At 36.6% G+C, this 118,842-nt stretch overlaps 3 protein-coding genes and 2 pseudogenes across 10 annotated transcripts; 2 read left to right on the top strand and 3 right to left on the bottom strand.

Annotated features, from left to right (window-relative positions):
• Window positions 1-11,492: 11,492 nt before the first annotated feature.
• On the bottom strand, window positions 11,493-15,850 carry LOC104596709 (ammonium transporter 3 member 1-like). Its single transcript, XM_010257967.3, has 3 exons — window positions 15,112-15,850; window positions 14,733-15,018; window positions 11,493-12,158 (listed from the first exon to the last, which is right to left on the bottom strand). Exons 1-3 carry the CDS (start codon window positions 15,760-15,762, stop codon window positions 11,638-11,640), a joined length of 1,458 nt encoding a protein of 485 aa, XP_010256269.1. The 5' UTR covers window positions 15,763-15,850; the 3' UTR covers window positions 11,493-11,637.
• Window positions 15,851-31,732: 15,882 nt separating this feature from the next.
• On the bottom strand, window positions 31,733-32,899 carry LOC109114664 (UDP-glycosyltransferase 91A1 pseudogene; annotated as a pseudogene).
• A 5,204-nt stretch (window positions 32,900-38,103) lies between these two features.
• On the top strand, window positions 38,104-44,270 carry LOC104596708 (putative disease resistance protein At1g50180). The gene is made up of 2 exons (XM_010257966.2): window positions 38,104-41,280; window positions 42,735-44,270. The coding sequence occupies exons 1-2, from the start codon at window positions 38,552-38,554 to the stop codon at window positions 43,039-43,041; spliced, it is 3,036 nt and encodes a 1,011-aa protein (XP_010256268.1). The 5' UTR covers window positions 38,104-38,551; the 3' UTR covers window positions 43,042-44,270.
• A 5,740-nt stretch (window positions 44,271-50,010) lies between these two features.
• LOC148791614 (uncharacterized) lies at window positions 50,011-50,585 on the top strand (annotated as a pseudogene).
• Window positions 50,437-102,462, bottom strand: XRCC2 (homolog of X-ray repair cross complementing 2 (XRCC2)). Of its 8 annotated transcripts, XM_010257962.3 has the most exons (12): window positions 102,084-102,456; window positions 101,117-101,264; window positions 96,578-96,741; window positions 77,080-77,150; window positions 70,792-70,854; window positions 66,750-66,887; window positions 54,350-54,452; window positions 53,174-53,210; window positions 52,961-53,061; window positions 52,768-52,851; window positions 51,167-51,630; window positions 50,437-50,573 (listed from the first exon to the last, which is right to left on the bottom strand). In XM_010257962.3, exons 1-10 carry the CDS (start codon window positions 102,258-102,260, stop codon window positions 52,828-52,830), a joined length of 1,026 nt encoding a protein of 341 aa, XP_010256264.1. In that variant the 5' UTR covers window positions 102,261-102,456; the 3' UTR covers window positions 50,437-50,573; window positions 51,167-51,630; window positions 52,768-52,827. The 8 variants fall into 8 exon arrangements, with proteins under 8 accessions (XP_010256264.1, XP_088744244.1, XP_010256262.1 ...); XM_088888118.1 differs by lacking the exon at window positions 50,437-50,573 and having other exon boundaries at window positions 51,065-51,630; window positions 77,080-77,129; window positions 102,084-102,460; XM_010257960.3 differs by lacking the exon at window positions 50,437-50,573 and having other exon boundaries at window positions 51,065-51,630; window positions 102,084-102,451.
• Between the last annotated feature and the right edge of the window lie 16,380 nt (window positions 102,463-118,842).

Genomic DNA, 118,842 nt, shown 5'->3' with positions numbered 1-118,842 from the left:
TCCAGCGTGAGGTTTCTATACCAGGCCTAGACTACTCCTCTGAATGTGGTGGAGAAAGCCACGTACATACAAGTCTCGTCGGCCCCAACGAGATGCATATGGGATTGGAACACGTCTACGTGATCGTTTGGATCAAAGGACTCATCATACTTGTCTAGTGGCGCTGGCTGGTTCAATAGGGGAATGGCTGGTTCAATAGAGTAGGCACCGTTCTTGTGGCCACCGAGCTCACCTTTTCTCTTTCTCGACCTTGATCTGCTAGATGGCTGGGCTTCATGGGCGGACTGTTCCTTGTTGATGAATGGCGAGTCTTGCGACGTCGCCACCGCTGCTTCTTTGGTGGTGCGACATTTGTACTGCCAGCATTTGTGTTGTTGGGTAATTCGATCTTATTCCGAATGGTAGGGCGAGGTGGCTCAGGGGTTCTCCTCACTGCTTCTTCTTCGCCGTGTGTTCAGTGTTGGTTGCCGCGGGGAACCGTGGGGCCACTTCTTGAGCCCGCACCTCGGGCCCCGAACTGACGATCTACATCACCTTGATGTGGAACTTGCTGACTGCGCCTCTCGAGTTGGCTAGGTTCGGGCCTATCCCTCGAGCCCGGTGCTGATTCTAGTTCTAGATTGCCTACTGTACCCTACGGCAGGGTCCATCCTAAGGGAGGAACCGGTACTTGTGAAGTTCTCTCAGCTGGCTGGTTTGGTTGCAGTGGTTGAAACTGGTGCTGATATTGTTGATAGAAGTAGTATTGCTGAAACTGCTGGAACTGATGGATCTACTGCATTTGGATCTGCATTGTTCGGACGCTCTGGACGAGGTCGTTGAACTGGGAGTGCCCGTCCCCAGGTGGGATCACGGAAGGCTCCGAGAATGTGCCACTCACTTGGGGGAGTGGGACACTCACCTGTTGGGTAGTGTGCGGAGACAATCAGGGGAATGGTGATTTGGCCGATAGTCACCAGGGAACCCTGGGGAGTGACTGTTTGCTATTCTTACCCCCGAGTGATGTTCATGTCGCACTTTCTGTTGTGGCTGGATGATGCCATTGAGGTTGAAACTGAGACTGAGACTATAACTAAGATTGGGATGACCTTTCGATCGTTTCCCACAGACGGCGCCAATTGATGATGCGCGATCTAAAAGCTCCTAGCTGGACGGTTGCTTGGGCGTGCTCAAGTGGCGAGCTGAATGAAACTGCAAAACAAAGACCATAGAGACTAGGGTGGATGACCCGGTGGGGTTGCTTCGATTTTTAAGTCAGTATTCTTGTTGTGGTTGCGAGCTAAAGTTTGAGTGCTAGAGAGCTTGAATGTAAGTAATCGCGTGTACCTGGGCCCTGGAGGGGTTGATGCCCTTATATAGCTGAGTTGCCATGGGTCTTACGAAACGGTTCCAGGATCTTCGGCCTGAGTAGATGAAATCTGTTTCCGCTTTAGTTGGGGAGTAACGTATCTGTCAATGAAGTCTATCATTACCACTCGATCCGGGCGGGGAGAGGATAAGGCTTGCCGTTACGCGGCGTGATCCTGTGAGGTTTGGAGTTCGTTGGGAAACTTTTGGAGTTGATTACGTGTCACTTTGGTTCTTGGGCCCTGAACTGGCTTAGGTGTCGAGGTGCCTTTATGCCGAGGTGACTCTATTCCAAGGTGACTTTCTTCTAGGTGCCGAGGTGACTCTATTCCAAGGTGACTTTCTTCTAGGTGCCGAGGTGCCCTGAACTGGCTTAGGTGTAGAGTTGTCATCCTACGGGGAGACCGTGTCTACGTGACCTTTATTTACTAGATCGTGCCAAATTACCCCTCATCAATACCATTCAATCCCAACCCCTTTTCACTCAACATAAATCATCTAGCATTGATTTTTAAAGAAATTCTCTAATCAATTAATGAATAAGTAATTTTTGTTATGTCTTGTATTTTACATTGGTAGAAAGTCATACTTAGTTGAATGCCTAGTCATCTTCTATTGTCCTTACTTCTTTATTTTGCTAATTATTAGATTGCAACTTCATTATTTTGGCTTAGTGTGGATAGCGTAGAAGTTATTAAATATTTTTTGGAATATTGATGTAGTAGAGTCCAGTTTAATTGGGCGTGTGTATGGGGTGCCTGACACCTTTCCATACCATACCTTGGTCCCCGAACTCTAAAAATCTCATTCCTAAATTACGAGTCACTAAGAAACAATTATTTTTCTTAAAAACCTGGATTTTTCTAAATTTCCAATTCTAAAAAATTTAGATGGTAACTCCATTGTTTCCCTCCGGTTTGGATATCCACATGGGGGTTTACTATGTTGCTGGAAACATATCTTCTTTTACAAATTATTTTCTTGTCAAAGAGATGGATACTTGCTCAAATCCAAAACTTTATTTCAGACCCAATTTGGGGCTTATGTTTGATCAATGGCCACCCAATAAAAAACCTTCGAGCAAAATTATGGAATGGACTAAACCTATTAATGGAGGGAAATGACAAATGGTTTCTAATAGGGGACGTAAATGATATTGTTGATGCTTCTAATTATTGGGGTGCTTGCTGGAATGTGAATACACCTTCCAAGCTACTCAAACGATTAATAGCCAAGTATGTACTATTGGAAATCGGTGTGGTGGGGTCCCAATTCACTTGGTTAAATCACAAACAAGGGGTAGATTGGTTAAGAAGAAGCTTGATCGAGACCTCCTTGGTGGCAAGAAACTTTTCGTGAGGCAAAAATCATCTCTTACCCTACAAAATTCCTTGATCACATAGTTGTGCTACTAGACACATTCGACTAAATTATCTGGCCCAAGAGGAGGATTGTAAAAACATAATTGAGGATGTTTGGTTTCGAGGAATTTTCCTTGTGACAATAGCTAAGAACGAGAGAGAAGCCTTATTATATCCCCTCTCTGAGGAATAAATAGAATTTATAGTGAAATCTATGAGACCTCACTTAGCTTCGGGCCCAGATGGTTTCTCCCCATTCTTTTTTACCAAAAATATTGGTCCCTTATCAAATATGATGTCATTCAGTTGGTACAAATTTTCTTCCAAACAGTTGAATTCCCTCTTGAAATGAATTCCATAAATCTTGTCCATATTCCCAAGGTGAAAAATCGAGAGAGTCCAACTCATTTTAGACCTATTAGTGTTTGCAGTTTCATATATAAATTATTTCAAAGTGCTTAGTGATGAAAATACAAAGACTAATAGGAGACCTAATCTCTCCAAACCAATCAACTTTCATCCAAGGAAGACAATGTACTGACAATGTCATAATTGCAAAAGAAATTATTAACAAAACGAAGAAAAGGGGTTGGATGGTTATTTATTAAGATAGATATGCCAAATGCTTATGATAGAATGAGGAGAGATTTCATCCTAAAGGTACTAGAAGGAATGGGTTTTCTAGAAATGTGGTGCAAAATGGTGAATGCCTATATCAACTCGCCAAGATTTGCCATTAAAATAAATGGGACTCATAAAGAATTCTTTAGTCTTAAAAATGGTCTAAGAAAGGTGACCCTTTATCAGCATATTTGTTCACCTTACGAACGCAAGCTCTTTCAAGTTTTATTGAGAAGACAGAGAGGGGGGAAGGTTTAAAACAATTTAAACTATTCAGAAGAGAAACTCATATCACTCATTTTCTATTTGTAGATGACTATCTAATCATGTGCAAGGCAGACCCAACATAAGTAATTAAGGCCAAAGATATTCTCAAAAAGTTTGAAGGTATATCGGGTAAATAGATTAATTACAACAAATCTGGTGTATAGTTCAACAAAGGAATCTACAAAAAGGGAAAATAAATTGTTATTGAGTTTGTTGTGAGTGAAGAGCTTGAGAAATAAAGACAGATACCTTGGTGGAACTATAAATTTTGGTTGGGGAAGAGACACAGAACAAAGATAATTATTTCACAAGATGGAATCCTGGCTCTCCATGCGGAGAGCAAAGCTTCTTTCTCAAGCAGGTAGAACAATGCTGGTAGAGTCTGTGTTATAGGCTTTACCTACCTACACCATGTTTATTCCCTCGAATAAATATAGAGAGAGTTTTGGTGGAGTGGAAACCTAAACAAGAAATCACCCCATACAATAGCATGGGAGAAAATATTTAAATCAAAGAAAGAAGGGGGAGGGGGGTTGGGATTCATAAGATTGAAAGAGTTTAATAGAGCCTTATTTGCTAAACAATTATGAACATGAGTCATCAGGCAAAAATACATGCAGAATAATTCACCTTTTACTCTAAGAAAGAAAACCCTAGACTCAAATTGGTGGAAAAGAATAATGGACATCATGTATCAAATAAAAAATAATTTCATATGGAAAATAAAAGATAGCTACCTGATCAATTCATATTTTCGACCCCTGGATTCCCACTTTCCACAATGGCATACCATAACTCAAAGAAAATGCTCCACACATAGATCCATAAAATGGTGGTAAAGGATTTCATTACTGATCAAAGCAACTAGGAGATATAAAAACTAGAAGAATTGTTTACTGAATGATGATCACATTACCCAGATTCAATATTCCTCTCACCTCCCACATGCTATGATGCTATGGAAGAAATAAATAAAAAAGGCAAACTATGACATCATATTAGGATACAATGTATTCTTGGAAAATTCCCCCTCAATCTCAGGCCTTTCAGTAAACTGAAGGATAATATAGAAAGCATAAACTCCCCTGAGATTTCAAGTCTTGATGTGAAAGGTCGGGTGGAATGATGCACAAGGGATAAATTAACCATGGTTTTCAAAACCGGATCGAATGGACGGTCGGACCGAAAAAACCGGGAACCAAACAAGTGATCGGTTCCGTTTTCCTAAAATTGGATTTTTGTCAAAAAAGTTGATTTGATCAGCAAACCGCTGACTTGGGTGGTTTAACCATTCAACGGTTTTGATCGCTTTTTTAATTTTTTTTTGTCAAAACAATTTGACCATTTGACTCGGGAACTAGATCCTTGACTGATTCATTGTCTGGGTCAATTTTAAAAACCTTGAAATTAACCTTCCTCCCGGGTTTAGAAAGAAAATGTGGGGTGTGCATGCAACTCAGCATTAGAAACATGGAAACATCTATTTTTTACTTGCCACTATGTTACAGTAGTATGGATATTTGCTCAAGTGGGGATAATCCCAGAAACTATGGTACAAGACGAGTTACATGTTTCTATGACCAACTCGGTTGACCATGTGTTGGCTCAACTACCAAAAGAAGAAAAACAAATTTATATTGCCAAGTTAATTTCTAATTCTATTTTGACTCATTGGGGACATGAGAAATGCCATGGTTCATGGCTTACAAGTTCTACATCCAATCCTTCTGCTTAAACAGGCTCATCAGTATATGTTAATTACCTCCGACCATAGGGGGAGTATAATACCCCCCCAACACTTAGTTCGACCTCAAAATTCCCCAGCAGAGGTTCAACTGTTCATTGATGGATCTTTCATGCTAGAGACAAGTGTGGTGGCAACTGGTTTGGTTTTCCTCTCTGATAATAATGACTTTCTCTATGTTGCTAGTAGAAGAGTTCGAGCTTTTGGAAGTTTACAAGTTGAATGTTGGGCTGTCCTTGATGAATTACAAAAACAAAGGAGCTGAAGATATCTTCTTTAACTGTTTTTTAGATGCCAAGAAGATAGTAGATAGCCTATTAGTAGGGATGGAAGTAGAATGGTCAGTAAAACCATTGAAAGAAGCTATACAAGAGCTGTTGGTAACTTTTGAATCTGTTACTTTCAACTATAGTTGTAGTGACTAAAATACTGCTGCTTATAAATTAGCCTTTGAAACCTATAAATATAATATAGTTGTAAGACCTTCGAAAGTTAATACTAATATCATATTTTTTAGGAAAAAAAGGGTTAAACATTCCATTATTGAAGAGGGACTCAAGTATCAAGATTTGCTTAGGCTTGGGAGTCCTCTTTGACCTCACAGGCTTGGTTTTCTCCAAACCATGGCTTGGACTATTTGTGTCTTGGACCTGATCTTCCATTTGTGACTATTGAGAGAGTGAGACTTGTTTTGTTTATCCCAAATACAGATTAAGCAGGAGAATTTCATTGTACTTGTTGGACAACAAATCTAGGAACTACAACATTCTTTACAAGCCCTTGAGGAATACTTTTAGTAAAATTGCTTCCCCAAAGCTAGGGCTGCAAGTTGGGTGGGCCCAATCCAAGCCCAAATTGATCAAGCCTGCAATTTTACATAGGTTGGGTTTAAATTTTTGGTCCTTGGTTTGGGCTGGGACTAAAATTTTGGGCTTTTTAATTTTGTATGTATAACGCATATATGCATAATGATTTTAAATAAACCATACATATATATATATATATATATATATATACATGTATATAAATTTTTAGTTTAAGTTGATTGACCAATCTGAGCCTGACCAAGCCTGAGTCCAACTTGAATGCATCAAGTTTTAATATGGGCTTTGGCCTTCGACTTAGGCTAAGCTTGAGCCTTGGGCCAAATTCTTAGGATTGAGCTTGAGTTCAGCTAAAACTTGGCTCCCTACCCAAAGTTGCAAAGCCTATATAGTTATGGCAAACCATTGATGAATTTAGGAAGGACGGCATATAACTTTTTATTGAGCTCTTAAAATGCTGTTGAAATCTCGCTAGAAAGCACATTATTCAAGCATCCATTGATTTTGAAGCTCTTAATCTGGTCCAAAGTTTGGGAGGGTTTTCACGTAGTGGCTTATGGCGTTACATGAGCTGAGAAATCCAAAATGCCAAGAAGTAGTTGTTTGGTAAGACTCTGGAGAGTTGATCAACTTTATCTTTGGTAGTCACACTCGCACAATTCAATCGACGCACTACGAAATTCTAACATTGTGCCAGTGTTTTCAAATTGACTTTATGGTGAAGGTATCTTTGGTTAACCAATGCGGACAAAGTTATGTCAACATTTATTTTTTAGAAAAAGCTAATACATGGAATTCTCAAAATTATGAAAGGTTAAAAACATGAGGGTTTATATGATTGTGAGAAAACATAGGAGAGGATTTTTATATTTTACCCTCATAAAAAAATGGGGGATGTGCCTTATCCATTACCCTTTATTAGTTTTTTATTATTAGGCTTAATAAAGAAGGATAGTGTGTAAAGGGGTAATGCGTAATGGGATGTGCCTAATCCATTACCCTTTTTCAGTGTTTTATTGTTAAGGTGTTAGAAAGATGGGAAAAGAAAGAAAAAAAGGGAAAAAGAGGAAAAGGTGTCAACGGGTAATGAAATGTGACCTATTCATTACCCTTATAAGTTATTTATGTAAGAAGGAAAGGATGTTTTGCATCAAAGAAGAGAAAAAAAGATGTCAACGGGTAATGGGATGCGCCTACTCCATTATCCTTTATTAATCTTTTATTATTAAGAGGATAGGGTGTGTAATGTGTTGCAGAAGAAAAAAGTTTATCTGATTTTGTTAAGGGCACGTTTGGTAAGCTTTTTTGGAAATATTTTTTAGTAATTTTGACAATAAAATGATATATTGATTTTTTGTATTAAGATTTAAGCAGCTTGAAACCCGTTTGGTTAATATGTATTTTTTCGTATGAAGACAAATAGAAAAAAAAAGAAAAACACAAAAGTTTCATTTGAAATTTCCTAAAACGAGTGTATTTTAGACTTCTTACATCTTTTCGACGAATATCTTTTGGTGGTTAGATCTACTGCAAACCAAATAAAAAAAAGACTTAATCATTAGGTATCATGGTCTCTCAGGCTCGTAAATAATCGATATACCGTACGAAAAGAATGCCCGGAGCCTAAATTAAATAGAAATGTTGAACCCGATTTGGGGAGCCACAACTGATTTTGATCCAATCCACGAACAAAACCCATGTCTTGGTGAAATAGATGGGTTATGATATTTGAGGCATGTTTTAAAACGGTCGTTGACTTGAGTGGTCAAACCGTTCCACTTAAAAACTGACTACAATTCTAGTTCTGTTTATCACTGACCCATTATTATGAAAATAAAAAAAATATAAAAAACATATTGATTTGATGAACAAACTCTTGACCTGATTTAACTGTCGAATTTTTTGACCTGAAAAATGGTTCACAGGTTAAACATAAAATGATTTTTTTTTGAGAAATTAACAAAATACGATCTCTGAGTCTGAGCTCTCTTAGATAGTTGAGATAGAGCGAAGAGAGAGAGAGAGGAAAAGGGTGGAGAATTTTGAATCACAAAAGGTGAGGAAAAACTACTAACATTTGAGAGAAAAAAGAGAAAAAATGAACAGATGATAGACCTGGCAATTGGGTTGGGTGGGTCGGGTTCGGGTTGGGTCAAGGTACTTTGAGTTGATTTTGGGTTGGATTGAATTTTAGGTTGGATTGTCAAATGTTAGACCCTATCCCTAATTTTATGTTTGGTTTGAGGTGAAGAGTAGGGAAAGGTAGAGAAACCTATACATGTTTTGTTAAGATTTTCCTACCTTTCCCTTCCTTTCCCTACTTTTTCCTTCAAACCAAACACTGTCTAAATGTTCGGGTTAGAGTTTGACCCATGGGTCAATTTGGATCATCCCAAAAAATAATTGAAATTAAAAAAAATAAAGAATAATTACATGAAAAATATCAAAATTAAAAGAATTAACATTAAACTTTCAAGTATAAAATAAAAAACTTGAACATTTAACAATTTAAAGAGCAAATAATAAATAGTAAAGATTAAAGAGAAAAAAAATTAAAGAGTAGAAACTTCTAACAATGCATAAATAGTCCCAATTAGACTTGACAATTGGGTCAGCGGGTTGACCCATTGCCGAACCCAACCCAGTCCGATTTTTTTTGAATTGGGTCAAATCGGGTCATTTTCACATTCGGGTAACTAAATATGAGACCCTAACCCTGTTTTTTCGGGTTGGATTGAGCTGGTTCGGGAGTTGAGTCAACTTTTTGCCAGGTCTAGATGAGAAGCTAGATAGAAGGAGAGAGCAAGAGAGAATCAGAGAGGAATATAGTACAAGTGGTGACCGGTGAACTGCTGCAACAATGTGACCGATGAACTTCTTTTTCTTCTTCTTCTTCTTGGTTTCCCTGCCACCGTTCTATAATTATCTCAAAATTACATGTCCTCCACCCCCACCCCAATGGGTTTGGTGCCGGATCGTCTCAACTTGAATCCTATTTGAACCTCAACTCTACCAAGATTAGAGCTGCAAATGGTATCCTTTTATTTGATTTCGAACTTGATCCTGTTAAGGATGATAAAATATTCAATGAATTTATGTTTGGATTGAGTATGAATCTATTCCTATACAATCCTATATTATCCCATTCAATTTGATTTTAGTATATATGCTTATATACTTAGAATTTGTATTAATATACGTAGTACTAAAGTTGTTTTGGATGTTATATATTAGGTTTAGGTTCCAAACAAGTTGATTTTCAATTCATTTTGTTCATTAAATACAATATTAAATTTATCTCTAATTTATTATATTAATAAGACAATATTTTGAGCATTTTCACTTTAATTTATTAATGCTAATCAATATCCGATTGCCTTTTGCGAAAAAGAAAAGAAAAAAAAAGAAAAGAAAATATCCGATTGCAATCCAACTTCAATTAATTGAATCTGATATGAATCCGAATAAAATTGAATTAAATTTGAATCAACCTATCTGATTTTATTTAATCTGTTTAGGGATCAATCAACATCTCCCGAGAAGAGTCTTTTCATAGAGGGATACAAAGAAGACATTTGAAGGATTCTGTTTGGTATGTTTTTTTGAGAAGATCTTCTGATAGCTCTGACAATCAAAAGATGCATTGAGCTTTTGCATGAAGATCTAAATAGTTCAAAGCACGTTTGGTAGATGCATGCCTTTTTGTGTCTTTGCGCACGAAAATAAAACGCAAAAAACACGAAAAGCTTCACTTGGAGTTACCCGAAATCAGCCCAAAATAGGCTTTTCATGTCTTTTTGGTGTTCTGGCTTTTGGCAGCTAGATCTTCCATATGCCAAACAGAAATAGATCGAAAATCGATCTACCTAGCTTATAAACAACCAAAAGGCCGCATAGAAAAATATGCCAAATGGACCCTTAGAATTTGAAAACTTGATGTCGATCTTGAAATTACTCTACATTTAATAAGGGTAAAAGACTTAAAAGATACCCTGAGTTTTTCAAAAAAACATCTTAAGGATACCTTATAACTTTTTTTATCCTTTAAGCTCAGTTTAAAAGGAATACAAATAGAGAGCAAAACCTTATATTTTATATTATTTTGTATGTATTTATATTATATATATATATATGCATTTGTACTCTTTCCAAGCTGACCATTAATTATTTTTGGAAATTTTGGACCAGTTATCTTCTATTTATCCCAACTGACTGAATTAAATATTGAACGTGGTGTAATTAGACATCTTTTTCTGACTTATATACAAAGTTTTCACACTGGAATCTCGTTTGAGGCAACTAGAACAGGTCTACTTCAGTACATCACTGCATCTATGGCAAAGGACAATGCGGCAGGGATACTTGTGTCAATAAAAGTACCCCCATGGTTTTGTCCTTTTCTTTGAGTGGTGTGGAGCCACTAGATTAATTTCCATGGTTGTTCACTTGGACAAAACTGGTCTGCTCCAAAATGTGATTGAAGTTTCAAGAGAATCCAAGTTACAAGAAAGAGAATGAGTTATCTGAAATTGTCCTTCAAGAAAAAAAAAAGAGTTGTCTAAAATTCTCTATCTTAATTATAGAAAGATCAAAACCATCATAAGGGGTCTTACAGAAGTGATCACACACATACAGAAGATCAGAAAACTGACTTCATTTTTTTTTTTTTGTTTTGTTTTAGAGTTCTCCACCCACAATTGAGGTCATTCCAAAGAAAAAAAAATCCAGATGAATTTTTGGGTCTATTCCATTTATAACATGTGATTAGGCCTCTGTACATGGAGACAATGCAGCTCAAGAGGGTACCTAACCACATCCTTAATAGAGCTGCAAATGGTTTTCCTTTGTCCAAAGTTCGAATTCAAATTCGATCCAGTTAAGGGTGATCCTAATTCGACCCCTTCGTAATTTGATTGAATATGATCCCTATCTGATCCAATTTGATTTTATTTAAATATTTATGTTTATATACTCAAAATTTATATTGTATTTATTATTAAAATTGATTTAAATATTATGCTTTTACAATGATCAGTAGGTTCAAGTTATAAACAATTTATGTTCTATTCGTTTTGTTCATGATATACAATATATATCAAAGTTATTATTTTCAGCTTATTCTATTAATAATATATGTTTTTTCTTTTTATCATTTTGAGTTTAACTTAATAATGCTATTCAAGATCCAATCTGAATTCCTTTGGAATCCCTTTGCAGCTCTTAGCCCTTTGAATCTTAGCTCGAGAACTTTATCATGGATTCCAAATTGATTGTCCTCATAAAACAAATCTGAAACCAACAACACTATGAAACCCTCAAAGCATCATTCTATCAACTCAAAAATTCAGTGCAACTTATAAACATATGAACAAGAATTAATTTACCCCTACAAATCATCACCGACCTTATGAACATGAATTTGACTATATATCTCCTATTATAATTCACAAGAAGCACCCACTTCTCTTTAAACCTAGACCATCTGAGTAACACCACTGGCCACTTTATTGTGTGTAGTGTCATCAGAATACCAGCCATGCTTGGTGGAGTCATACTTCTCTCCATCGCCCCACAGCGCGTAGGCTTCTTCGCCGTGGACTGCATCATCTCCGATCAACAGTTGCTCCTCCGACATTCTCAGAGGCATCACCAACTTTATTGCCAAGCATATAATTGTAGTAATCACAACATTCCAGCCAGTGATGAAACCAGCCCCAACAATCTGTTTGAGGACTTGAACCCCACCAGAACCCCCATAGACTCCACCCCTAGAGTTGGTCACTGCCAAGAAGAGTGCACACAGCTCTGGCTCAGCAAAGATTCCGGTGGTGAGACCTCCTAGGAAGCCTGCGACGGCATGTGTGTGGAACACTGCGAGGGTGTCATCGACCTTTTGAAGCAACTTCGACCTCTTGTGGACGACCATCATTGTGAACCAAGGAATGCTGCCTGATAATATTCCCATGATAATTGCAGCCCATCCCTGAACAAGGCCTACACAAGAAAGAATGAAAACATATCTCAATGTTTGTAATCTGGCTTTGCTTATACGGAATCATGCTTTTGAGTTTTGACCTTTATGATGATCCAAATTCCCATGGTGACATCAAATTAGGTAGTACCCACTATCAAAGGCCTACACAGTTTTGACCTTTTGAGCTTTTTCCGGTCTGATTGTCCAATCTAGTCCAATTTTGAAAACCATGTGTTAAATGATCCACTGTATAAGATTTAATAAAAGGGTAGAATTGGTAGCAAAAAATGGTAGAATTATTATTATTAATATTTTTAATATTATTATATTGCTAGACAAACTAGGTAGTACCCACTACCCAGGGGGAGAGAGAGAAGGTGGGATTAATTGGATCCCATCTCAGTGGGAACTAGAATTACTAACTTCACCGGTTAGAACCTTACTAAGGAGAATCAATAAATATACTACTAAATTGAATGAAACAAAGTATTCCCTGAGAAATCAGGATGGAACTAATTGACTATTGTTGCTTTTCCTAAAAGATAATTAGATATTATCTAAAAGAGAAAAATTCTAAGCTGACCAAAAGCAGATAATGGCTATGGTCGTTAACCATACATCACATCTCCACCTAAAAATAAAATAAAGAACATCACATTGGTCCAACCACAGGCATTCCCTAATTCAAAATTGAAAAAAAGAAAAAAATGGAGCGAGTCATTAATTGCATGGGAGGAACTAGCTCATTTTTCAAGCCCAGGCAGTGTTTTTGAACTACCTTTGACTTAGATGGTCGGATCTTTCGGCCTGATAATCATTCAGGCAATCGGTTCTATTTTACTCTAAATCAGGTTTTTGGTAAAAAATTGTTGAATTGATTAATAATTCATTGATCCAGGCAGTTAAACTGTCAACCCGTTAACCTATACAATGGTTTTTGACTGTTTTTTAATTTTAATTACTTTTTTTTTAATTCTTTTAAATTTTTTATTAGAATGTACTATCCATTCAAATCAGATGATCAAATCGTTGACCCAAAAAACGGTGGCCAAAACGGTTCTGATTCTGAGTTTATTTTTAAAACATCGGGTCCCACTTACCCCATGCAAGTCAGTATTTTTGAAGGAAAATTACTGGAAGGAGGTTGGTTCATTATGGGGCCCTTGACACAACTCTGAGCTCAACTTACCAAGAATTTCTTGAGCAGAAAACGAGATAGAACAAGGACAGAAGCTGATACGTTCAAAACTTTCTTCACATAATACACAAAGAATGAGAAAATTTGCTTCTAGGGAAATGACCTATGAGTCTTATGAGCAAATCAGCCAAGTAATTGACACTAAAACCTGATTTACGTGCACTGTTGTTTTGGTGGTCGCCGCACCTCGCCAGTATTGGCCGGAGATCTCCACTTCAGCCCATGGGATTGGTTGATTTGTTTTTTTTTTTTTGATAGATCATATGGGATGGGTACAACTGGGCTGTAATTAGAGGCTCTCTACGGGTGCATCCCCCTTGAGGGTTGTTGGCCTCTTGGGGTTCAAATAAACTAATGGAATCCCTAATTTCACTTCCCAAGATTGAAAACATTGGTTCATTTTGACTAATTAAATCAGAAGAACAAGAAAGGTACAAATGGACACCTCACATTTATTAATCAAACTTACCAAGTCAAATTTAAAATCAGCTAACACACTTATTTCTAGATCTCTTAATTAGATAATATTACAAGATATTGTTTATGAATATGTATAAATATAATAATCACAGAGGAAGCTTGCTTGTGTGAGCTATTTAAAACTTAAAAGTTAGTTTGATTGTGATTGGAGGCCCAAACTGTAACACATCAGCTCCAAAGGAAAAGTTCTTCCTCTTCATTGCTTCAGTCTAAGTAGAAAAGCAATACTCAAAGGGATGGTTGTGCCATGTGTAAAAACCTAATTACTGCTCAGTGCTCACACAAGAAAATGGTTAATCCATTCGGTTCAACCGGACCCCTAGCCCCCAGAAACCCAAAAACAATGTACAAATTTTGTGATGTTGTCAAAAACTCTTGAGAAGTGCTTGATGTGAATACATGAAGGAAACGATTTGGGTTTTCAAAATCTCACATACAAGTACTTTTAGATTTACATAAAAGTACTTCTTTCTACTCTTTGATTGAATAAAATGAAATCGTTTTCGAATAGAAAGGCACAAGAGCAGAATAGAATGCTATCTGCTTTTGAGCTTTCACAATGTTCGAACCCAGCATGACCCGATTGAACCGGCCCAAGCAGGCCCCGATTGACGATTGTACTCTATACCCAACATTTGATAACTGAAATTTAGACTCGGGTTGGTTTGGATAAACTCTGAATAAATGCTGGCTTGCCTCGGGCTCTGGGTTGTCACTTTGTCCTCAACCCGATCCAACGGCAACTCGTCGAGCTGCATTCTTTAAAAGTCCCACAATTTACGGAAATCACATCTTTTCCATTTCCCTGGGAAATGGGAACGGATTTCCCGAGAAACGCCTTCCAATGGGAAACAGATCTCCCGGGTCACTATCCTAGGTAGTAAAAAAACAAAAGAAAAAGAAACAACAGCATTACCTGCACCGGGCGTGATACAGACAAGCCCTGTGATCATTCCCTGGACGGCTCCGATCACCGAAGGTTTGTTAAAGAAGATGACATCGAGGCAAGTCCACACCAGCAAACTCGTCGCTGCACAGATGTTTGTGTTCAGTACGGCCATGGACGAGTCAATATTCGCCGTGTAAGGATCTCCACCGTTGAATCCAGCCCAACCCATCCACAGCAACCCTGCACCGGCCAACATCAGTAAAACGTTGTTCGGTGGGAACCTCTCCCTGTCCTTTGTCGATCTCGGTCCCACCTGTAAACAGACTCAAGTCATCAAGTCCAGACGACCAATTCCATCCCCACAATTTAATTAATGATTCGATGAGATTCAGCAATTAATACTAACCCAATAAGCTGCCGTGAAGCCGGCGATGCCGGAGGAGAGGTGGATGACGTAGCCGCCGGAGTAGTCCATGACGCCCCAGTGGAACAAGAATCCACCGCCCCAGAGACTGAAAGCACCGACTGTGTAAGAAAAGGTGAGCCAGAGCGGGACGAAAAGCATCCAAGCCTTGATGTTCATTCTACCCAGGAGCGACCCAGCTAGCAAAATCACTGTAATCGCAGCAAACACGAACTGAAAGTAAACCATGGACGCCATAGGATAAAACGGTGCAATCGTAGCCGTCTCCTCGGTTCCATTATGGTATAACTGCGTCGTCTCCGGCAACCTCGCTTGTCTGATCAGAAACTTCTGGCCTAAAGCAGGACCGGCCTTGCCCCAGAATGGGAGGAGACGATCACCAAAAGACATCTTGTAAGCCCAGGTGACCCAGCAGATTAAGACGGCAGCGAAGGCGTAGAGCGCCATGAAAGCTGAATTGACTGCCCATTTCTTCTTCACTATGCTTCCATAGAGGATGACAAGACCCGGCACGCTCTGCATCCCGACCAGCGTCGCCGATATCAACTGCCATGCGTTGTCTCCTTTGTTTAGCCAGTCCGGCACTGACGATGTGTTGTTTTGGTAGGCTATCGGCACTACACTGGCCGCCATTTCTGAAACAGAAACAGAACCTCCCTGCCTCGAAATCTCGAATACACATACACAGTGAGTACTCAGCTCGACATTTGTAGAGATTTATTTTGGTGATTCGATGGATAAAAGGGTATTTATTAGATGGTAGGACATTTATCAAAAGCCGTTGATTGTGGGATCCACGGTAAAAATAAAGATTGTTCAGATTCTAAAGACGGCTTGTGGTATTAAAGAGAAGACAACTGGAATCGAGGGATCTTGGAGGATCTTTTCAGACGAAGAATCTTTACGAATTTTAGATTCTAAAACCGTGAGCACGTATTCTGTTTGTAGCTAAATAGTTTGACGCAAATACCCTTATAAAATTATATAATACCAGAACAACAGGTTGATTCTTTATTGGAGGTTCAGGGTAATATCGTCATTCCATGAAATTCCAGAGATATTCTTTTCTCCAGCTGGAAACTAGCTGGTGAGGTAATTACTTCTACAGCTGTGTAAAAATGATAGGTTTCGGGTTTTCTAAATTTATAGAAACCGAACACGTGGAGAACACGAGTGAGATTTAAAATCTTCCAAGGAGACTTGAAGCTAGCCGAATTAGTCAATGGTTCCACATGTCCTTAATCGGTCAACATAAGAACGGTGGTGATTACATTGGAAATTCATTAAAAAAATATCGTCTCATATGAATCTGAATTATCTATTTATTAAAGTAAACCTTAGATTCCGTTTGCCAAGTCTTTTTTTGAATGATATTTCAAATTTCCAATATATCTAACAGCCAAAAGACTAAGTTTTTGTAGTAAGATTTTAGTTTTTTGAAGATCATTTGGTTGTACAAAGATACGATGAAAAAAGTCGAAAAGTTCTATTTGGAGTTTTTTGAAAATACTTTAAAATGGATATTGCACATATTTTCCAAACATCATCTTTTGGTAATTATATTTTTTTCCAACCAAATAGAAAAAGACCAAAAAATAAATTGTCAAGCTACGTATGGAAAGACATGCCAAATGAAGCCTTAGTAGGTATTTGGCATGGGTGATGGGCATGTAAAGTTGTAAGCACTATTTTCTGAAAAAAACAACAGTGGTTTTGTTTGGTACCAATACCGGCAGCAACATTTTCAACATTGATCTTGTTATCTAATGTCAAAGATGATGCCATGTCATTGTGTCATTGTATTGTTGGCAGCAATACATCATTTTCCCAAAAAACGATGTTGCTTCAGACTATACTTTCTCAATTTCCAAGATGTGATCTAGAGCAACGTTTTTCTGAAAAAGCGGTACTAAGTAAGGTGTTGCTTCCAGCACCGTTTTCTTTAACATAACACCTACATGGGACCATTTTCTCAAAAAACGGCACTGATTTCAAACACCACCTTAATTATCTGCATTTAAAAGTTAGATTTTGTTCTCGTGTTGGGAGTATTGATTATTGAATCCGCTCTCTTTTATAACACTACCCCACGTTGTAAGTAGAGGTGCAAATTATCCGAGTTAACAGTTTATACTATTTTGGGTTCTGGCTTTGAATTGGGATATTGAAAATTTGACAAAATCTCAACCCTAACCCGAAAAAATTGTAACAGTATCAATTACCCACAAAACTCTCCCAAAGCACGGGCATTCAGTGTACATTTAGAACATGTCATAAATTCTCACCTGTGGATGCGGGATGCTGTGGCCTGTATGGATTGAGCTTTTATGAGCAGGAGCACGGGGCTCCCCCACGTTACCTAAGCACAGTAAGCGAGTGATTGAAGTGGTTGTGGGTGATAAACTGATATGCACTCTATGGGTATGCGGGTTGTTGTTATTGGTTAAAAAACTTCAGGTCGGAATTGGTGCAAATACAAGTGTGCCAACTTCATTATATGACCAATCACAAGCCAACACATAAATGTTTTTGTATACATGGTTTCATAACTAAACTTATGGTTGATGGCATAAGTTAAATTTGCACGCTTATTTTTACAAACACAAACATATTAAATTAAATATTAATTTTAAGCTGTTAAAAATTTAAGTCTCAATTTGAAAAGACTATAAATACAAATATATAGAATACAAAATCGGGCTCTCTCAACCCTTATCATGGTTCATGCTGGGAATCGGACAACCCTATCTGAACTGATTAATGGCTTGGTTGGTAGGATTTTTGGCTCTTAGTTAGGATCAAATTCTACTACCACTAGGAATGCAAGTCGGATAGGTTGGGTTAGGTTTATGGTCAATTTAGGCCTAGCCCAAATATTTGGGTTTGAGGCTTAAGCTTGGACTGAGTCTGAGGCCAAACCTGATCTTCCTATACTGTAATTTGATGCACTTAAGTAGGGCTAGGGTTTGGACCGGGCTCAAGTTGATTAATAAATCCACTCTAAAATAATATATATATATATGCAAAATTTACATATATATACATATGTATATATGAATGTGTATAATTGAATCGAGCTCGGGCTAGATATGAACTACCTAAGGACTAGCCCTAAGCCTGACTCAAAAAATAAAAAAACCCAATTTCTTAGACCTGATCCCAGCCCAAACCCAACCCGTAGCCTATGCAAAATTTTGGGCTGGGCCAGTTTAGGCTCCGGCTAGGCCTGCCCAAATTGCACCCCCTAAGTACCACTAGGGTTGAGGGGTTAAGGAGATGGAACTACCCCTGTTTTGTGGCCCATAAAGCAAAACATAGGAAAAAAAGGATACAGAGTCTCATAAACTTGAATCACATAGGCTGTGTTTGATTTAACAGAAAATAAGAGAAAAAAGCCAAGGGAAAGTTATTAATCTTATGCCTATATTTAGTACTTCGATTCTCTTCCTTTCTCTACATTTTCTTTCAAACAAACACAGCTTAAAGAATTGAGGCATATTGGAATTTTTGGAGTTAATAGCATATTAAAAACAGATTAGAATCCAAAATTGTTTCCTTGGGGGAGTCATGTCCGGAGATCTTTATCTAGGTGACACCAGCCCCATTTATTTAATTATTGGTTGTTTTAGGAACCTAGAAATTAGGGGATACCTTTCACTATTAAGCAATCTAGTTTTTTTTTTTCTTTTTTTTTATATCCTTTTCTTAATTGATAGATAACTTATTGGAGAATAAAATATATTTTTTTTTTTATAAACTGTGTTTTTTATTTACACTATTTGGACATTCAACGTGAACGCCATATATTGTTATAAAAGCATACATTACATTACTGTTTGACAAATATAACCAACATTTAGTAGAGAAATTTAGATTTCAGTTCAACTCAGCAACTTTTATTAATTTTTGGATTTTATTTACCAATACTTCCATAGCCCCTTGAATTTTGATTCATTTTCCACCCTGTTTCTATTCCAACTGTACAAATTGCATTAAAGTTTATGAGATGGACTTAACAATAAAAACCTAAATAGATATACATTAATTTTGTATAGATAAAAATTAGTCAGGATCCATATGATGCATGGGCTTTGTTAAGCAAAATTGAAGGAGAATGATACAAATGAATCATTAAATATACTCTATTTATAAATGGATTATATAAAATTTGGATTATTTAATAATTGAATTTAATTGGATTTGTACTCACATTTAGACAAACAAATACCATTTGTTACAATGTTTTCAAACTGCCATTGACTCGGACAGTTGGACTGTTTGGCCTGGGAATCATTTAGGCAACTGGTTCTGTTTTATCCCAAACCTGATCCCTAACAAAAAACTATTGAATTGGTCAATGACATGCTGACCATGGTGGTCAAACTTTTGATCCGTTCGACCTATTCAATGGTTTTTGACCTTTCTTTACTTTATTTATTTTTTAATTTTTTTCATTGAAACGAGCCATCCATTTCCAGGTCGGTTCTTAAAACCTTAGACATAAATATCACTTGGGCTGTCAATGGACACAAAGAAAATCTGATTCCAACATCTGGATTGTTTTGGATTTAGATGATCCATTTGTATATTTGTATCACATTTGGATTTTTGAATATGGATTCTTACTATTAACCAGATGCAGATGTTGAAATTATTCCCCTTCCCCCAGCTCCATACTATATACGAACTTATTGACTCTTACTTGATCGGAGGAAATGTGTCCGACCAAATACATTTTTAGTTAAAATTTAAGATTTTAAGACTAGGGTTTAGAGTTAGAATTTAAAAGTTTTTTTCGTTTTTTTTGGTAAAAAGAATTTACAAATTTAAGGTTTACGATTTAAAATTTAGGATTTTTATATAAGAATCAAGAAATGATCAGACAAAAGCATGGGACTATGATAGGAACGAATATGTGCTCATACCATATGAGAGCGGTTGAGGTCTGTTAAGCTCTGAAGATCAAAGTCTTAAGTTGGTTATTCTCTTGTGTGTGTGTGTGTTTGGTGCTTTTTTATTGTTCCTGAGAAAAAGACAAGATTCCCCTTCTATAGCCAATATTTCCTGATTCAGTTTTATTAATATCCTTCCATTTAATTCTCCTCTGATACTCTAAATCCCCAGTTTCAGGTAAATTGTCTTTAGTTCAGTTTGAAAAGAATAGAAATACAAAATACAAATATAAATATATAAATACATATAAATTACAAGATTTTGCTATATATTTACATTTATATTCCTTCCAAACTGAGCTTCAATTATGCTAAAGGTTGTTTGGCTGTTAGGCCTGAGCTTCAATTATGCTAAAGGTTGTTTGGCTGTTAGGCTTGATAGTGATAATTTGTTATTTATTTATTCCAGTTATTACATTAATCCCTTTTTGTATGCTTATACTGTGCACACATGATTTTACAACCCTTGTAGGTGAGGGTAATTACACCCTATATTCCTCTTCATCCAATGTGTTATTTCCTTACCCTCTTATCATGGTTTTCAAAACCGGATCAGACTGGATGGTCAGACCAGAAAAATTGGGAATAAGTTAGGTGATCAGTTTCGTTTTTCTTCAAAATTAGATTATTTGTCAAAACGGGCCAATCATTAGGTTCAAACAGTCAGACTATTCGACCTGAGAACCAGACCTCTGACTGATTCATTGTCCGGGTCGATTTTAAAAAACTTGCCTCTTAAAACAACTTCTATTGGACCTTTTCCAAGTTGAATATCACATGTACCACCCCATTTAGACATAAATGATGACCAGGCATTGCGAAACTCTCTACCCACACTCTATCCACCTTGAATTGCATCTACATCGCCATCTTATGTTGTGAGACATGCAGCATTGCAATGTACTAGAACGTGGGTAGAGAAAATGAGTAAAAAATCTGGATAACCCGTGCCACTGTATCCTATGTGGCATGTGTCTACCCTCTTATAAGTCTATTGAACTTGAACCCTTTTTCAGGGGATATTACATGTATCACCCAATTTAGACATCATCAATGATGAGGCATTCTAAAACATTTCATACACCACAAAGAGCACAAAGTGAAGATTAAAAATAAATGAACATTAGGGAGTATTTAGTAGTGCCATTTCTACAAATGTGGTGCATTTGAATCTATTGGGCCCACTGTAGTGTGGTTGAAAATCACAAGTCTGGATCTCTTGCCCACAAGAATCTTGCCCATATTTATTGCAGCCACATATGGAGAATATCTCATTTTCTATATAATATTATGTAGGAGGAGATATTCCCAATTCACGGAAGGTGGTGTATTGTGGATAAGCGTGAACAGAAGATCCGAGTCCAAAACCACATGTTTTGCCCTATGATGTGGACTGTTAGTACAATTTCAAATAAAATATTTCAATCATTTATTATAGGAGTTCCACTATAATTTCGAAAATGCTTAAATACAATCAACTGCTATTGTACAAAAAGGTGACCAATCACGTGTGGTTTTCATTAAAATTCACGAGACGCTTTGATTGGTTAAAAATCTTCTGATATAGTATCATAGATTTTTACCTTATTATATAATTTAAATCGATCCACAAATTATCTCGGAGAATGTAAGAGAAAAATAACCATTCAGCCTGTAATTGAAGTGAGGTGGGGATAGCCTGCAAGAAAGATGTCAATTGTCAACTAGCTCGGTTGCTGCCGGCCAGCTGGGGACATCAAATGAGAGAAGCTCGCCGGCAACGTTAAAGCAATCGGATTGGAGTGGTACAATTTAGGTGGACAAAATTATTCTCTTTTAAAGTCTTCTTTAGCAGAATGTGACTTCATGTGACTCACATGAATGCTATGGGCAGTTCTTTACTCTCCCTCACAAGCTTATCCCTCCATTCTCCAACTCTGGTTTAATATTGTCTTAATTCAATGAGAATTAAACACATGTCATCTAATGGCTGGATTGATGGCGACAAAAGGCTAGGTTATACCCAATTCCCACCGGCTAGGACTCTGTGTCTTTGCTTATTGAAACCATTATTAGACTATGAGATAATTAAATTAAGGGGTTTTGATCCATGGACCCATGAGATCACTCTCATGTGAGGCAAGGGAATTAATTTCTTTTAATACAAGGTTGGTAAGGTAATCAAGCTGATTTTTAATACAATGGTTTCAACTACTGTGAAGTGTGAGCAAAGGACGTCCCCCAATTGAATATTTTTGTTAATTTTATCAATGTTTCTTATTATATTTGATATTATCTTTTTATATATGAAAAGTCAATATGGGGCTTTGTTCTTCCAATTGCAAAACTTGCTGCTTTACATGGTTGGCGTCTTTTACATGGAATCTGAAGTAAGCTATAAACATTTTATTGGAAGGATCCTAGTGTTTCCCGGAGGGAGAGATGGTTCTTTGTTTGTTCCCGAGAAAACAAAATTGGTTCATTACAATGTTGCCAAATGTGCCATCATGGTGTAACCTAGGTGGTCAGTTAGCATCTCTCCTTTTCTAGGTGGAGAAAATTTTGGCTGTCCAAGTTTGACATGACAGCCAGGTAAGAATTTTGGCTGTTGGGCCTGAATGTTTTAGGTTAATATAGAGACAAAGCCCGATCCGAAATTGGCCCAGCCCGGCCCTTGAAGAGAATTGCCCTCTATTCTCTTTTGACCAAAATGACAAAATAGGTGACGAATGGGTAACATGTCACTCCCTAGAACATTTTCAATGGCCTAATGTTACGGGGGTAGTTCTACAGTGAAAGAAACCCGTGCGACGTCCAGGCCATCGATTGTCCCCGTGACACTAACCTGTTTCCCCCAATGGTCAAAGTTTTTCCCACTGGCTGCGGTCAGGTAGGATGTATTTGATTGTGATGCATATAAATTTGTACTGATGCAACGTAATGATAGTGCAAATGATTTGGGGGTAAATTTTTATTTATTTTTGCTTTAAATTTTATCTTATATTTTTTGATAGCAGTACAATAAGATAAAATAAGATCTGAAGCAGAAAAATGTAAAACCCAAAACAAAATTAAACTAAAATTTACATTATTTTCATTTGCACTTCTATGCATTTATACTAGTGCAAATAAAATTATAATGCAATCAAATACAACCTTAGCTTCTCTCCATTTAAGTAGAGAAAATTTTGGTTGTCTAAATTTGACAGCCTGGGCTGACATTAGAATTTTTCTTGCACTGCAGCGAGAGCCCTAGCTAGTCCTGTTGACAGCCCAAGTTGTTCTGGGTCAAGTATGCTAGAAACTTGTAGTTTTGTCAAATGTAGGGTAGAGAATACTTTATGAAAAGAAATGCAAGGTATGGTATGGAAGAGTTCGACTTGAGTATTTTATGTCACCACCGTTGAGATGTAGTTTAGTAGTTGTTTTCATATAAACATTGGGCACATGCTGATGCCTTTTATGCAAGCATGCTTGTCATAAAAGTGACTGTTGTCATAAAATATATTTCTTATATTTTTAGTGATTTAAATGAAAGTGACTGTCCACAGCTGGAGAGAAGCTAAGGCTGGACAGTAACTTTCATTTATACTAGTGTCATAAAAGTGACTCTTGTCATAAAATATATTTCTGTCCACAATTTTTCTTTTTTTTTTTCCTGTTTGTTTGGTAAAGATGAATTCCTATGCATAATTTATATCTAGCAAGAATTCATGGTATCTTGATCATAATTTGTGGAATTCTGTGAGGATAGATTTTAAAATCTAATTTTCCGATGCCCAAACAGCTCCAAAAAGTAAGTAAACGGGTGTTATCTTGCTTGGCATTCATAACTGGGGGTGAGAATGAGTCGGTTTAGATCGTTTCCATGGTAAAACCTGGAATGAGAACCTACCCTGTGAAGGTTGGTTCTGACCTTGGCGGTTCTAGGGTCGGTTCCAAGGTCTACCTATGGAATATGTTCTTTTTTACTCTCTCCCTTCAAGAAAAAAAAATGAAACATATCCTTCAAAATTTTGATTTTCAATAATGATATATAAATCGGTAATATATATAGTTTAAAACTTATATTATCTTTGTTGATTAAATTGAGTAATTTAATATGAAGATTATCATAATATATTAATATATGGCTGAGAATTTGTCACTATAATTTAAATTTTGTAAAATTTACCTTTTACATTATTTATTATACACATGCAAATATTAAAATGAAAATAAATGATCAAATCACTTAAAGTAACTTAATTGTCAAGTGAGATCATGGCTTTTATAACTATGAGTGCTTGGGCTCAAATCTTCATATCCTTAAAAATATTATGGGGTTTATTTCTAAGCAAGTTCGGTTTTAAGGCCAATCCAGTTCATTGGATTAGTTCGGATAAGGTAAACCTCTAAACCCTAGAACCGACCTGAATGGTGGTTGGTTCCAAGAATTTGGAAGTAGACCCTATCTTATAACAGATCGAATAGGGCGGTTCAAGGCTGATTTGAAGTCGATTCCATTCAATTCTGGAAAAAACCTACTGCTCACCACTATTCATAACTCCTAGGATTTGGTCTGAACTTTTGGGCCTATGGGCCAGGTCTAGGCTTAAAATCAAGGTCCGTTATCTAAACGGGCTGGGTGTGGGCTTTAGCGCAGTCTGGCCCAATGCTAGTCCTATACTTATAGTATGCTTCCTCCACACCCCGAATAAATCAATGGGTCTTCCGGCGTTTGGGATTTCGTGGACACAGATGGAATAATTTGAAGAAAGGTTATACAACGTGGAAATGCTTGTGATGGATGTCTTCTTCATCTGCCACGTGTTTATAAATGAATGAATTGGACCTAGTACAAATTGGGTCCCATCTTAGAGCAATTGCCCACAAAATTAGCATGATGATCACATCTATGCATTATTATGTTTTTGTGGTTAAATTTAAAAAAAAATTAGGATAAAAGAAAAATGTCTTAAATCATGTAATTAAAAAATCACATATGGATTCCTTTTGTGCCATCCGATTGGCATTTTCACTTGACACCACAATAACTTATCTTGTACGGCGTAGGTTTCATATGATAAATTCGAATTGGAATTCGATCCTAGTCACAGCCACATCCTACCGTATATTGAAAAATAATAATTTATAAATATGGGAGATGTTCCCGATCTACAGCTGTCCATGTAAGGAGCGGTCTGTGAGGAGAAGATCCGGACCGGATATTGTCACTTCAATAGGTGCTCCATTGAAGTCCTTTATTGAATTTCCACCCATAAGTAATGGATATTGTCACTTTTTGGACCAGTAAACCCTGGGAAGGAGCCATTCAATGCATGGTTTTGGAAATGTCATTGACCCAAATTGTTGGACCATTTGGCCCGAGAACTATCTAGGCAGTTGGTTTTATTTTACCCAAAACCTAGGGGTGGCTACGAATTGAGCTCTTCACAAGTTATTCAAGCTCGGCTTACCTTGGTTTCAACGAAGCTTCGAGCCAAGTTCAAGCCCAATTTACAGGCTCGTTTATTAATCGATCCAAGCTTGAGCCTAATAAAGCTTGGCTCATGAGGCTTGTGAGCCAACTCGAATAGCTAAATACATAATAATAATAATAATAATAATAATAATAATAGAAAATAATATATATAATAAAAATATTGTATATAATATTTTTATTTTTATATATAACAATAACTAATTATTATAATTCTTAATTTTTTAGATATCAAATAAAAATATTTTTATATATAATTTTTTTATTTTTGTAAAACATTTTTCTCAAGTCAAGCTTGAAAGCTCGAGCTTACGAGCTTTTGATTCAAGCCGAGCTCGAGCTCGAGCCTCATACTACCTTGGCGAGCTGAGCTCGAATAGCTAGCTATTCGGCTCGATTTGACTCAACTCGGCTCGATTCCACCCCTACCCAAACCTAGTCTTTGGCAAAAAATCGTTGAATCGGTCAATGATCCGTTGACCTGATTGGTCAAATCATTGATCCGTTCAACCCATTCAACAATTTTGGCCGTTTTTTTGCTTTTTAAAATTTTTGTTGTTAGAATGGGCCATCTGTTTAAACCAGACAGTTGAACTGTCGACCCGAAAACTGGTGGCCACAATGGTTCCAATTCCGGGTTGTTTTTTAAAACATTGATTCAATGAATAAACCAAATGAGTTGGGATCTGCTCACATAAAAACTTTTCTAGCACACTTTCAACATGATCTGTACCATATATCTCACCATGAGACTGGGACCCATCATAACATTGAGACTACATGTGTGCAATGTATGGATAGGGATCATGTTGGAATCTGTTGGAACTTTGTTGTAACTAGTGTTTTCAATTTGCCATTGATTGGGTTGGTTGAATCGTTCGAATTGTCACCCAGGTTATTTTTTATTTGGTTTTGTTGAAATCCATTGTTTGGTCAAAAGCTATCCAACCTAGGTGGTTCAACCATTGACCCTTTCGACTTTGTCAACAGGTTGTGGGTTGCACTCAATGTATGTGCAAACTTCTGGAGGGCATTACCTTGCATTCTAATGTTTGATTGGAGTGATCTTTCTTTACTTTGGGTAACTTTTCGATATCTATGTGTCCCAAGGTGCCAAACCCCACTATTTTTGCTAAACAATCTTTCTTTGGGCCTCAAATTTCAATTTCTAACATTTTTTTACAAACAAAAAAAACTGAATTAAAATATATAAATTGAACATAAAGTGATATTTATATATACATATATTAAATCCTAAAAATAATTATACATTTTTTAATGATAAAATACACGTGGCATGGCACGGTCTTACTTGTTCAACCTAGATGGTCTAACTAGTGACCCGCAACTTGGAGGGAATAGTGGGTTAGCCTCCGGGTTGATTTTTTAAGCGTTGGCTGTAAGAAAATCCGGGTCCAAACCAGATATTCTATGCATTTTCTGATATCCAGTACATATGAGGGTAATGAACTTTGGATTTGAGTTATATCAAGCTTACAAAAATCTATTAAATAACAATCTCAACACCTTACTTCTTTATCATCTCTCCACCACTTCAAATATAATTAAACACATCTCATGCAATAGTGACACTTCAAGGCCACGCTGGACCTGATCTTTTAGTTTGATTCAATGAGATTACATGCCCGTTTTTGTTCAAATTGTAGTACCTTTTTCTAGTAAATTAAGCAAGATTTATGTGTAGATTTTTGTTAGAATTAGCTCTCCATGTGCTCCAATAAAGAAACTTATATTTATATCTATATTATATATAAAAGTGTGAAACTCTTTTTGGAATAAAATTATCCTCTATTTCTTTGTTTGAGAAAGGGTATAAAAGTCATTTTATTGTAGTTTTAGTGTCAGCTTTAATGGCTACTATAATTGTTATATTTGTGTATTTAATCCCTCTCATTAAGTCTTATATTTAAGGTATTAAATCCCATTTTCTCTTCTTAAATCTTATATTGTTAAGTTATGGGAAATTGTCTAAAACTCACCATGAGCTTCCAACATTTCTTTTAAACCCACCACAACTTTTCAAAACATCTAAAACTCACAATGTTAGTAAGTTTTTATTTTCCAAAACTTGCCATCCATTAGTGCATCATTAATGCTTCTTAGCAGAGGTGCCCGTGTTAGCATAAATAACAACTTTTATGACCAAATCACCCATGAATGGTGAGTTAGAGGAAAAGGGTCTTTTTCATTTTTCAATTTTCTTTTTTTTACATTTTAGTATTTTGTTATAATTTCTAATATTTTTTATAATTTATGTTTTTTCTATTTTCTATTTTCTACAACCTCTAAAATTTCCTATATTATTTGTTATTTATTTGCAATTTCTGTGTTTTTCTATAATTTTTGGTGTTTTTATACAATTTTGTTTTTCAATTTCTATAGTTTCTATAATTTGAAAATATTTTTTATTTTGTGTGCAATTTCTATAATTTTTTATATTTTTGCAATTTAAGTGTTTTTATGTATTTTATATTTGAAAATATTATTTGGACTTTTCTTTTTTTCATATCTAAATGTTCAAATATATGTATATATTTTATATTTTTCTATGAAGGTTAAAATGGTAATATATTAATAGTTGTTAGTCTCTTTAACGTCAAGTTAGTGACATGGTGAGTTTTAGACATTTTGAAAAGTTTTGGTGAGTTTAAGAAAAATGCTGAAAACTCATGGTGAGTTTTTGAAAATTTCCCTTACGTTATTTTTCACTAATAAATGCTACTAATTAGATCTATGTCTATATTTTAAACAATATAAATCCATATATTTTAAAACTAACTCAAAAAACAAAACATTCTTTATCCAATTGGTGGCTAAACAATTCAACCATCCAAATCAATTTGATCAACCTATAAAGTCATAGTTAGGTAATAAAATTTTTAAAATAAAAATAAATATAGAAATTTACAAAAAATGAAAACATTAGACACATTTATGATATTTTTATTAATCAAATTAAAAAAAAATAAGTGTAATAAACAAGAATTTTTTTTATCGATAATGAAAATAAAATACATAACTTAGAATTGATAAAAAAGGAAATATAAAAATTAATAATAAATAGTTCAATTTATGGGTTAAATGTGTTAACCTTTAATATCATAAATAAAAAATAAAAATTAATAAACTATAAAAATACAAAAAATGAAACGAGAACATAATTTTTGAAAAAAAACATTCAAGCATATGTATAATATCATGTACTATCATATTAAACAAAAAGTAAGTATTACATATCAGAATTAGTTTTACACATAAAAATACAAAATAAAAATATAGAAAAAATTGAAGACATCTATAATTTTATATTTATACTACTATTAAAAGTATGAATAGGATTGTGGAACTTTGTTTTAACTAAAATCAAGGTTTTAAAAACTGACACAGAACCAAAATCGCTTGGGCTTTTGATTTTCGAGTCAGCGGGTCAAACTGATAATGTAACATTTATTTTGACCATTAGATTAGGATTGAGTTAAAGTCCACTGCATATATACATTATTATTAGAGGAGAGCGTGAGACTTTGAGAATGAGGCGGTTGGTTAAAGCTGAGAAGTGAGAAAAAAGAAAGAGAAGAAAAAAAAGAAAAGCAACTCAAGAACCGTTAACCGTGTCAAACATTTTAATGGTTAAACCATCCAAGTCAACGGTTCTCTGGCCATTTCAACGTTTTTTTTTTTTTTTTTTTTTTTATAAAATAGTAATTCTGGGCAAAAATGGAACTAGTGAACTAATCGGTTCCCGGGCCAAATGGTTCGACTGTCCGGTCTGCTCTAGTTTTTAAAACCTTGACTAAAATATTCAATTCTCTCTATTTAAATCTTACATTTTTTTTTGATAAATGAACAAAAAAAAGATATACCAAAAAGATAAAACACTAAAAAAAAGAAGAGTCTAGCTAAGCAAAATGGCCTATCAATGATACTTGAAACTTCACAATTCAATATGATTATCACATATTTTAATGAGGTGTTTATGTAATGAGATTTGGATTTTGTAATATGCATTTGGCTAATAATAAAAAACAAAAATTAAAAAATAAATAAAGTTTATAGAAAACTTTAGATATATTATTACTATAATTATCATTGTCTAGAATTGCCATGTGTAAAGCACATGGTCACTTACTAGTTACTATTAAAAGTATATATGAATGAGAGTGTGGAACTTTTGTTTGACTAAAATGCTTTAATTTTTTGGTTTATCCCCTCTCTAATTGTCTCCTCATTTGAATCTATCTCATTAAGTCTTATATTTTACAGTATTAACCCTATTAAAATTCATTGAATCACATTATTGACTAGAATACCCCTATTTTTGAGTTTGGTCACACAAAATGTAATTTGAATTAGTACATTTCCCCTCATTTAGTTCCTCTCATTAAGTCTTATATTTAGGGTATTAACTCCTATTCTTTCATTGAATCATATGTTAATTAAATATATTAAAGAAAAATAAGTGTAACAAAGAATAATTGCTTTTATTGATGATATAATTAAATAAAATACAAATTTAAAACTAACAAAAAAATGGAGTTGTTTTCCTATTTGGTGGCGATTCAACAATTCAACCTTTTGAGTCAAAATGTGTCAAACGTTGATGTCATTAAATAATAATAATAATAATAATAATAATAATAATAATAATAATAATAATAATAATAATAATAATAATAGTAATAATGATGATGATGATAATCTAAAAAGATGAAAACACAAAATATAAAAAATACAAAAAAATAGTAGAAAAATTTGAGCATATATCTAATCTCATAAATTCATCATATTAAACAAGAATAAGTGTGACAGAAATATAAAAACATTGTAGAAAGTTTTGGAAACATATTATTCATTATGATTGACATCTTCATAAAAAACTTTCATGTTCAAAGCATGACTAGTGTACATAATAATTAAGGTAAAAGGCTTAAAATAAATACCTAGACCTCCCCTCTAATTTCTAACCTAAACCTTCGCCTTTTAGAATAGGGAAATTTAGAATAAGATGGTATTATATTTGATAGAATTGATGATAATAAAACTATTTTTTACCTTCATTATTCTTTAAATTAAAAAAAAAAAAAAACTACAGAAGTTGTAGTCATAGAGAAGTGCAATGGATGCCAACTTGTTGTCCCATTGAATGGAAATGCACGAATATTGTAGGGGCCACTAGAACATGAAGAGTCATCCAAGTGACAAGCTAGTAGAATAGTAGTAAATGGCTTCTAAATTTTGTTCACTCTTGTCTAAGGGCCACATAAGAATGGCAATTTTCCTTGTCCCAGTTGGGTATCTAGTTTTTTCAACCCCATCGGGTTGGGGATAGGGATTGATAGTGGTACCTAATTGGAACAAGGGATGCGAGTAAATTCCCTTCTCCACCCCAACCTTGATTATATATATTAAATTTATATTATATATTAACATATACATATATAATATTATTTATATTATATATCAAAATATATTTAAAATATTTTTATATTTAGAAAAATTCCTTTTTTAAGTAAATATATTTTCTAAGAAACCTTTATTTTAAAAAAATTGGGGATTTAGGTCCCTGTAAGAAACCCGTCTCCACAGGAATAAGGGATGGAGGGTCATTTTTATCCTTAGTGGTGATTGAAGTTGGAGAGGAGGATTTGTTTAAAAGTCATGGTCAAAGATGGGGGAGTATAGTCATAACCATGAACCTACCCGTCGCCATTCCTAAGGCCACACTTTCCCAATCCCATCTTCCACTTTGCTTGTACTTTGCGAAATTCTCTTTTCAAGTTTTTCATCCATCAATTTAATCCCTTCTCAAGTGTCAATGTTGACAACAATGCAACGCAGAATGTTCGTTCATTCATCATAGTTCTCAATTTGTTCTCAAACTCCCATCCGAAGTTAAATGCACAAATCCAAAGCCAGTTTTTGTGTCCAAAGTTCAATATGTATGCCTAAATACTTATTAGGAAAAGTTACATGGCGGTATACTATACTTAATATTTCTTTTGATTTCAAGATTCCTAGTAAGTACGAGATAAGGGCAACTTTTTGCCCTGAAATATCAATAAAAGATAATATTTTTATAAAATAACAAAAATAAGATAACTTTCTATCCATGAAAAATATCAAAAAGGGCAATGATTATTCATCGTCTTCCTCTTCCTCTTCCTCTGCCTCAGTATTCATCCGAATACACTTGATTGAGACAAAGCGAGTCGTGCCGGACTCTGCACTCGCTACCAAACGCCACAAACACGACCGCTCTGGTTTCTCCCTATCAAGCCACTTTAATATCTTGCCCCAATCTCCTTCCCTTTCCTTTGCTTCTGTGCTGCTCGGCGTCGGTGGAAGCAAACCCACTGGAATCACCGGTCTCTGCCATATTTTTTCGACCAGGTTCAGATATCTGGTTCGTACTCCGAGCAACTACGGATGGCCATGGCCTGGAAGGCTTCAACAGCTACAACTACTCACTCGTTGTCCATTATACTGAACGCATTTTGCCCAAAGATCCCGGCAAATGCGACATTTTCCTCGTGGCGCCGAAGGCAACCGATGACGAGAACGTGACCCACTCCGGTGAAGGCATCATGCTTTCCAGTGATGTCCAGTATTTCACATGGCCGTCATTGGTAAGGTACTCCAGGGGTCCGTGAAAGCCCAGCGTAGCAGTAGAGTAGACAGAGAAGGTGATTAATGGGACGCCGTATTCTCGTGCGATTTCGGCCACCCAGCAGGGGATGAAATCTTGGATGATCCAATCGGGTGATTCATTAGCAACAAATTGCTTGACCTGATGGCCCAAGATATCGTAGGCCGCCTTGAGGTGCTGGATTTCATCCATGGAGACGTTGACGGTGGCTTCAGCAACTCTAAGGGGTAGGCCCTCGACAGTGGGTAAGCTGAGCTCAACAAAGCTTACAAGAGTAGCTAAATTTGGAGGAACTTTTGGGAGCCTTCCTGGGAGTGGAGATGAAGGAGACACGGATTCCGGCCTTGGCCAGAGCCATGGAAAGTTGGAGGAAAGGGATTAGATGGCCGAAGGGTAGCCATGGAACCATGATGACGCGTAAATTGCTGTTAGCTATGTCCCTCTGCTAATTTTGCTATGGCTGCTTGGACCAATGTATTTGGATGAATACAGAGGGAGGAAGAGGAAGACGATGAGCAATATCATTGCCCTTCCTTAATATTCTTCATAAAAAGTTATTGATATTTAAGGTAAAAAATTGCTCTTATCTACTATAAATCTTATAAAATTTATCCTTATGTAGGACCCATTTGAGAGACGAATAAGTTTTAGAAGAAAGTGGAATTTATTTTACCATGGGCTCGTTAGTAAACACAAAAAGAATATCATAAAGTTGGTTGATGGAAAAAAACATATCCATTTACCAACTTTCACAAGCTTATTTAATATAAACGAACAGGGCCTTAAGGGCCTCAACTTTCACCTACCACCATAAGGTACCTTATAGTTTTAGAAAACAATACTCATGTCCAGCCATTAACATTTCATCAATTATCTAGAACACACAATGCCATGTGCGATTTAAAATATTTAAAAATCTCAAAACTATCCTTTGCATGTTTTATGAAATCATTTTGCCCTCTCCTTAATTGATTCTCTAAAGTCCTAGTTCTTGACCCCCTTTTTTTTCCCATTTTCCTTCTCAAATTTGAACAAACAAGGCATTAAAGTAACATGGCCATATGCATAATAAACCATATCAATTTTTGTCATTTTTCATATTATTCTCTTAGCTACTTATATCACGAATTGGTATTTTAGTTAGGCCTCATTTGACATGTCTTTTCGTGTGAACTGTACCTTGCATTTTTGTCTTTCAATTTGGTTAGAAAAAAATTTAGGCATCAAAAGATGTTAAACTGAAAAGATGCGCAAAACTTGTTTTGGACAATTTTTAGGAAGCTCTAAATGAAACTTTTTAATTTTTTTCAACTCGTTTTTACACAAAAAAACACACTCTAACCAAATGGTATGCAAACTATCAAGATCTTAATGCAAAAAACTCATTACATCTTCTGACTATCAAAGCTTCCAGAAGATCTTTTAAAAATTACTTGAAAAAGGCCCCTAAATTTACCACTCCCCATAATATCAATTAACAACTTTCGACTTCTGTGGATTTTTGAAATTAAAACGTACCTTATCACATGCCAAAACCTTACGTGCCACCACCCCTAAAGTAAAGGGTGTCCGTAATTTTATCTTATTCAATTGGATGAACAAATTAGCCTTCATTCATTGCCATGTCATGGCTTAGGATTACGTTCTCGGAGACGTCCACTAAGGAGCCTGTCATTGCCCTTAGGCCTCACTTGACTCAAGACCACTGAGTACGACTGTCCCTTTAGAGATCTTGAACCTAGATTAATTTTTTTTTTTGTTCAAATTCTGTGCAGAGCAAAACATGGACACCAAACAACCAAGATGTAATGGTCAACAGATAGGTTTTTTTTTTTTTTTTGAATTTCAATTCTATTCTTTTTTTATTGATAAAAATAATTTTGCATTCATTCTAATGTTTGCGCAAAACAAACTATTTGGTTTTATGGCAGGCAAAGGGACGATAAAGAGTAAAATTTGGTTTTAAATAATAAACCTGCACATGAAGTCATATGCAAACGGATCTACACAGTATTTGCAGAAACAGGTTTTTGTTTGGATGGCATCACTCAACAAGATTGGTCCAACCTGTAATTTCACAAGGATAAGCTTGAATTTTTTGTCTTCAGCTTAACCTAGGCATAAAAATTTGGAATTCTTTACTCTTCAAACCGAGTCCTTTAGTAGCCTGAGCCCATTCACACTTTATAATGTATACACGAATGTATTAGCACATATTTGAATGCATATTTATTGAGGATCCATTTATTTTATAGTCAGAATTGAAATAATCTATTTCCATACTCTGTTTGATTCAAACAAGAGAAAGGATGAAAATTAAAATGGAATTCTGATTCCAACCAACTAAACAACCGGAATCAGAATAGTCCGTTCCGATTCCAGAGTCCAAACCCCTATTCCTACGAACCACCGGGGCCTGAATCATGTATTTTTTATTAATAATGTTAGATGAGAATTAAAATATTGGATTATATATTTTCTTTGTCGAAAACATTGAATTACATACTCTTTATAAATAACAATAATTGATTACTATTTGCACCGATTCATTGACAATCACTATTACATGCATGATGATTCTTTGAAATGAATTGAAATGAAACTTAGGGATTAACAAAATCGATTTAAAATATCGATAGGATATGTTACTAAATGAAGCAAACGATTCTCATGAGTTAGAAGCATACCTTGTAAGCTGGCAAATGATAGCTCATCTGTCCGGGTAATGATTGCAGTTAGCTTATCACTAAAAACTTTGAGTTTTTGGAGATAATTAGTCATGGAGAGATCATTTTACTGTATCGCTCCAAGTTCATTCCTAAGACCAACTGCACTAGCTGTTCCTCGAGGAGAGTAAAGATTCTTAAGAGTTACCCAAACTTCTCTACTTGTTTTGCTTCCTACGACTTGTGTCAGTGTTGCTTCTGTCAGAGAGGATAATAGCCAACTGAAGATGTAACGATCCTATTTGACCCATTGTGTTTATGGTTCTGTTATCAAAGTGGAAGATCTCGAAATGGCTGTAGTTGCCATAGAATGAGATGGATAAGGAATTGTCCCATCAACATGGCCGAGGAGCTCATGGCTCAGAAGAGTATTCTCAACCTGAAAACGCCATATGATGTAGTTGAATCCATCCAACCGAACTGAAATCAGTTAGGGAATATGATTTCCCGATGCACCGAAGTTTAATTGGTTTATAGAGTTGGTAGACATAGTGAAAGTCATGATGAAAATCTTGAATTGATTGCTTATGGCTCTGATACTATAATAGAACAAAAGAGAGAGAGAGAGATTTTGAATGATGGTCGAATAAATCTATTCGACTCTTTCTTCTTATATATATTACAAAGATGAGATATATAAGGATAATTCCTAATCCTATTTAGGATAAGACATCTTATTAGGATAAGAGTTATCCTTTACAAAGATAATTAGTACAATATTAGAAGGACTAGGATACAAGGGGAGTTTAGGACTCCTGGATATGTGCATGATCCAGGAGTATCATTATCTTTTACAGTCCCCGTAGGAGCATAAGGCGAAAAGGGCTGTGCTCATCAACTCCTCTAATGAGCATCTGGGAGGGGTCCTTAGGTTGAACGAACTCCTCAAAATACTTTGAGTCTGTAATAGTTCTTGATGTTATGCGAGACTACCTAGTGAAACTCGCAGATTTAGACACTCTACTTCTCCTCCATTGTAGTCGGTCGAGAAACTTGTGGCCATTAAATCTTGCCATTTGTGAGCAACCTCTCCATGATGGCCATCACTTCTTGAATTCTGCAAGTGAATGTGGCCAATTTGACCTTCCTCTTCCTCTCCTTCCTCCGTGGGTTGGGGACCTTCTGCAGGAACGTGCTCCTTCTGAAGCAAATGCTTCCACATACCACAATCCCCAACTACAATCCTCCCTAGGCCTCTCCAATGTCTGGGTCGCCGTTGTCGTGCACTACCATAAGCTAGTGAAGTCCTGCAGGTTCAGGTTTTCCAAATTTTGCCGGTAGTGGGGTGCATGTTTCTGATGCTCACTAGATCAAACTCCCTCACCCCAATCATCACGAAGTTTGTAGGTGGCAGCATGAAACCCCTCCAGATAGGCCAGCAACTCCTCGCTAGCATACTGCTTCACACCCCTGAGATTGGCCCTGGTGAGCCTAGTCTGTACAATGAACCATTTTGACAGAAACTTTTTTGCAACTCCTAGGACTTAGGGTGTCAATGGACCAATTTTAGATTGGACCCCGTTCAGTCCAAAATCAATTTGGATGGATTAAACGAAGCAACAAGACATATTAGATTGGACCAATCCAATCCAAAATATTTATTAGATTAGATTGGACTTGGTCTGTCCATAACAAATTTATATTGGATTAGGTTGGATTAAGCCAATCCATTGATATAACATAAGAATATATGCATTAATAGACCGGGTTTGAGTTGAAACCAATCTAAATCAAAATGAATTTGAATAGATTGGACAGTCCAGACATTGAATTGGACAAATCCAAATTGTTCCATAACATTCATTGGATTGGATTGGACCTAGTCCATTTATATAGACTCACATTGGACTGGTTCGGATTGGACCAAATCCAGTCCAATTGACACCCCTCCCTAGGACTAAATACTCATTGGCATCAAGTTAACAATCCAGGGGCAATCAAGTCAGTGAACGTCTTAGAAACGACTAAATACTCCCTGATCTTGAGGTGCCCATCCATAGACTTGCTGTTAAATTTGAAACACAGACTTACTGTTAAATTTATCTCATCTGTGGACAAGTTGCTGATATACTCACCAAAGCCCTGCCTACACCCAGTTTCTTCCATCTGAGATCCAAGCTTCACGTTCTCTCCAGAACGCTTCACTTGCGGGGGCATATTGGGATTAAGGATAAGTTACCCACGTAACGGGATGATAAGACCAGAACTCCATTCATTATCTGTACTCTGTTCATTATCTGCATATCTATCCCTCTACATGTATTTGTATTTCAGTGAAAGTGTAACTCCTCTTTCGAAGGGTATAAATATAGATGGTTCTGGTGAATCTAAAGAGTATCGAAACCTTTATTCCATTTATATATACACCTTGTCTCTGCATATCCTATCGATTCGAATAAGTAATTATTTGCATTTAGTACTCAGCTTTTTCAAGTGCTTAATTTTATTTCATATTGGGGTTTAGTGGTTTTTTACTCTAATAAGCACTTAAATACATCCTTTTTTTAAATTTTCCAAATACCCAATCTAAAGTGAATGAATAAAAATAAATTGGAAGCAATGTAAATCAAGAATTTGATTCGATTTTGTAGGCGTTTGGAAGGAACTCCATTCCGATAATCAAAATCTAACATACCCAGTGAAAACATGGGTATGTTAGATTTGGGTCATATGCCCTGTTTTGTATCCTTGATGCTCTGTTTCTTGTTTCATTGCAGCTTTTTATATGCAGCCTTGTACCTTTTCTTGGTTAACTGAATGAGAAAACAGCCCTGTTTTGTATCCTTGTACCTTTAGTTTGAGGAACTGCAAAAAACGATGGTACAGTTTTTTTTTTTTTTTTTTTTTTTTTTTTTTTATCAAAACCGATAGTAAGTTGAAATGTTGATTTGGTCAAATTTATCTCAAATCATGTAGAATAGATTTCAAAGATAATCTAAAAACATTCATTATTTTATTATCATTCTTTTTTTGGTTTTGAACGAGAGAAATAGTCGATCTAGATGGACTGTTCACCTATGATCCAATAACAAAACTTATTTATAGAACACTGGCTTAAACCTATTATGTTTCCAATCTATGCTAAAGAGGCTTTGATATAAGCAAGAGTGTCTTATTGGCTAAGAAATCCAATAAAAGAGAAATGGGAAAATCTATGATGCAAAAAAGATATGATATGCTGGAAAGAGTTTTGACCAATCAAAACCCACCCAGGAATTTTGATAAATAACATTTGTGATTTCAGTTTATTGGTCAGTTGTTTTTCCCATATCATAGTCGAACCACCACTGGGTCAAGACACAGGCCGTATAAAACAGAGCAAAAGGAAGGAACACATGTTAACAGTTCTTCACTTTTGAGGGAGAGTATGTTTAAGTCAATTTCTAAAAATTCAAGTCTTTTACCCAAATGTAAATGCTGACCAGCTGTGTGATAATTTCTTTGTTTAAATATGGACCGGCCTCTTGACCTCCAAACTGCATAGATCTGTACAAGGTCGGCAGCTTCTTAATTTGTAATCATAGAACTCCCATCACCAAACTCATCAGTTTTCAGTTCGTTCGTATGGTTTTCCTTCTTTTAGTTTCAAGAGGAGACGAGACAGAAGGAGCGATCGATGGCAGCCTCGGTTGTTTCTGCTGTAACAAAACTTGGTGAACTGCTCATTCAAGAAGCTGTTTTCCTGTCCGATGTGAGAGAACAAGTTGAAGAGCTGCAAAATGAACTTGAGCGGATGCGATGCTTCTTGAAAGATGCAGAGGCGAAGCAATTAAATGATGAAAGGGTCCACAACTGGGTTCGGGAGATCAGAGAGGTTGCTCACGAAACGGAGGATGCCGTTGACACCTACATCTACCAGAAAGCATCAAACAAATTTGGAAGAGAAGGATGGACGGGCGCCCCAAAGAGGTTCTTTTGCATAGTTAGCGATTTGATCGATCTCCACAGATTTGGAAAGAAGTTTGGAAAAATAAAGAATAAGATCACTAGCATATCTGAAAGTCGACCAATTTTCGGCATCCAAAATATCGAAGACAAAAGAGAAGGATCGAGCTCTTCAGCCGAGATGCAGCAGCAACTGAGACGAACCTACTCACATGTTGTGGAAGAGGATGTCACAGGCTTGGAACAAGACACAAAGAAACTGGTGGCCAAGTTGGTCCACGAGGAGGAGGAGGAGGGACGACAGTTCGTGGTCTCTATTGTTGGTATGGGCGGTCTGGGAAAGACTACTTTGGCCAAGCAAATCTATCATCATGATGAAGTAAAGCGCCACTTTGATTGTTATGCTTGGATTTTCATATCCCAGCGACCCAGATTCAGAGATATATTGCTGAAGATTCTGAAAGATGCCATTTATCTAAGCGACAACAAGAAGAAGATGATGGAAACATTAAACGAAGATGAGCTGGTGCGGATGCTTTATAGAATGCTTCAAACAAAATTATATCTAGTGGTTCTCGATGATTTATGGAAAAAGGAGGATTGGGATCGTCTAAGGCCTGCATTTCCAAAAGGGAAGACGGGAAGTAAGATAATGATCACCACTCGGAATAAGGAAGTTGCACTGTCTGCTGATCCATACAGTATTCCCCATGAACCTCGATGCCTAACACCAGAGAAGAGTTGGGAACTGCTTTGCAAGAAAGCATTTCGCACTAGCTTTTGCCCTTTTCCAGATTTGGAGAAGATGGGAAAGGAGATGGTGGCAAATTGTGGTGGCCTACCTCTAGCCATCGTTGTGCTAGGGGGGTTATTAGCCACGAAGAAATCATCCCCAAGTGAGTGGAAGAAGGTACATGACAGTATTGATTCCATCTTCACCAAAGATGAAGAGAAAGGAGTCATGGGCATATTAGCTTTGAGCTACCATGATTTGCCTTATGAACTGAAGCCTTGTTTCTTATACTTTGGAGTTTTGCCTGAAGATTTCCAGATTCGTAGAAGAAAGTTAATCCAGTTGTGGATTGCTGAAGGGTTCATATCAGGGGAAGGAAAAGAAAGAATGGAGGTCGTCGCGAAAAGATATTTAGAGGATCTGGTGGACAGGTGCATGGTTCAAATGGCAAAAGCAGAATCGAAGTGGAGTTGGACGGGTTGGATAACATGTAACGTTCATGATCTGATGCGAGATTTGTGCGTGCAGAAGTCAAGAGAGCAAAATTTCATCGGGGTTTACCCAGAAGACAATTCAAATAAATTGAGGAGACAAGCTATCCATTTTGAGCATGAAAGGTACGTTTCCTCTATGCAACAGCAAGCCCAAACAACTTCACATCTACGATCTCTTCTGTTTTTTGAGAATGCTGTAGCTGATACACAAACAGTAATGACGAAGAAGCAACTCAGTACTATTTGTAGGGGATTCAAATTACTTAGAGTCTTAGACCTTCAGGGATCTAAATGTTTAAAAAGTCTACCTGCAGAAATAGGATCACTAATCCACTTGAGGTACTTGGGGCTAAGTCTTACAGGTATAAAACAGCTCCCATCATCTATTGGCAATTTACTGAGTTTGCAATTTCTATATTTAGACACTGAATGGGATACAATTATACCGAACGTGATATGGAAGATGGAAAATTTAAGACATTTATATGTCAATTCCTGTGGCTACTTGCGGGTGGATACTCTGTCAAACCTGCAAAGCTTAAATTGTATCACGGCGAACAGCTGGGTAAGGCAAGACTTGAGCAAGTTGACTCATCTTCGGAAGCTATGGATCAAGGAGATTTCGACAACCCAAGTTGAAGCAATACTCAAATCTGTCATTCAGTTTTTCTACCTAAGAAATTTGTCATTGTATTTGCAGCGGCAATCAGGAGAAGTAGAAATGTTTCAAAGTCTTTCAGCGCTTTCTTCTTGTCATGATCTTCTTAATCTGACGTTGTCAGGAAAGATAGAGAAGTTACCTGAACCACATGAGTTTCCAGAAAAACTCGGCAAGCTATTTCTGCAACATTCTTTATTAGAAGACCCCTTTTTAGTACTTGGGAAGCTACCAAATTTGAAGATACTTGTATTGTTTAACTCATATGTGGGGAAGCAGATGGTTTGGTTGGGAAATGAATTTCCACTACTTGAGTTTCTACATATTAGTTTCCATATGGAAGTTGAGGAATGGAGAGTAGAGGAAGGAGCAATGCCAAGACTGAGGATTTTGAACATTGGATATTGCAAAAATCTGAGAATGGTTCCAAAAGGATTACAATCCATCACTAGCCTCCAACAATTAAAGTTGTATGGGATGAGAGGATCATTATTCATGGACAAGCTGCAGGGAGAAGATCGTCACAATGTTCAACACATACCCTCTGTTCTCATCAACGAAACTGCTGAGCAGAGGTAACTTCAGATTTACCATACTACACTCGAAGGAAGATTTATCACTATTAACAATCTTGTCCATGCTATTCTCAATACTAGCATCTTCGACGGGCTCAACCCAAGCCCCGACCGATCCAATCCACAATATGGACTGGACTTGGATTTTGGTCCTCCAATTAGGCCTGCACCCAAATGTTTGGGTCTTTGTAGCACAAACCCAATTTGACCTTGTCTCAATCTAACCCAGACTGATTATATACATGTATATATACATATATAGGGGTGTCCATGAAAAACCGAAAAACTCAACCAAACTGAGAAATGTGGTTAATCGAACCGGTCGATTCGGAATTTTTGAAAAACTGAAGGACTGGTTCGGTTTCGATTAACCTATAAAAATACCGACTGGTATATATATTTATATGTATATTTTATATATATTTTTAATATGCGTCACATATTTTCTATGTATTTTATATAAATATATATTCATTATATATAAATATATACTTATATTATATTTATAATGATCTATTTACAAATATATTATATATTTTTAAAATATTTATAATATATTATATATCATTTATTATTTATAATATAATATTATACATATATTTATATAATATATATTATAGATATAAAAAACCAAAAAACCGAAGAACTGAACCGATCAAAAACCGAAACCGACAGACCGATTAGCCGGTGGTACTGGTCAGTTTCGGTTTGGTGAAATGAAAAAACCAGTACCACCGGTTCGGTTTACAAAAAGGGGCGTGGACACCCCTATATATATATATGCATAAATTTTTAAAATATATTATACATATATGCATACATGTATACAAATACACATACGTGTATATCAATTTTTAGTGAGATGATTGACCAATTTGAGCCCAACTCAAGAACATCAAATTTTAATGCAAGTGAGGATTGGATTGGATAGTTCCATCTTGACCTCAACTTTGGACTTTAGGCCAAATTCTTAGGGGGTGTTCTTTTTTTTGGATTTTGAGAGGGGGGAATGATTTACCAGGATATGTGGGTAAATAACTTTATCCACCTCCTAGGTGGGTAAATAACTTTCTCACCTAAGGGGAAAGTTGACAACACTTGAATGGGACAAAAATGCCCATTTTGATAATATATTTTTATGATTAAAATGGCCATTGCCTTATTTACACAAGAAATAAAAAAAAATAGATAAATGTATTTACTTGAATAAGTGTTTCCCGAGAAAAAATTTACTCAAATAATTGCATTTATCTGAATAAATAACTTACCGAAAAAGGAATGAGGCCTTAAGGTTAGGCCTGACTTGCGCTAAAATGCAACCAGCTCACTTGACTTGTACCCATAATACTATTGTATATATATAGGAGAAGATCCATACTTGTAAATACCTATTCGCTTTCAAACTAGGCATTAATGAATAAGCCACAACTTATGCTCAGTGTTTCGTGAATCAGGTTCTTGGAACGCGGTCAACAAGCTCCGACACTAGGGTTCTTCCAACCTACGCGAGTCTTGGAAGGTATGAACAATCCGGAACAACTCATTCTCAATGAACCACGACTCGGGTTATTCGATCGAGGTATGCAAGCTCCAAAACTCGGGTTCTTCCAACGTGCTACGCGGGACTTGGAAGGCATGATCAATCCGGAGCAACTCTTGCTCAATGCTCCGCGACTCGGGCTCTTCCAAGGTGCTACGCGGGACTTGGAAGGTATGAGAAATCCGGGACTCCGGAGCAGTTCATGTTCAAATGTGAACTAAATTTAAATTTAGGATATTATACACCTGAAACTCACCATGATTTTCAGTATTTATTGTTCAAAATCCACCAAAAATTGTAAACATAAACATTTAAATAATTTATATGACCAAATTACCCTGATTGTGTCCAATACCTACATTATCGTCAACACTATCCTTCACATTAATACCTTCTATTCTTTGAGTTCATCTTCTTGTTGCTCTTCTGTGGGTATAGGTTGCCAAGAGAAAGCAGAAGAAGCAACATAAGTACCCAAAAACAACCCAAGCCTCCTCTTCAATCTCTAATGGTCAAGCTTTTCCTTTTTAATCTTCCTTCTTTTCTCCTTCATAAAATCTAAGAAATGAAATGTATTTATCAAAAACAGAGTATTGTTCATTGATCTACTACGAGCATTTGATAAGAGTGTTCACGGTCCAATTTGGTGCAGTTTGGAGAAAATCTCAGATCAAATCGGTAAATTACGGTTTAAGAAATTTTCAAATCGAATCAAACTGTTTTGGTATAAAAATCAAACCAGACAAAACCGTTTTTATTACAGTTTGGGTGGTTTCTAATACGGTTTGGAGACTTGGACCATTCTATGATTCTATTGGGTTTAATCCAATTACAAAGCCTAAATAACTTCCCTAAAAATTAAAATTTAAAACTTTTATTTTATTATTTTATTATAAAATAAAGAGTTTATCATACATTTATAATTTTATGCATTCAATTTAGATATATTATATTATATATATAATATTTATACATCATATATTCATATTATATTTATACATTTACATTATATATATAATTTCGGTTTATGGTTTGGTTTGATTTATGAAATCCAATAAACCAAACTGAAAATAAACCATATTTTAGAAAACTATTAAATCGAATCAAACTGTTTTTAGATGTAAACCGAACCAAACTGAAAATTTAGTTTAATTCAGTTCGATTTTACGGTTTGAACCATATAATGAACACCCCTAATTTAAATATCGAGTAAAACACCAAATGCTTATTTAAGCAGCTTTGACTATAGATTGAAACCACAAAGTTCTACATCAGTTCAAATAAATGGCTCATTTCTACAATGTAATCATTTGTTCGTATTTTGTTTGGTATCATCTATTTGCACTTCTCCGCTAAATAAATATGATTTCATCTTCTTGTACATCAGGCTGTGTTTTGTTGCAGTGCAATTTTATTTGTACTAGTACAAATGTTTGGGAGTACAAATGAAAATAATGCAAATTTTAATTTGATTTTGTTCTAGGTTTTACTTTATTCTGCTTCAGGTCTTATTTAACTTTATTTGTATTGCAATCAAACAAAATAAAATAAATTTTAAAATAAAAATAAATCATAATTTACACTGAAATCATTTGCATTTCTATGATTTTGAATCAGGGCAAATAAATTTGCATTGCAACCAAACACAGCCTTAGGAAGAAAAAGAAGGCATTTGTAATGCCTGTTGTAGAAAAGCCTAATGCCAATTCTTGGAGTTAACTTTGGCTCTTGGGGGGGGCCTATGCTGTTGAGAGTGTTTTTAGCATCCAGATCTCCTGCCCACAAGAACTTTGCCCATGCACGTTTATTGCAGTCACACATGAAGAACATCTCATCCTCCGCATAGTATTATACAGGGGGAGATATTCCCAATTCACAGGGGGTAGTGTCTTGTGGGTAGGCATGGGCAGAGTTCTCGTGGGTAGGAGATCCAGAGTCGTGCTTCTTTTAGGCTGAACACATTCACCATTCACTTCATGTCTATATTTATGATCAAAAGGAAATAGAAATAATTACTATTTTACCCCACTCTCATGGTAATGTGGCATTCCCATGAATGTTCTCAACCCAACATAGGCATAGACTGGTGGCCTGCAACAGCCAAAGTTTTTTCTCATTTATGTAACCGGAGATAAAATCGCAAAAAAGCTCTGCTTTTGAAGGAAAAACTGTCAGGTTTTCTGAAACTGTTGCAAAATGGACTTGAGAAACCTAACGCTCCCCAACATGAACGTTAATCTTAAGGTAGCTTTTGGCGTTTTTCTCCATATCCCGTTGATAAAAATCATTTTCATACTCTAAAAAAATTTCCTTTATAGGTCCATTTTATTCATCATTTGGATGAGACATTCATTAAATATATTTATTTCAAAGATGAAAACTCTTTAATTTATGGCATTAGCATTTCAGATGTGTGCTTTTTTATGCATGTTACGTTACTATTAATAATTTGTATCACGTAGAGAGAACTGAAGTTAAAACTGAGAGTGGTGAGCCTTCAAAGGAGAACCTTAGGTTTCTCCTGCAGAGATAACAGTCCTAGGAGTAGGAGCTGTTTTACAAAGAGAGTATGTTCATTTAAGATAAAACTTTTGGTCCTTTTAAATTGTATGTACAATTGCTTTTAACAGTGGATGATCTCGTTTTCGTCAAAATTTTTGAATGCTGAATGAGGTGACCTTAAATCCACCCTGAAAAGGTGATTGCACCTACAATTTAATAGGAGCCAGAGTTCTCTGCTCATTTAAGAGCTAAGTGGTGTCTAATACTTTGTTTCAATATCAAGTTCCAATTCTGATTGAAACTGAACCAACTATTTACTGACTCAACTACTCAAGGCTCACACTCTGTTACCCATATCAAGGAAGACTTGTTCCGGTTCAGACCTTGTAGTAGTTCACATATGGTTTGTTTGGTTGCCGAGAAATAGTGGGATGAGATGAGAAAGGAAAATTTTATTTTCTCATTTTTGGTCGCTATATTTGTTTGTTAAGACCCACTATCCTATAAAATCTGCTTCCAGTATTTGGTTGATGAGAGCTGGCAGATCCAAGAGCAGATCTGCAAAAGAAGTTTATGTTGTTAGGACAAATAAATCATGAAAAAATTAAATTCATGTTAGATCTGTAACAAAACACTTTTGGTTTAGTAAATCTATACAATGAACAGAGGTTTATAGCAACAAAAAAAAAAAAAGGTTTTAGATCTGAAAACCCACTAGCAAAGGGTTAGCAAATGGAGAAGATATGGGAAGAATATGAGGATGAGAAGTCCAGTCTCTAGAGACTAACCCGTGCTCCTTGTCGGCTAAGCACCTGAAACACATGAAAGGAAAAATGTTCTTGATAAAAAATGCAAAAAAAAGAAAAATGTAAATGATGTGTGAAGAGAACCTTGTCTACTTTTCTCTTGAGAAGACGAAGACAATATCCTGCCTCCTTGTCCTTTGAGATCTGAGATCATAGTTGATGGAGGGAAAAGAAGGGTATTTTTGGTGGAATAAAACACTAAATAGCGTGAAAGGGGATGTGAGTACTTACCAAAGGCCGTAAACCTCATTGGAGATTGATGAAAGATAAGGTGGTGGGAGTTCAGAGCATTGCAAAAGTAGGCGATGAGAGCAGTCCACTCTCGACAAAATTTTCACACACTCGTCGTGCAACTTTCGTTTCTCACTGGGTCGCACATATTTGGTGAGACCCCGCATCCCTTATTTTGAGAATACTAATCCCATCTCATCGCATCATATCTCTTGAAACAAACATGAGAAAATAAGAATGATAAGCAAATATTCCTATTTTCTCATCCACATCGCGCAAACCAAACAGATGATAAGGAATGATGTTCATTAAAGGGGATTGATGTTCTCATTTCTCATTACCAACCTAAGAATTTACTGGAAATTAAATTTTCTTGATCATTTATGAACATAAATCGTTCCTTTGATTAAGGACTTGGTGGGTATAATTTTAAAAATTAGGAAAATTAGCTCAAAGTATTTACTGCTCTATCTTTAGTTGATATAAGGAGTTAGTATACTTGGGTAATTTTTCCTAAAACTTCTTGGGTAATTTTCAGCTAAAAACAGAACCTTCATTGACCTTTTTTTTGGAAGGATAAAAAAAACTCATTGAGATTATTAAAAAAACCCTTTTCCATTATTCATAGAGCAGAGAGTTTATGCAACCACTCAAAACGTTTTCAATACAGATAGTATGGTGGCGGACTGGTATCCTTGAGAAGACACAAAATCAGACAGAGTTGGATACATCCTTCCATAGGTCCCAGCTTGTCTGTAGGCTTTGGAAAAAAAACCAAAAGTTGAAAAATTGCATTATTTTCTAGAATTCATCGTTTTATATTATTTTGATATATATATATATATATATTGTGGAACATTCTTCTCGTGCATAATCACAAGATATAAGCTTTCTTATCTGAGTCAAGTAAGGAAGAATCCTGTAGCTGCTTGGGGACCGTGGATGGGTCATACCTATGCTATACAAGCCATTACAAAGTTTTATGCTTCGTTTGGATAAACCTCAGGATTTGTGCTTTTAAATCCTCAATTGTGGGGTTTATGTTTTCGGGGTTAAAAGTGTTTTTGACTTTACATTATGTTTTTTGAAGAAGTATTTGGAAGTTCATCCAAACATAACCTTGGTTGATATGAAGAACTCTTGGTTAAGGCTTATTTTCATCAAACTACTTAAGATGGCCTATTGTGTTTCAGCCTAAGTGAAATAAGTGATATCAGCAGAGCTGTCCAAATCAAATACTAGACACCCAATTTCACTTAGTCAAGCAAAATGAATATCATATCACTAATAGCAAAGCGATTCACATTCCCACAGAAAGGGCCAAAGGGAATTTGGGCCAACGATCCAAATGAAGTGTGAACTAAGAAATTGCAGACTGTGTGGAAGTTAAGTACATGGGCGCCGTGAGAGAAAGCGGCTTAAAAGGACAAGTACATGGACTTTGTTGGGCAACCCGAGAGCTGGACAGGGAGGTGAGGAGGTCTATTACCTCGGAACAGTTCAATCTAAAGTAGACAAGGTTGTTCCTTTCTTCCAGCCTTTTTTTCTTCATTCATTACCGAGTGTGACTTCATGTAACTCATTGAGTACTTTGAATGTGACCCTCAACAACTTTCCAAAACCATGAATTCTTTCTTTCACAATCTCATCCCTATAATGTTTTTAGGGAAATTGTCTAAAACTTATCATGACTTTTTAGGAAAATTTATATTTTTATCATATAAACTTATCTCGAGCTGGATGAGATCAGGCAAGTCCGTTGGGCTATCCGGCCCATGAACAAGTCTAATAGCAAGCAAAAGAACACAATTTGGATTTTTAAAAAATTAACCCACACATTTACTTTTTTCTACTTAACACAACACACCAACTTTTCAATATAAGTGGTAATAGCAAGATTCGAATCTGCACCTCTGTTGGGACCACCCAACTAACATGCCAACAGAGCCACCACTCGATTGATAAATAATCCACACATGATGTCATGAGAAAAGGGATCTAAACAGAGTACTAGCAGAAGGGAGGTTATTTCTCTAATGACAACACTCAACAGGGGAGATAGTTCAAGTTGAAAAGAGGGGCTATTTCATCATTTAGAAGAAGACTCAAGGGAGGTTGATCATTGATGTCTTTTATTAATAATTATTGAATCATGTAGTCTTTAAAATAATGAATTATGTAGTCTTTATAAGTAACTAAAATTGATTCGTACTTGTTCTGTTTTCCCTGACTTCTTTGAACTGAGTTCAACGGGACAGTATCTTATATATGCTGCAGTAGACAAATGTGTTCTGGCAAATATCCAACAAGCAGAACTCAAGGCAACGTTTGAGGCCCTAGAAACATATATATATATATAGTTAAGGATATGAAAGATGTGTGTTTTGAGTATGTAAATACGGAGTCGAATATAATTGCCCATAGATTGGCGTGGAGAGCTTGCTAAGTACAAAACAAATAATTTGTACTGATGAAAATATGTTGTACTCAATTTGTTCATGTTTGGAAACGATGCAAATAAGCGTGAATGCAAATATGTAGAGTGCAAAACGGTTCATATAAATTGTAAAATTAGATTAGTTTTGCACTGATAAATTTATCTTCTTACCAAGTAGACTTTTAGCTGTAATGGATGCAAATATGAATTTCAATAAAGCATAGGCTTTTTTTTAATCAAAAGTTCACTTGAATGCAAATTTACTTCTTTTTTATTGATGTACTTTTACATCTTATTATTAATGTAAATATGTATTAGTCTGTCATTTGTCAATGCATAAATGTAATATTGCCAAATACAGGCAAAAGTGAACCAAAGTGCAAATTTACCCAAAACCGGAATTTACACTCCATTTGCATCATTTACAAGTACAGTCTATTCGAAAAGCAGCTTCTTTCTTGCCAAAAAAAAATGGAAGCATTGGCATTCAAAGAAAAAAAAATAGTTTAAAATATCGATATACATGATACATTACATATAGTATCCATTTCCAAGAGACCCAGCATATGGCACGAGTGGAATAGAAGAATCCAGATTTCCTCATAAAGTTGAGTTATCCTCACACCCACCTTGCAACACTTGCAGCTGTGCATGGGAACAGCTGCAAGTATGAGAAATGTTCCTGATGTGCGGCTGCAATGCACTGTGAAGAGGGTGAGAGCAACATTATGTGAGGAGGAAATCTGAACTTGGAATAAAAGAGATTCCATATCTATGGTATTGTATGCTATTTGATTGTTTAAAGGTGGATATGGATTGCTACCGATACTTACGGTGTAATACACGTCTCACAATGGAGGAATGTTTAAACTATGTCATCTGATTATTTTTTACCTTCCAACAATTTTCCTGTGCTGAAATGTGGAGTTTTCATATTGGAAAACAACTCCAAATCTTTCATTAAAAAGTGGATTAATGGAAACCAAAGTGGGTATAGGATGGTACATTTTCTTGTATGTCTTTTTCTCAGCTAATGTTCTACGTGTTTGGGTTCTTGAAATCTATAAATATGTTTCTCTCTTGTTGAATTTATGAGGTTTTTGCTTATATAATTATATCTATTGATTAATTGTTTGGGTAAGGACTTATACCGTGAGTTTTCAGAAATTTACTTAAACATAAACGCATCTTAAGGTTTTAAAATAAGTTTAAATATGCTGAGGGCTGATCCTACTGCACTTGAACATACCCATCCTTGCGTTATTTTGGGTGGTTGTCAAAGCCTATTTAAGGGAATTACAAGTGGATTAGCGTAGAGAAGTTACAGAGTTGTGACCTTCGACATAGAGAAGTTAGAGTTGTTTCTGCCCGCAAATGGATCGCCAAGAATTTGTCCACTGATAGGATTTTGTTGGTCGGTTCTTCTGTAGGTGCAACCATATGTCAAGCTTTGCCACTGATCTGGTAGAACAAGTCGTTGGTTATGCCAGATGGTGATACCCTTCTGATTTCACTGCATCCATCTCTTTAGGCGGCATCATAAAACCATCTTACAGTCCCAAAACCAAAACTATTTGTTATGGGCACCAGGAATGGATTTACAAGCATGAAACAATTAGAGAACAAGCTCAAATATGCAACAGGGCATGTGAAAACTCATCTGAGAGTAAGCCACGTCCAGATGGAGGAGCCTGCTTATGACACTCAAATGGTCGACCTGATTCTGAAATTCATTGGATCGTTGTACTGGCTGCAACAGCCTCGTCATGCTCTAAAGCTGGAAGGATGAAATGAATTACATTACGTTATTAGCCCATTAACAAGAAGTCTAATGACTTGGCCCTCCCTCTTAGACTCGTCACCCTAGTTTGATTGTTTTCCAAAAATAAATAAATAAATAAATAAATAAATAGTTTCTTGGTGACATTTTTGTTATAAGCATCTTCTTTTCACTTTAATTTGCCGACCAGCAGACCTTGGTTAGATTCAGTCTCTTGGGATGTGTCGCTAATTTTTTTGTCTTGCTTTAGATCGGACATATGAACTTCGTCTTTTATTGGATTCTTTTTTGAAAATTTGAATTAAAATAAAGGGTCAAAATGTCAAAAGATATGTTTAAGTCCATTTTAAAATCTCAGGGCATCTTTTAGTCAATTTCTGAAATTCAAGGTTATATTAAGTGGCTTAAGTCTTTTACCCTAATTGTTTTGGTAATTTACAAAATAAAAATAATAAAATACGGATTAATTATTTTATTAATTAGAATCATGAATTTAACATGATTTTATTGAATGGTGGAGATATATTTCAATTAATGTCAGAAAGCACAAGAGGAAAAGAGGAGTCCTAACATAGATAAAACTAGATTACCTTTCAAATTACAAACTGATCATCCCAGTTAACCCAGAGTTGGCACTACAAACCCGAAAGTTCCCTGTACGGACCAGCCCAGTTAAAATGACCCCTTTCGATCTTGCCAATTACAGCTTCAATTGGAACTCTGAAGTGAAGTCATTAAACACCCTCTGATTTCTTTACAACCAAAAAAATGGGGCCCACCATTAACGAGATGTGCAGTGTCAGATATGTTGTTGGTAGGGGTTGGAACGTGTTTAGCAACCATCATGCCGAGATCCATGGGTATAGCCAAAAGCACCCTGAACAGGTGAATAAATCAGCAGATGATTAATACTCTCCCCCTCCTTGCATAGGCTGCACCTGTTAACCAAGACCATTCCCTTCGATCGTGGGTGATCAATTATAAGTATTCTGTCTAGGATAGCAGACCACACGAAGAACAGGGATTTGGACGGGGCCACGACGCTCCAAACGTCCTGAAAATCGCAAAACTGTTTCATAAATTTAGAGAAAGATGAACAAAATAAATTGCGAATCATAAAGATTACTTCTATTCTTTTTATAAATTTGTATAACATTAAAAATAAACTTACTCTATTTTTAATTCATACCTACCATATATATACTTAAAACAATAAAATTTACCATTTGAACGATGGAAGCCTAAGATGATATAATCATGTTTGACTTGTAACTGTAAGTCAAATAATTCATGTGCAATGGCTCTTTAATCTACATATGATGGAAAAATAAACTCAAAATGTCGTATATAACCTGAATAAATCATTTTCTAGCAAGTGATTCAGACAAAACTTAAAATAAACAAAGCAATAACAAAGTAGAGAACCAATTCTTAATTGAATTGATTCAAGCTACATGAATCATATAACTTGTGAGATTCATGAATAAAATCACAGGACAAACAAAAATTGTAAGACTTTTGGGAAAAAAAAAACAATTCAGACATAAGATTCAAATTGAAATCCGGATTTCACGATTAAAGTCAAAAACAATTGTAAGATTTTTTTATTCTTTTTTGCACTCAAAAACTGCCAGAAGTTGATCAAACATATTTGTGATGGCTTTGGAGAACGTAAGCTGGCATTTGCAGTTACATACCAGACATTTTCAATTCTTAATTTCCTTTTATGTGTTTTTGAGTAAAATTCTACCAAACAAATCTTCCTTTCCAGAGAGCAGATAAAAAAAAAAAGCAAAATCCTATCATACACTATAAAATTATCACATTTTTCTAGAAACAATACAATTTTATACCATCTTTTTATTCCTGTAAAATTAAAATGATACAAATACTTGGGAAGATTCCGCATGGAGTTTCCTTAACAAAAAATCTTCAGTTCACAAGGAGCAAGCAGACATTTCTAGAGCAAAACAAGGTCATATCTTATGCTAAAAGGAAAAAGAAGCATAAATCACCATAACAAAAAAAATAAAAAATAAAAAATCACCATACCAACCACCTCCCCCCACCACCAAGAGAGAGAGAAGGAGAGAGAGGGAGAGATCGAGTAAAGTGGGCAAACATGTGAAAGTTAATTGAACCAAAATGAGATAGAATCAAGTTGCAAAACTAAAATAAGAATTCTGTTAACCTGATAGGATCAAAGGGATTAGGCAAGGCAAGACTCGATTCCATGCTAATTCAACTACCTTCATGTAACCATTGAAATACCAGCCTGCACCACACAGATGAGAGAAAAGATAGGAACCAAATTATTGTAGGTGGGAATTTTTAGATCCTGCTTTTTTGTTCTGCTAAAATATTTTAGGGATGCAAGTTCCTACATCTTTCACCATAAATTTATCCACGAAACTTAGTGATGGCAGCAACCATTCAGACACATATATTGGTGTACTTCTACTTTCGGCATTAGCACATTCTTCATCTGCAAAATGAGTAGATATGATAGATTTCTGTAAATTTCGAAGAATATAGCACCACCAAATGCAAGTAATCAACATAAATTTAGCAACAGTATGCTTGAGATAAAAACTCACCTGAAACTCTTAAAAGTATCCTATGTGTAATAAACAACTGCAATCACAATATTGAAAGAGAGGGTAGCTTCAAATTGAAGGAGCTAGGAAGTAACAGTGACAAAAATGATCACATATGAGGTGGCAATCTACTTCAATGTGTTTTTATGCTCAGAAAAATGGGTTTGAAGAAACCAGAATGGCACTCACATTATTATCAACTAGTAGTGTATCACTACAGACTAAGGACATGATTCTATATTTAGCTCACAAGGATTAGAAGATGTCAGATACTTGCATTTCTAACCTGTTGTAGATTGGCAAGTGTTAGGACAACCTACTCAATCAGCATTTACATAGGCTCCAGGTGGTAGATTAGTGCAAAACATTGTTCTAACACCATATCGGGGTAGGAAAATTTATTGAATGCCTTGATTGCCTGTATATTTTTATTTATTACAATAATGTACAATTGTTAAAATACCACTAAACAGACGATAAAGAAAATAACAAATATACATTATTTGCAAGAAAGACCAATGCTACACTATGATTTACGTAAAAAAAAAAAAAAAAGAAAAAAAAAGTATCTAAATATGATAATGCAATTAATCTCCAGCTGTATTTTCATCACAATTAAAAGGCCTACTTTTAGCACCAACAAGAGACCCAAATATAGGCCCAACTTCACAACAAAAGGGGTCAAACAAGAGTAATTGGAGAAGTCTATTCTGGTCTGACATTTCAGAGATCTGCCACCACATTAAATACTCGGAGCTTTCAGAATGCTTCAACCAGAAATTATAAGGTTGGAAAGGTCTTGTACTTTGTAACACAAGCCAATTTCATCTAAGACTATGAAATGCAACACAAGTCATCATAGCTAGATCACAAAAATCCTTTTCTTTTATTTTCTTTTCATTTTTTCATTTTCTTTTTTGATTGGTGATCACAATCTCATTGAACTCAATAGTTTTCAAGGCGTCTAAGCGAGGCTAGGCGACCACAGGGTGCTCAGGCTAATCGAGTTCAATTTGAACTCAATATGCTTTTTTTTCCATGTTTAAGAAATAGCAGACTAGTAACCTTTATAAGTGATCACTCTATAGAATATGATGTCATGAAGATGATAAATAATTCAAGTTATCATACATAAAAAAAAACTTTATAGAACATATTGACAGAAAATTCAAGTACCTGCCAGACTGAAGGCATATACTCACGATGCAAATATTTCTGATCATCTAGTTGTAAAGTTCTTAAATACGAGGTATCTTGTGAATGCCATTTTCTAAAAGTCCTGTTGTAGAGAATTTTTCATTAATTCACAACTTTATATTAGCAGAACAAGTAAATAATTAATAAGGCGAATAACTATAAGGATGGCAAATTTCCCCATCCCCGGAGGGGACCCGACTTCCCCGACACAATGGGGGCGGGGATGGGGACGAACATATATAAAAAATTATTTATAATTTAAATTTTTTATTTATTTGAAGTAAATTTATTTTTCAAAAAATACTGTTATCTAAAAAAAATTTCAGGGATTCGGGTCCCGTGGGAAACCCATCCCCGTCGGGGATTGGTGATGGAGGACAAATTTTATCCCCGGCGGGGATCGGAGATGGGGGACAGGGGTTACTTTTATAATCAGGGTCAGGGACGGGGAATATGATCCCTGCCCCATTGCCATTCCTAAATAACTATACTTCAGCTACTTACGATAAAAGCAAAGGAGAGGATATGTAAGAGTTAGAAAACAAATGAAAGGGACAATCTTGAGTAATGAGTAGTGTCTGTTTGTGAGTGATATAAGGTCTACCAAAGGTATTGTATATCTGTTGGAGCATATATTGAAGCAATAAACAATCCATTGTTGCTAAGCCGGTGCAAAAACTGAATACAAAGCAATGGAATATAGAGTTTCAAAATTACTTTGGCATATAGAGTTTCACCAAATAATAACTTCTAGGCTTTCCATGTGGGACCCACCTTACAAAGCCAGAAGCTACCATGTGAAATGAAAGTCCTCCCAAACTGGTACTAAATTGCAATTCTACTACCCATCATGGGTGTGAAAGTCAGACTGGATTAGGTTGGATTGAGGTTAACTCTAACCCTAATCCAGCTTGGATTCAACCAAGTTTTTGGGTTGGGTTGAGGTTGGCCCGACTTCTCCACTTCCCTTTGCCAAATGTTCTTATTTCCTAGACTCAAGGTTTTCTATTTCCTAAGAGTTCCCTTCAACTTCCAAGTGCTGGAAATTAGATTTCTTTGCAACCTTAAGCCTTTCAACAATGCCAACAGTTCAGCTTTCCATGAACCTCTAACCCCTATGGGTCCCAAAAACAAAGCCACCTTCCTGCCTGAGGAATCTCTAAATGTGTCTCCAATACCTGCCATTGCCAGATTTCCCATGGAGCTCCCATCAAAATTTAGCTTTGTTTTATTCCTTAGCATGGTTTAAAATCTCAATAGCTTTCCATTTCAATGGGTACCAGCACAAAATTATTAGTATTATTTGCACATTGTAGTTTAAATTTAGCTTGATATGCAATGTATTAGTTTCTTAGTTTTGTTTGAACATTTGGAACAAGATCACCATCATCATCTAAGGTTCTTATCACCACTATATGAGGTTGACTACATGAATCCTGTTTCCAAATTCTGTTCGCTTTATCTATGTTTATTTTTATCATTTCCTAAAACTGGCAAACCTTTCCACCACCGGATTCTACAGTGGAAGCCTCAAAGAAACTATGAGAATTGAATTTCAATGCAACGTTCTTCAGAAAAACTGAGCCCTAGGTACACAAGGGAGAGAAATGAAGAGAGGGAGGAGTTGGATGAGGGCTGGGTGCACTATGGCGCAGACAATGAAGTTCTGGATAAGATTTCAGATGGCAGAACTAGCATCGGAAGTGTGGATGACAATGATGGCAGCGATGTGGGTGATATGGGTCTGCTGAACGTTGAAAATCTTTTTCAGGGAGACCTAGAGGAGAAACAGACTTCTACTCCAGACGGCCAGGGAGGTCTGACAGGGAATGGAAGCAGATTTGGGACTCGTGAAGTGAATGGGACTAAAGACAATAACTAGAATAACTCATCTCCAAGACTTCAGATTGTGCAAGGCGAAAAAGAAGGGGTAAACCAAGAGAACCTGTGGCAGAGCAGGGACGTACTAAGGGGTGAACCAAGGGTAGAGAGGAGAGACTGCCATGGTGTCCAAAGGACAGAATTGCTTCCCAACCAACCTAAGGAGACAGTTTTTTACCAATCCTCTGAACATGAAAGGGAGGCTGGGAACAGTGCCATGTGTACCTCTCCCATTTGCCAGTCAAACCCAGGTAACCAAGTGAATTCAGTTTGTGCTACTAATGTCTTCTCTGTGTCCTATGTTCCAGATTCAGGTCCCATTCCAAGTTCAGCAGCCCGTGTATGTGTAGCCAACCAGGATGGTGAGTCAGCTAAAGCTATGGGGAAGGGAGTGAGGGATTGTGGGGAAATGGTGGAAGGCATAGGAATGAGAAAGCATGGGAAATTATTGAAAGAGTCTTCAGTGAAATTGAACAGAATGTGATGTGGAGGAAGGATTTAGAAGAGAAAAGAGGGAAGGGATCAGTTGAGAGGGGAGAAGGAGAGGAGGGAGAAATGAAGGGGAATACCTAGAGAGGAAAGTGGTGGAGGGAGTTAATAGAGAAAACCTGATAGCAGACTTTGTGGGGAAGCTAGGATGTAGACTGGAGGACTTAAATGGTTTGAAAAGTGGACTACAGAAGAAGAAGGAAATAAGAAAAAGGAATGTGGTTTTAGGACCGGAGGGGTTGATTGGGAAATACTGAATTTCATTGAAGTTCAAGCAACAAGAGGATGGTTGTGTGGGTGCTTACAAATGTTTATGGACCAAATGACTATAGAGAGAGAAAGGAATTGTGGGAGGAGCTGGCTGATATCAAAGGGCTATGGGATGGGCCTTGGTGCGTGGGTGGGGACTTTAATGTGATAAGATTCAAGGAGGAAACCAATAATATCAATCAAAGAGTGACTACTAGTATGAGGAAGTTTAACCAGTTTGTGGATGTCTTTGAACTTAAAGAGATTCCCTTAGTCCATAAGACATCCTGGTCAAATCTCCAAGCAAGTCCCATCTACTCCAAGCTGGATAGGTTTCTGTTCTCTTTGGATTGGGAAGAACATTGGGGGAATTTAGACTCTAGGGTTCTTCCTAGATTGACCTCTGACCATTGGCCTATTGTGATATGTAAGGAGTAGAGGAGTGGAGGACCTTCCCCTTTTAGGTTTGAAAATATGTGGTTACTCCATCCGGTGTTCACTAAAAGAGTAAGGGAGTGGTGGAGTGAATGCAACTCAATGGTGGAATGGGAAGGAATGAGATTCCATAAAAAATTACAATTTCTGAAAAACAAAGATCAAGGAATGGAATCAATTGGAGTTTGGAAGGATTGAGGAAAGAAAAAGAACTTTGATGGACCAAATTGAGAGCTTAGATGTGAAGGAAGAGAGAGGAGAGTTTGGAGAGGTAGACAAGGAGCATAGAAGAAGTCTAAGAAGACAGTTAGAGGACTGCCTACATAAGGAGGAAATAAGTTGGAGGCAAAAATCTAGATGTAGATGGCTGCAAGAGGGGGATAGGAATACCAGGTTCTTTCATTCTCTGGCTAATGGAAGGAGGAGGAACTTTATTTCCAAACGAGAAGTGGATGGAGTTGAGTTGACACAACAAGATGAGATTGCAGGGGCCTTTGTAGGACATTTTAAATCTATCTTAAGGAGGCCTGTGTGTAGGGGGTGTGGGTGGAAGGTTTGGATTGGCCAGATGTGGGGGTTGATAATAGGAGAAGATTGAAAAAAAGGTTTAGTTGGAAGAAATTAAGGAGGTTGTTTTCTCTATGGATAGAACAAAAGCTCCAGGTCCAGATGGGTTCACAATGGCTTTTGATCAAGATTGTTGGGATACTTTGAAAGATGATCTGTTGTTGGTGTTTGAGGAATTTCACAAGAGAGGAGTGGTTAACCCAGATGTGAATTCCACCTTTTTAATTGTGGTTCCGAAAAAGAAATATGCATTCCACCCGAAGGACTTTAGTTCAATCAGTTTGGTAAATAGTTTGTATAAGATTCTGGCCAAGGTGTTGTCTCTAAGATTGAAAGAAGTATTGCCAAATATCATTACATCAAATCAAAGAACCTTTGTGAGTGTAAGACAAATTACCGACCAGATCTTAATTGCTAATGAGAGTGTTGAGTTTTTCAAAAAGCATGGGAAGAAGGGAGTGGTATGTAAGTTGGACCTAGAAAAGGCTTATGATCTGGTAGATTGGGACTTCTTGAGGAGAGTTATGACCAAATTTGGATTTGGGGACAGATGGTGCAAATGGATTATGGGGTGTCTTCAGAATTGTCATTATTCTGTACTAGTGAATGGAATAGTGGTTGATTTCTTTCTAGCCACTGGGGGTATAAGACAAGGGGACCCCCTATCTCCCTTCTTGTTCACATTGATTGCTGATGTTTTGGGGAGACTAATCCACAAGGCGGACTCTAGGGGTCTCATTAGAGGATGGAGAGTTGAAAGGGAGGAAACCCCACTCACCCACCTACAGTTTGCAGATGATACGATTATGTTCTGTGAAGGAGGAAACTTGGGGTATATTAGGAACATGAAACTGGTGGTATTACTTTTTGAATGAATGTCAAATTTGAAGGTGAACTTTGAGAAAAAGTTGTGTAGTGGATGCGAACTTGGAAGAGGAAGAAACTAGGGAGAGTGTAGAAGTGCTAGGGTGTGAGGTCTCAGTATGGCCGTTGAACTACTTGGGTTTGCCATTGGGTGACAACCCAAAGAGGGACAGTTTCTAGAATCCGGTGGTGGAAAGGTTTGAGAAGAGACTTGCATCTTGGTAAAAGAACTATCTTTCTCTTGGAGGTAGGATAACACTGATTAAGGCTACTCTAGAAAATTTATCCATCTATTTTCTTTCAATGTTCAAAATTCCAGTAAAGGTTTCTAACAAGCTAGAAAAATGATGAGAAACTTCCTTTGGGAGCCGGGAGAGGAAAAGAGGGACCATAGGATAAGCTGGAAGGTGGTGACCATGAGTAAAAACAATGGTGGTTTAGGGCGTGGGAACATTAGAGAAAGGAATTTGGCACTCCTAGGGAAATGGTTGTGGAGATTCCCACTAGAGAAGGAGAAATTATGGGCCAAAATAGTGGTAAGCATTCATGGGTTGGAGCTAAACAGATGGGATGCTGGAATTCTGGCTAGGACCACAAGCGCCTCGCCTTGGAAAGCCATTCATCACTTATTACCAATTTTCTCCCCTTAAGTACCAGTTTCCTTCCTTGTATGCACTTTCTGATTTTAAAAATGAGCCAGTTTCCTCCTTCTTGACCCCTTCCTCTTTCATTTCAGGGTTTGGTTGGAATTTGGGTATGAGAAGGGCTATGAAAGACACCTAGACAGTATTTCGAGTCTCCTCTTTCTTCTTGATAATGTTTTCTTGGACCCTACTAAGGATGATTCTAGAATCTGGACAACCCCCCACCCCTACTGGTTTTTTCTCCTGTGCCTCTTTCTTTAAAGCGCTATGCCATCCCTCCAATCTTATAGCCCCCCTTCCCTATTAATGAGGTTTGGTGTAGACCAATTCCTCCTAAGGTTGATAGTTTTTGTTGGGAAGCCTTTCTAGAAAGATTCAACACTAATGATCTGCTCTAAAAGAAGAGACCCAATACTTGTTTGTCCCCTATTGGTGTGTTCTTTGTAAAGCTGATGGGGAGACCGGTTTTCATCTTCTGGTGTTTGCCAATTTGCAAAGTCTATTTGGGAGTGGGCTCTATCTCTTTTTTGGTGTACTTGGATTCCTCCGTCAAATTTGCAAGGCTTTTTTGCTCCTTTTTTCAGGTGACATACGAAAAGGGGAAGGACTATGTGGAGAGGACTGACGGCAGCAACAGTATGCTGGTCTTTGTGGGAAGAAAGAAATTCTAGAATCTTCTCTGATGTAGAGAGAGGTGCTAAAGAGTTGAGGGCCCTGATCCACATAAAGGTTATTCAGTGGATGAAGTACCTAGAGCTGTACACAGAATATACAGTAGATGACTTGCTGAGGAAGTGGGCTGAGATTGCTAGCTGTACCCAGATTACAGCAGGGATGAGTATGTCTTGGACTCCCTCACCTATGGGTTTCATGAAACTAAACTTTGATGGAAGTAGCAAAGGGAACCCTGGACAATCAGGGATTGGGGGTGTCTTCAGGGATGAGAATGGGGTTGTTTCTGCCATGTTTTCAGGCCCAATTGGAGTGGGTGACTCTCTCATAGCTGAAATCCACGCAGTTTTGGGAGGTGTCCAGAAATTTAGGGAGATGAAAATCAGAAAACTCATAATTGAAGGGGACTCGGAGGTGGTGGTTGGGTGGCAGAACAAAGAAGATAGCGGTTTATGGAGTTACAGTAATTTGAAGAGAAAATTCAGATGGCTGGTTCGAGAAATGGAAGTTAAAATTAGTTGGGTAAAAAGATCAGCTAATTCTTTTGCTGATGGGCTAGCTAAACAAGGGGTGGACAAGGATGTCATATTCTAGGCAAAGATGTTATTTAACTTTCTTCTTTTTCTGTTCTCTCTTTCTCTCTTGTTTCCTCTCTTGGGGCTCTTGATGTAGCTAGAAGATAAGAAAGTCTGTCTTCCTCTCTGTAATTTATTGTGATAATTAATGTATTGTGTTATTGATAAAAAAAAAAAACATATTTCACAATGTTTACATCATTTATATAATGTTTATAATATTTTTATTAGAAATTTCTGGCATATTTTTTATATTTGGAAGGCTAACAATTTCACCATCACCAACATTTTAAACCTTAAGGTTTGAGATAAGGAAATCTACAATAAAATCATTAAGACCTATTCCCAAGTAAATAATTCAGCCAAAGTCAACCAGTTTAGGCAGGAGGTGTTATGCCAGGGAGAGAAATTGGTGTTTTCATACTTCTTTTCAGTCTGTTCGGAAGAAATTCATTATTTAGAGAAAATAAAATGCATTGCACACAGGATTCTCAGAAACACAAGACACTTGTGGAGAAGAACAGGGTGTTTTAAGTTCTTGCCTTTATGTCCGTTAGAATGCTTAGTTTATTTTTTATGTTTGCATTCTGCTGAGTTAGGGTCTGTTTGGTCTAGTTAAAGTAGTTTTTTATCTTTGTTTATGTACTCTAACTTGAGTAGGGCATAAGGATCTTTTCCCCTTTAATTATGGTCGCCCTATATATAGTAATATAAGCTGGCGCTGCCATCCAGTTTCAGTTGACACCAAAACATTATCTTCTCTTCTCCCTTCTTTCCTTTCTTTCTCTTCTTTTCTTCCCTATTTCTCCTCTATTCTGCTGTTAATATGGTATCAGAGTGGTTCTGTTAGGTCTGAGAGCAGATCGAAAAGGGCTGACCTACCACTGGTACAAACTTGCTTTATCACCTTTTTCTTTTCTCTTGGTTGTGTACCAAGAAAAAACAAATGAATCCAGACTGCTGAATGTCATCAGAGATGTTGTGAGGTTCTAACCTCTTTTTTAATGATCGTGTGATTCCATACCTGAAAATACAAGATTGGTGGAGTGTGACTGTTTTTTAACCCTAGTGGTGTGACCGTACTGTTTTATGACCCTTCCTGGTAGTCGATGTATTTGGATGGTCTGGAAGTTGGTGGAGTGTGACTGTTAGGGCAGTACAGAACTGAGATCAACCTAAAATCTTGCTCTTTTTGGACAATCAAAGCTGGTCTCTATTCAGATTGTGTCCAGATTGCAGTGTGTGCATGTGGGCTCCTTGGTGTGTTTCTAGGACTGTTTTTTTGGTGATAGGAGGGATCATAAGGTGTGTGTAGGATCTGAAAAGTGTTTGAATCATGTCCTCTAAGAATTCTACAACTTCTGGAATTTCAGGTGATCAAAATGGAATGAATGGGGGGGATGGATATGAGTTTCCCCATGGCTGTAATTCCCTTTAATGGACTGAACTATCTTGAATAGTCTAGGGGAATTAAACTTTACATTACTGCTAGAAGAAAAATAGGGTATATTAATGGTAAAGTGAAGGAACTAAAGACTAGTAGTGTTTAACATGACAGATGGGACAAAGAAAATAGTATGGTGATGTCATGGCTCTTAGTTTCCATGCTGCCACAAGTAAGGAAGACTTTTATGTGGGCTGAAACAGCTTGTGAAATATGGGAACAAGCCAAATCTACCTGTTCAGAGCAGAGGCATTATGCAAAAATATATCAATTACAAGCCGAATCCTCCACTTGCAAGTAGGGGGAGAGGAGTCTCTCGACGTACTACTCAGATCTGACATCAATTTGGAAGGAACTGGATCATTATCAAAATGTTAATTGTAAGTGTGATGAAGATGCAAAGGCCTACAAGTCACTTGTTTCCCAACAATGGGTATTTGTTTTTCTTTTGGGGCTAAATCCTACATACGAATCCATGAGGGTACAAATCTTAGGAAGTAAGAACTTACCTTCAGTTCAAGAAGTTTATGCCTTAGTTCAGTCTAAAGAGAGTAGAAGAAGTGTGATGAATTGTACAGAGAGGGAACCAGTTGCACTATCTATCCGAGGGGTACAAGTTTAAATGTCGGAGGTTCTTTAAAAAGGGGTGATTCACAGAAGAAAGTGGATGACAAAGACAAGCTTTGATGCATTCACTATTAGAAATCCAGGCACAATAAAGACACATGTTGGGACCTTCATGGCAAGCCTAAATGGACTTTAGAATTGAGTATGAAATCTGATCCGAGTAAGAAGCCAACCCAGCAAAGTCAGAAGAAATATAACTCAACAAATGTGGCATCTCAAGAGACTAGTCCCATGGTACTCCAGGAGTGACACTCTGGTTTTGACCCCAAGGAAGAGGCATCATCAACTCCTTTCGTGACCACTTGGAAATATATGGTAGGACACCTCGCCAGATGGATTCTGGCCTTAATCTCACCTCCTTTGTATCTACACCAGGTAACACTGCCACTGCTTTCCATGTGTCATCTCATACATCTGATTCCCCTTGGATAATTGACATTGGAGCCTCAAACCACATAACTGGTAAGCCAAATTTATTTCAAGCATATGACCTCCTCTTTAGGAAAGATAAGGTGAGACTAGCTTATGGGTCTTTTTCCACCATAGCCGATCAAGGAACCATCTCCCTTCCTCTTGGTCTCACCCTCTCTAATGTGTTAAATATTCCTAAATTACCTATCAATTTACTTCCCATTAGTAGTATTACTCACTCCTTGAATTGTTCAGTGACCTTTCCTTCTTCATGTGTTTTTCAGGATTTGATCTAGGGTAAGACAATTGGTAGAGGAAGCATGGCGGATGGTCTCTACATGTTAGAGAATAAAGCCAGTTTTGTGGCTACAGAGTCCTAAAGTTCGTCTAGTGAGAGCCATGCCTATTTCTGGCATAATCGTCTTGGTCACCTTTTGTGTGAGTCTTTAAAACTTATGTTTCTTGAGTTATTTAAGTCTTTGTTAGTTAGTGAGTTACAGTGTCAGACATGTCAATTGAGCAAACATTGTAGATTCTTTTCCTTTAAGAAATAAAAGATCTGAATTTCCTTTTGATATTACCTACTTTGATGTTTGGGGCCCTATTACTCTACCTACTGAGACTGAATATAAGTATTTCACTACTTTGATTGATGACTACTCTACACATACTTGGGTTTATCCTATGCGATCTAGAGACTAAGTGCCAAAGATTGTGAAAGACTTTCAACGCATGGTTTTCACTCAATTCCAGACTAAAATTCATATTTTCCAGTCGGACGATGCAAAAGAATACTTCCACAGTGATCTCATAGAGTTCTTTGCTTCATGTGGATCCCTTCATCAAAGCTCTTGTGATAGGACACCCCAACAAAACAATATTTCTAAAAGCAAAAATCGTCATCTTCTCGAAGTAGCTCGTAGTTTATTACTCCATATGAATGTTCCAAAATGCTTTTGGAATGATGTTGTTATGTGTACTGCATGTATCATCAACCGTATGCCATCTCAGTTACTAGAGTATAAGGCCCCACATCAACTTTTGTTTCCTATAGCTCCGTTATCCCCCATTCCAATGCGTGTCTTTGGGTGTTGTCGCTTCATTCATAACGTCCTCTACTTGCGGTAAACTCGACCCTCGTGGCATTCCTTGTGTTTTTCTTGGTTACCCTTTATCTCAAAAGGGTTACTGTAGCTATGACCTTGCTTCATGCAAGTACTATGCCTCCATGGATGTTTCTTTCTTTGAGAGTCAACCTTTTTTCTAGATTTCTCTTCTTCCTAATCCTCCTCCATTTCGTGTCTTTCTTCACCGCCATAAGAGCCAGCTAAGTTCAAGAGCTGTAGAACCTGAAACTATGCAACTAACATCATCGGATTCTCCAAAAGTAGATCCACCTCATCATCCAAGTACACTTATTCCCATTGATATGCTTGAACCTCTTAATATTGATCCCCCTGTTATTAATGATCTTGATGCTCCTATTGCTAAGAGAAAGGGTGTTAGATCTTCTACTATTAATCATCCTATCTCTCACTTTGTATCCTACGATCATATTTCACCTTCATATTGTGCATTCCTTTTCTCTATTGACATTGTCCCTGTTCCTAAGAATGTGATAGAAGCTTTATTCAAACATGAATAGACAGATGCAAAAAGAATAAACTAATGCCTTACACAAAAATGGCACCTGGGAGTTGGTGGATCTTCTTGAAGGGAAGGAACCAATGGGATGCAAGTGGGCATTCACAGTAAAGCATAGGGTTGATGGTTCGGTACAAAGGTACAAAGCTAGATTGTGTAGAGACCTTTGCTCCAATAGCCAAGATGAATTCGATCAGAATCCTCCTTTCACTGGTAGCTAATCTTGACAGGGAACTTTACTAGTTGGATATTAAAAATGCATTCTTGAATAGTGACCTATAGGAGATTTACATGATTCAACCTCTAAGTTTTGTGTCAAAGGTAGTAAGCAGGTGTACAGGTTAAAAAAATCATTATATGAGTTGAAACAATCACCCCTAGCCTGGTTTACTAAGTTTCATTTAACTGTACAACAAATGGGATTCAGACAATGCCAGTCAGGTCATACTCTATTTGTGAAGAAAGGTGAAGGGAAAATTGCAGCTTTAATTGTGTATGTTGATGACATAGTCATAGGAGATTGGAAGACTAAAATACAAAAGTTGAAAAAATTCCTAGCCACTCAATTTGAGGTGAAAGATCTAGGCCCCTTACGTTATTTCCTTAGGATTGAAGTTGCCCGCTTTCAAAAGGGCATATTTATTTCCCAAAGGAAATATGTACTAGATCTATTAAAGGACACAGGCAAGTTAGGAGTGAAACCAAATGATTCAACCATTGAAACCAACCATCAGCTAGGAGACAGTCAGGGGGAGTGTTTGAAAGATGTGAATAAGTTCTAGAGACTTGTAGGGAGACTCTTATATTTGTCTATGACCAAACTTGATATTGCCTATGCAATGGGTGTCCTTAGTCAGTTCATGCATAACCCTAAGACAACTCACTTTGAAGTTGTAGAAAGGATCTTTAGATACCTCAAGAAGTTCCCAGGGAGTTGGTTTGCTATTTCAGAAGCATGGGCATTTGAAGGTGGAGGTGTATACAGATGCTGATTGGACAGGGGCAATCGATGATAGAAAATCTACTAGTGGGTATTGTACCTTTGTGGGGGGAAATTTAGTCACCTAGAGTAAGAAGCAAAATGTAGTGGCTAGATCCAGTGTTGAAGCAGAATATAGAGCGATGTCTCATGGAGTTGCTGAAATCATGTGGATAAAAAACTTGTTAGAAAAGTTGGGTTTTGCAGTTAACAAACCTGTCACTCTACTATGACAACAAAGCTGCTATAAATATTACCGCTAACACAGTCCTCCATGATAGAACAAAACATATTGAAGTGGACAAGCATTTTATAGAAAAAAACTTGTGAGCAAAGTGTGTACTCCATATGTCAGTTCAAAAGAACTTGCAGACATCTTCACAAGTTGGGCATGATTAACATCCATGTCCCAACTTGAGGGGGAGTGTTGAAATGCTTACTTTATTTTCTATGTTTGTATTCTGCTGAGTTAGGGTCTGTTTGGTTTGGTTAAAGTAGTTTTTTATCATTGTTTATGTACTCTAACTTAAGTAGGGGCATAAAGGTCTTTTCCCTTTTAATTATGGTCGCCCTATATATAATAATATAAGTTGGCACCACCAACCAGTTTTTCAGTTGACTCCAAAGCATTCTCTTCTCTTCTCCCTTCTCTCCTCTTCTTCTTCCTTATTTCTCCTCTATTCTGCTGTTAATAATGCCCTTGAGTTTTTATTTCAAGCATAACATAAATTATTGGAGAGAAGGGTTGAATGACCTTTCTTCTTTCACTGTCATTCTCAATCACAACTCGTAACTTAGTAGCAGTGCACCACATTGAAGTACTTGACATTTAAAAGGAGATCAACTAAAATAACCAGATCAAATCATTTCTATTTACATTGCAACATCAAACACTAACCTTTTTGCATTGCTTGTTAAAGACCCATCCCCAAATAGGGTTGCTTTTGTCACCAAAACAAGCATTGGTTGCATCTGTAGAAGCTTCCGGATCTCCTGAACAACAGTTTCTGCTACAGTTTGAAGGGAAAGGCTCTTTCTACAAAAGAAAACAAACATTAAAGAGATAAATAACCAGACTATTTGGATTGACTTATATAGAGTAGTAATTGAAGACCTTGTTCTCCAACTTAGGATTTTTAAAATAAATTTGCAATTAATTGCCTTCTTGTAAACAAATTGCCAGAACAATTTCCTCTTCATTTCAGGTATTTTCCTTGTTGCCTCACTTGATTCAAGCCACACCCAAAAGATGTATTATCTATTTTTCTTTCTAGAGAGAAGAAAAACCTTCATGTTTTGCATTTTCTATTATCAAAAAAAAGATCCTCTAAACAACGAAATTAAGGTCTAGCTTCAATTCATGCAAGGAATTTTTTTTTTTTTTTTGCATAATAGATGGTGATCGTACATAAACTGAAATGTCTTGTGATTTCATTTTTCACCAATCACAATGTAAAATTTCAAAAAGAAAAGAAAATCCACACTGCTTGAGTGCAATCAATAGTTCATTTTATGGAATTTAGACCTATTTGTATTGCCAACATTGAATGCTAGCACTAAATGACAACAAATATCGAAATGCAATAGTTGGCAGAAATGATATTATAAAATCAACCATCAAAGAGAAGGAATATGTGGCCAAACACAAAGATCAACAACTTGCATCGTTGTCTAATCGAAAAACAGCATAGGATAAGCTATCATGACATAACTGCTAAGGTGCTCTATCTGAGAATTAGAGTTGTTTTGTCACACCTAGTGTCACGTAATCAAAGTGCCTTTTGTGATGAATAGACAAATAGTTGATCAAATCCTAATTGCAAATGAGAGTGTGGAGGACTTGGAGAGATGGCAGAAAGGGGTTAGTGTGTAAACTTGATTTTGAGAAGGCATATGATATGGTAGATTGGTCTTTTTTGATATAGGTGATGGAGGCTTTTGGTTTTGGGGAGAGATGGTGTAAATGGATACAAAGGTGTATTTAACTTGCCATTATTCAATTCTTCCGAATGAAACAGTGGTAGACCATTTTCTGGCAGTTAGGGGGATTAGCCAAGGTGACCCCCTTTCCCCATTCTTTTTCACTCTAATTGCTGAAGTGTTGGGCAAGCTAATAGAGGGTGGATTCCATAAATCTGGTGAGGGGTTGGAGCATTGGCAGGGATAGGATACCGGTTACTCACTCATAGCTTGCTAATGATACTATTTTGTTCTATCAAGGGGATGATATTAGGTAGGTCAAGAATCTAAAGTTGGATGAGAGGAAGGTGATAAAGAGGGCTAAGTTCTAGGACATTTGGTTTTTCAATGGCCTTTGAATTATCTAGGAATGCCTTTAGGGGATAATCCAAGAAATAACAGTTTTCGGGCCTGGTGGTGGATAGATTTACTAAGAGATTAGCTTCTTGGTAAAAGAATTGTTTGTCCTTGGGTGGTAGAATCACACTAATAAAATCTACATTGACAAACTTGCTTGTGTATTTTTATCTATCTTTAGGATCCCAAAAAAAGTGAGTAGAATATTGGAAAAATTGATGAGAAATTTCTTATGGGAGCCTAGGGAAGAGAAAAGAGATAATAGAGTCGGTTGGGAGATGGTCACTAAAAGCAGGACTGATGGTAGATTAGGCATTGGAAACATCCAAAAGAGGAATGAAGCAATACTGGGGAAATGGTTGTAAAGGATAGGGACAAGTTGTGGGCTAAGGTAATTTTGAGTATTCATGGGCAAGCAACTAATGGTTGGGATGCGAGAATCTTGGCAAGGGTTACAAAAGCTTTCCCATGGAGATCCATTCATGCCATTCTACCTTCATATCATTTATTAAGTATAACCATTGCTTTGGAATGTGTGTGAAATTTTGGGGACATTTTGGTTGGGGATGTGCCTTTGAAAGAATAATTCCCTTCATTGTATCCCCTCTCATTATTCAAGAAGGAGACTGTTTTTTCTTGGTCCCTTCAAAAGTCAGTGTATGGTTTCAATTGGGACTTGGACCCTAGAAGGGGTCTTAGGGACTCTAAACTAAGAATGTCTTGGCTTTGTTTTAGATATTGGGTGGGGTGGTTTTGGATCCTTCAAAGGAAGATAGTAGAATTTGGACTTGGACTTCTATTCAAAAAATTTGGAGTAAACTAATTCCTCCTCAGATTGGAGCTTTTTGTTGGGAACCTTTTTCGGAAAGGTGCAGTACTTGTCATTTTCTTCAAAGCAAAATACCCATTTGGTGCTTATCCCCTAGTTGGTGTATCCTTTGTAAGGCCAACAGTGAGAGTTGTTACCATCCTGCACCCTTGTTTCTATTATTTCAGATTCTTTGTTTGGTTGTAGATGGACTCCCACGCCAAGTATACAAGGTTTGTTTGCTTCTTCCTTTGTTAGGTGGTCAAAGAAGAGGGGCAGAGCAATATGGAGATGTGTACGGGGCCTACGGGCTGCCATTTGCTGGACAATCTGGGAAGAAAGGAACTCACAGATTTTTACTAAAGAGTAAAGAGGCAATAATTGAAGTTGTAACTATTAGAATTGTGCTGTGGTTAAAATCAGTAGATCTGTTTGAAGACATCTCTACAGTAATGTTGATTAGAAATTGGAAGTGGTTAATTCAGCACCAATCCAAATGAAAACTAGGCTCCCCTTGGCCTACACCAGCTCCTGGATTTATTAAATTGAACTTTGATGGGAATGGGAGCAATGAAAGTAATCCAAGACCTTCAAGTATTGGAAAAACTTTCAGAGATGAGAAAGGTAAAGTTATTGTGCAATATTCCGGACTTGATGGGGTGAGGGATTCTCGTAGAGCTGAGATTATGGCAGTATTGGAAAGGTTAAGGCTAAAGAATAAAAAGTTCTATTATTGATAAAAAGTGTGATCAAGGATGTTATTTTAGATACTATTGGCATATTCTCAATGCAATACCTTTACTCCTACAATGAGAAAGTCTAAGGTCCTAGTAAGTATGGAAATTCTTCAGGAAAAGCATGTTCATTGTTGGTCACCAATATTAGATGATTACCAATGGAAAGTCCCTAGATCTTGAATCAAGCCAGAATTGTATCCCATGTCTTCACCTGGATTAAATGATATGAATCGCTTGAATTTTGTAAGATTTTCCTTCCTCCTTTCATAGACCAGTGCCATATGATGTTTGAGGTGTGAGCTGTGAGGGATTTCCAATCAAAAGCCTTAAAACCATATTTTTCTGTAATCACCTCTCTCTCCACAGTTCATTTTGCTCATACATGCACCTCCATAGCCATTTACCAAGAATGGCTATATCCTTGGTTCTGAGAAGTCCCAAACCACCCTTGTCCTTGTGCAAACAGTCAAACACATACATGACCACTCCACATGGTGGTACTTCTCATCATTGGGATCCCACAAGGCATTTCCAACTTTCTAAGTGTCTGTGCTACTGATGCTAGAATTTGAAAGAGGAATAAATAATATACTAGCAGATTTAAGACTGCTCTTTACACGGAGGTTAACTTCTCTCCTTTAGATTGGTATGACTTTTCCACCCAAATTGCTCCATTAATCGATCCCATATGGCCTTAGGCTTGTAATAAACACCACGAGCAAGGCCTAGAATGGTTGGTAAAGAACCAAATCAGAAATGCAGTATAGAGGCCAAATCTTGCATACTTGGGACCTCTCCTAAAGGAAATATTTCACTCTAGGCTAGATTTTTCTTTAGTCCCAATCTCAAAGCAAACCAGCACATAATAAAAGCAATGCATGTCCTCATGTCTTTCTCTTGTAAAAATCATTGAGAAAAATCAAATATAAATGTTTTATATGATAATTAAGACTACATCCATCATACAGCAAGCAATAATAGAATAGAAAACAATTAGCCTCATCTATGAATAGCAAGGAAGCAGACGATGCAAGAATTGAAGAATATATTCAACTGTAATAATTCAATTGGTTAATTACCTTTTATCAAATCCCAATGGCAATGGCGTTGAAGCTCGATCTATCCAATAAAAAGCACTTATGCTGGGAAAAATAAGAGTTGAATTTAGTTTCTAAAACATAAGTAGATTAATCTTCTTCTGAACAGTCTACTTGAATGTGGTGAAAGATACAACTATTTGTGCAACTGAATCATTCACAAAGAATTACTTAAGCCCCAGATAGTATAACCAGAAGGCCAAAAGGTTATGTATTAAGAAGGAAAAATGTTTACAACTCAAATTTAAATATCTGAAAAATTCATAACTGTTTCGGAGATTTGTTCAACTGTATAGAAAACAATCCAAACAACATTTTTTTTGAGAAAAGGAAAAGTACAAGTACAAAGTCTCATTAATAATAGAAAAAAACCCTGTACAACTGGAGGCTGTACAAGGGGAAGTTACAAAAAACACCTCCCTTATATATCATAGCACCATTGATCCATGAGTGTTTACAAAATGAGTATAATTTATGAAAAAAAGAGCTATAACTATGTCCTTTAAGACACTTGTGAAGCCAACAAGGAATGCATTTTTCCTACTACTTTTTGCACCATTGATTCTGCTGAGCGTTCTGGGAGATCCTTGTGTTTCTTTCTGCCATATAACCCTGAAAACGGCCACAGGGACTATGCTCCATGCCTTACCCCTCTTACTCAAAACTTCCAAGTTCCAACCTCCACCCCTTCATGAAGTCCTTAACAGATGCTGGCCAGACAACCTTCACAAAGTACACAATTTGCATAATCCAGATCCATACCTCTCTTCACCAGATTATCTCTTGTAAGAATTCCACTTTAAGTAGGCACTCCACACAAAAAATGCTACCAAGAGATGCACTTGCCCTAGATACAGTTGCTAGGGGTTTCTTGCTCATTGGATCTAGTCAAATAGTAGCACACAGATCGGACAGAATATTTACCAGTCTTCTCCCAAGCCCATACCCTCCTATCTATTCTGATATAGTCCATCTGAATGCCATATAACAACTGCAGCAGCTCCTCCATGAGTTGTAGCTACCAATCCAGCAATTTGGCAACCAGCAATTAATGGTCAAATGAAAGATAAAGAAATAAAATTTGGTAAAAAGAATAACCCTGCACAATTCCAAACTCTTAATAAGTACTAGAACCAAAATAAAAATGTACAACATACAAAACCAGTGGTCTATTTTGAGACCTACGGGAATTAAAAATAAAAACTTGTTTTTGTGTTATGAAGTTAAGTGATTATTATAAGAGATAAAGAAGAAAAGAAAGGAGACATTTTGGTGACTGCCTAATAGGTTAGTCAACCAGCCTATTCCATTAAATAAAATAAATGGAAAACTAGGGCATCAAACAGATCAAATAGGACCGGATATAGGTAGATTCAAATTTTCTTGGTTTATATTCGAATTCCAATTGGATCTTATCAATTGGACTTATGTCAGATTCAAATAGAATTCGGAAGCAATCGGATGTTCAATAATGAATAGTATAAATAAATTAAACTAAAAATGATCAGAATATTATATAGTATTAATAAAATGAATTAAAAATGATTGCAATATTATATTTTATGAACAAAAGTAATTGAAAATTACTCATATGAAACTTGAACCTATGAAAACTTTAGTAAAAACACAACATTGAAATCAACTTTATTAATAGATACAATATAAATTTGAAGTATATATGAGCATACATATTTAAATCAAATCAAATTGGATTTAAATCGGATCATATAGGGGTGGACTATATTTGATCCAATTATAAATGGATTGAATTTGGATCACCCTTAATGGGAATTGGATTTGAATTCAGACAATGGGATACCTATGGAAAACATATGATTTTGCTCCCACATTCAATTATTAACTCATTTAACATATCCTCCTCAATCTCAATGTAGATGCTAAGCATGCCCAGCTAGCCAAAAACACAATCAATCCTGGATTTCAGAACTCCTTTTGCGAGGATGCTAGCTAATTGATTTTCTAATTGACAAATGATGAAGAAGAATTTGGCCCTCCAATGATAACACGCCACATGGCACTTCCAAGCCACATCGGACGCACCTCAAATACACCTTAGAGGAGACTCTCACACCTCAAACAACATAGAGCTACGTCAGAAATCAAACCCAATGACCTGATCAGGACTGAACTAGGAAACTCGGCATTAAGGGCGACCTGATCACGACTGAGCTTGGGACCTCGGCGTCAAGGGCGACCTCCCCTGAGACCCAACTGACCTGATTGGGACCAATTGCCAACCTTCTTGACGTGGCAATTGGTCTCCTTCATGAGTTATTGTCCCTAACTACTCTGGGATCACGACGCTCAACCATTAGACCCCTCTCTCTGCATCGTCCACTCCGAAGTTGATTTGACGAACATTATTCCCCTATGTGGATCACGTTTTCCAACTAAGAAATCGCCCCCAAATATGGCGGACATGGCTTCCCAGAGATCTTGAACCCATTACACAAAGCTCCTGATTCCTTATGCCTATATAAAGGCATCCCCTCTCTCACAAAATGCACGCACAACTTAACTTTCACAGCTCTCTTGCTTTCTCAATTTCTAGCTCTCTAAAACTCTCTACGCTGACTTAAGCATCAGAGTGCCTACACCAGGAGAGCATCCTGCACACTTTGATCTCTACTCGCCCCACCGACCTACTCGGCTCGCCATCAAAGTTGTCATCTAGCAAGGAGCAACCACTTTAGCTATCATCCAATAGGGAACAACCAGATCGCGCACCATTAATTGGCGTCATCTGTGGGAACTCGCTACAAAATATCAAGTTCTCACCTTTTCACTAAACGAGCAATGGCATCTCTGAGCAATGCCAACACTAACACCAACAACAACCAGGTTGACGGCATTACACTTGGAGGGCAAAACCAATCTGCGTCAAACATGAAGAACCTATCCATCATGATCGAACAGTTCACTATCCCTCTTACTATGCCAGGCATCGCAGCCACCCCAGGACTAAACCTCCCTCTACCCTCATAGACTGCGCCTCTCCCGACAATTGAGCCCTCAGTAGTTCACGTAGGGATTGATGGCCACCGGTTTTATGAGTTGATGCAATACGTCTACGGCATAGATCTGCAGATGCAAATGTTGGAATGGTCTCAATGCCCCACCAGTTTGTGCCCGACATGCAAATGTTGCAGGTACCTCAGCAGCAGCAAAAGTAGTAAGTCACCAGTCAAGCCCCTTTCACGGTGATGAATGCGAACCAGGAGTAGCAACCCAACAAGTTAAACCGGGCTTAGAGCCAAGTGCTAGCTCCTCCCCGCGACTAGAACGACCAGAACCAGGGCCGTGAGTAGGGAGTAAACAACCAAGCCCAGACTTGCATTCTGAAAGCTTGGGATTCCTCATACACCCAGTTCGAAGAAACTAGCCAAGCTAGCTCAATGGCTGACCCCACCAACACTGGTGCAGCAGAGGGGTCCCAAAAGAGATGCCACATACGCTCTCAACAAAACCCAGGGAAGAGGTCATTCGGGTCGCCAATTCGTCTACTTTGCATATCACCTATGTATCACCGCTGGGGGCCAAGATTCTTTTGGCTCCTTGACCCAAGGACTTCAAGGCCCCCAACTGTTAGATAGTGTATGCTCTTAGCTTCAATCAAATTGATGTATATATACATATGTTGTAAATGAATAAACGTACGTTGTTGTTTCATGTTGATGTTGGTATGTTTCCATGAAATTACCCCTTAAACTGGACACTTATGAGACTTGTGTTAATTTAGAATATTCTCAGTTGTTGAATAAACTTTGGGAGTTTATCCTGCCAAGGCTGACACCAGTGTTTTAAAAGGCGTGGGAGGCATATGCCTGGAGGTGCACCTCCAAGAGAGGCGCTCCCAAATGCCCTGAGGCATATGCCAGAGGCGCTGACACCTCTGAGGCGTATGCCTCTTGCACTTTTTTCATGAGGCATGCTAGAGGCGTATGCCTCATGCGCCTCATGCACATCTGATATAAAAAGACAAAAAAAAAAGAAAAAAGAAAAAAAAAAAGAAAGGAAAGGAAAAGAAAGAGAAGAAAAAAAAAGAGAAAAGGAAAGAAAAGGAAAGGGAAGGGAAGGGAAGAAAAGATAAGGGGAAAGAAAGTGGTTAGACCCCTGCCCCTTCGGTTGGGGAACTTCGTGCCCCAGATCCCCCCGCCCCCTTTTCGGTGAGCTCACTTCGCTCACTTGCCTCCGCTTCGACAAGAACCCCCCTTTCAACTAATGTTATGCATCTTTATTCTTCTTAATATAAAAGACTTTTATTAAAAGTAAAGAATAAATGAGATCCCCCATTCCTCTTCATCCTCCTCCTAACCCCCTCCTCTCAAGGAGGCGTTCGGGAGGCTTACGTCTCGTGTTTTGAACTACGCCTGACGCCTCTAGGTAGTGGAATGCCTCATGTCACGCCTCCACATTTTAAAACATTGGCTGACACTGATGTGCTACCAAAGAAGTTGGGGCAGCTTGTCTTAGCTGCTAGGGTTATAGACCCAAAGCACATGAAGTGTGTGTTTGGATGAAACACTGAATTCGGACAATTTTCCAATTATGCCCTGAACCTTGGAGATTGATGGGCAAAAGTAGAAAGTTACACATAACCCCTAGACTTGATTATGGTACTGCATTAGGTATTGGATTGGGCTATTTTTGATATGCCAATCAGTGACATCCATTGAGGGTCAAAACCTGGGTATGTTGGGGCAGTCTGAGAATTCACTTGAGTGGGTGATCATAGTGATAGGATCAACCCCTTTGTTAGACAAAGTGAACGATAGGGCTTACACCCTCCCAAGTGGAAACCTAAACTGCCGACAATGGATTTCAACTACGTTTGGGATTTGGTTTTGCAAAATATATTTATATGAAATATATTAATGTTTTAGAAAAAATGTTCGCAAAAGGTTTTAATTCCTAAGATCCATCCGAGCAGAGACGTGACACTGTACCTTGCAACCAAGGGAGAGGTCCTTTCCCATTGGGCATTGTTGTGATCATTATGGGTGAAGAGGTTAAGTGTAAGAGACTATTAGAGAACATCAACCTATTCAAGGACCTCACCTAATAGCTTAAGCTTTTAGGTTGAATGGTTCTTTAAGATGGTATCAGAGCCACTTTGACCAAGTGGTCTAGTGTCCAATCCTCATTACCCCCATTAATTAAGTTTTAGCACAAGGTATGGGTGGGCTTGTGCTTGTTCACACTTCAAGCTCAATGGGCTTTCGTGTGAGGGGGCATGTTAGAAAATATCAAGCTATTCAAGGACCTCACCTAACAGCTTAAACTTTTAGGTTGAATGATTCTTTGAGAGACCATTACAAGGTTGATTACCTAATGGGCTTTATCTCACTTAAGTCTATTATCCTTGGATCTTCATAAGATAGCTGAATTCAATGATCATTTAAGTGTAAATGTTGGGCCCATATTGAGCCCATAGTGATATGCTTAGGGGTTCATTACATTTAGTAGTGAATTCGGCCAAGCCTTTTCACAGAGGTTGGGCCGAACCCATGTGGACTTATGTGAGGTCATTGTGGGGTCTCACACTATACAAATCAGACCTAAGTTGGCCATGCAACATCTTGGGTCGTGAGCCTTTGAAGGAAATAGGCCTAAGGCCCATAGTTAATAAGATTAAGTAACCTGAAGTTGTCATGTGCTCTAGGTTTGGAAATGGGTATGGAGCACCCATCCTCTTAAGAGGACAAGGCTTATCGCTTAATAGAGTCCAGATCCAAATTAAATTTGGATAATCTCCTAATTTGATTAGGAAAAGTGCTCCATAAGGAGATAAAAGAAGAAGAGGGCGAGCCAGACTAGAACACCACTCTTTCTTGTTCTTTCTTCTTCTCTTTTGTCTTCCAAGAAACCTTATCACGACCTAAGCTTTCAAGGACTGATAGAGATCAGTTTTCTTCTAAATTTTTGCAGGAAAAATTCAGAGGAATTTCAGGCTAACAAGCATAAGAATGGCCACTATATATGCCCAAAAAAAGAAAACAAAAAAAGGCCAAATGTTACCATTTCCAATCTATACCACCCAAGGCTGTAGATAGCCAGGACTACCATTGGGTCATGGCCCTCAATCTGGTAATAGGGTTGACAAAGAAAGAAGTGACAACATGGAAAGAGAACCAGCAAAATGATAACATATAGAATACTTAACAAGAAAAAGGATGCAAATATATTAAAAAATAAATGAAAAGAACATAGTGCCAACTGGAAGTACAAGGAATCAAGACTAAGGCTGACCTGTCAATCATGAGGAAATGAACAGCAACACCATGTGCTTCACTTTCTTTCTGAAGTTGATAATGCAATGTCTATAAGCCCAATGAAAAAGCAAACATAAATATTTCTCTTATCTAGCTATTTTGTCTCACAATACAACAAAATCAAGCAACACACATATAGGAAGAGAGATTAGAGTAAGAATTTTTCTTTGTTAAAGACTATGGAACATATAGAAAGGGTAAATACTGTATGTATAGAGATATTTTAGTAAACACAATTGGTAAAACCTAAAAATATTCTTTATCAATAATCATTACTTTTATAAAATTAACAATTAAAAGAGCATATATATCCACCCAAATACGAGATAGCAGATGATCTCTCCCCTTTACATTTACATTTTTTTACAATTGCACCCAAAATATTTGCTCTCTCCCCACTCCTTTGTTATGGGCCCGGGCGTAGGATCGTGTCACGGGTCGGTCCACGGGGAAAAGCTCCTGTTTTCCCTTGTTCCTCCCCTTCCTAACCGAACCTATCTTGGCGTCCTAGAGGGTGATTTGTCCAAGAGATCACCGAACTCTCCTTTTACTCTCTTTTTTGACTGGAAATTTGATATCTTTATTCAATAATTTCAGCTCCTTAAATAGGAGATTACAAGAGGTAAGAGTCCTTGTAGGAAGACTCCTTGATAACTAAACTGCTTACAGATAAGACTAACTAAACTGCTTACAAATAAGATAGATAAGACTCCCTACTCAAGAAGGATAAAAACTCCCTAAGATAAATCAGACTCTATACTAATCCAGATAAGATAAGAGTAAGAAAGCAAATAAGATAAAGATAAGGTAAGATGAATTGTGGCTAGCTAGATAATCTGATGAGGGTCCCATGTTACTGCTGCTGCCGGCGGCAGTACTTCTTCCCCACGAATGCGTCCATAACATTACTCCCCTCCTGGAGATGTTATGGGCCCGGGCGTAGGATCGCATCACGGGTCGGTCCATGGGGAAAAGCTCCTGTTTTCCCTTGTTCCTCCCCTTCCTAACCGAACCTATCTTGGCGTCCTAGAGGGTGATTTGTCCAAGAGATCACCGAACTCTCCTTTTACTCTCTTTCTTGACTAGAAATTTGATATCTTTATTCAATAATTTCAGCTTCTTAAATAGGAGATTACAAGAGGTAAGAGTCCTCCTTGTAGGAAGACTCCTTGGTAACTAAACTGCTTGCAGATAAGACTCCTAGATAAGACTAACTAAACTGCTTACAGATAAGATAGATAAGACTCCTAGATAAGACTCCCTACTCAAGAAGGATAAAAACTCCCTAAGATAAATCAGACTCTATACTAATCCAGATAAGATAAGAGTAAGAAAGCAGATAAGATAAAGATAAGGTACGATGAACTGTGGCTAGCTAGATAATCTGATGAGGGTCCCACGTTACTGCTGCTGCCGGCGGCGGAACTTCTTCCCCACAAATGCGTCCATAACATCCTTGGTTAGCTAAATTGTCAGCCATACAATTAGCTTCCCTTTGGACCCATTGCATCTTCACTTCCATACCCCTAGTAAGCCACCTAAATTTCTTATTTTCATTTCTGTAGGCCCATGTAACTGCTTCTCTATCTTGTTCAATGATCAACTTATGCACATTCATTTGTCTTGCCCTTTGAACAGCTTCCATGACAGCCATAACCTCAACTCTTAATGAGTCTCCTATACCAACCAGTCCTCCGAACAATGCCATAATATGAGCTTCATCATTTCTGAATACACCTCCCAAACCTGATGGACTGGGGTTACCTCCACCGCTTCCATCAAAATTCAGTTTTGTGAATCCTTCATCAGTGATATCCAACTACCACTCATTTGATTTTTACCTAATGATGAGTCTGCCACTCCTCTCCACTTTCTAATTATGCCATCTGTTGAGAAATGAGAGAGTCTCCATAGATTTCACCCAATCATAGTTTTCAAGGCACCAAGGCAAGGCTAGGCAACTGGGGGGCTCCTTGTTGCCTAGTCGCCTAGGCGATGGATTTTTTATGTTAAAAACATAGATCCTAGGGTAGTTCCCTAGGTACCATAACCATATTTCTTTAATAGTTATTCATGATTTTCATAAGAAAGGTATAAATTTCATATTAAAGTATAGAAAACCAACATATTCATGAGAAGAAAAGGAAGAAAGAAAATAAAATTCAAAAAATATAAGGGCTGAACCCTTATTTTTGTTATAGGAAAAGAAGAAAATAAAATGTATTGGTGGTGGTAGTAGTAGTAGTAGTAGTAGAAGAAGAAAAAGAAGTAGAAGAAGAATATATGGAAGAGGAAAATGTGCTGATTAGATAAAATTTTAAGTTCTTCCCTACTTATTGGTTCAGGTTTTTAAGTCTTTGAGGGTTCAATACAGCATTTAGCAATGTTCAAAAATAATAAAAAGAAATTAGTATATAAACACACAAAATGATTATTTTAGTTTAATAATGTCTATTTTATAATTATAATCTCAAAAAGGAATGAATAAAAAAGTATTTTATAGTAGGAAGTAGAAAACTGCTTGGCGATTAGGCGAGGCAAGCCTCAAAGGGCCAAGGCGACGCCTAGGCGCCCACCTATTTGAAATGATCTCTATCATTGCTTACACCTTTCTTTTTTCATAAATATTCTTGCATTTCTCTTTTCCCAAATTGACTAGATGACAACAGCGCTAGAGCACCACCACCCTCCCCTCTTCTTTGGCCATATGAAAGTCATAAGGTGAAAAGAGGCTGCAACATTAGAAAAGGGAGCCCACCTGCATCAAAATAAAGAGAAAAACCAATCCCCAATGCAAGCAGCAAATAGACAGGAGCTTAGTAAGTGATAGTAGGTCTTGCCATTGGCCTCACACAATACACATCAATTACAGAATAGGCAACCATAGGGTCTCCTTTTTTGGAACATATCACAAGTGTTAAATTTCTCATAAAAGATCTCCCAACTAAAAGCCTACTCTACCCCAAACCTCTTGAATAGGGAAGGGTTGCAGAGGAATAGGGGGCCGAAATAGAACCTTAGAAAAGGAATTACAAAGAAACCAAAAATTCAGGTTCTTGATCTCACAGCATGATGCCAATACCAACATTGCAGAAATGTCTATACCGGATTTCAATAAGAGAATAAGCTAAAAAGGAACTCCGCAATTTCTTTTGTTTCTTTTCTTGGGAATGACACTTTAACATATAAGGAAGAACAAAGAGGAGTCCAGTCCAAAAGAAACCAAAAGCATTGGATACAAAAAGGAAAAAATGAATGAATACTAATAGCGAAATACATAAATCCAAAAAGGCCAAAATTACAAAAAAACAAATCTTAGTAAAGAAATATGACACCAATGTAAAACAGCACTAATGCACTGCAGAATCAATCTATATAAGCCTCCAGATTCATTACAAAGTGCAATGCACAACAGCACTAGTTCCTTGCCAGGGCTCAATCCTTCTTATAAAGTGCATCAATCTACATGAGTCTCCAGATTCATTATAAAGCCAAGCAATAACCAGAGTTAGATCTAATTCTACCAAAATGCTCAAATGACCAAAAGAAAGGGAAAGTTTGGAATCTTGAAGTAGAGATAAGATCAGATAGGATATCAGCTCTCACATAATCACCATTGCCTAGTTCAACCTGAGTAAAACAAGATAACCAGACCACTATGACCCCTGAAAGCAGCAAGTGTCCCTGAAGGCACAAGGTTGCCTATGAACACCCATCAAAATCAAGTTGAATGCAGTTACTAGAAGAAAAATCCAGGATCTAGGTCACACATAATGATGTTGTCTACTCGTAGAACAGACAAATTGGTAGCCAAAACCAGCTGTTGCCTATTTATAAGCTGCCCTAAGGACTCCATTGGGCATCTGTTCTATGATTCAAGTGAACAAAAGGTATTTATTAGTCGAAAACTCAAAATGTCCGTTTCTTAGAAGAGGACTACATTCTAAGCAATCATCATCAAGAAATTGTTCTCAATGAGGAGATCTTAGATGTAGTGGGAGATGTCCCACAAGCTCCAAATGGGTCAAATGGGTCAAATGGGCCTAAGTTTCTTTATTTTCTTTAAGTTATATTATGACTTATGTTAGTAGGTAGTGGGCCTTAGTTATGAACATGTTTTCTCTTTTTTATTATTATCTTTAGTTTTAGCCACCCTACTAAGGGCACTCATGTAATTGTCTTCATTTTTACAACTAGAGAATAAAAGAGATAATTGAGGGATGAAGAGGGATTCGAACTCTCTCTCTTCTTCCTTCCCTTTCTTCCATCTTCTTCCTCCATTACTTTTCTCTCTTCCAACTTCTTCAATCTTCTTCTTCTCTTCTATTTTTCTTTTCTTTATTTCAGATTATTACAGGTGGGATCTACAACTTGGTATTATAGCAGCGGTCCTACCTTCTCTTCTCTTCTTCATAATCCCATACACAGGTCTTATGGAGAATTGATTGGTTAATTGATTAGCAAGTATTCAGTCCAATTAGAAGAGGTTTTTAGACCCAAGGCAGGTTCTTGGAGAGTTTACCAAAAAACCTACCTAAATGGAGAGTCTTTTGATTATGGGGTATAGAGGGAGTCTAGAAGTGGCGCTTGGGAATAGAATAGAAGCATTCTGACTATCTTTGAGATCGATCCAAGTTGATAAGCTTTTGTATTATCAATAACAGAAACTTTTATTAATAAAGGAGAAGGAAGAAGATACAACAGGAGGGGGGGGTAAAAACTTTTACCCCACCCTAAAAGAAAAGCATCATATTACAACACTGCCCAAAAGAAACTAGCTCTTCCCATTCACTAAACAGTATGCAAAAGAATTGGCACTCCTCTTTGACCATTGAAACTGAATTTGCATGTCTTGAGTAAGCTGGTAGATTTTCTTTTTTTCACTCGAGAATTTCCACATACTAACATCTTCCTTGAGTAAATTGATAAGCTTTTGAATCCTAGGATCTAATGAGAACCCTAATTTGACTATTTGAAGAGTAGTTTTGGACATAGGAAAATAAGTCTTGACTAGTAACACCCTATTTTTTTCCATTTGTCTCTGTTTGGCCAATGGAGCGAATTGAAGGTGAGATGAAACTCTCCACTGATTCCGGGTTTGGTCCAAGAGGGTTTGTGGAGACTCTGTTAGGGGCAATAGCTTGGTCTCAGTGTATAAAGATTCATGTATGCAATAGAGGGAAATGGGGGTACATCACTAGGACCAAGTAGAAATCTACAAAGGATGACCTTACCTATGAGAGGTGGATGTAGGAGAACTACACTATAGTAGACTGGTTAGTGAATTCCATGCAACCTCATATCAGTTAGCATTACCTATCGATGAAGACTACTAAAGAGGTGTAGGACAGTGTTATAGAGACCTATTCATAGAAGTTAAATGTTGCTAGGGAATACAAGCTGAAGAATGACGTCAATAATTTAAGACAGAAGGAGAAAGCTTTGGTTGTTTATTTCTCTGTGCTGAAATCTCTTTGGTAGGAGATTGACTTAATGGAGACTATAGGGATGTACTATGTCAAACAGTGTGTGCCCTTAGCTCCAATCAGCATGATGTACATTATGACATCTATTGTAAATGAATAAAGTACATATTTGATTCATGTTATTGTGGTGTGTTTCTGTGTAATACCCTTAAACTAGACACATATGAGACTCGTGTTAATTTAGAACCTTCACAACCATTGGATAGATCTGGGGAGATTTATCCTACCAAGGTTGACATTGATGCACCACCAAGTTGGTTGGGGTGGCTTGTCTCAACTGCCAGGGTGTAAACCGAGGTACATGCAGTGTGGGTTTTTCTTGAAACCCTAAACCAAACCAAATTCTAGTATTGCCCTGGACCTTGAAGACAAATGGGCAAAACTAGAACGTTACACCTAACCCCTAGACTCAATTATGATACTGCACTAGGTGTCGGATTGGGCTGTCTTTGATGTGCCAATCAATGAGATCCTTAGAGGGGGTCAAAACCTAGGTATGTTGGGACAGTCCGAGATTCACCTGAGTGGGTGATCATATGACAAGATCAGCCCCTTTGCCAGACAAAGTGAATGATCAGGGAAATGCACTATCTTTGATGGAAACCTAAACTGCCAGGAGTGGATTTCAAATGTGTTTGAAATTTGGTTTTGTAAAATATATTTATAAAGAGATATACTTATATATTATGGTTTCACAAATTGTTTGCAAAATGTTTTAATTCCCGGGATCCATGTAAGTAGAGAGTGTAGCATTGTACCTTGTAGCCGAAGGAGAGGTCCTCTCTTGTTGGGCAGTGTTTGATCATTAAGGGCTGAGTGGTTAAGTGTAAGACCATTGAGAGCTATACCTGATGGGCTAATCTTGCATCTGCCCACAGTCCTTGGGCCTTCATAAGATGGCTGGACGTAAGGACCATTTAATGTAAATGTTGGACCCATTAAGAGCTCACAGTGATGGATTCAGGAGTTCACTATATTCAGTAGTGAATTCGGTCAGGCCTTATAACAGATGCTAGGCTGAACCCATGTGGATGATGTGTAGATCAATGATAAGGTCCCACACCATACAAAGAGAGCCAAGATAGTCAGCATTAAAAGGAAGTGAGCCTGAAAGCTTAATGGGCCTAAAGCCCATTTCGAACTGGGTTAATTGGATTAATTAAATAGAAGTGAATCAAGGTATGGATCAGCAGATAAGGATAAGAGGTTAACTCTTATCCACTTAAAGAATCCAGATCCAAATAGAGATTGGGATCAAGGAACTCCTAATTTGATTAGGAATAGTTGATCTTTATCTATAGATAAGATGAGGGATTATCCTTATCACTTAAAGAGTCCTGATCCAAATTTTATTTGGATCTGGAGACTCCAAATCAGATTAGGATGTTGTCTCTTTAAGGCTATAAATAGAGAGCAGGGTGGACCTGAAAAAGACACAACACAGAAGACAACTCAGTTTGACTGTTTCTGCCTTCAGTTCTTTTTCTCCCTACTCTTGCTGCCCTACCCTGCTCGATCTCCATTTCTTGGAACTGATCAAGATTAGATCTTGATATTGTTTCTTGATAGAAGAAACAATTCTGAAACTGTGCTCACTACCCTATTCGATTCTTACTGAAGAATCACAAGTTCTTGGTGAAAAACTACATGTTGATCCTGCCTCATCCTAAGCTGTGTCATCTTCAGTGGAGGGAGGATTTTGTACACCTTTTAGGTGTGAACACCTACGTTGGGAAGAGCTTTTTGCGTGGATTCCATATCAGGTATATCCCTCCCTAATCTTGGTTTCAGATTTGGTCCGGTTTGGTTACAAGAACAAACCTTGAAAATGCAGCTTTCTAAACTACGAATAGGATTCCCGGATGGGGTATTTTTTGAAATTTTGCCAACCTTCCTGTAGGGTACGACCATCCATATGATGGATCTCCCATCCCTTCATACTAAAGATGCTGAGACTCATAGGAAGTTCGTGGAGATAACTCAGGTCTTTGAATTTCTCACTAGACTCAATTTCGAGTATGACATTGTTAGAAAAATATTCTAACAAACGATGAAGTGACCTTGTCCCAAGCCTATGCCATGGTTAGTAGTGAGGAAAGTCAAAGACAAGTGCAAGTTACAGAAGTCTCAACAAATCATTTTGCAAATGCCAGGATGAAGCCAAGGGATGGTACTGGAAAAAAAAAAAAAAGATGTAGTATGCGAGTATTGCAAGAAACCTAAGCACACAAAGGATGCTTGTTGGAAACTACATCCAAAGCTTATACCTCCTAGATTCAAGAATAACAATGGTAAGAAGAGTGAGATTGGAAAAGAGAAATGCCAATGTAGCCACCTCTTCTGAGGTTGAAAAGGGTTCTAGTGTGAGAAGTTAGTGGGGGACAGCTTGTAGCTTCCAGAGCAGAGTATGAGAAGTATGAACAACTCATTAGCTACTTAGAGTCTACTACTGTAGCTACTAGCTAGTACATCTTTAGGAAGTGACACCTCATTTGCATATGCCCATTCAGGTATTCATGCTACTACAAATCATGATTTTATCTCAAGTAATCATAGGATCCCTTGGATAATTGATTCTGGTGCCTCTAACCATATGACTAGTGCGTCCCATTTATTTTATACTTAGCAGCTTTTATCCATGTTAATGGCTCCCTTACCCCTATCTCTGGCAAGGGAACATCAGAGCTTCAGATACCCTCACCTTATCCTTAGTTCTTCATGTTCTTAAGAAAAATACTAACTTGCTTTCAGTTAGCAATTTGACAAAATCCTTGAACTAATGTGACCATTTTCCCTTCTTAATGTGTTTTCTAGGACATGAAATCTCATAAGGGGATTGGAAGTGGCCATGAGTCAAATGGGATGTACCTATTGGACATGCCTAGATAGAGTCAAGTATTACCTCCGAGAGCATCTTTGGGTTCAAATGTGTCAAGAGTCGGTCAGTCATATTATGTTATGTCAATATCGTTTGTGCCATATTTCTTTTTCTTTGTTAAGTCTTTTGTTTTTAGCTTTGTTTTTAAGGAAACCAAGGTGTCAAGTTTACATTGTGAGTCAAGCGAGTTGATCTACAGATTCTTTTCATATTGTTCACTCCGATGTGTGGGGCCAATACCATTTGTTGTTAGATTTAGTTTTATTTCTACTGTTAGAGTGCTGTCAGTTTAGGATGTTGTCATCAGGTTCTTTTCTTGTTTAAGTTCTTATTACTAAGGTGTGTCGCTAGGGGCATGTTTGTAATTTTTTTCTTTTATTTTACATCATGTTAATATAAATAAGAAGTTGGGCGCCGCCAGCTCAACTTTTTGACTCTCAAACACTTTTCTTCCTCTCCTCTTCTCTTCTTTTCTCTCCTCTCCCCCCCCCCCCTCTCTGTTCTCTCTTCTAGAAAGAAAACATGGTATCAGAGCATAACTCTGGGCAATAGGAGTCTCTTTTCTCCTCTAAATCACATTTATTCCACCCAGTTTTTCTGATTCTTGGACAGTGAAGGCAAGAAACCCTAATCAGACTGATCAGAACCAGCTGTTGCTGTTTTTTCTGGGTTCTTCCTTGGTCGTAGCACCAAGGTAACCCTAGTAGGAGGGGGCCGATGCTATGAAGACTTGGTCTTGGACCTGCACCTTCATACAGGTGCTGTATAGGGGTTTGTGATCCCCATTTGTCATAGGTCTGTACTGTGATTGGTTGGTGTGTGTTGTGCGTAGACCATTGGTGAATGAAGTCTAATTTTCTGGACTATTCCTGGATGGTTTAATTGCTGCTAGAGGATTTCAGCAGTGTAGTTTGTTATTTCTGGACTGTTTTTTGAACTATTTAGTTGAAGCCTAATTTTCTGGACTGTTCCTGGATGGTTTAATTACTGCAAGAGGATTTCAGCAGTGTGGTTTGTTATTTCTAGACTGTTTAGTTGCTGCCATTAGACTTCAGCAGTGGGTTCTTTATTTCAGAAGCAGATTTCTTGGTGTTTAGTGCCCTAATTGTGACTGTGAGAGGTAGTAGTTGAGTGGCAACTGGTCTTGTGCACCTGTGGTTTGAATTTTGTCTTGTAGTTTTTGTTTCTATCAAGTATCAATGGAAAAGGATGATTCTGCCTCATCTGGGGTTACATCAACCCATAGTACCGCTGGTACGGGAGCTGAAAATATGATATTTCCTATGCCAATTACCCCTTTAAATGGCCAGACCTACCTAGAGTGGGCTAAAGGTGTAAAACTTTACATAATAACAAGGAGAAAAGCTGGGTACATAAATGGAAGAGTGAAAGAACCCAAGGTTTTATTTGCAAGTTGAACATTGAGAAGGGCTACAACTCGATGGATTGGGATTTTCTATTAGAAATGCTAAGAAAATGTGGGTTTGGGGATAGATGGTGCAGGTGGGTGAATGGATGTATAAACTTTTGTCAGTTTTCAATTCTAGTTAATGTAGGGGTGAAGGATTTTTTTCCCAGCATGTAGAGGGCTCAGGCAAGGAGATCCTCTTTTCACCCATCTTGTTCACACTTGTGGTAGATAGATGTGTTTAGTAGAATGATTTCTAAAGCAGAGAGGGAAAGGCTGATAGGTGGTTGGAGGATAGGTAGGAATAATGTCCCGGTGACTTGTCTTCAGTTTGTTGATGATATTATCATTTTTTGTGAAGGGGAAGACTTGGGGAGAGTGAGGAACCTAAAATATCTTATTAAATCCTTTGAGTCTACTTCAAACCTGATAATTAACTTTGACAAAAGTTGTGTGGTTGGAATCAATTTGGAAGTCTGGGAGGTAGGAGCTATAGCAAGTTGTCTAGAGTGTTCCATGTCTGATTGGCCTTTAACCTACTTGGGTCTTCCATTGGGAGCTAACCAAAAGAAAGTCGGTTCTGGTATCCAATTGTGGAAAAATTCAAAAAGGGGTTGGCTTCTTGGAAGAAAAGTTACATTTCATTAGGGGGTAGAGTGACCATGATTAGGGCAACACTTGCTAGTCTTCCAGTTTATTTTCTTTCGGTGTTCAAGATACCCTCAAGAAAAGCTAAGAAGCTAGAAAAGATGGTGAGGGACTTCCTGTGGGAGCCAAGGAAAGAGAAGAAGGATCATCTGATTAGGTGGGAGATAGTCAATAGAAGTAAGGAAGAAAGGGGATTAGGATTAAGTAACCTAGTTCTTAAGAATGAAGCTCTACTAGGGAAGTGGCTTTGCAGATGGCCGTTGGAGAGAGAAAGAGAGAGAGGTTGTGGCACAAGGTGGTGAATAGTATTCATGGTTGTTCGCAGAACGGTTGGGATCTGGAAACAGTGCTCTTTTTTGGGAAGACATTTGGGTAGGCAACCAACCTCTTAAAGACCTTTTTCCTCTCTTCACTCTTTTTCCCTTTATAAGAAAGAGCCGGTTTCCAGTTTTATTTCCTCCCTAACTTCTTTGTGGCCCTAAACTGGGATTTTGGTTTCCGTAGAGGGTTACATGATGATGAAAGTGCTTGTGTTTCAAAACTGTTGTTTTCACTTGAGTCTATTTGTTTAGATCCCCTCAAACCTTACACAAGAATTTGGACCCCTAACCCCAAATGCTTTTTCACTTGCTCCTCTTTCTTCAAGTCCCTTTGCTCCACTTCTACACCCCAAAACTTCCCAGATAAAGAATTCTGGACTAGACCCATTCCCCCAAAGATTACTGTTTTTGGTTGGGAAGTTTATTACAGTAAGATTAATACCTTTGAAAACCTATAAAAGAAGGGACCAAAATGATGCTTATCCCCTAATTGGTGTGTTCTTTGTAAATCATAGAATGAGGACTGTCACCACTTACTGATCTCTTGCTCTTGTGCTACAGCTTTATGGAATTGGAGTTTTATGTTGTTCGAGTGTAGGTGGAACTTGCCATCTGATACTAGCTTGTTGTTTAGTCCGTCTATCTTTGAATAGCACACAAAGAGAGGGAGAATTATGTGGAAGTGCATAAGAGCAGCTTTGTTGTGGATAGTTTGGGAAGAAAGGAACACCAGAATTTTTTGTGAAAATGAAAGGAGCTTTTCAGAAGTTAAAGAATGTATTCTAGCAAGGGCAATTCAGTGGCTGAAAACTCTAAATCTCTTTGATGCATACTCTTTTGATGACCTATAGAGAAGCTAGCTAACAATGGCTAATACTTCTGCCAGGAAGGACAGACATGTGGTTGAATGGATGCCACCAGGGGAGGAGTTTATTAAGCTGAACTTTGACGGAAGTAGCCGAGGTAATCCAGGACCTTCAAGCATAGGAGGAGTGCAAAGAAAATAAAGATACTAGCATTATATCTTTGTACTCAGGTCCAGCAGGTGTGGGGAACTCTTTAAAGGCCGAATTACTTGCTGTTGTACAAGGAATCCAGCTCACAAATCAGCGAGGCATAAAGCATCTGATTATTGAAGGGGGCTACCAGGTGATAGTGGGCTGGTTGAAGGATCCAGACTCTGTGATCTGGGCTTTTAGAGATCTTCTCAAAAAGGTTAAATGGCTAACAAGGAATATGACAATCAGAGTTTAGTGGGTAGGCAAATCAGCAAATTCAATGGCTGATTCACTTGCAAAACAGAGAGGGGGGGGGTTCTTCGGGCTACTTTATTTTGGGCTTCTATGTAATTTCTATAACTAGTCTTAAAGGAAAGGTCACACCCCGTGCCTTTCCATGGGTTGCATGTAACTCTTATTTACTAGTTTAATAAAATCTTACTCATTTATCAAAAAAAAAAAAGAACCCAAGAAAGGGGCAGCTGAACATGATAAGTGGGACCAAAAGAATAGTATGGTGATGTCCTGGCTTCTTGCAGTCATGGAACCTGATGTGAAGAAAAACACTATGTGGGCAGACACTGCTAATGAAACATGAGAACAGGACAAAACCACCTATTCTGAGCAAAAGGCACTATGCCAAGATTTACCAGTTACAAGCTGAATCCTCAACCAGTAAACAAGGGAACCATAGTTTGTCAGCCTTGTTGGATTGAAGTCTTTGTATGTATGAGTATTCGGCTGATAAGAGTTCTTATTAGCCTATACTTAAGTTTAAGTTGTCCTGTATTGGGCCTTTGTTAATGGGCCTAATCCTGTTTAATGTTTTAAGTTGTTAGGCTGTCCCATCACTAATCAGGGGCATTCTAGTAACTTCCTGTATCATTGTACTACACCATAATATAAATAATAGTATTGTCGACTGAGCAGGGCAGTTCGACATTCCAGCATCTCTTCTTCTTCTTCTTCTTCTCTTTTCTGCTACTTCGGCTACAGTAATTTAGCTTTCATGGTATCAAAGCATTAGCTTCTTCCTGGTTTCAGCCAGCACACACTCTCTTATCTTGTTGTCTTTTCATCTTCTCTCTTCCATTTCTGGGTTGCTGTAGTGAAGACCTAGGGGTGTAAGAGAGTAAAGCAAGTTCGAACCTAGGGTTTCTCTTGGTTGTAGGACTCAAGGGAAGTAAGACCCAGAAGTAGATGTCCTACTAGGTTATTTCCAGCAAATAGTAGCTATTTGGCTACTAAGAGAGGTCTGTGTAGGACAGACCTAGTTGAGGACTGATTTCAGCAGTCCTAGCACTAGCCGAAAGGGGCTTAGCTACTTCTACAGTTGCAGCTTCGGTGCTCCAGCAAGACTCGCACAGACTTAGCTTCTTCTACAAAGCCCACTGCTCACTTGCTACTATTGCAGCCTCGAACTGTTCACTCACTACTGTACCCGAACTGTTGCAGTTTTTGGTTCAGCCCAAGTGAAGTCTATCTAGTGTTCTACCAGCACTGTGAACGCTTCTACCATCATAGCAATGTGGCAAACAGCTCCAAGTTCAGGGTGGTTATCAGTCCGAAACCCCTCACCACTGCTGTGAAATTACCTAGGGAGCTGCCAGCTCCAGATTGTTCAGCACTGTGAACCCTAGTTGAGGACTGATATCAGCAATCCTAGTATTGGCCGCAAGGAAGGGCACTCTCTTTACAATTGCAGTACTCAAAGTTCAAGTGGAGTCTACATAGCACAATAATTGAGAACCCTTAGCTTCAGGTCGGTTACCAGCCCAGAACTCCTTGCTTGCTGTTGTAACTGAACTGTTTCAGAACTGTGACAGTCTCGGCAAGTCTGAAACTGTGTCGAGTGTTGTCAGAACCTGCTGTGATCATTTCAGCTAATCAGATCTGCTCCAGAACTGGTTCAGAACCTTCAGAATTGCTTCGGCTAGTCTCAATCAGTGTCACCTACACAGTGGCTGTAGTCAAGATGTCTTCAATACCCAGAGATGTTTCTTCTAGAGATAACAGGCCTGCAGCAAGTGGGAATTTTGTCGCCAGCAACAATGATGACAACTCACAAAATACACCAACAATGTCTTCTTCTCCTATGGGACAGGTTGTTGATTCCTCTGGAACAGGTTGTTGATTCCTCTGGAACAGGTTGTTGATTCCTCTGGAACAGGTTGTTGATTCCTCTGGAACTAGTACATTGGGCTTCACTGCTAGTGAGGTTGAGATCCTTAGTAGGGCATTAGCCCGTCTAAGAAAAAATTCTTTTGCTTCTACATCTCTTGCTAGATCAGGTACAGCCTCTGCCTTCAGTGCCACTTGCTCTATTGACTCTACTTCTTGGGTTATTGATTCCGGTGCTACTGACCATATGACACATATGTCTTCCCTATTCTCTTCATATCATTTGTTGTCTGATCAGGATAAGATGGGAGTTGCTGATGGGTCTTTCTCCACTATCTCTGGAAAGGGAATTGTTGACCTAAGCAAGGACCTCTCTCTTAAATCAGTTTTACATGTTCCCAGTCTTACCTCAAATCTCTTGTCTGTTTCAAAACTTACCAAAAATTTGAACTGTAGTATAACCTTTTTTCCTACTCATTGTGTCTTCCAGGACAGATTGACAAGGAGAACGATTGGGTGTGGTCATGAGTATGGAGGCCTCTACTACCTTGATGCAGACATCGGCTCAACCTTACAAGCATCTGTTGCTAGTAATCCGGAAAGTGTGGAGTCAATAGCTAAGCTGCATCTTTGGCATGCTAGGCTAGGTCATGTGTCTTTCTCCTCATTAGAAATGTTATTTCCCGAATTGTTTAAGGGCATTCCAAGTCAGAGTCTAACCTGTGAAGTATGTCAAATGTCAAAACAATGTAGAACTGTGTATCCAATTTCCAGCAATGAAATTTGTGCTCCTTTTGATTTGGTTCATTCTGATGTCTGGGGCCCTTCACCCATTGTTTCCTTTGATGGCTTCCGGTACTTTATCAATTTTATTGACCACTACTCTCGTTGTACATGGATCTACCTGTTAAAAGGACGGGATGAAGTACCACGGATAACTATGGCATTTTGCAAGATGATTGAAACACAGTTTAATAAGAAGATTAAGCAATTCAGGTCAAACAATGCTGCTGAATACTTTGAAAAATCCTTGAACTTATTCCTAGAAGATGCTGGCATACTACATCAGTCATCCTGTGCTTATACTCCTCAGCAGAATGGGGTTGCTGAGCGCAAGAATAGACATCTATTGGAGACAGCTCGAGCCTTACTATTCCAACACAAAGTCCCCAAGCAATACTGGTCTCAAGCTGTACTTTCTGCATCATATCTGATAAACCGGATGCCATCTAAGGTGTTGGGTATGAAAACCCCTTTCTCTGTTTTGTGCCCCACTCTTCCAGACTTTCCCCTTCCTCCTCGGGTCTTTGGCTGTATATGTTTCATACATGTGAAGGATCCAAAGAAGACTAAGTTGGATCCTAATGCTACAAAGGGAATATTTCTTGGGGTACTCTCCTACACAAAAGGGTTACAAGTGTTATGACCCTGTCTCCAAGAGAAAGTATGTCACCAGAGATGTGGTGTTCTTTGAGTCTCAACCCTATTTTCAGTCTTCTCAGAATCCTCTTCAGGGGGAGACTAGTGGGATGGAAGAGGATTCTCATTCTCCCTCCTTTTTTGTTCCCCTATCTACCTCGGGTCTTCCATCCTCTCCTCCTACTCCTTGTTGTGACATTCCGGGTCAATCCAGTGAGGCTCCCACTGTGCCGGTTACCTCTCCTGATGCTGCAGATGTTCTTGAAGGCTCCAGTAGGCAACAAAAAGAGATACATACAACAGAAGAAAAAGGGGTCCTCAACCTCATGACAGCAACCAGCTAGACTCGGATCAATCTGTCTCTACAATCCAAGGTAATTTCAACTCTCATACTTCTGATTTGGATCTTCCTATTGCTCTCCGTAAGCCTATCCGCTCTTGCACCACCCAGCACCCCATTGCTGATTTTGTTTCTTACTCACATTTATCTCCTACCTATCACTCCTTTGTGTCTGCTCTTTCCTTTGTGCGTGTTCCTTCTAGGTACTCAGAGGCTGTGTCTGATCCAAGGTGGAAAGAAGCTATGAATGAAGAGATGAAAGCCCTAACGAAAGCAAGAACTTGGGAATTAGTGGATCTGCCAGAGGGGAAGACCACTGTTGGGTGCAAGTGGGTGTTTACTGTAAAGCATAGGGAGGACGGGTCCATTGAAAGGTACAAGGCCAGACTTGTGGCAAAGGGGTTTACTCAGAAAGAAGGGATTGATTACAAAGAAACCTTTGCCCCGGTAGCAAAGCTCAACACAATTCGGGTTCTATTGTCACTAGCAGCAAATTTTTCATGGGAACTTCATCAGCTGGATGTGAAGAATGCCTTCTTAAATGGTGACCTTCATGAAGAGGTATTTATGGAACCTCCACCAGGCTATGACTTTAGTAGAAAGGTGTGCAAACTGAGGAAAGCATTATATGGGTTGAAGCAATCTCCCCGTGCATGGTTTGAGAGGCTCTGTGGGGCCATGAAGAAAGTGGGGTACACTCAGAGTGGTGCAGACCATACCTTGTTCATAAGGAGACAAGATAGCAAACTTACTGCACTCATTGTTTATGTGGATGATATGGTAATTATCGGGAATGACTTAGAAGAGATAAAAAGACTGAAGGAGTTTCTAGCTTCTGAATTTGAGATCAAAGACTTGGGTCATTTGAGATATTTTCTTGGGATTGAAGTTGCCAGGTCAAGAGAGGGAATCTACATATGTCAGCGGAAGTATGTTCTTGACCTCCTAGAGGAAACAGGCATGATGGGGTGCAGGCCAGCAGATACTCCAATGGAACAGAACCATGGCCTGCAGGAATCAGTAGGGGAGGACTACTGTGATAAAGAGAGATACCAAAAATTGGTAGGGAAGCTGATATACTTATCCCTCACTCAGCCAGATATTGCTTATGCTGTGCATGTTGTCGGTCAATTTATGCACTCTCCAAAGATTCCTCATATGAAAGCAGTTGAAAGGATTCTCAAGTACTTGAAGACTTGCCCAGGGAAGGGAATTCTCTTCAGGAAAAACAATAGAATTGAAATTGAAGCCTACACTGATGCAGATTGGGCTGGGTCTGTTGGAGACAGGAAGTCAACCTCGGGTTACTGTACATTTGTGGGAGGAAACCTGGTCACATGGCGCAGTAAGAAGCAGAATGTAGTGGCTAGATCAAGTGCAGAAGCAGAGTATCGAGCTATGGCCCACGGGGTTGCTGAACTCTTATGGCTCAAAACTCTTCTTAATGAACTTGGCATTAAGGCTGAAGGTCCTCTCAGGCTGTATTGTGACAATAAAGCTGCCATCAACATTGCCAACAATCCCGTGCAGCATGACAGGACAAAACATATTGAGATTGATCGGCACTTTGTTAGAGAAAGAATTGTCTCGGGTGAACTCTGTGTGCCTTATACTCCATCTGAGATGCAAATTGCGGATGTACTGACTAAAGGGCTGGCAGCAGCAAAGTTTAGGGACATGCTTGGCAAGCTAAACATGATTGATATCCATGCTTAGCTTGAGGGGGAGTGTTGGATTGAAGTCTTTGTATGTACGAGTATTCGGCTGATAAGAGTTCTTATTAGCCTATACTTAAGTTTAAGTTGTCCTGTACTGGGCCTTTGTTAATGGGCCTAATCCTGTTTAATGTTTTAAGTTGTCTGGGTGTCCCATCACTAATCAGGGGCATTCTAGTAACTTCCTGTATCATTGTACTACACCATAATATAAATAATAGTACTGTCGACTGAGCAGGGCAGTTCGACATTCCAGCATCTCTTCTTCTTCTTCTTCTCTTTTCTACTACTTCGGCTACAGTAATTTAGCTTTCAAGCCTATTATTCAGCCCTTACTTCAGTATGGAAGGAGTTGGACCACTATCAAGCTATAGAATAGAAACATGATGATGATGCTAAAGCCTATAAAAGTTGATTTCTCAGCAACGAGTTTTTGCTTTCTTGTTGGGACTAAACCCCATATATGAACCTCTTAAAGTTCAGATTTTAGGGAGTAAAGAGTTGTCTTCAGTTCAAGAGGTGTATGCCCTGGTTCAGTCAGAGGAAAGTAGACGGAGTGTGATGGTTACAACTGAAGGGGAGCAATAGGCAGCATTAGCTGCAATGGCTGGTAACAATATGGAAAAGAAAAATGACTCCAAGAAGGTTGATTATAAGGACAAGTTGTTTTGTACCCACTGTTGGCATTCAAGACATACATGGGACACATGTTGGGAGCTCCATGGGAGGCCAAAGTGGGCTGTAAAGAACCAAGAATAGGATAAGGTGCAGGGTCAGAAGAAGCCTGATACAGCACATAATGTAGCAAATGTGGCAGCCCAAAATACTCAGTTTGCAGGGGTGTTGACTGGTACTGCTTGGGAGTACTTTGCTGGTTCTGACCCCAAGTTGCACCCCTACTCTCATCTAACGAGTTGATCAACTAGCTAATGACTACTCAACACTTCGATAACACTAATGTCCCTATTCCCCAATAGAATACAAAGTATAAATACCTCATTGCCATACAATCTCATACCACTACCACTTAACGCAACACTTCTCATCCCCTTGAATTCTTTCAAAACCATCATCAATCGGTCCAAAATAAACAACCATATATCTTTACATATCTCATAAACAGGTGATATAGAGCCCAAATAGTTCTTTTAAATTCCGTGTAACTTTGCATCTTTAGAGTTTGGACAGTATGGGTATTTTGTCTATTTTCCTTTGCTGCTCCTCCACCCTCAGGTTTGGTTCATTAGGTCATTAGTAACTTATGTTCAAATTTTCCTCAGCAATGGTTAAGTAGTTTAGGAGTTATAAAGTTTTATTTGGACAGAAGTTTATTATTTACAATTCTGAAATTTTGAGTTTCCTTAAGTTGGACTTGGCAGATCCTATATATGTATCTGTGTGTTTTGACTTCTGAGTGCAAAATATGGCTAATGGAATTTGGAGATTATTTTTTAGCTATGTGCAACTTTTGGTGAGTGATTCTAAAACTCCTAGAGTGATTGCAAGAACTCTAGAAATTGTCCCTATTTTTGTCACTGTTGTCCCCTCTCTTGTTCTTTATCACAAGTTTTCTCAGTTCATCCATCAGAAGAACAAAAGCAATTGTTCAGCACTTTAAAGGGACTGAAATCAATGTAAAATGATTTTTCCATTCCAACCTGCAAAAACCTAGTTCTCTTTATCCCATGAACAAAAAGCTTACCAAGAATTGCCCCACCTAATCTTTGGTGCAATTTCTAGCATCCTAAAAACCCCTCTAAAGTGTCAATAAAAATTCCTATTAAATTTTCTTATTTTTATTCTGTAGAAATTTCGGCATTTAGTAGGAATTCAGACATGGAAAGCCCTCCTATTCAAATGACACAACCTTTTTAGCCCTAATAACACTTCATCCATGTTCCTCAAAGTCATGCCACACCTCACAAACCCAAACTCTAAACATAAACCCTCTCGAAAACATGCAATCTTATTCAGTTTTTTCTAATTTAATTCCAGTTCAGCCATGGATCATACCCATCCTGTATCACTGTGTCATATGAATGGAAAACCATGAAAGCAGATGTACTTCGGAAAGAGAATGATATCCTTCAGTACTATTTAACGATAGCCAGATGGACACACTATAAGCATTGAGTTCCTTACCTTAAGAGTAGACAAAAATTCAAAACTATTGTAGCAACAAACATACAAGAACCGTCTCATGCAAGCTAAGAATAGATCCTCATCAAAATCAGCTATTGTTTCCTTCGTTTCCTTATATTTACATAAACCCTCTTCTCTGCTCCAATCAATTTGATCACTTGATCCTGCATGTTTAAACATAAATTCAATGAACTAGATTGTTTGCGTCCATTCAAAAGGTAGGAATATGCAAGTCATATATAGTTAGTTTGCTAAAAAATGTATTGGGATGTATAAGAATTGCATTATGGAGTTTTAAATAATGCACAAAGAACAAAGATGAAAGAACCAAGAAAAACATTTTAAAATATAGATTTGGTATGATATACCATAGAGCAAATATCATAAGAAAAAACATAGGATAAGATCAGCATAATAAGGCAAAAAGAATGAACAAGGAGCAGGAAAGACGCAAGAAAGTGAATTTCTTGTTTCTGATTTGACATAGAAACTATATCCATTATATATACATAATTACATATATGGATAAAAGTGTTTATAAGTTTTTGGATATTTTATCCTTGTAATAACAAAAAGAGGAAAAACTTGAAAAAAAATAACAGTGCTTCACAATCTCACCTCATTGTCTTATAAGATGTATTCACTTCATATCCTCAACCCCTTCAAATGCAGCACTCAAAGTCCATTATATAAGAAGAAATGTTTCAACATATCCTTGGTTTCAATTTCGTCTCCTTCATAACCAATCATTCTATTGCATTCAAACAAAGTTTCAAAAATGAGCAAGCAGGATTATACTATTGGATTTGACCATGACCTTCAAAAGTAATATCCAGCCACACTTGGCTCATTAAAGGTGGTGGTAATACTAGAGGACTATTATTTATTCCAAAGATGAACACAAAGAAGATCTATATGTCCTTAGCCATAAGTGCTCACCATCTTTTATAATTTTGCTTGGTAACTGAAAATTTTTGTCCATAATATGAAGGATCAACATGGTTTGTTACAGCATGGCATATGATATATCTGTTTTAATTATTTGCAAACAAAGAGCAGGCTCATTGTTGCTCACCACTCTGCCTCGAGGATCAGAGAGTGAAATCAAACAAAATTTAGTGTTTAATTTAATGGATACCCTCCTCAAATCAATGTCTGCCTGTTTATCCTCTAGTTAATGAACCTGTAAAGAATTTGCAGATCAGGATATCCAAAACCTCTGGATAGTTGACCAGCTGTCTTGCTTCCCAGATCTGATGTCTCAGTTGCAATTGGTGCCTTCCATTTCCCCTTTCAGCCAGCTAACAATCACCTGTGAATCTCCTAATCAAATTTCGAAGGTTTAAAATCTCTGCCAATTTGAACCCCTTTAGAAAAGCATGCATCTCTGCTCTTATTGTGTTTCACAAGCCTATTGACCATGAAAATGCCAATGAGATGTCCCCCTTGTGGTCACCAAAAGCACCATTAATTGTAACAAGCTAGAGTCAGACTATACATAGTCAAATGGCAAAGATCCACCTATTTTGAGGAGACTGGATACATTTCTTTTTAATGGAGAGTGGGAGGAATTTTTCTCAGACTTGGTTCAGGAAACTCTGACTTCTGCTTTATCAAATCAGAAGTCGATCCTCTTGAGAAAATTTCTCAAACTTGATATGAGCCAAACCTTTTAGATTTGAATATATGTGACTTAAACACCCTCTTTTTTGTGGCCTTTGAGGAAGAGAAATGGAGGAGTTATCACTTTGAAAGAAGGGCACATTTAATTTTGATGAGGAAGCTGATGGCTCTATAAGAGGATTTAAAAGTTTGAAACAGAGAGGTCTTCACGAATATTGCAATCAAAACAGTTGAATTGCTCAGAAAAATGGCAGATTTGGAGATCAGAGGAAAGGGATATCTTATCTAGGGAAGGCAAAAGGGAGGAGAGTGTGAGAGGGGAATTATTGGAGGTGATTCATATGGGAGAAGTCATGTGGAGACAAAAACCTAGAGCACTTTGGCTAAAAGAGGGAGATAAGAAAACTGCCTTCTTTCATCATCAAACAAGAGGTAGAAGGAGAAATTATTTCATCTATAGATTGGAGGAGGAAAATAAAATCATTAATGATCCAAAAGAAGAGACAAAGGAAATTAGAAATTTCTATATCAATTGGTACAAGGCTACCCCAAGTAGAAGGTTTTCTTGGATGATGTAGAACTGGGTAGGATTAGAGAAGGCTTAAGGGACTGATTGGAAAGGAAGTTTGATGAAAGGGAAGTATGGTCAGCAATAAATATTATGAAGAGTGACAAGGTTCCAGGTCCAGATGGCTTCAATATCTCTTTCTACATGAGTTGTTGGCATGTGCTAAAGGAGGATGTATTGAGGATGATGAATGAATTTTGGAAAGAAAAGTTCATTGAGAGGAGTGGAAATGTAACTTTTATATCTCTGATTTCAAATTGAAAGGGGCATCTAGAGTCAAGGACTTTAGACCAATCAGTTTGATCTCAAGTCCCTACAAAGTCATTGCTAAGGTGCTATCTAGAAGATTAAGATCTATCTTACATGATGCTGTGGGTCCAAACCAAATGGCTTTTGTGAAAGGCAGGCAAATTCTTGATGGGGTGATGACTGCAAGTGAATGTGTTAACTCAAAATTGAAAAACAGACAACAAGGTTTAGTTTGCAAGCTCAATATTTATGATCATGTGGAATGGGGATTTCTAGAATATATCTTGGCAAGGATGGGTTTGGGGAAAGGTGGAGAAGTTGGATGCTTACATGCATTTCTTGTCTCTTTTTCAGTTCTTGTCAATGGTATATCCACGCCTTATTTTCAAGCCCAAAGGGGCTTGAGACAAAGTGATCCATTGCCACCTTGGTTGATTGTTTTGGTGGCAGAAGTTCTAAGCCACTTGTTATGTAAAGGAGCAGAAACTAGGATGTTTGAAGGGTTTAAAGCAAGAAGAAATAGAGTTTCCATTACTCACCTTCAGTTTGTGGATGACACATTGATTTTCCTGGATGCATCAATGTGCAAGTGCTGAATTTAAAAGTGATCATCGGATTTTATGAAATATTGGTAGGACAAAAAATCAATTTGAAGAAGAGTGTAATGATTGGAGTGGGTGATATCCTAGATTCTCTTTTGTAGGATTGTGCAACATCTTTGGGCTGTTTCATGGGGGATTTTCCTTTTACTTATTTCAGTCTCCCTATTGGGGTGAAAGCTTCAGTCTCTTCAACTTGGCAACCGGTTCTTGATAGGATAGATCAAAGGCTGGCAGGGTGGAAGGGGAGGTATCTATCTCCTGGTGGAAGGATTACTCCTATAAAGAGTGCTATCCAATCTCCCGGTATATTACCTTTCACATTTAAAGGCACCAGATTCTGTGATAAGTTCAACTGAAAAAATGCAAAAGGAGTTCTTATGGAGAGTTAAAAGGTACTGAGAAGAAATTCCACTTAGTTAAATGGGATAAGGTCTGCAAGGAAAAGAAAGACGGTGAGCTAGGGATTAGAAGGTTGAAGATTTTCAATAAAGCTCTTTCAGGAAAATGGTTGTGAGCTAGCACAGCCCACACACACACACACACACACACACACATATATATATATATATATATGTATGTATGTATATAAATTTTTATTTTCAACTTTATTGTGATTTTTTTCATTCCATTTTATTATTTCATATATAAACAACTGTATACATCAAAGTTCATATGAAATTAAATTTTAAGTTTTTATTGAATTTTTTGATAAATAATTCTTTTATTAGATCAAGAAATAAGCTAATACAAGTATCCCTTGGAGAGGTGTGAGCTGCAACCTTTCCTAACAAAGAACAAAACAAAACCAAACTACAATTGTGCCCAATACAAAAGTTCCCTAGCTACCCCTTGCTTTGCTAGACAATCAGCCAAAGCATTTTTTTATTGAACTTGTTGTCTATCTTGTTAATTAAATTCAATTTTTCTTAAAAAAAAATTGTGCCAGCCTGTAGCCCACTAGGCCAGCATCTTGGGCCATGCTAGGCTTTCCCTCTTGGGGGATTCATGCTAGGCAGGCATGGCTCTCTACAGTGCGGGTGGCCTGCAAAAGTGGGCCATAACCCCACATTGCACCTCTATTTATTATCAACAAAATACTTTTACCATTATGAACCAAAAAAGAAAGGAGAAAAAAATATATGAAATGATGTCATAAAAGCACTGTCTGAATTCCATCCTCAAGTTTCCAAAGAAGCACCAATGCGGCATTCTTGACCCCAATCCCAGTGCCTAAATCCACCATGATAATTGGGAGGGGGCATTCAACATATGATTCAAGTAATTAGGGAACAGAATTGTGACAAAACATAAAACAATAAAGACAATTCTAGATTGACCTCAAATAACATTAACAAGAAGTCAATAGAAAAAAAAAAAGCCCACTAAAAGAAACCAAGTCCAAATAAAATGCAAATTTAAACCTAGAAACCTGACATTAACAAAGAGTTTAAAAACAATAGAAGAAAGTCTAATAACAAGTGGAAAAATGAAACATACTTTTAGTTTCCATTATGCGCAGCTTTAGCGATTGTGAGAGGCGTAGAATGTCAAAGCGACAATCCAAGTCAATGTACATAACTAGACGCTCCAACCCACCATAATGCACACCATTCCACTGTTTGGGAAGGACGCAACTGATTGCAGCCTGCATGTAGCACATTTGTTACATAAAGCATTAGTTTACCAAGTGTATGACTTTAACAATCTAAGCTAAAACTTGAGGGGAAAAAATAACTCTAGAGGACACAGTGACACAGACATCCAATAATTTGAGAAAAGGAGCAACAGGCTTCCTGTTAAGTTTAGCCTGATGACATTGACATCTGGGTCTTTGAAACTAATCCTATCTTATTTCCTCATATCAAAAGGCATTGTCAATGAACGATCCCTGCTTCCCCAATGATTCTTGAAACTAATCCGATCATTGTCAAGGATTGTCGATGATCGATATTTTTGGTAGGAAGCAACTCAAAGGAATGTCAACATTTATATGATTTTACATTGTAGAAGTGATCAATGGTGCCTGTTCTTTCATTCTCTGGACTGTAAACATTAATATTCTAGCTTTCTCTTAAATTCAACTGTAAACACTATGAATTAATCAGAACCTCATTTGACAAGTCATACGAAATACAATCAAGTTATAATGCATGCAACAAATTGTACATGCTTTGCATTCGAATAACCAAATGTGACTTTCCCGCAAAAGATCGTGATCGGATTCGAAGCAAAGTGATAGACAAAGAAAAAGAGAAATTTTAGGGTCCTAAAGGTTAACCGACTTGGTTTGACGTGTTCCAATAGTACCAGGCTTCCACGTCGCTGCCAAAGAAAAAAGTTTACCTGCGAATTGACAAAAGAGCTTGTCATTCCAACAGTCCTAGGGATTTTGTCACATTGGCCAATTATGTATCAACAAATGAGAAGAAAACGATGACAAGATGACTGATGCAGAAGAGGATACCTGAATTAAAATCTCGGTTTTGGCGGAGGGAGAAGGGCCCACGATCTCAACGACGTTACCGACACGTAGGGGAACACGGTGAAGAGGAGGGAGAAGCAAGAAAGGACGTTCTGTTAAAACCCTTTCAAGCATTTCTTTGGCGCTCTCGTTGGTGTTAATCCACTCTTTTATCGACATTGCAGAGTTTGCTAGCACCTCTCTCTCTCTCTCTCGCTCTCTCTGCTCTCGCTCTGATTTTCTGTTCAAACGCCAAATTTGTGTAAAGTGGCGCCGAAATCGGATTCGGTCGTAAACAGACCGTGCTCGCCCAGTCCCTTCCTGTCTTGCATTGAGAATATCTCTATGAAAAAATGCATATAGATACAGATATATTTGCAATACACGGCTGTAAAGGCTTCGATTTGGTATCGTTTATGTTTATTAATAAACGTTTGTACTTTATTTGTCGGTAAAACCGAAAAATGCAATAATTGTAATCGTTTGTGACAATTAGACGCCATTTTAGCGTAATAAATAAAAATTTGATGTTTGTGAAAGCTTCAAAACATAATTTTTATAAATATTTGACATACACATAAACCAAAATTCATTATTTATTTTGGATGTATGCAAAAGAGCAAGAGAGAAAATTTTGAAATGATACCTATGTGGCATCATCAATAAATAACATCACTTTCATTGAAGGAGCCAATTGTTTTTCAATAAAAAGCATGGAATGGGACCCAGCCGGGTTAATTGGAATGGGATTAACAGAATTTTGAGCAAGCACAAGCATACCTAGGCACGACTTGGGCCAGTTAGCCCGAAACAAACTTTTTAAAAATTCGGTTGGATTGAGGGTGGTTGTAGGGTTGAAAAATATGGACCTTATTCAATTATGAGTTATTTGTGGAAAATTACATATATTAATCTTTTTTCTTGGGAAAATCCTAGATTCTCCTTGACTCTCTCTCTTTCCTCCATCCCATTACTCTTAATTTGCCATCTCAGCACCCTCTCCTTTTCTATTGGGTTCTCTCTCTTCTCCTACAATTCATGTTTCTCACTTTTTTCCTTAATTAGTTCAATATATGTTCTATGCTCTCCTTCACTTATATTTCTAATTCTTCTCTATTATTTCCACTTTTATTAAAATTCAAATGAAATAAAATTTCTAATTTATTCTCTATTTTATATTTTGTTAAGTATTTTTTGTTAAATTTTTATTAAATATAATTGGATTTAGGTACTGTGAAATTTGTTATTGGGAGTGGGGACTCACATTAAATGTAATTGGGTTTAGATATTAGGTTTGGAGGTCAAAACCCAACCCTATGGGCTTTTGATAAATTGGTCCTATAAGTTTGGGATGGTCGGGTGTTCGAAAGTTCTTGTGAAATTGCCATCCCTACTTAAAAAGCCCATCTAGATCAATTTGGTGATAACTTTTTAAAAGTCTTTGAAAATCATAAGAAGAAAAATAAGAGGGAGATTTTGAAAAGAAAATTTTTCAAAAACTGAGCTAAATTGGTGAATCCATTTTAGAAAGACTTTGAATCTTTGGTTCTTGTAGAGTTGAGTGGGGTTGAGCTATGTTGAAACATTTAATCGAGAAGGGTTTTATTGTGTTCTTCACTATAGACAATTTGGAACTTTGTTGATTATGAGAGTCGGTGGGGTCTTGCTTAGTGTATAGGCACTATGTCAACCTATAAGGTGAGGTATGACTAAGGCCTTATTTGATTTCGCTTGTAATAAGTATTTTTTATAAGTACTTAATATAAGTGTTGCAACTATATATTAAGTGGAAAATAAGCACTTGTTGGTATTTGGTAAAAAATAAGGAAAAAGTGATTATTTAAAAAAGAAGTGCTTATTAAAAAAACAACTTGAGAGTTTATTTTTTAATACCCAAAGTACCCTTGCATCTTCTCAAGACCCTCATCTTCCTCATTTGAATAGGGTTGAACATCCTAGCGGTGGCACCTGTTCTGGGAGCGACCGATGACCATCGAATAAGCTATAAACTCACCAGCGATTAGGTCAGTTTCACTTTTGGAATGATTTTTTTTCTTGCATATTTTTGGTTTATTTGAGATTTTTAATGCCCGGAACCCTCTTGGCATTGTTCAACCTACAAGGTGAGGTATGACTAAAACTCTAGATAAACCTAGTTGGGGTGACGTGTGACCAGCATTGAAGAAAACTGGTTAGGGAGTAGAGTGACTAACATTGTCAAAATTGGTTATTGCACTCTTTGATCGACTAGTGGATTTGAAATTCTCATCATGAATAAGCGCAACAATATTTTGTATAAGGTGTGGATTCCATGTGGGCTTCATGGGTATGGAATGTTGGTGTATTCACTGGTGATAAGTTGCCTAGACCGCTATGCATGATTTTGTATCCAATCCATCCAGTCCCATAAAGAACCTTATAAACTTTACTAATTGAACAACACCTACATTTTGTGGCTTCTTAGTTATTTCTTAGAAGCATTGGCCAGAAATTGAACAACATTGCAAGAGATTTTTGGTGGAGTTGGAACGATATGACAGAAGACATATATCTCAAGGGGCGGGATCAACTTTTTAGACCTTTGTATGAAGGAGGTCTTGGGTTTGGGACATGTATTTAAAAAACAATCTCCCTTGTCATGAAGCTGGGCTGGAGGTTGGAATGTGAAAGGTATAGATGTTGGGCTCGAATTTTTAGTACATTCGGAGGGGTGACACATTATGGACAGCCCATCAACTTGCTTGCTCATCTTCTACTTGGGCTAGCATTCTAAAGGACTCGATTCATTTTCCCATGAGAACAAGCTTTATCCTTTTCCTTCAAATTGTGATGACTCGAGAGTGGCTTCTCTTATTGATCCCTTAAACAAAGTATTGGATCGTAGTAAAATTTTCAGATCTTTGGTTCCTTCATTGGAGATTGTATTCTCTCTACTCGGCGCAACCAATATGATAGGATGACTTCGAAGATTCTATGGTTTGGACCTAGACAAAGTTGGGTAACTTCTCATCCTGATCTCTTTACAAAACCTTAGTTCAAAATGAGGCTTCCACTTCCTCCAGGTTTATTGCCTGTCGGCCCTGTCCCAGCCGCACATGGGAAGACTTTTGGAAGTTTAAGCACATCCCGCTAAGGTTTCATTTGTTCTTATATATGGAGGTGCATTTCAGGGGTCCTCTGTCAACAAATCTTATCAAGCTTTCTATTCATGTTGAAAGCAATTGCCTGGTATGGTTTTTAACCTTAAACATGCATCCACTCATTGCTTCATGAGGTGCCATGTATGAAACTGGTTTGGTTTGCTTTCCATGTTCGAATTGACTCTCATGATGATTGGGAGCTTTACGGTTTAGAAAAGTTATAAAGGGTTGCCATTTTAAGAGTTCAAACCGTACTTACAAAATTGGTCCATACACTCACCTCACAGCCCTTGCAGCCCCAAATCAGGAACATCTCCCTAGTATTTTATATTCATGGGAGATGTTTCCAACACATGGCTGCAAGGGCTTTGAGGTGGGTGTGAGTACCAATTTTATGAGTTCAATTCTTAGGACATTATTATCTCAGCCCAAGCCCATCTTGCTGAATGGAAGTGGAACTGCTACACACACCTACATCTTCTTTTGCTCCCTCTCATAAGTTATTGAAAGCACCAATTGTTGTAACTTGATAGTCACCAACATCCCATTGGTTCTTGAAATTCGGGGCATTCGTTTTTGGGATTTTGAGAGGAGGAAAGTTGGTCAATGGGATTTTTTGGTTCCTATTGACCAAGAATCCCATATTCTTTTTTCAAATTTATGTGGGGACCAGGGAAAGTTTATTTTCCTGGGTGGATAAATTAACTTTTCCGTCATGGGAAAGTTGCCAACACTTGGATGGAACAAAAATGCCCCTTTTAATAATAGAATTTTAATGGCTAATATGGTCATTATTTTATTTACCTGAAAAATAAAAGAACATGAATAAGCGCACTTACTCGGATAAGTGTATTTACCCAGGTAAGTAACTTACCGATCGAAAAGCAAACAGGGCCTCAATGTTTATGGTTCTAGCTCAAGTGAGAGTGCAGGAGTAGAGCCATTAAACTCTATTAGTGACTTGCATAAGATTGACCATCCTAGGAGAAATCAGATTGCTATTCATAGACGTGCCTCACACCAACCTTACAACACATAGCAGCTGTGCATTGGGAACATTTTCCCATGAATGACAACATCAAGCATGGGAAATGTTTTCAAAGTATGTGGTTGAAAACGTTGTGAGTTTGGTATGGCATGCATTTTGTGAGGAGCAAATCTGGTTTCATCAGAGGAACACTTCAATTTGTAAGAGAGTTATGTATCCAATGTACGGACTGGATCTAGTAGGCACAACATTTAAAGTGCTCATTGAATGTGCTTACAATGTTGTGCCTACTTCATCCTAGCCCTCCAATGTATAGTTGTTGAGAGTGATTATTTATCTCTAGTCAAATTTTTGTTGGTAGAGCATTCCTCACAGCATTGGTGTATTGCCAATATCATTATAGATTGTAGTAAGGGGGCATTCTTTTTTTGGATTTTGAGAGGAGGAAAGTTGGTCAATGCAAAATCTCATTGACCAAGAAACCCATGTTCTTTTCTCAGATTTATGTGGAAACCAAGAAAAGTTTATTTTCCTGGGTGTCACTTACCCAGGTAATTGATACCCATCTCCTAGGTAGGGATGCAAACAGATCAGATCGGATTCGAATCAGGGTACATCCAAATTCGATCTGACATTGTTCATTTTGGATTTGATCCGATTCAAAGATCCAACTAGATCTGATAGGTCTTGATCTGAATTCGAATCCTATCGGTAAGTTAGATCTTCGGATATGATCCGGTCCAACTTGTTTTCTTTAAAAATTAACAAATTATTAAAAGAAAAATAAAATATACAAATTTAAATAATAAACAAAAAAATGAGTGTTTTTAATTATTTTCATCATATATATACATGTTTTTTTATAAAAAAATAAATATATCAAATTTATAAAAATACAATATAAATAATATATATTGGATTGAATAGGGGGTGATCCGAATCTGATCCGATTTCTGATCGGATCCTATTATCCGATCCTATATCCGAAGATTTGAACATGGGCAATCCGAATTTGACCAAATAAGATCGGATTGCACCCCTACTCCTAAGTGGGTAAATAACTTTCCCACCTGAGGGGAAAGTTGGAAACACTTGAATAGGATAAAAATGCCCAAATGTTCATTGCCTTATTTACATGGAAAATAAAAGAACATGGATAAATGCACTTACTTGGGTAAGTGTTTCCCAAGAAAGACTTACCTAGGTAAGTACATTTACCCGAATGAATAACTTACTGAAAAACAAACGAGGCCTAAGTTTCAATACCTCATTTCCAATGTACAAGTTTTCTCACATGCCCAGATGTTGTAAAAGTGTTGCACATGCATCGTCTAGAAAAGCATGATTGTAGCATTACAAGCACTCATATGTGGTCTCTTGAACCACCTTTTTTCATGCTCTTATTCTATCAGACTCTTCTATTAATGACTGGCACTATCATTGTAGCTACGTACCCAGGCCATACAACAAATACATCCATGCTTTGGGAACATCTCCTTATGAACGGTAAAGGAGATGTTTCCAATGTGGGGCTCCTAGATTATATGTATTATTATTATGGGGTTCGACTATGATATGAAAAAGATATAACATCTATAAAATAATTGACCAATAAACTGGAATCATAATCGTGGTAACAAATAAGTTGTTATTTATCAAAATTCATGGGTGGATTTTCATTGGTCAAAACTCTTTTCATACCATATCTTTTCTGCATAATAGATTTAAAAGTAAACGAGTAATTAGTAAAAACCTCCGATTCCAAATTCAAATTAAAAAGTCAATGGAGACAACATTTCAACTACCCTTTTCCTAAATATAAAATAAATTAACATCTACTATTATATTATATATCGATTAAGTTCATATCATCAACCTCTCCTCCAATTCTCCTTTCTTTCATTTCTCCTTAAAGCTCTGCTTTCTCCCTTACCCCTTCCTAGCTCTCTCATTCACTCTCTTTTTCCTCCCTTCTCGCTCCTAGCCTCCCAATAGACCATGTGGCAAGGGATGTCTAAACCATCTAAATACATACCAACCATCCTATTACACCTAATGACCTAAATCACAGTATCTTAGATGGACATGTAATCACCATTGTATCTCGGAAGGAAACTTTTCAAATATTCCCATCCTCCCTCCTTTCTTCCCTACTCCATTGGGGTTTTTCTCCCATTCTTCTTCTTCAGATCCACTATTCAACATCCCTGTTTTGGATTTGTTTAAGATGCCATTTTCCACTATTTAGTGAGCTTTCCTGTAGTTCTTACCAATAGGTGCTAAACGCCTAAATCAGCATAGCAAACATGTTACAATCAATCACTTAGTCAAGCAACGACTGTAAATCCTCTGTTACATTCATTGCTTAGTCGAGGAATGATTGTATTAGTCATTCGGTTCTCCTTCAACCCTGTCATTTCTGTTATAGTCATCACTTAGTCCAGCAATGACAGTAATAGATGACTGAACCATGGAGCTACCCTACCATTCTGTTGAAGTGGAGCAATGACTGTAAGTCATCTGTTAAAGAACTCCACCACTCAACCCTTCTCTGTATCAGTTGCAATCATTCGCCTATTTTTCAATTCTTTTTTTAGTTGTTTAAATAATTTCTTTAATACTTTTAATCAATTCCTATCAAAAGAAATGGAAATATTAGTGAAAAAACACACCCATTTGAGCCACCTGAGAGGCCCTGAAAACATTACTGTTGTCGCTCTATCGAACGGACGACGAAACTGTTAATTGGGTGAAGAAGGTGACCTAGAATTGATAATCAAGTCGGGTTTTAATGTCGTATCCATTTTTATCTTTTTTTTTTATTTTTTTAGAAAGGGAAATTGTCTAAAACTCACCATAAGTTTTCAACATTTCTCTTAAACTCACCACAACTTTTCAAAATGTCTAAAACACACCATGTCAGTAAGTTTTTATTTTCTAAAACTTACATTCTGTTAGTGCACCATTAATGCTTCTTAACAAAGGTGTCCATGTCAGCATATATTAACACTCATTAGTCTAGTTAATGTCAAGTTAGTGACATGGTGAGTTTTAGACATTTTGAAAAGTTGTGGTGAGTTTAAGAGAAATGCTGAAAACTCATGGTGAGTTTTAGACAATTTCTCTTTTAGAAATTAATTTAGTGATTAATTATAATCAGCCCATTTCCCCTTTTTTAGAAATTAATTCAGTGATTGATTATAGTTCCTTATTAATTATGGATTCGAATTCAATAATTAATTGTTGTTTCTTCTTAATTATGGTTTGTTTATTCATTTAGAAAATTTTTGTTTGTTAATTATTTTTTTATTGTTAATTATTGTTTGTTAATAATTTGAATTCAGTAATAGTTATTGTTGATTAATTATTAGAAAATTTTAATAATTAAATATTGGACTATTTTAATAAATATTGGCATATTTCATTATTTTAATAAATTCAGAAACTACTGAATATTTTTATTAAATTTAGAATAATTTTTATTCATTTTTCTTTCATTGAAGATCACTGGAAAATATCAATAATTTACTGTTATTTCCATTTAATTATTTAAAGGTAAATTATTAGGAATTTTTTAAAATTACCAGATATTATCAGTAAATTATTGCTATTACAGTAATTGATTATTGCAAACAATTTTTTTGTTCATTACGGTTAATTAATGTTTGCTTTCACTATTGATAAATTAATAAAAATTATGGTTAATTACTGAAATTTATTAGTAATTATTACTGATAATTTATCAAAATTTACAAACAATTATTGAAAATTATTATTGTATTTAAGAGTAAATTATTAAGAATTATTGAAAACTACCAGATATTGTTAGTAATTTTTTTTCTATTACCAATTTTATCAGAAATTATCAATAAAATAGCAGAACTTATTGAAAATTACTAGGAATTATCAATAATTTATTGTTTTTTATTTGTCTTCTTTAACGTTGAGTTCATATTAATAATTATTATGAATTGCCAAAAATTAGTAGTCATAATTGAAAAATGTTTAATTATTAAGTTAATAGTAATTATGTTTTAACTATTGATTTTTTCTTCTCAATATTACCAGAAATCTTCAATAATCTATTGTTATTTTCCTCAAATTATTTATCGGTAAATTATCAGTTATTAATGAAAATTACCAAGAAAATATCATTATTGCTATTATCATTAATTACCAGAAATTAAATGTAGCTATTCAAAATTACCAGAAAGTACGACTAATTTTCAATTTACTATGAAAACAACAGAAATTACTGGAAATTATGTATAATTAGAAGAAATTATCTGTAATCATAAGTAATTAATTATTGATTTTTTCTTCTCAGTATTTAACTACAATTTTTCAGTATTTATTGAAATTACCCAATATATTCAATTATTTATTTTTATTTTCCTTGAATTATTTATTGGTAAATTAGCAGTAATTATTCAAAATTACCATAAATTATCAATAAATTGTTGCTATTATCAGTAATTACCAGAAATTAAGTGTATCTTTTGGCAATTACCAAAAATACTGATAATTTTCAATTTACCAGGAAAACAACAGAAATTACAAGAAATTACCAGTAATTTTCAACTTATCAGAAAAATAACAAAAATTACTAGAAATTACCAACAATTATTAGTAAACATAACAAGTTACAGTAATTTTAATTTACCCGAAAAATAACAGAAATAACTAGAAATTGTCTGTAATTGGCATAAATTATCTGTAATTATAAGTTATTAATTATAAGTAAATTATCAAAAATTACCATTAATTACTAGAAGTCATAAAAAATTTCCAGAAATTGTCAGAAATTATTGGTAATTTCCATAAATTATTTGTTATTTTTAGTAGTTGTTAGAAATTACTATAAATTATTAAAAATTATAAGTAGTTACCAGTAATTTCCAGAAATTACCAGACATTATTAGTAAATAGCTTAAACTTCTTATAATTTTCAATTTATTAGGAAAACAACAGAAACTACTAGAAATTATCTCTAATAATATATAAATAATTACTAAATAATTAAAAATTACCAAAAATTACTAGAAGTTATCAGAAATTGCCACAAATTGTCAGAAATTACCAATGATTATCATGAATAACTGGTTATGAAAACTAATGTTTCGAATTGACTTAAAGTAAGCCCAATTGGGAGATCAACTCATCCTTCTCCAATTTTGCTTATCAAAGCCCGTGCAACATACGGGCCCCCCGCTAGTAATATAAATAAACTAACATAGGTCTTGGTTTGGAAACTAGCCATCTAAACAAGTCCAATATTAGATATTGCTTGAGGAAGCCCGGAGTGAACTCAAGGTTTGGACTACTCGTATAAACATGCACCATAACGTTGTTACTGTGGAGTTCACATCTGCCCCCCACAAAGCGCATCCCAGAAATAAGGGTGCTCACTGTTAGATTGGTTAACCAAACCATGGGGCATATTTTGTAACTGAATTGGTAGTATCGGTTTTTGGAAAACTGGTAATCAGAATTGAACCAAAATCTATCGGTTAATTGGCTGATCGATTCGGTTAACCATCAATTTGGTTCGTCATTTTTTTTTTGTTTTTATAATTTTTACAATATATATTATAAAAATATATAATAAAAATTATAAATATATAAAATATTATATTTTAAATAATAAATAAAATATTATATATTATAAATATATATTTGTATATATAATGCATATTTATTAATTTATAATATATAAAAAATATAAAAATATATATAATATAATATACATAAATATATATAAAATATATAAAAGAATTTGTATATTAATCGTTTTGATTAACCGTTGGTTTTCTGTTTTGGTTAACCGAAACCAAACCAATGCCTTCAACTTTTTAAAAACACCGAACTGAAACCGAACTAACCGATATGGTTAATCGATTTTTCGATTCAATTTAGGCCAGTCTCATTTTTCGGTTTTTTTCTCACCCCTACCCTGAAACGCCCACATGCACATCATCTTCCCAATTCACGCTGAGATGTGCATGTGGGCATTTTTGAGGCACTTTGTAGGGCGCATGTGTGAATTCGTAACTCTGGTGGTCATAAGATTTGTTATTGTATAACAGATAGCATCCCACTATCGATGGGCCACATATATATATAAGTAATGATTTCAGGCCAAAGCCTAACATGTGGCGCTCCTCCATTCAGACACCTGTCTTACAAGAAAGAGACCCATAAAGTCTAAAACCAATTACCATACAGACACATGGCCATCTCTGATTTTTTTTTTTTTTTTCTCTTAGTGCTTTCACATACTGTATTTCTTGAGACGTGAGAAGTAGGAAGTTCCCACTCAATCTCTTCATAAAAAAACCACAATATGAAACAATTTTCAATCTTCTTCTTGCACATTCACTCTAACCAACTTTCCATATTCAACCGTCTCTGCCAAACTCTAAACTTCAGAGAAGTCTAGAACACAGATAACTCTCAAGGTGTCCAATTCTCTAGTTGTACCCTCCAACTTCAAAGAACTAAGAGAACTCTCCAACTTCAGAAGTCTGCAACTCAAAGAATTCTGCAACAACTCTACTACTCAGAGAAGTATTAAATTCAGCATTGGTGTTGCAATGAAGGTCTCCGGTTCAACAAACTTTCAATCAGTTAGTGTATTATCATGCTTAATTTTTTATTAGTGTTTTAGTAGTTATTTAATGTTCATTTGATTTCTCTATTTGTTCAACAGTTTGGAGTTAGTAAATTCTTTGTTTTATAGTTGTTTCAATCTCCGTTTATAGTAGTTTATAGTAGTCCTCTGTTCGAGTAGTTTACAGTAGTTCTCTGTTTGAGTACATTACAGTAGTAGTAAAATCTCTGTTTTAATGATCGCCGACCACCAGATATCGTTTATGGCCGGCCGAAGTGGCATGGACGTTAATAGGATAGACTGCGTTTATGCTCAGCCGGAAGTTTACAGAAACGGCTTTGTGCAGTTTACAGAAAGAAGAAAAAATAAAATTTGTGATTGAAATGTAGTTGGAATCTGGAAACGGTCCTTAACCCAGTAGCCCTCCTCTCGGTCTCGGCACCTCCTCACTCCTCATTCCTCTCAGTCCGTGGGTCCTTACTCATTCCTCACCTCACTGCATGCCTTTGAGGTCCTTGCTCATTCCTCACGTCACTGCTGAAATTATTGATATCAGTAATTTTAATATAACTGATTTCAAAATCAATAAACACATAATAAGAATAATAATAATATTATTATTACTGATTTTATAATTATTAATATTTTATTAGCATACTAATAATACTGATTATTATTAAAAAATTGTTAATAGCAAAATTTAATTACTTAAAATTATTTGTTGAAATTGATAATTAATTAATGAAAAATACTGATAATTATAACTTATAATTAACATTAATTAATTCGGTTTGGTTTTAAACCAAATCCAGTTAAATTAAATACTGGTAATTAATAACATTAATAATAATAATTATTTTATATTTATATTAATTCATAATAGTTAATTTATAATTATACAAGTAATGTTAATTATTAAATGTTAATCATAATTAACATTAATTAATTTAGTTTGTTTTTAAACCTAACCCGGTTTAATTAAATACTGATAATTAATATTATTATTCTCATTCAATAATTATTAAAGTATTATTAAGTACATGCATAATAAGAATAAATTATTACTTAATAATAATAATTATTATTATTATTATAATTAACCCAGTTTAATTAAATACTAATAATTAATAAAGATGTTAATAATTAATATTATTCTTCTCAGTTAATAATTATTAAAATATTAATAAGTGCATACATAATAAGAATACATTATTATTATTATTATTATTATTATTATTATTATTAGTTCTGGTTTTATAATTAGTAATGTACGCTTCACCTACCTGACCTCAGAGAGAATAGAATGAGTCGCCCTAGACGGAATGAATTGTTCTATAGGATAGTAGGGCGGCATTGGTGCGATTTGGCCGCCCGGCGGCCTAATATATTACTGATAATTAATAATTGATAATTATTATCAGTAATTATAATTATTAATAATTTTATTATTATCCAATATTTGTTTGATTTAGTGAAATTCAAATTATAAAGCTTTCAATTATTAAATATTGTTAAACAAAATTAACTATAAGTGCAATTATTACTTCATTAATTAACTATTAACATTAATTTTTACAAATTAATAACTTATTATTAATAAGTTTCAAAATTGAAAACTTAGTCTACTCAAAATCTAATTTACAATATATATGTGTCTACGTATAACATTATCTTCCCCCGTACTTAGTATGGGGTCATCTAAAATATATACATATATATATATATATATATATATTGATTAACATTATTAAATAATTTATTATGATATTTATATAATTTTATTACAAATTTAATAATCTATCTATCTATATATATATTAAAACCGGTCCTGCCATGTCAGCATAGCTCTCCTTGCGGAAAACCCTCCTTCCTAATTTTCTGTTTTTTGAATTTTCTTCTCTTTTTATTCCACGTAATTGTGATTAAACCCAATGAAAGGCGTCTTCCGCTCTCCTTATTAATTCGTTTAACAAGTTGGAATGCCAGACGTTTGGACGTGCCAATCTTCTTCCAATTTCAATTATTTATTTTGATTTTTTTTTTTTATTTAGATTTCCTGATTTCATTTGGGTTTTGCAAATAGATTAGGTTTTGTTAGCCATTCTCCAGGATAGAGGCTCTAGCTCAAAGCTTTGATTTCACTATCAAAGCTCCAGTCATTCTTCAAGACAGGTAAGGCACAAAACTTTTCCTCTATTATGTATATGAGGAACCACACATCTTGGAGTAACTCCATCACATGGAGGTACAAGAAACATACACAAAGACTTTGTTCAGGTTCGAAGTCTTTCTTTTGGATACCAAAACAGGGGCTCCGCCCCACTGTCCCTTTCAACCTATCCTTGAATGACAAAGATCTTTTAATGTTTTACATAAACAGGTTATTCAAGTGGTAGTAACAACTCAGTTCATGTACCATAACACAAACCTTCGTTTCAGGTAAACTCTCTGTTCGAAAATCACATTTTAGATGGCAAAACAGGGCTCCGCCCCATTCTCCCTCTACCTATCCGCGAAATATCATTTTATTTTAACGTTTGAGAAACCATCTCAAACAGTTCACCTATTTCTTCTAATATCATTTTTAGGTTTTTACCTCTATTTTATGCATTGCATTCTTCATCTCAACAGTTCATTGCTTTTGTTTGAGAAACCAAGTCTCTTCCGTTGCAGCCAGACCCAGTTTTGTTCTATGCATTATCTCTTTTCTTTAGTTAGTAGTAGTTCAAATCTTTATTCTCTATTTTTCTAAGTGGAAGTTGAATGTAACATACAGTATATATCTGCTGCGATTGTAGATTTTAAAAGAACAACACCATCTAGGCCTTTAAGAGGATTGGGAGCTTTGTCTTTGGTCACCAGAACAACTATCGACAGAACAGCCAAAGCATGGGAAGATAAATAGACCCCCACAACGACGTACCTGAGTTGGAGAGACGAAGATGAAAATTTCCCTGCAAATGTAAACTGACACAACCTGTCCACGATGGATGAATAGATCGTAATGAGGACTTGAGGATAGCCTACTGCCTACCCAATTGGAGATGAATAGATTGTTGTCGGTGTTGGTAGTTCCATTAGAACCATAGAGAGATGAGTTTCTAGATATCCACCTGTTACTGTCAGGATTTTTGCTTAGACAAAGTAGGAGTTTCTACTTTCCTTTTTAACGTCCCTTTTCTCACTTCTCAATTTTCTTCGGTCCTTTACAAGTCAACCAATGACTGGAACAACTAGATTTCGTTCAGAATGGCCACTGGCCATTTTCCGATTAATTGGGCATGGGTAATTGGAAGTAATTGATTGCGCGTATGGACCGTTTATACATTCGGGTATGGATGACAAAGTAAACATGTATTGTTCATCCGTTGTCAATCCATGTAAATGGGTTAATAACTTTCTATTGTATAGACCGGTCCGTACTTCCATCCAAACCGTTTTTCAAATCCATGCTCCATGTTTGAGTCAATTAAACAAAAATTTAAGGTTCTTAGATAAAAAATTATGGTTTCATTTTATAATTCATTATTACATATAAAATTAATTTCCATTAGAACCAATGCAATTTATTTAATAAAAATGTTTTTATTAATAAAAATTAGTACTTCAAAAATTCTAACTTACTTGCAAGAACTAATAAAATTAATAACATTTAATAAAAATTAATCAAGCAATAATTAATAAAAACAAATTTATTAATATATTATTAAATAAAGTTCAATGACATTTATTAAACAAAACTAGTATTTAATAGAAAATAATAAAATGTTAATTTATTATTATTCCAAAATAAAGTTAATATAAAATAAAACTAAAACTAAAACTATTATTAAAAAGTAATTAATAATTGAATTCCAAACAATTCCATTAATTTTATTAAAATAAAATTTGTTAAAGTTCCACATATATATGCTTGTCCATGTAGCATGTCTCTCCTTTGAGAGAAGCTATTTATCTATTTTCTCCATTTTTTGTATTTTTTTCTTAATTTCTTTTGTTTTAAAAATATAAAACAGTAATATAGATTAATAAAGCTATACACTATTAGAGAGAGACCTTTGGGTTTTCCAAGGCCTCTTATTTTAATGCATGTTATTATTACATTTAAAAGAGAGAGAGAGAGAGAGAGAGAGAGTAATAATAGTATAAATCAAGGTTTTTAAAACCGAACAAAACAACAAACCGATTAGAGATCCGATTCCTGGGTCGAATGGCCCAATCGTTCAAACTGAATGGATGGCCCATTCTGACAAAAATAAAAAATAAAAAATGGCCAAGATCGTTGGATGGTTCAAATGGTTTGACCACCAAGGTCAGCGGTTTGTTGACCAAATCAATGGTTTTTGGTGAAATAACAGTTATGGGGTAAAATGGAACCGATCACCTGACCAGTTCTCGATTTTCCCAGTCTGGTTTGGTTTTGAAAACCATGATATAAATCAAATAATATAAACAGGTTGTGATTAAACAAACAGTAATATAGATTAATAAAGCTATACACTATTAGAGAGAGACCTTTGGGTTTTCCAAGGCCTCTTATTTTAATGCATGTTATTATTACATTTAAAAGAGAGAGAGAGAGAGAGAGAGAGAGAGAGAGAGAGAGAGAGAGAGAGAGAGAGTAATAATAGTATAAATCAAGGTTTTTAAAACCGAACAAAACAACAAACTGATTAGAGATCCGATTCCTGGGTCGAATGGCCCAATCGTTCAAACTGAATGGATGGCCCATTCTGACAAAAATAAAAAATAAAAAATGGCCAAGATCGTTGGATGGTTCAAATGGTTTGACCACCAAGGTCAGCGGTTTGTTGACCAAATCAATGGTTTTTGGTGAAATAACAGTTATGGGGTAAAATGGAACCGATCACCTGACCAGTTCTCGATTTTCCCAGTCTGGTTTGGTTTTGAAAACCATGATATAAATCAAATAATATAAACAGGTTGTGATTAAACAATCAAAAAATTATTAATTTAAAAATCCACTAAACTTTCACTAAAAATAAATATTAACAAAACTTAGTAAATATTAAAAATGTGTTTCAATTCCACTTAAAAATCCAACTTAATAAACACTAATAAAAATAAGAAATTTAAATATAAAAATATTAATTGATAGTTATAATAATACTATTAGATAACTTATGAGTTGAGACCTTAATAAACACTAATAAAAAATATTAATTGATAGTTTTAAAATACCAAAAATTAATTAAAAATCAGAAAAATTCTAAAACACCTAAACATAATTAAAATACTAAAAATAATTTAAAAAATTTGAAAATTAACAATTAATTAAAATAAGATTATTTACATAAAATAATTAAAATACTAAAATACAATTAATAGTAATTTATTATTAAAAAATAAAATAAAAATTATTAGAAAATACCCAAGCCATAAATTATTGAAAATAATGAAAATTAGTTTTATTTTTAATAACTATTATATTTATTTAGTTATTTAATTATTTTTACTGAAAGTAAATGCAAATTAATTTTGTAGACTAATATGCAAAAATAAATGATGAAAATGCTGGAAATTATTGAAAAATACCCATATGCAAAAAATACTGAATAATAATATAAAAACACCAAAAATTAATTAAAAATTCTGAAAAACCTAAAACTTAATTAAAATACTAAAAATAATTAAAAAAATAAATTAATTGTATTTTATTGCAAAAATACTAATTACTAATTAAAAAATAATATATTTTCATTATTAGTGGTATAATTAACAACAATTATTTTTAAACTGTAATTAGCAGTAATTATAATTTAAGCTATAAATAGTAGAAAATTATATTTAATTAGTTTTAGCCAAGAAATTAGCAATATTTCTGAAAATATGATAATTTCCATAAATTACTATATTTTAAATAGATACAATAATTTAATAATTATAAAATTTTAGTAGCTAACAATATTTTAATAATTAATAATAAAAAGTAACAAATCGTTTATAACTTAACCTAACCCGATTAGGTCTATAAATTTGCAAGCTCAAGCAAATATTTTCTTT

Source organism: Nelumbo nucifera, chromosome 5 (assembly GCF_055504915.1).
Source record: "Nelumbo nucifera cultivar China Antique chromosome 5, China Antique-T2T, whole genome shotgun sequence".
Lineage (NCBI taxonomy): Eukaryota > Viridiplantae > Streptophyta > Magnoliopsida > Proteales > Nelumbonaceae > Nelumbo > Nelumbo nucifera.
Note: the sequence above shows the minus strand (reverse complement) of the source record. Positions and strands in the feature narration are given on the sequence as shown.

Excerpts from the sequence above, each read along its gene's own strand:
- LOC104596709 (XM_010257967.3), bottom strand. The coding sequence starts at position 15,762 with ATGGCGGCCAGTGTAGTGCCGATAGCCTACCAAAACAACACATCGTCA. Across the intron at positions 15,019-15,111 it reads GCTTCACGGCAGCTTATTGG|GTGGGACCGAGATCGACAAA; the intron begins GTTAGTATTAAT and ends GTCTGTTTACAG. Across the intron at positions 12,159-14,732 it reads CTGTATCACGCCCGGTGCAG|GCCTTGTTCAGGGATGGGCT; the intron begins GTAATGCTGTTG and ends TTTCTTGTGTAG.
- LOC104596708 (XM_010257966.2), top strand. The coding sequence starts at position 38,552 with ATGGCAGCCTCGGTTGTTTCTGCTGTAACAAAACTTGGTGAACTGCTC. Across the intron at positions 41,281-42,734 it reads AACGAAACTGCTGAGCAGAG|GTTCTTGGAACGCGGTCAAC; the intron begins GTAACTTCAGAT and ends TTCGTGAATCAG.
- XRCC2 (XM_010257962.3), bottom strand. The coding sequence starts at position 102,260 with ATGTCGATAAAAGAGTGGATTAACACCAACGAGAGCGCCAAAGAAATG. Across the intron at positions 101,265-102,083 it reads AAACCGAGATTTTAATTCAG|GCTGCAATCAGTTGCGTCCT; the intron begins GTATCCTCTTCT and ends TGCTACATGCAG. Across the intron at positions 53,062-53,173 it reads GATACTTTTAAGAGTTTCAG|ATGAAGAATGTGCTAATGCC; the intron begins GTGAGTTTTTAT and ends CTCATTTTGCAG.